General features: G+C 33.8%; 2 protein-coding genes and 2 long non-coding RNA genes across 4 annotated transcripts; all 4 read left to right on the plus strand.

Annotated features, from left to right (window-relative positions):
- The first annotated feature begins 21753 nt into the window (after positions 1 to 21753).
- Positions 21754 to 87567, plus strand: LOC115878858 (stearoyl-CoA desaturase 5-like). Its single transcript, XM_030895475.1, has 6 exons — positions 21754 to 21834; positions 28469 to 28716; positions 54308 to 54456; positions 69890 to 70077; positions 76718 to 76897; positions 87081 to 87567. The coding sequence occupies exons 2-6, from the start codon at positions 28470 to 28472 to the stop codon at positions 87457 to 87459; spliced, it is 1143 nt and encodes a 380-aa protein (XP_030751335.1). The 5' UTR covers positions 21754 to 21834; position 28469; the 3' UTR covers positions 87460 to 87567.
- LOC115878906 lies at positions 25434 to 26693 on the plus strand. The gene has a single exon (XM_030895515.1). It carries the CDS (start codon positions 25434 to 25436, stop codon positions 26691 to 26693), a length of 1260 nt encoding a protein of 419 aa, XP_030751375.1.
- LOC115878882 lies at positions 58034 to 58533 on the plus strand. Its single transcript, XR_004049636.1, has 3 exons — positions 58034 to 58123; positions 58183 to 58267; positions 58343 to 58533. It is a non-coding gene; the product is annotated as an uncharacterized LOC115878882 (long non-coding RNA).
- On the plus strand, positions 73924 to 75592 carry LOC115878877. Its single transcript, XR_004049632.1, has 2 exons — positions 73924 to 75490; positions 75555 to 75592. It is a non-coding gene; the product is annotated as an uncharacterized LOC115878877 (long non-coding RNA).
- Positions 87568 to 144179: the final 56612 nt, after the last annotated feature.

Here is a 144179-nt window from a genome sequence, read left to right on the forward strand (position 1 = left end):
GATCATCAAAATTCTAGGGTACTTCTAGATGTGTCACAATCTACAAATTTCGAATTTTAGGTATAGTGGAGTGCTTTAAGCCCTTATGGGATACAAACCTCGGAATTCATTTACTGTAAAATATTTTTTCTGAAACTTTGCATTGTATTGTTAATAAAATATATTACAAAGTTTACCCATTTAAATTTGTTGCTTTCACTTTAGTATTTAAATCAACACACATATACAAATGCATACATACAAGATGGATCCGTATTCCGAAAAACCTCTGTACCTATAGAACTGTAGAAGACAGAACTGTAGAAGAAACTATAGAACTTCTAATCGAGACGATCGACTTATTGTAAATTCATCGCTAAGAAACCGCCGTTTGTCAGCTTTTCAAATTTATAATGAATTGCACCTAAGGAACGTACGGCTGGTTCCAATAAAATTGAATACGACCTAAAACATATTTTTATTATTTCGGGCAGTATATTCTATGAGATCAGTCCCCCATTTCTCTACTCATGTCATGCTGAAGTTCTGAAAAATTTATCTGCCACTTTGTCTAAAGCAAAGTTGTTTTATACAATGTCACAGTAACCTTAAAATGTCAAAATACTTGACACATAAATATACACTGCCCAAATGTTCGAAAAAAATGTGTAAAGAGTCGTATTCATTTTTTTTGGAACCAGCTGTACATATTAACTAACGGACTATAAGAAGAAGACTAAATGAAACAAATCTTATGTCAAGAGGGCTTGCTTCGGGACCAGAACTTACTAGATCTGTTGACTAGGACCAAAAGCAAAGGCATGGTCTTAATGTAAAAATTACGAAAACATATTAGTGTCTTCTTTAAAAGCGAATATCTCCAACAAAAATAAAGCTAATGAGGTGAACCAAGAAACAAACTATCGAGAAAGGATGTATCTGGATGGGTAAAATGATTTTTAAATTTCTGGCTGTTTTAACGTATTCCACAAGGTGTTTCAAACTTTCACCAAAATATCAACATTTCGTTTTCCCTCGTATAATTAACAGATAGAAGTTTTACTTTTAATTTAGAAATACATACTAAAAAGTTAAATAATTTGGCTACATACTGCTTAAAAAATCATCAAAATTGGCCCATTAGATCAAAATATATTAAACTTTAAAATACATCAAAGTTTTAAGAAGCCCATTTTTCGAGCTAGTGAATGTATTTCAAAAACTATACATTTTAGTGATATACTTTTCTAATGAAACTCGCCTTTATTTATTCACTAGAATCCCAAAATTAATTAATATATACAGTGTTCCATTACAAAAAACACAACATTGATGTGTAACTTTTTTGGGGACACCCTGTAGAACTCTATATCGTTTTAGAAAATGCTTTAAATTGATTTACACATAAGCTCACAAAATTGCACTTTAATACAAACGTTTGTTCTCCTTGCAAAAACCGTGTCGTATATGACGCGCCACCCTGTATAATTCGATTTCAATCAAAATTTCAATGATTTCAATATAAACAGAATAGGTATAGCTTATGCATTAGATTCATTTATTTCAATAAATTTACATAGAAAAAAAATTAAAGAAATCAAAAAATTAAGAAGGAAATAACTAAGAATTTACTAAAATTATTATAATAAAAAAAAGCACGTATAGCCGCTCATACTAAAATATATTAATAAAAAGTTGGTAGGAAGTTCTTTTAGTTTCAAAGTAAAGGAATTTTTCCAATTTTGGTGCGCGGTTAGTTCCCCTATCCGCCACCTGGGGTCGCGTCCGATGGGAGTTTGGAGTTCTACACACGGATTTTCTCAAAAACGGACTACGGAAACACGGAATATCTCAAAAACTGCGACTTTGACTGATTTTGATGTCATTACAAATTTTGTTGCAAATATTATTCCTAATCTTAAATTGAAAACCGCGTTTCGCTAGGTACTGTAATTTTGGAGTTACGATTTTTTAAAATGTTTAACCCCCTCCCATACCCCCTTATCCTCCCCCCACCCTCACTAAAAATTAATGGCCAGATTCTCGTGTGCCACAGTATTTTTGTGCCAAATTTGGTTAAAATCGGTTTAGCGGTTTTTGAGTTATCGTGTTACAGACGGACAGACACCATGAAAATATTTTGTATTTAGGTCATTTATGACCCAAATAACTAATTTTGAGTGAAATTAAAAAAAACTTTTTTTTTGTCGATCTTAATAGCCTACCATACCTTGTTGGTTACCTACCATATGGTCGGCTAAAAATGGGTAAACATTTTAATATTTTACCTGTAAAACACAATACTGAAGGTTTCACATTAATACATTGACAGTAATTGAATTCCGAGGTAAAAGTCTCTGGGGACTCCACTAGTAGCTTTAAGCATATAATGGAAGGAGGAAAAAATGACGCTAGACGCTACGGTTTCCCACGATGGTAATAGGAGAACCGGTGATTGTTTTGAAAATTTAGATTTTTATTAGTAATGGGAACTATCGAATGAATACTATCGAAACATTCGATAGTTGCAATTCATTCGAATAATTCGATAACTAGTAAGAAAACATTCGTTGAAAACTATTCGAATAAAAATTATCGAATAGATGCGTCATCTGCCTTGAAATATTGTATTCTAGTAATTCGGCAGCAAAAACCATTCATTTATAAAATTCATTCATTTATGAAATTCATTTATTCGTCAGGATCGATTATAAGGCGCTGTTGCCATATATTGGTATTAGTTGATATTAGCAAAAAATGTTATTGTTTGGCTTTAGTTAGTTAGGGATAGTATGTCTATATATTTTGCATTTTTTTATTAATATTCTGTTGTTACATTCTGCAATAATACTTGTTATTTTGGATGTAGGAAAATGATTTTTAATGTTTTTAAGCAAAGACTGATTTAATAAAAATAATAATAACAGTAATAATTTGTTATACCTATTAACAACAAAATTTAAAATAATTTAATATAAACATTTTTTACGTAGTAACAAAATATAAACAACAAATTAGATGTCAAAATTATTTATATTAGATCCTATTTAAAAATAATATAGTCTTTAACTTTTTTGGCAACGTTGGTTTATTAAATAATAATAATTACAGAACTAATTTGTTATATTAACAACAAACTTTCAAATCATGAAATATAAACATTTATTAATTTTCTAAGCAGCATGCAGTGTAATGGAAGGAAAATATAAATAAAAAATTAGAAATCAAAATTATTTATATTAGGTACTTTATATTACTATTTAAAAATAATATTTACTTTTACTGGCATTTACTTTAAAAAATAAATGAAATATTTCTTCGCAAAAAACTACATGTAAGAGAATTAGCATAAACAAAATACAAACATCGTTAACATTTTTTTTTAAATTGGCACGTGTAAAACTTTCAATTTAATTTTTTCACCCCATAGTTTGAGTTCGATACTTAAATATGATTATCAAGTTCAACTAATTCATATTATTAAACATCTAAAATACAAATAATATGTATTTTTAAAATTAATTCTAAGTTCATCTCATCTCTCTTAAAAATTGCTACTTCTCAAAATTTCCCATTAAAAAATAGACCATATACCATATAAAATAAAATAATTGAAAGATCGGGCTACGGAAAATCACACAAATTTTCGGAAAAATTTTGACACCTGCACACGCACACAATCGTCAATTAAAAAAAACTACTATTTTAGTATTTTAAATATTTTAATAAACGCAAAAATAGCACAGTATTTATAAGGCGAAGTTATAAAAATTTGGAAGAACTAATAATGCACTGACGCAGACAAAAATCAAACGAATACTAAATTTCATTCATCAAAAGCATTCGATAGTCGTGGCTCAACGATAACCATTTAGTCGCACGGCGAGGTTGTCACATATGCTTTAGTATACAAATGAATGAATGATTTTATTCCAATAAAACCATTCGATAGTTGAAATCATTCATTCAGTAACCATTCGATAGTTTAATTCATTCGATAGTTCCCATCGCTAATTTTTATATAAAGGCACCTGCTCCATCAATCTAAAATATTATCAACATTACAGTGTTGCCGGATCATTTGAATAGTGGTAGCATCTTTGTTATTTTAGACGGAACACCCAGTATATTATTACCATTTTTGAAAACTACTCTGATACTTCATAATTTTTTATTATACCTATCTCTATAGTTCTCGAGATAAGAAATAAAATATGTGTAAAATTGACAAAAACATGATTTTATAAGAACGGTTTACGATAAAAAAATTTACATCGCGGATTCTTGTAGAGTTGTAGAGCATAAAATTTTCTAAAAAAATCTATCTGAGAGTAATATCACGGCATATAAATCACACGGCAGGCCGACTCGCTTTGGCGGGAACGCTACGCGCATATCCTCGCGCACGCCGCCATTTGCGTTTCCATCAACAGAAAGTAACCAGTGTCGTAGTTTTTTCAGCGACAACACACAGTTACGGCAGATTCGGGTCAGTAGCGTGCGACTTAATTTATTTTGATTTTTTCTTGAGTGATATATTTTGTTTTTGTTGTTTTATTTTTGTTTATGTGATATATTTGGGTTTTCTAGTTTTATTTTCGTTTCTTATGTATTATAATTGTTAAAGGTGCCCGGTGGCGTAGAGGTAGAGGCTCTCGTCTACCAATCTCAAGGTAGTGGGTTCGAATCCCACACCCGGCATTTCATCAGCCGACAATTTTTATTAAAATAAAAATAGTTAGCTGAGGTAATAATAGGCGGTTGAAGCGTAGTGCTAGCCACATTACCTTCCTTTGTATACCGAACGGCTCTAGTATGGCAAGCTGTACCTTGCTACTCCCAAGGCGTCAAACGCTATATACGGGAGCTATTATTATTATAATGTAATATAATTTGTTTTAGTAGTTTTATTTTTGTTGTTCAATAAAAGTTTCTTTCTGTTTCCTAGAGATCCTATTAGGTATGTATATATGTGATTAATTATTTTAACATATTTTAGTTGTGAAAAAAAAACAGTAGTATACATATTAGGACATTCAGCTAAATAGGAAGATCTAATTAAAAATTAAATTTAAAAATCATTATACTATTAATTTAAATATAATTATAAAAGTAAATAAAATGAGTATATCTAAAATAAGTTAACAATACATTTTGAAGATATAAATAAGGCCCACAAAAGGTACAAGTTGCGTTCTGTTCATTTTGAATTTAAAATGTTTACCAATTCACATTGTAACCGTATAAAATACAATGCGGTACCTACTTTGTTTCCTGCCATGAAAAAAATAGAAGTTTCTCAAAAAAATTGTGGATTTATTAATTTGTGAAATTTGAATATTAATAAAATTTGCTACGCCCATTGATGGGCATAATTTATACGTAGCCTCTTTATATTGTTCAATAAATATTTTATTGGTATTTCTTTAATTCTTGTTTGTAACTCCTGGCATGTTTTTGTTAGTTGCATATTTTTTTAATTTTAATTGTCTATTCTCTACAGTGAAATATTTAATTGATTTTTTTCATTTTTACTTGTCGAGAAGTATGCGCGGTTGAGGATTCATTTGTTTGGACAAAAGTATTGTGTAAATAAAATTCAGTTTCAGTCAATTACAGTATTTTTTTTAATACGACCCTGTCGTATTTTCTGAGAAGTTTTTTGATACGTTTTAATCCGGCCCTGACTAGGAAACGATAATGGCTCCGTCAAGGTCAAATTTTATAGAAATTTTAAACAAAGGAATCTGAGCAGAGTTGGCGTGCCGATTGTTTTATGTGCCGTGGTAATATAGTTTCTTCTTACTAAATAATATTTTTCAAATATACGAATTATTGAATTGAAAAAAATTACTCTTAGATTCTGAAGATTTTTTTACGTGTTAAATGGAAAACTTTGAATGTTCACCGACATCTTTTAGAAGTGAGCTAAAATTCCTGCCTTCGGGGGATATTTTTTTCTTGGTTATTAGGTTCATTTTAACCCATAAATTCCATAGGTTAGTTTTTTTTTTGGCTCACCCTACTGTAGAGGTTAAATTATTTTCCTGAAATACATCCTAATACATACTTTAGGTTTGCACTTAAACAAAATTGCTAAGTTTTTCATTTTAGGAGCTACAGATGCCCGACGCACTTTTGCCAGACCCTATAAGTAAATAGTGTAATAAATGCAACAAATATAACAATCTGGAAATAAGTTACATTTACCCATAGCTAATGGCTGCTCATTAGCTAGGTTTTATAAAAGCCGGCGCCCTTGACTTACCAGTTAGACGCGGTTGTATCGTACGGAAGTACAGCATGCCGAAAATCTGTAGTATAATGCAGTAGTAGATACAATGGGTGGAATGTATAAAAAGTAGTAGGTGCTACTACTTCACCAAAAAGTATATACTTTTTTTTAGAATTTAGAATGAGTGGGAGGGGGGTTAATCACTTCGACCTTACAGATCCATTGTGTCCCCCTTTCTTGAATCATAACTCATCATACAGTCCCAGGGCTTTGACAAAAGCCAGTATCTGGGACGGTTTTATAGAGGGTAGTGCTCCATCTCCAAAATCAGTCGTACCAAAATTCATGGCACGAATGGTTGTCGTCTCGGCGCACTCAGTGATGAGGTGTACTGGTGTTTCACCATCTTCCCCACAGAATCTGCATTCGCCGTCTCTTCTTAGTTTCAATCTACTGAGGTGTTCATTGAGGAGACAGTGTCCTGTTAAAAACCCCGTGACAATCCGAAGATTGTTCTTACTCAGACCCAGGAAGATCTGTGATTTTTCTTGATCATAAGCCCTCAGAAACTTCTTCGAGTGTCTTAGACCATTGCAAGATTTCCATTCCAGGTTGCGGATGGAATCTTCCAAGTTCTTGAGTTCCGCCTTGAGTTGGTTACCACTTGGAAATCAGAACGGTTCTGGTCCAGTTAGTGGAGTGTTCGCTCCTTTCCTAGCTAGATTATTTGCTTTTTCATTGCCTTCTATCCCTTGGTGAGCAGGCACCCAGTGTAGGAGGACTTTGTTTTCTTTGCCTAATTTATTAAGTATATACTTCATAGCATTTGCTTGTACATAAAAGTATCTGCTTCACCGTACGGTACAATCGAAGTACCTACTACTGAAATGGAGTATGTACTACGAAAAAAATCGCGTTAGAACTCGTTTGACGTCTGTCATGTGTGTGTGTTATTTGCCATTTACCCAGTCGCATTTTTAGTCGTAAACAAATATAATTTTGTGTAAAAATAAAATGAGTCATTTATCTGATTCCGAAGCGACAAACGAAATTGACCATGATAAAGACGAACAATTGCTCTTTGTTACTCTTCTTGAGGATTATCAAATTTTGTTTGATAAAAGAATGACACCCAAAGTTAAGAAGGAAAAAGAAGATGCACTGAAGAATTTAACGGCTGCCTTCAATAAAAAAAATGCAAAAAACCTGGACGAGAAATAAATCCTGAAAAAAATTAATAACATGAAAACCAAAGTTAAAAAAGTTGTTGACTTGAAAAAAACTGGAAACAGAAAAATCATACTGAGTGAATGGCAGAGAAAATTTGATGATTTTTGGAACGTCGGAGAAAACCCTGTCCTGCATAGGGTACCAGATGCCTGTCAGGCCGGTGTAATAAATGCGGGTCGAGTTTTATTCCCAAACAACAGAAGTGACTTCCTTACCTCCAAATCTGGTTCCATAGAAGTTACAGCCAGAACAGCTAAAAGTTCTAATGTGAATGTGGCTGCAAAGGAACAGTCACTGATTGACCTACAGAAGACCTGCTTACTGAAACAAATTGAAGCTGCCGAGGCTCAAATTTCTTGTGCTCGAGCTCAACAATTTTCAGCGGAAGCTCAGGAACGGTCTGCGATTGCATTGGAAAAGTTTACAAAAGCTGGTGAGATGTAGTCGACCATTTAATTCAGCGTGACATTTCAGATTGACAAATTAATAATTATGTTAATATTTGTGTTGTTACTATTATTTAACAGTTTGTTTTCGTCTTGTTAAAGTATTCTTCAATTAAATAAATACGTTACCTATTTATTGTTCTATGAATATATTATTGAACAATGTAACATACTCATAAAGGGTATTCATTTTTTTAAAAATGTGCATTTTTTATAAGTTTGATAATAATTAAATAAAAATCAAAATTATAAATTTAATGGAAAAATAGGTATTTAAATAAAAATTCGCAAAGCTCTGGTTGTCAATAGCATGGCGTGCGTAAAAACCACTGATCTACATAAAGCCGAAAACAAGTCGACTCTCGAATATCAGTTAGGTACGCTTGGACCCGCATTTTTGTTATGTCTACCAAAATATTAATAATTCATAAAAATTTGCCAGGTTGCTAACACTTTTCGGGTTCATTGTAATAATTTGGAACAAAAACAAAAATACTTTATCATTTTAATTATATCAGTTGGCATTATGAAACAAAGCCTCCGCAATTTCGTTTCTGCGCTGTGCGCCTCGATTTCGAATTTCTGCTTGAATCCCCTCGGGTACTAGTTCATTTGCATGCTCTACTTCCATCTGAACTGGATCAAAATCATGGTATGGATCTTGCAGGTCTTTAGAGATATTGTGAAGTACAAATGCACTCATAATATGTTTTGGAATATTTTCAGTTTTTAGGCGGAAAGTATACTGGAGCATCGGAAAGCGCCGCTTTAACTGACCAAAGCAGCGCTCTATGACGCAACGTTCTTTAGTATGGGTTAAATCGAGGGGTAAACCGCAGAGGGAAAAGTGTACACCGTAATTCCTTTTACTCAAATAATTCCTCAGAATTCCTCGTAATTCCTTCGGAATTCTTTGGAATTCCTTGGTCTTCAAGGTCAAGGTCAATCATTCAAGGTCTTCCTTGGAATTCCTTGGTACGAACTCGGTAACTCTTTCAGTCTCAACCAGCGTTGCCACCTCCGTTTCGCAGTTCCGCAATGAATTTTCTCGTGATTTTTATATGTCCAATATCTCTATAAGTACTAGATCTAACAATAAAAAGTACTATTACAAGATTTACGTTTTTTTAGTTAAATTTTAGGACTAATAGGGGATCATGAGGTGAAAATACTGGAAATATGTCGGCACTTACTTATTAAAATTAATTTTTCTCGGGATTTTTTTGAAAATTATAGGTCCTAGTTATATCTATAGGAAAGGAAATTAATAAAACTTCAGTTGAACGTCATAATACGATCACCAGTAAATTCCACAAGATTACGCATGGTGTCATTGATGAAGTGCACCTAAAGTTGTATTAATTTTCCTATTATATATACCTCGGTATTATTCCGAGGAAATGAAAAAACAACTTTACACTTTCTGAGTATTGAATAAAAAAATCTTATGAGCGTTTCTTTAAAATGGCGAAATCAAGAAACGTTATAAGTAGATCTCTCGGTGGTGGTTCGGCCGTACTATTGGAATATATTTTAGATATATAATCGAGGGTACAATATTAAATTAAAAGAATATTTAACCTGTAGATATTTGATGTTGGGAAATTTTGGAAGCGATTCGAAAACGAAAAACGGATAGTAAAAAAATCGCCTGCAAAACGTTTTTCGTTAAATTCGGTCCTACCTATTATAGTATTCATGGTCTACTTATGTTCGTTAATTCCTCTTAATTCCTGTGGAATTCCTCTAAATTCCTAAGGAATTCCTTGGTATTCATCGGAATTCTTCCGGAAATCATTGGAATTCCTAGTAATTCCTTGGAATTCCTCGTTATTCCTTGGAATTCCTGTAGAATTCCTTCATAGTGTACACCATAATTCCTCTGCGGTTTACCCCTCGGGTTAAATTATAATTTTCTTGAATAGGAGTGGCTGGATTTTTAAATGGTGTCAGCAACCATGGCGCAATACCATATCCTTCATCACCTAACAAAGTTGCTTCTTGCCCATTATTATACATAATTCGATGCACTTCGGAGTTTCGCCAAATCCGACTATTGTGTACGGAGCCTGGCCAAGTGGCATCAACACTTGTAAACATTTCTTTGGCATTACATGTAGTTTGGACGTTTATTGAACATACCCCTTTTCTATTCACATATTCATGACCATGAATAGATGGTTTTGTTATTTTCACATGGGTGCAATCAATAGCACCTATAATCCTGGGCATCCGTTTGGTATTTGCCCACTCATTTATAGCAGCTTCAAGCGATTCGTTATTAGGGAATCTTATCCAATTATTTCTCTTTGAGTAAATTGCTTCAGATACAGTAACCAAGGTTCTAGAAATAGTGCGTTGGTTTATATCTAAATCCACAGCAACTCCTTGCTGAAATCCAGGATCTCCTGTAAAAAACAATATCATACATTTTATTCAACAATTACTTTCCTAGAATAACCTCAGCTTCCCAAAAAAGCCTCCATTTTCCGAGTGGGTGACAAAGCTCCACCCCTTGTTTCTACGGGTTCCTCATGATCATGAAGAAAATGATTTGCCAGCCGCTCTAAATTTTCTCTGTTGAACCTAAAATAATAAAATTGTAAAAGTAATTAGAAAAGTCTGCACAATTCATGATAATTACCTAAATAATTTACGATATATCTCATCATCGTAGACCCTTCCTTGTTTATACACTTTTCTACGGCGGACATTCATGAAAACTGCCATTTTGACAAGAAAAAGCACGTAACTTGCAGTGGCCGAAGTTGCTCATACATCAACTTCACTTAAACTGAAGCAAATACTATTAAACTAGCAAATACTTCCACAACATAGTATATTCTTCTATGTACCTCGAAAATTGTAGCATATGTTGTAACGAAAATTTATTTTCGTTGTGCTTGCCTTCGGATTATTTTACGTTCAAAGGAGAATTTTACAGTTTGCAATTTTACTCGCATTGACGCTCGGCCTTCCGGTACCATACTTTTTCCCCGTTGGATGTTGTGCGTCGGATACTAGAATTAGATAAACGTTCAATTCGTTAATCAATTGTTTATAATGATTATCGTGTATATAATTTAATGTTATATTTATTATTATTATATTAATATATATTAGTATATATATTATTGATTAATTAATTTAAAATATATTTTTTATCGTTCTTTAATAATTCTCAATGGTACTTAGCAAAGTTGAACTTATTATTTGGATTTTAATATGATTTTGTTCAACGATTATAAATTAAGTTGCTCTTTTCATGGATCGTGCCATCCATCACGAGAATCCATGGAGTACCAAATTACACCAAATAGTACGGTGTACAAAATATTGCAGACTGTAAAACACCGTAGATTGTTTTAGGCAATTCATAATACAATAGTTGCAATTTTTGGTGGCCTACCTACTGTTTGGGATTCATTTGTTTATTTTTAACAGAGGTTAAGTGAATTTTCCTTGTTATCAGTGCTAATTGATTAAGATGCAATTGTTTCCTTGATTTTTAAGGTATGTAAGGAGTCGTTAAGTATTAATTTTATTAGTAGTTGAAATTTTATCGAGAATTAGTTTAACAACGCATGACTATTTTTAATTCGATCTGATATGTCAAGATTTTCGGGAGAAGGGGTATGGTTAATATAAAACTAAAATTTTAAAAATTTTGCCTTCTTCTCTTTCTCATCTCTGCTCTGGTCATTTGGTCATTATTCCAATTTGTTTGAGATTTTATTTTTCTTCAAGATTGCACGCTGAAGGTACGATTTTATTTGATTTTACTATCTGGTCTATTTAACAATTTATTTTCAGCAATTATTTCAGTGCTTTTAGTAGCCTTAATATAAGGCTACCTATTGTTTTTTTTTCAATTGTTTTTATATATCATATAGCTACAGTTTTTCTCATAAGAGCACGTGCTTAGACGTATCGTAAGATAGTTTTCTACTCTACTATCTTTCGAGTTATAAATAACTAATTATTGTCTTATTTTTTCTACCTATATATAATATACGGAGACGCCACAACGTGGAACAGGAACACAGACAGGTGTTCGATACAGAGTCAGGCTGTCCGAGAGAACCAACTGCTGCAGGAGTACGATCAGGGAAGATCCCAGGAAAAGCAGGCCTTTGGTAAGTAAAGCTTTTATAATTTCATTATTAATGACTATAGTCATCTTTTGAAAAACTTTACTTGCCAGAGGGTGGCTTCTCCATACCTGGACCCTGTGGTGGTTATTTTTCTCATTTGACTCCTCGACAGATAAGATTTTTCTAATTTTTTTTCTCGCCTTATCTGTCAATTAATTTCTTATTAATAATATTTTTTTTTATAATTTAAATCATCGTCTCTTCGTATTGCATTTTTTTTTGGATTTTGTTTTTTAGCACGTGCAAAGCAATAAATAATTGTCTGATGGAACCACGTTTTTTAAAATTTATCTAATAGAATCGTACCTGTAGTGTGGTAGTGGTCTTGATATTTTTTTTTATTAAATTGATTTTACATTTTTTAGAGAGAGAGACCGAGAGAGGGAGATACATTTTATCTTTACCTATTTTTAAAATAATTTGGACGAACTATTTAATTCTTAACTTGATTTAAACGGTTATTATAGCCAGATTTCAAAATTTATTCAATTAAATTAAAATTTTATTAAATTTAATTATTAATATTAAATTTTCAAGTTGATAGTAGAATTTTGTCTGTTATTCATAATTTTTTTATTGGTTGGCTTTTAGAGAAGACTAACAATTTATTGGTTAAATACCAATTTGTTTTTGATGCCTTTCGGCTTTTGTATTTTAAAATTGATCAATTTTAAATTTTAATTTTAAAGCTAGCTTTAATTTTTATTCTTATTAGTAGTAATTAGATTTAATTTAAATATTGTTAAGGTAAATAACTATACCTTTGATCTAAATTTTAATTTACTGTCATTGTACATTTTATTGGCCACAACAGACAGTCGACTTGGTACTGTTGAACACTACCACATAACTGGGTACTTAAACATTATTTCGAATAGCATACTGCTGTTTATTATCTTCTAGGAAGATACGAGAATTGATCCTCCCCATAAGTAGCTCACGCACTGAGACTGGTGGAGTCTCACAAGCTCTCCAACGTTAGCCAACTGTTACGCTACCCACCAGCGGACGAGTGCAGCGAAGAGGGTGAGGCCTTTCTCCCAACCAACGAACCAACCGAAGCAGATGAAAATTTAAGTATCCCAGTTATATTGTATCTAACCTTATATAGTCAAGACTGTCACAACCAGCCAATTGTATTAGTATAAGTTAGAATATAGGTAGTATTTAAAAAAAAGAACTTGTTTTATTTAATTCCAAAGCATACTTCTAAATTCATCAACATCCAGAATTTTGTGGGTTATAATGTTACGGAGAATAGTAAATGCTCTATTAGTGTAGTATAAACTTCAGAAATTTAGTTCATACTTGAAGCATTAGCACTACGTTTTACACATTCCGCCCAAGAGTGGTATGAATAAAAATGAAGCACATGCTAATAGTAAAAGTATTAGTATCGTCTACGTAGTAAATGCTTCAAAACAAAAGACATTAAGGTGCGTATTCATTATCCGCACGAACGAACGAACGAACGAACGAACGAATGAAAGTGCGGTATATTTAGACGGGGACCGAACGCATGCGGCCGTTCGTTCGGTCGTGCGCTCGACCATCCGCTTCGAGTCCGTACATCAAAGGCGTTCGCCTGCGTGCGCTTTCAGATTTAAGGTGCGTATTCATTATCCGAACGAACGAACGAACGAACGAACGAACGAACGAACGAATGAAAGTGCGGTATATTTAGACGGGGACCGAACGCATGCGGCCGTTCGTTCGTTCGTGCGCTCGACCATCCGCTTCGAGTCGGTACATCAAAGGCGTTTAGACGTATGGTAAAAGAATACAAGGTATGATCGATAGTGGCTCCAATTTCGTTCAGTTCGCGCATACCACCTGTGACGTCACTAGGAAAATAATGAGTAAAAAAAAATAAAGAAAGTTGACAGGAGATCTGCATTTTTTGGGGTTATGGTTAAGAATTGTTTATTTTTAAGACTTTTTAGTTCGTTTAATTTAATAATTACTAAAACCAGCAGTTCTAAAAATATATTTAAAAATAATAATTATCTATTAACACGGATTTGGACGATACGTAAGAATACTAAATTTATTTCTATATTCGGTATAAAATTGTTTATTAGGTTTTTAGTTTGTGATGTTCATGGTAAATAATTTTCATTTTCATTGCCTCTGAATTCACATGAGGACAGAGTTGAGGATATCTATGGAAAAGTAACCACAAGAGGAATTGTTACATCATTTAAAAAATGTTGGGAAGTTTATTGTTTCCCATCGAGAAGTAGAAAATGCCAATGCAGATGAACGTATTGTAATTGTGATAGAAGTAATTCTAAGGGTGAAGTTTATTATAATTAGTGGAAGTAATACCAAGGGTGAAGTTTATTATAATTAGTGACCTCTGCTTCTTTTTATATGTAGAAGTTTCTGGTTTTGAGAATAAATCGGTTGAACGACACCCAAAATTTAAAGGAAGTATTTGCATACCCAGAATATGCCCATCAAGGATTATATAGCTCAAATTTCCTTTAATGGTAGGCAATTATTCAATGCAAATTAACTTTTTAAGTGACTAAAATATTAAATAGTTTACAATATGGTATATCACTAAAAATATATTACTTTTAGGTACAATTAGGGCCCGATACATTTCAAAAAGTAGAATATTATTTTATATTAAATGAGGTATTGTACTAACAATCAATTTATATTAATAACGGAGATTAAAAATAACAGAATAAATAGTTCTTTTCTTATACTACAAAAATAAACTATAGAATACAACAGTATTTAAAAAAAAAAAAAGTGATGTTCCGGCCGAGATTCGAACTCCGGTCTCGCTTCCTAGCCCGACTCCTTATGCACTGCTCCATAGTAACTTGCTTAGCGATAATTCAATGACGGTATATAAACAAAAAAAAAACAGGTTTATAACAATATCTTGACGATTTGAACTGGCGCGCGAATGAAGAAATGCGTGCGGTCTTCTCGTGCGGTTCTATCGTGCGGTCCCCGTCCATACCACTAGCGTACGTTCGTTCGTTCGTTCGTTCGTTCGTGCGGATAATGAATACGCACCTTTATAAAGATAGACCGAACATCTCATTCATAAATACCCGTTGGTAGTGTATCAAACATTCCAATGTGTCAAACAAGGACAGAAGAGACAGAGAAGTCTAAAATTTCCGACACCGGCATCTAGGCGCATTTGGGATTGTTCTAATGGCCAGTGGCGTATCGTTTTTTGGAACGAATTTAATTAGTAAAGTAAAAGTAAAGTAATTAGTAAAATTTTTACACCATATTAATATACTACATTAACACTTTTCGTCAGATGAGTTTTTGTTATAAGGTCTAATATAATAATACAATTAATATCCCACATATACTTATGTTGAAACGTTAGTAGTTTTCGAAAATCACTCCAACGTCGATTTTCAATTTAAACTTTCAGTTACTTCTATATAAACTTTCAGTTACTTTTGAATATTTACAGGGTGACTCAGGCTTCCGAAACAGTTCTATATTAGGTTTGTGGTTGGTGACTTTTCTTTCAATTTTTTTTTTTCAGAATATGGAGGCATTTAGGCACATTTTAGACATTTTTGTAAACATAGGTGGCCGGAACATATTTTCCAACCAAAGTTGTAGATTTGCCATTAAATTTCCATGCCAGAAATACCTAGGGTTGCCACTTGTCCTTTTTGAAAAGGACAGTCCTTTTGGAATAACTTATCCTTTTGACTTTTTTGACTTAAAAGTCATTTTATTTACGTATTTTCCTGAGAAAATTACGTACAGCAAACAGAAATGTTCTTTTCGCCCAAATTTAATTAGGAATGTTATAAAACTTAACTTATAAATAAATTTTTCTTGTTTAGAATAGGCAACATTATTTAGAACTTCCCGTTTAATCTCAAATGATAGTTTAGGTTTTAGTTTTACCTTTTTTTATCTTAAAAAGAACTTTTCAAAATTAGTACCTAATTAGTAACTCTAGGAAGATGTATTTGTACGGTGGTAAAAAAATTGTCTAAACAATGCCGAAGGGGCAGATATAATAAAGCAATAAAATGTAAAAAAGGTCGGGTAAACACCTTTGTTTATTTATTGAGCAAAATTCCTTTAGAATATCGTATATAATGACCAAAATAGGACGCAATTTTAAGAAAAAAATGTCACTTTCTGGCTTATAATAAAGTTTCAAATGTAACGTTTATATTCAATTTTTGAATCATCAATGATCTACAACAGTTAGGTAGTAATTGAGACGAATTATAATTCAATTACCGGCTACTACGTTCTTGTTTTAATAGATCAAAATTCAACAAATATAATTAGAAATTAATTTAATTGTGAGAGGCTCCCTTGTGGGACGCCTATGTACGATTACGGCGCGGCGGAAACAATACCTACCTGTGAAAAGACAAATTCGGGTAATTTCAGCTTATTTGTCCACACATTTGGCACTGTCGTACCATATTGAAAATTCGCAGATTCAAAAGTACATTAAACAAAAACAAAAACACTGAAAAGTTCACTTCGGACTTGATTCCGACTTCAAACACACCGTAAGCTAAACGTAGTACGCTATAACGGACTATAGGCCGTCGCGAGGGGTGGTGGGACGGACGGCCCATTTCATTCTGGAAGTCTAGCAGCGACGTTGCCAGTAGTTCTAGACGTTTCAGCACATTAAACAGTAAACATGTCTTTTAATAGTAACGCATATATCCTCTGGTTAATAACATATTATTACGCATGCTTCTTTAAAAATAAACTATTAATTTAATTAAGAAATTGAGATTTATTGATATCCGGTGAGGTTTTAAAGTCACCTTTTCTGCAAATCAAACTAAGTAGATAGGCGCAAATTTGATATGTGGCAATGTCGCCTTCTCTATCTCAGTTGATTTTTACAGTACGTAGTCAACCTCCGAATGTTTGATCGGGTTAAAATGCATAATGTGATATCTGTTCTTCCTAAATCTATGTTCAAAACTAAGAAGGAGCTACATTTCGAAGTAGATACTTTTTAATATACCTATAATAATTTTCGCGACGCTACTACACTGAGTAGTACTGTTGTCGAAATGACTTAAGTATTTACTACACCTTGGAGCACCGACTTCTTTAAAGTAAAAACTTCGATTTCAAGAAGAAAATGATTAACTTCAACCTCCACCTTTCCACCTCAACCTCCAGATTGACTGGGCTAATATTAAACAAAAAAAAAGAGTAGTGAATATCTTAAATAAGAAATATGATAACCATGATATGGTTAAACTCGATATCTTTTTTGCAGCCCCTGTATGATAAAAATGTATAACATATATTTTTCTATTGAATTAGTGCTTGTTGGCAACTATGAATAAATCCATTCCATTTTCCATAAATCCAAAATTGCATTGTTTTGTAATAAAATCTATTATATCCTAACTATGAATAAACAATCATATTCATTCACTTTCCATATTAGTTCGGTCGAGACATGAAATCCTGAGAGTCTCTGGGAGGGGGGGGGGGTACTTTTTTAGAACTGATATTTATTTTTTGCATGGTAATGATTAAAATAAGTATGGAACGCCATTTTGTAATTTAGTAATAACAAGTATAAAAATTACTAATGTTTAAAGTCTAGACAGTAAGTAAAAATAAAAATTAACATTATTATGATTTATACTACAGGGCGATTCTAATTTAAAGTGTAATGTAATAAATATTTAAAAAACCTTGTTAGAAAATAAAATTTTAAAAAATCTTAATAAAATGCAAGTAAAAAAACTAATGAAGAAATAACCTACTATAGAAGATCATATTAATTTCAAAGCAGTTATAGATAGACAAATTATTTTTTTAATATTCATCTAATTGAAAACTAACTGAATCATAAACGATGATTTCTTCGGCTTGATTTTCTTTGTCCGTTTCCACGTCAGGGGCTATCGGATAGCTGTAATGTTCCACAAGCAGAGGTTTACGCCATAAAGGAAGCGGCTAGATGTATACGAGAGAAAATTGCTGATAGACCAATAGGGGATATAGTGATATATTCTGACAGCTTGGCCGCTTTAAGAAGCATCACCATGCAATCAGTGAGAAAACTGTGATGGAATGCAGAGAAGCACTGTCCTGGCTGCGTCGGGGCGGGGCTACTCTGTGCTGGATGCCAGGCCACAGCAATGTAGTGTAGCATTTTTTATTTCCTTTAATAAAATTGAATTTAAAAATCTATTTTTATTTAAATTTCTTAGTATTGGCGCCATCTATTAGCTAGATGCCAAAGATACCAAACTCCATTTGTTACAGCTCACTTGTCTCGATATTTAATTTCTATTAGGGCATCTATTCGCTAGATGTCAAACTTCATTTATTACAGTTCACTTGTCTTGTTTATTAGCGCCATCTATTCGCCATATGCCAAACTTCCTTAATTGCATTTCACTTGTCTGAATCTCACTTTGCTGTGGATTGCGATTTTCTGTTCTAATGATTTCGATCATATGATATCACTTTTTTCTCTCTCTTTTTCTTTCTTTCTGGGAATTTGGATCTGAAGAAGACGCGTGTTTCGGCGTCCGACAAATTTTCCAGTGAAAAGCACTCTGAATCCACTTTTCGATTTCCATTGCATGGGTATCCGATTTGGAAATTTGAAAACCTTGTAAAGTATGCAATCCAGAGTATAGATCGTATTTGTTTGGTTTCTTCTTGGAATGATCACCGTAAGTTTATCCGCCATTTTATATAGTCCTATCTAATTAAATTCTATTTCAGTTATTTCCGTTTTTTATTTCGTTTATTTGAGTATTTAATTACTGGTTTGGATCGGCATATGGTTTGAATATATTTATGTAGAGCTGATTTTCAGACCGTAAGTTGTTTTGTTTATTGAGTATCTGTCCTGAGAACTATTTTTTTATTTATAGAATAATTACCACATGGTACTCAGTAACTACCACATGGTACTCAGTAACTACCACATGGTACTCAGTAACTACCACATGGTACTCAGTAATTACCACATGGTATGCAGTAATAATGCAGTAATTATTGTATGTTTCACCCACTTTCATTTTGTATGGACCTATGCAGACCTTAAGACAGTGTTCCTGACATTACAATCGTTTCTTTTGGCTGATATCGAAGGCTTCTCCTGTCATAGTCATCTGCATCCACTTCTGTTAGTCTGGAGAATACCTAACTACCTGTTTACATCATAAGAAACTATATACAGATAAGTCTCTTAAGTTTGATACACAAGGTACGCTTTTATTTTATAATTTTTGAGACAACAGATTTAATAACCTGGTAAATTATCACTATTTATCCCACATATTGTAGTCAAAATTATTTTTTATTTAACATTATAAGTTATAATTTGATTCGTACAGTACACTCTTACTTAGCTATGATATTTTATATGAAAATTATTAACACATATTGATTTTAAAGGTTTTTGTACACGACATGTTTCGAAACATCATCGTATTGAGACATACATAAATTTCACCTGTTTTTATATTAAGTAGCTTACTTAGTTCAAAGAATACAGTTACTAAATTCGAATCTATTTAAAATAACTTGCGGTTTTATTGGGATCACTGTGACTAATTGATGATACTTGTGTTTGTTTTCAATAAATGTTTAATGTAGGATAGTTATTTCTGACTTTTATTCCTGATAAATATAATAGACCCTTAATGCTGTTGATTACTTTATTTTAGCTATGTTGTGATATCATATTTTTCTTTTTGGTTTCTTACTTTACCACTCTCATAAACAAAGTAAGTGGCGCCCTTTTCACTGTCTTTGACTATACCTATTTGAATTCTTAACATCAATATTAAAATCTCTGCAGCCTATATATTATCATTTTTTTATTTTAATATTTAACAGCATTAGAAAGTCACTGTGAGTCAGAAGCCTTACCTACGAACCCAGCTTTCCTCTAACCCTGAGCAACGGATTCTTTTTTCATTCTATTTGGGTAACGACAGAAAAGTCGTCACATCAGGAAGCAGACAGATTCGCCAAAGACGGGGCCAGGGGAGAGGCCGTGGCAGATGACCCACCACTTGTGACGATCAACACACTGAAGGAGGCTATAGGAACTGCCATCAAAGCCAAGCAGCAAGAGACGTGGCAACACCGTGAGGACTGCGCTACAGCGAAATCATTCACGTACGACCAGTGCCCAAGGCCAAAATATATTAGCGCTACTCTGGACTTCCCGCTTTATTTGCCTGTGGCGCATGGACTTCCCTCCTTTTTCGCCTGTATGGCAAATTTTAATAAAGTTAAATAATAAAGTTAAGAAGTTTGATGCGTGGAGGCACATCATAGAGGCAGATAGATGAGATCATGGGATGTGCTTCTGGAGAAGCAAAGAAAACAATTGAAAGTCTTCTAGCAAGTTTCAGAAGGGAGAAGGCGAAAGGAAAACAATCCATTGGAACGGGAAAGGTACATTTACACAAATTATAACGAATACAACAATAAAGCTTGTTTTTTTTAATGGAAAGATTTGGCAAATGTCACATGATTTCTAACCTAGCTGCAAAGAAGCAATCACGTGAAAAATGTCAAATTTTTATTAAAAAAAACAGGCTTTACAGCCAAGGTTATTAAAAGGTATCTTTTAATAACCTTGCTTTACAGCTTGTTTTTTATTTACATGGAAAATTTTGGCATGTGTCAAATTTTTAAATATTTCCAGCGACTGAACCATTATATTTTCGGGTACACTAATGATGCTAATTGCAGAACGGTGACCTAGAGATTCAAAGCGCGAATAAAGATTGAATACAACTGAACGTGGGAACACAGCGAACGCAACAAGCACTCTGAACATCGCAATCTTTTCCTTATTGAGTTCGTTCGTGCGCGCTCGGCTTGCTAGGTTCGTTCGGACTAAAATGCTCTAGTGAGTACGCACCTTTATACACCTAAAGAAAAAGTGAACATAAAATGGTACCACGCGGGAAATGAGTATGTATCCTGACATGTTTCGGTTAATTTCCCCTGAATATTAAAATTTTATTAAGATTAAATTACTTTTGAATAGTTTGTAAACCTAAGGCATGTCGTTTTTTGACTGGTGTTTTATTGTTAACTGTTCGGTTTTAATTTAAAAACAGATGCAATCTTAAATTACTCAAAATTGGCTGGTCCAAAATTTTTCAATTTTGGCATGTGTATTTACAATACATAAACCTATAAAAAATCTATTTAGAGCTAATATTTGAAGAGTTCAAAATTTGCATGGGATTTCCCAGGTTTCCAACGACAATGCATTAGTAGTAGATGCCGCTAGTTTTAAATTTTATATATTTAGATGTAGATTTTATTATCATGAATAAAAGATTTAAATATGAAAATTTCAAAAAAAATTGGAAAATTAAAATGATTTTATTTTTTAACAACAGGTTTGTTTTAATATTTGTCACAAAATACTTTAAATTAGAATCGCCCTGTGGTATAAATTAACAATTAAAATTTTTATTTTTACTTACTGACCATTGACGCATTTAACATTAGGAATTTTTATACAGTTGTGGAGATTCTAGCATTACATGTCATCACTAAAATACAAAATGGCGACCAAACGCCAAAGGTTGAAAGGTGACATCCAATTATTAATTTAATCATTACCATGCAAAAAATAAATACCTATCAGTCAACTATCGCAATTTCATGTTTTGACCGGACTATATGTTTTATATTTTAGATTTGCCTAATATATAAAGACTGTCTAGTCTATTTTGTTCAGTTACATTGCGAAATAATTTGTATTAAATAATATATATCTTAGTTCTTAGTTCCAGTTCAGGTACGTTATTTATGATTATTAATTAGTCTTCGTTGCTTAAAATTGCAATCCCTGTTAAGTATATTCTGTTTTTTTTGAGTTTTATTCAAGTGAATATGTTAAGACATAAAACGATACCCTAGAAAATACTTGACACTGTTACTAAGAGTTTTTAGCTTTCAATAAAAAGATTAAGGAAGGGGCATATCAAAAAACTTAGGTCGAGCGCCATGGGAACCAAAAATGGCCGACTTAAATTCCGGTTTATCGGTGTCGTTCTAATTTTATTCAAAACGATAAAATGGCGTTCGCAGGTTTAAGACCAGGAAATAAACAACCTTTTATTTAAAAAATTTCCGACGTTTCGACGTGTATTTTCGTCTTTATCGAGGCTCTTTTCAGCTAAAAGGTTCTTTTGTCAGAAGTAATTAAATAGCTTATCCCGATAATATGGGCACACTCAACAACACTACACCATCATAATAGTCTGTCTATATGGACAAAGAAACACAATATAAAATATATATAGTTTCTCTTAAAATACAAACAGAAACTATATATTATTGTGTAGTGTGGTGTTAATGGCAATTGTGGCAATTGCCACCCTGTCTATATGGTCAGTCCGACCCTCCTTATACAGGGTGGGTCAAATTCGACGCTTTTAAATGGAAACACCCTTTTCTATAGGAGATAGACGAAAACTAATATCGGTGTCTGGAGCTCAATTTTTGTCAAAAACATGATGGTGAAAACCGTATATCGATATCTGTTGTCGTTTCGGAGTTACGGGGTGTTTTTCAAAAAAATGCATTTTTAACAAGTCGCTGTAACTTTTTTGCTATGGAAAATTTTGTATTTTTATGAAAACATTTTCAAAGCACCTTTTTACGTAGAATTTAATGGTTTAAGTATAATTTTTTTAAAATTAATAATTTAAGAATTATCAACAGAAAATTTGATTTTTTATATGGGACACCCTCTATATTTTTAATTTATTGAAAATATTTTAAAATTACCTTTCCAAAAATATAACACACTTGATATTTTGCTAGATTCCTCTTCGAGATATAGAGTATATAAAAATTCGCCCGCTTTTAAATAAGTAGGCTTTGAACGGAACCGGCTGTAATGCAAAAAAATTCTAGCTGTGAGCATCAATTAAAACGAAAATAATATTTGCTATGAAAGATGCAGAATTTTATAACAATTTAAAATATATTTAACCAACATCAACACATTTAAACTATATCTAATAACAATAAAAATAAATAGCAAACCAAGACATGAGATTTTGCTATAGGTGTTCGACATATCGACCGTCTTCTGTTATGAACAGACGGGGCAGTTTTTGAAAATTTCTCGCGGAATTCATTAACTCAGTGGGGGTGAAAGATACCCTCTTATAACTGCTAAGTATTTTTAATTCTTGTCTAGATTATACGGAAGAATAGGGAACCTTTATTCTTCCGCAAATATATCCATAGGATTAGATCCATGGGCACTAAGTCAGGCGGCCTCGACGTTAGCTATCCAATTATTCTTGAAAATGGCTGCAAAAATTTGCTGATAACTTGAGCGTTCAGAGGCGGTGCGTCGTTTTGCTGGAAAAATATGTTTTCGAATTCCATTAAGGGCATATCATCAATAAGGGGTCCAAAGCCTACTAGTTAAAAGTGGCGAACTTATAAAAATTCTGTATTTCGAAGGGGATTATAACAAAATATCAAGTGTGCTATATTTTTGGAAAGGTAATTTTAAATTCTTTTCAGTTAATTAAAAATATAGAGGGTGTCCCAAATAAAAAATCATTTTTCTGTACATAACTCTTAAATTATTAATTTTAAAAAAATTATACTTAAACCATTAAATTCTACGTAAAAAGGTGCTTTCCATAGCAAAAAAGTTACAGTGATTTGTTAAAAATGCACATTTTTGAAAAACACCCCGTAACTCCGAAACGGTAACAGATATTGATGTGCGGTTTTCACCATTATGTTTTTGATGAAAATTGAGCTCCAGACACCGATATTAGTTTTCGTCTATCTCCTAGAGAAAAGGGTGTTTCCATTTAAAAGCGTCGAATTTGACACACCCTGTACAGAATACTATATATAGTGTTGTTGAGTGTACCCATCGGGATAAGCTATTTAATTACTTCTGACTACAGAACCTTTTAGCTGAAAATAGCCTGAAAAAAAAGTCAAATGTTAAAGCATTCAGCAAAAAATACCCAGTGAGCATTTTATTCCTTTACGGGAAATGTGTTCTAGGTCACGTCGTTGTTACGTTACCAGGCCCTTCTTGTGTCTGATAAAGAGCAATAAAATCTCATTCAAATCGGAATAACGGTTCTTAAAATATCTGAAAAAATGTGTTTATTTTTTAAGTTTGATGCCCTCTAACGGACAAACGAAGCACTTTTGTATAGAGGTTGTGTGGTATATTTCAAAAATCAGAAATAGTTGTCCACGGAGTATTGGGACACCCCTATCGACTCTGAAATTCAGCGCCGGATTAGCAGCGCCTCAAGAGCATTCTGGAAATTAAAAGACAGGGTTTTCTGCAATCATGACTTGAGTACTAAAACGAAACTGGCAGTGTACCGAGCAATTTTATAATCCCCACCATGTTATATGGGTGCCGTACCGCCGACACATGAAGGCATTAAATAAGTTGGAACAGAGACACCTTAGACAACTCTTAAGAATCCGGTGGTTCCATCATGTCTCAAACGTATCGGTCCTTGAAAAAGCTAATTGCGAGAGTATTGAAGTCATGGTTACAAAATCCCGCTTAAGATGGGTTGGTCACGTATGCAGAATGCAAGAAAATCGCATACCAAAATTTCTGCTTTACAGTGAGCTTGTAGTCGGTAAGAGAAGACCGGGTGGACAACTCAAAAGGTACAAGGACATTTTCTACGAAAACTTAAAGGAGATTGACATGCAGAATCATTGGGAAGAAGCAGTTCACAATAGAACTCAATGGAGAAGAATTGTAAACTCACTTAACAGCGACAACCAAAAAGTAAAGAGGCAACAAAGCAATGAGATTTTTGAATGTCCGGAGTGCGGTAGGCAAATAACATCACGTATCGGGCTTTGCAGCCACAGAAAAGCTTATGAAAGAAAACGCCTTGCGTGACCATCTTTTGATGCGTGTCGAATACTCGTCAGCGAGTAATGGCAGTATATGTATATGTATGTATTGGAACACCTCGTATATTATAATTTTCTATAAATGGGAGCAAGGAAGGTGCCTCCATTTTACACATATGTTAAACAAAGAAAACTAAAATGCCGGCGCTCCCTGGAAACGTTGTCCAAGTGGACAACGGCCAAACCTTCCAACCACCGGAAACCAATGCAATCAAAAGCCAAAAACAAAAACTGGCCCTTTTCAGAGCCAACTTTGACGATCGTTAGCCTGAACATTGAGGGAATCACCAAGAATAAAGAAGATATAATATCGCAACTATGCCAATCAGAAAAGTGGGACGTACTATGCCTGCAGGAAACGCATAGAGATGAAACAGCAAACAGACCCAATATTAAAGGAATGCGTCTGGCTATAGAAGCACCTCACAGAAGGTAGGGAGCGCAATATTTACCAGACCCGACATGCTGCTCTCATCCACGAGTAAGAAAATAACCCACGACATTGAAGTGTTAACTATCGAGAGCGGATCATTCACGATAAGCTCCGTATATAAACCCCCTGGCCAAAACCTAGACCTTTCAATGCCAGGCCACTTTAACAACCAGAAGACTCAATTTGTTGTGAGCGATTTTAACTGTCACAGCACCACCTGGGGATATGGCGAAACAGGCTCCAATGGTCAATTGCTGGAGCAATGGGCTGAGGCTACCAGCCTCTCACTTCTCCACGATCCCAAGCTCCCTTGCTCTTTCAACAGAAAAATTTGGAAGCGAGGTTATAACCCTGATAATTGCTTTGTCAGTAGGAACATCCACGACACCTGCTGCAAAAATGTATATAATGCAATTCCAAAGACACAACACCGACCTATCGGAATCCAAGTCTACTCTACAATCAAAACAACCAAAATATCTTTCCGTAGGAGATTCAACTTTATGAAAGCCAGGTGGCCAGAATACTCCCAAGTGCTGGATGAGGAAATAACCAATTTGGCCCCAACACCAAGCAACTACCACATCTTTGTTGAGTCCCTGCGAAAGATATCCAGACGATATATTCCTAGGGGCTGCAGACAACATTACATTCCAGGGCTCTCGAATGCCTCAAGGGACACCCTGGAGCAGTACGAACAATTGTTTGCGGAAGATCCATTCAGCGATCAAACCATCACTTGCGGAACAGCTTTAATGACAGCTCTCAGCGAGGCACGTGAGAAGAAATGGGTAGAAACCCTGGATAGAATGGACATGTCTCATAGTAGTAAAATAGCTTGGAATCTAATCAAGAAACTGGATGGTGACCCAAAACTAAGCAAGGCCCCTGCCAATGTAACACCCAATCAAGTGGCCAACCAACTCCTTCTTAATGGCAAATTCAACTCCAAACGCCAGAAAACCAAAATCAAACGCCTAATACCAACTGAAAACACCAACTTTCAGAAATCATTTACCATGAAAGAGTTGAACAATGGTATAAATACCATGAAGAATGGAAAAGCCGCTGGGAATGACGATATGTGCGTGGAACAGATCAAAAATGTCGGTCCTGGAACCAAAGAATGGATACTTAAACTTTTCAACGTATGTCGCGAAACCTTTCAAATTCCAAAACTGTGGCGGAAGTCAAAAGCTCTCCTTAAACCCGGAAAAATCCAGAGTCTCCGAAAAGCTACCGACCCATATCCCTCCTTTGCCATCTGTTTAAGCTCTACGAAAGACTAATCCTCTACAGAATAGAGAAGACCGTCGATTCAAAGCTGATTCCACAACAGGCAGGATTCAGACCTGGAAAGCACCAGTCAAATCCTCGCATTGACAGAACATATCGAGGAGGGTTTTGAGAATAAACACATCACAGGGCTGGCCCTAGTCGGCCTAAGTTCCGCCTATGACACGGTAAACCACAAGATATTACTGCATAAAGCCAATGAGACCTTGAAAGATTACCACCTAGTCAAGATACTCGAATCCTTGCTCTAAAACGCAGTTTTTCGTGACGCTCGAGGGCAAAAAGAGTCGATGGCGAAACCAGAAGAATGGGTTGGCACAAGGGAGCGTGCTGGTACCAATTCTTTTCAACATATATACAAATGACCAACCTATTCCAGATAACACTAGAACCTTTGCATATGCAGATGACCTAGCAATAACAGTTGAAGGCAAAGGGTTCGAAGATATCGAGGAGAAACTAGAAAGCGCCCTAAAAACAATGTCAACCTATTACAAAAAGAATTCTTTAAAACCCAACCCCACCAAAACTAAAGTGAGTGCATTCCACCTTAATTCGAGACAGGCGACCCGCAGACTTAATGTTACATGGGACGGGACACTACTAGAACACACAGATAAGCCTACCTATCTCGGCGTCGTGCTGGACAGAACATTGACTTACAAATATCACTGCTAAAAAACACGCAAAAAAGTAGAAGCACGAAATTCCCTTATAAGGAAGCTGACCAATAGTAAATGGGGAGCCAAACCTACCGTGGTCAGAACTTCTGCTCAAGCTCTGTGTTTTTCAACTGCAGAATATGCCTGCCCAGTGTGGTGTAGATCTGTCCATGCAAAAAAGGTGAACATCAGTCTGAATGAAACATGCAGAATAGTGACAGGTTGTATGAAACCCACCCCCTTAGAAAACCTTTACAAGGCCGCAGGTTTTACAAGCCCCGATTTACGCAGAAAAGCTCATGATCAACTGAGAAGTTAAAACAAACCTTTGATGCCCGTTACTCAATTTTTGGCCAAGAGTGCGGCACAGGTAGACTTAAATCCAGACGCCGTTTCCTAAGCCACCCCCTGGATGAACCTCCCTCCTACTACCCCCTTAGAGAGGGCCCACCAAATGGTGTTTCTAGCGACTGGAAAACCTGGAGAATGCTCAACCGAATCGGAACTGAGGTGGCCCCAGTAAAATCCGATTTGATCAAATGGGGTTTGCTGGACAGAAATGACGACAAATGCGACTGCAACGCCTTTCAGGACATGGAACATCTTCAATGTCCTGCGTGCCCCCACAGATGTACCCTCGATGACCTATGGCTGGCTAAACGGGAAGCATTGGACGTAGCCCATTACTGGGTTAATAAACTATAATATAATCCGGATACGAAAAAGTAAAGTAAAGTTTCGATAAATAGAAATAGTATTGCTGTTAATTTTAGATTTAAGTTCTGATACAAAAAAATTCTTCCAGATTTACTACTTCTAATCAACTGCCAGTCGTAGAATAAATAATAAATAACATAAAATAAGCTCAGTAAAGACAGACAAATTCACAAAATTTCAAATCAAATTTAAATGTGTCAAATGAAACATCAAACGGAACTGTCAAGGATTCCCACCTCCGTTGACCATGCATAACATGGATAGCATTATACAGCTTCCTTAATCTTTTTATTCAAAGATTTTTAGAATAATTTGAATGTTAATTTTCTTTTAATCAATCTCAACGGTTTCTGGTAAAATTTCAACATATATACCTTATTTTTGTACAGCATGTCTTGTTCTCATATCGACAAGAGTTCCAAATTACCTTGCGAGACAAGTGGATGTCCGAGATGTAATGAGCTGAATGCTAAAATCAATGCGGACAAAGCAAGTTATTTGGCTCCAAACTCGTATAATTATAAACTAGAAATCATGTGGACAAATGTAATAATATTTGTAATTTTGCATTCGTTGGCTCTATATGGTCTAATTCTTATATTTACTGGTCAAGTGGGATGGAAAGCTATATTGTTTAGTAAGTATTTATAAATCAAAATGTCTTCATACCTTTGCATGTTTATATTTCTTTTATTAAAATTTTGATTTAATTTATCTTAATATGATGGCTCTGGTTAGTGTAACATCTTAGTGGTAGTAATGTTATTGACATTTACCAAACGATTGATACTTCAACCTACATAATGATGTAGCAAATGTTTGAAGTACTAAGTATACAGGGTGCTACAAATTCGAGGTACAAGCCTTGGTATCTCGGTAACCGTAATAAATACGAACATGGTTAAATTGGGGCAAAGTTGCGCTTTGGGATGTTCACCAAGATGCCATCAAAAAAGTTTTAAAAATTTTAAGGATTGCTGAGTTTTTGGAATCTTTTTGAATTCAAAAAAGGAAATTGAATGGAATTTTTTTGAAAATCAATTTTATTTTTTCCTGTCGTTACTTCTTCATAGCCATATTATTATTAGATTTTGCCAACTTCTTCACGTTTGGTGAGCGGAAAGCTTCTCGGATTTTGTTTGATTGGTCGCGCATCTCCGGTATCAATTTTATGTTGTACTAAATTGGTACGACCTCTCTGTCCTGCTTCTCCTTTATCAAACACATCTTGATACTTGATTATCAGGTTTCTCAGTTTTCTACTATCTTCGGGAGATAATCCCTTAACGTTTACTAACGCCTTCACCATTTTGTCCGGAATTTTTGAAGCCGAAACTTTGGAGGTTACCGAGGAGACCGAGCAACAGTACGCTATCAGGGTTCCCTTCTTCAATAACACAGCATAATAATATAATTAGTGTTCATTACTCTCACCAGTATAGTCTTCTTCGCTCGTAGCAGGGCTTTTCCTACTGCGACCCCTCGTCCTATTTCGCTGCCATAGTTCCTTGGCTCCAACAGAATAATACTTCCATTATTCATTTTACATTCCAGGTAACCATCCAAAAATATCTCACAGCGCTCAGGGATCGAAACATCTTCTGCTACCACCACGCGAAGCGTCTCCTCACATTTTCGATGTAGAACCACTTCTTCTTCATTTATTTTCAAAATTCCCTGTTTGAAGTTGAGTTCAAAGCCTCTAGTGGTCATGAAGGCCATTCCGAGAATAAGTTCATCTTCGATATCTGCTACTAACACTGGATGTTCAAAACTGGTGCTCCCGATAACAAAATTAAGGTTTACTTCTCCATGGACAGCATCAGAACCTCCCGTAGCAATACGTAGTCGCCATTGTGTTGTTTTAACCTTCTTCGATGTTTTAAGAATATCCGGTCTGATGATAGTTTTGGTCGCACCTGTATCCAACAGCATGGTCCGGAACTCTCCATCAACAAAACCAAAAATGCTGTTGAATTTGTGTTGTAGCGAGGCGACTTGAGCAGTTTTCGTTGGGGCATGTTGGGTAAAGGTCGACGAGTGCCCCTTCATTTCGACCCTTAGTAGTTTTCCGACCACGACGAAGCCGGTTCTTCATTCTTCTTGTTACAACGGCTTCGCACGTGTCCTACCTGTCCGCAGTTCCAGCAACAAATCGGTCCCTTCTTGCCCATGTACTGGTCCATTACCTTCCGAAAAATCCCTTCCACGAATTCGTCGATGGCCCGTACTCTTCATAAAGACCGAGAACTTTGTTTTGCGGCCTCAAATTCTAGGATACGTGCTAAAGCATCCACCAACAGCGTTGGGTGGGCTAGAAGAAGTGCTAGCCTTTTCTCGTTTTCATTTAAGCCAACGGAGAACTACCATAACTCTCCATAACATTCTCGGGCATAGCAGGGTACGCAAGGCGAACGAGGCGGGCTACATCGGCTTCAAACTCCTGCAGAGACTCATTTGACTTCTGAATGCGATTTTTGAGCTGGGAATGGTAGATATGCACTAAATGAGCCTGGCCGTACCTCATTTCTAAATGTCGTACCAATTGCTGATAATCTCCCTGTTCCGATGGTGAAAGTGTCTGCAGGATGTCAGTCGCAGCTCCCCGCAGTGCGATAGTCAAGACGGTAGCTTTTTAAGCGATTGTCCAGCCGTTCGCTCTCGCAGTGGCTTCAAATAGGCAAAAATAGTTGGCCCAAGTGGTTTTTTCCGTCAAACTGTGGAGGCTTCATAACTGACTTTGAGGCATACTTATTTTCGACTAGTTTCGGGACCTCCGATGATTCATTGAATTGACATTTTGGTGAATACACCTTTGCCATTTCCTCTCTTAAGATTTCTATCTTTCTGTTAACATCGTCCTCAATCTGTGCTATTTTCTCTTGTGTATCTATTATCTTTTCTTCTAATTCCCTGCAGTTTTCTGTCAGCTTGTTAAACTTTCTTCTAAATTCAGTATTTTATGATTAAAGCTGGCCTGTATGTCTTTAGAATTTTGTGCGATCTTATCTTCTAAAATATTCATTTTGTCATTTAAAGTTTCTTGCAAATCGTGTGAAACGGTTCAACTGTCCAAAACGAAAAAAATAAATAAATGTGGCATATCATTGCACTCAGGAAACCGAGTTCTTTCAAAACCTCAAATAAAAAATGCAGGTCCGTATTTAAAAAAATTAAGTTGGAATACATACGTGCTTGTCGGGTTCGCGCAGTGCCATCTGGGAAGTTACCAGCTAGAATGTAGAATGAGTGAGAGGAGGGGTTAATCACTGCGACCTTAAAGATCTATTGTGCCTCCCTTCCTTGAGTTATAACTCATCACACTGTTTATAACTCATCATACATTTTCCTGTTGTAGGGGGGACCGGGTATTTCCCATTCTCCTCTGACAACAGATATTCTTCCTCCCAGGATCATATTAATATAACACCCATCCACGGTTATAGTTTGCCCTTCGCGCCCTTCACAGTCGAGGAGCTTGCCTCCGGCTCAGGTACCAGTGAGGTGGAGCAGAATCTGTCTTCATTTTCTTCACCTCTTTAACTTGGTCTCTCCTTAGATATACAGGGTGTCCGGAAATTAATGCAATAAAATTTCGTCATAGATTCTTGAAAAAAATAGGTGACCCGTATTTTTTATTTTTGGCCAGTGGCCCCCCTTTTCGGATTTACAACCCCCTGAATTTCGCCCCTAAAAAGATCCCTTTTTTTAATATCTCAGGGCCCTGTTGAACGAAAATCACTAAATTTGGCACATGTTGTTTTACCATAAAATGACATTTTTTATGCTATTAACTTTCTTTTATTTTCATCAGTGGCGATTTCCACCAACCAATCCGCCGATTCTTGAGAAACACAATCTATAAGGATCATGCCCACCCGAAAGTGTATCACCCATAGACTTAAAATAAAATATAGACTGAGCATCTCATTCATAAATAGCTGGAACATGCGGTCAGACAATGTCTTGTTATTGTTTTAGGTCATAACGAGTGCGACACGAGCGATACATAGGTTGTCTCTGTCGTAACGGTCGTTCCCTGACGACTCTGACGAGAAACGCAACACTGTCTTTCGTTTCTCAAGTACACCTGAACTCTCCTATCATAGCCGGGTAACTTTTTTATTTTAATGAAGCTATAATTAAATTAAAAATATATCGTATTTAAACTTTTTTATATTTTATTAAGATTTAGGAGAGGTTTTTTAAATAAAAGTTTAGAAAAAACGTATTAGAGTCCAAAAAGGATAAAAATAATAAAATACATGTTATAGAAGAAATTTTATAATCGAAATTACGTAACTTTTGAAATTAATAATAAATTAATAATTTTAGTCAAACATTTACAACCCCTAATATTAATCAAAACAGGATCTATTCTACAGATATAATAGAATCGGCGACAGGAAGAGAAAAAAAAATATGATTCTTATAATTTTTTTTTCTGGTTAAGTGATATCTTATTATGTAAATTAGAGAAAACATAAATATGTTCCATTAAAGCAAGGAAGGTGATAGGATGTGGATAAAATGAAAACTACATTTATTTAACTCAGTACTGTCTTTAATATACCGGGTGAGTTCCAAAATGGCTCATAAAAAAAACAAGATTTAGTATGTTAGTATATGACATAAATTAGGGTTGATTGACGCATTCAATTGTTTTTGGTCACTTCCTGTTTCACCGGAAATGACTATAACTTTTAATTTTTAAATACACCCTCGTTATATTTCTACTTTATTCGATAGAAAATGATACTCTGAATAGAATGACATATCATATGTCAACTTTTGACATTTTCGCATATGGTTTAATTGTAATTGTAACACGCGGTTCATAACGACAATTTGACTCGAAATACCAAGTGTGTGGTATCAATATATTCTTAAAAAATGCTTTTTCCAAATATGCTAATGAGTCATCCTTGTTCCATTCGAAAAAATTGACATATGATTAAAAATACGATTTGTACATCTTTTGGGTCAAAATCACGAAGGTGCGAAATTCGCTTCGCCACAGTATAATTTGCAAAAATCGCATAGTTATTGAATAACTAAATTTTGATAAAAATTTAATTTATTCGTTTTATCTGCACATTATTTAATATACTTTAAATGTAAATAATATTTAAAGTTATTTCAAGTTATGTACATAAAAAGTCATTTCGAGAACGCATCCTAAAGTAACGATCCCTAGAAACAAGTACTAAGAACGCCTATAAATTAAACAATATTACACATATTCGTAACTTATGATCGAATAGTTTTATCTAATATTAACATTTTGCAATAAAAATACAAACATCATTTTTTTTTTCAATATATAGAAGGAAAAATATTTTGTCCGGAAGTAATTGCATCATTTCAGTGAACGCAGTTTTAACTAGCCAAAAATAATATATTAAGAACGCTGGGGGTTGGCGCTAGTGTGCAGTCTTTGTATATGGCGATAATCAAGGCGGCTGTCGCGTGTGTTTATAGTGAATATTAATAAAAATTAGTGGTAAGTATCTTCTTATTTATTATTTATTGAGTGTACATCAATAGTTCATCATCCCGGGAATGCCTGTATTAGTTTGCAATATCAGAAAAATTACTATTTCAATGAAGTATAGCAAAAGTAACCTCAAATATTTTATGATAACTGTCTCAGATGGCGTATATGATGGCTGCCGTTAATAGAAAACGCATTTTTATTTGAAAACGTCATTTCGTGAACGATCATTTTGGGAACGTTCCCGGGCATGATGATGCGTTCCCGACATGATTATGACTTTCCCGGAATGACAGATTCGTTCAATTCGGAACAATACTGTAATGAAATTACTTGAAAATAATATTTTACATTAATGATTTTTTTGTAGCAATATGGAGTCGGACAAGACCGAAATAATGAAAAAAAACTCAAAAAAACAACTGAAAAAAAATAGTGCAGCCTACTTGCGGCAAAGAGAACAGGCTAACGCTCGAAAAAGAAAGTTTTTAGATAAGATGACAGATGAACAGCGAGAGATTAAGAGGGCTAAAGACAGAGCATACTATCAAAAGAAAAAAGCAGAAAAGAAAGTGAAGAATATTGCTGAAATGACAGAGCGGGAGAAACGAAAGCAAAGAAAAGAATGGAAAAAAGCTTCGAAAAATACAGGGAAAAGAAAAAGCTTTAACAAACATAATAAACAATACACCGCCACACTCAGATGATGATTTGGGAGCCACTTCTTCAATAAGAAAACAAGTAGGAAGAAAAATAGTTCGAAAAGATAGAGCCAAAGCATATCGTAAAATTAAAAAGCAAAAAGAAACTATTGTCCAAATGAAACGTAAAATTGAGTCTTTAAAGAGAAAACTAAAAAGAAAACAGGCAAAACTAAAACCTATATCTTTAACACCCAACAGCAAAGTAGATGCCCTAATAAAAGATATTGATGTGCCTCCTGAAGTACGCAAAAATCTTTTATTTTGTGAAGCATTAACTACACAATTACAAGACAAGTCAGATACATTACAAAAAATTCCAAAGAAAGGGAAGTCTTCCAAAAGTGTGTCAGTGGCAAAATACTGAGAAAGTACAAATTACTCCACATGGCTAAGACTTTTTACCGAAGGAGAAGAATAATTCATTGATTTTGGAATCTGATACCAAAGTACGCGAAATCATTTTAAAGCCAGAAGTACGCCGAAAGATTATAGACTTCTTTGAAAGAGATGACGTTAGTAGGATGAGCCCAGGTAAAAAGATTTCGTTATAAAAGGTGGTGTTAAGAAACAAAAACGTATCCTTTTATACACGGTTAAAGCACTGACATCGAAATTCATTACAGAGACGGGGGTTAATTTATCTTATGCGACATTACTTAGAGCAATGCCGTTTTGGGTAGTAGCCCCAAAGTTCAAGGACCGCGAAACTTGTTTGTGTATCAAACATGAAAACTTTGAATTAAAAATTAATAAATTAAAAAGTCTACAACTGCTTAATCATGGTAGAATAGAAAAGATTCTGGAGGAGTACAGTTGCGACGTAACTTCGTACGACTGCATGAACGGTTTGTGTGACAAATGTAAAACTCAGTCGTTGGAGCCGTGTAATAATATAGATTCTGTGACATATTTTCAATGGAAGACTGTAAGAGAAGATAAAATTGTAAAAGGTGAAAACAAGATATTTAAAATCACAAAAAGCTAGCAATTTCGAGCACAGTCAAAGATTTAAAATTGGCCTTTGTTGAAGAGATTCCACTAATGAAAAAACACATCTATGGCATTTACAGTTATAACAAAATGAAAAAAGAGTTGAAAGAAAATTTGACTGAAACAGAGATATTGGTACAGATAGATTTCTCAGAGAATTACACAACTAAGTATGCGAATGAAATTCAGTCCACACATTTTGCCAAACATCAATTATCTATTCATACAGGCGTATATTATTTTCGTAATGTGGATAGAACTTTGACATCAAGATCTTTTGCTACAGTAAGTGAAAATTTAGACCATAAAGCCTATGCAGTTTGGGCACATATGAAACCGATACTCACATTAATTTTAGAAAATAAAAACATTAACACTCTTCACATATATTCTGACGGACCTACATCACAATATCGTAACCGTACCAACATAAACCTCTGGCTACAAACCCTGATCAATGACTACAAACAAATAGCAAAAGCATCTTGGACATTCAGTGAACCTGGACATGGCAAAGGACCCATGGATGGTGTAGGTGGCTATCTTAAGAGAACTGCAGATAGTCATGTATTAATGGGAAAAGATATTAAAACGGCCTCAGACTTTGCTGATTTGTTCACAGATTCTGCTATCCAATTAAAAGTGATTTCTGATGACGATATAACTAACATAAAAAACTTAGTCCCGAAAACTTTAGATTCCATACCAGGTATTATGAATATTACAAAAATTATCTGGCAAAAAGGAACAGAAGTTATTGTACAAGTGTATCGACATGACCGTTTTCTCAAGGAGTTAAAACTATCCATGGTTTCTAATAATTTAAATGCGACCTCAGTTCAAACCAAGACCGCTTGTATATCTTCGATATTATCTTCTGAACTTATAGAAGATCCCATAGATGTAGATGATTTAGGAGACCTTTTGAAAGTCAAGAAGAGATATAACATTTATAAATCTATTTATGATTCATCTTCATCCGATGAAGACGATTTATTGACTATTTCAGCTCGTCAGCAGACTGAAAGAGATGCATACAACAATGTTCAAGCTGGTACATCTTACGGGCAAGAAAATTTACATCCAAATTTAATATTATCTGGGACATTTCTATTAATTAAAGTACCTACGCAAAATAAGAAACTTATTTACAGATATGTTGCCACTTGTCAGACAGGTGTTGATAATGATGATGGGGAAATCCTAGTAACTTTCTTGAGATCTGTGCGTAACAGTAGCAGAAAGTTTAAACTACGAAAAAATGATGTATCTTATATTACCTTTGACCAAATAATAACTATTATTCCAAAGCCACGAATGAAGGTAGAGCATAACCAAGAGTATTATTACTTCGATAAGGATGTTGATATTTTTGAAAAATTCTAATGTTTTTGTTACTACAAATACAATTTGTTACTAGAAATACCAATAATATCAAAAATAAATAACTAAATAAGTTACATTGTTGATTCATTATTTCAAATATCCCTTTATTACACTTCCATGCATCGATTTATCATATTTGCTTTCATTGTAACATTCAGGAAATAGCTACGTCATTCCGAGAACACGTGATCATTTTCGGGAACACTACTAAATTAAGGAAAACTTAGATCATTTTAAATATATTCCTAATAAAAGATTATAATTCATTAATAAAACTTAATTCTGTGTATGTAAAGTAAATTTTATTAAGGAATTCCATTTGGTATTTTAACAAAACTAAAATTGTATACTTAAAAATAGTAACTTATCTCAAATGTAGACTTATTTTTCTTCTTGCCGTTTTACTATTACTATATTACACGTTTTGTTTAATTTGATTTTAATAAACTTTTAGGTGTGTCACTGTATAATGAAAATAAAAACCATTTATATTTTTTTTGACATTTCATGAATTTTATAAAAACGTTCACGAAATGACTGATTCTCCTATTCACTCTCCTTAAAAACCATATTTCAAAAAAAGTATATTATTCTGTGCTTGCACTATTGCAGTAACAATTCTACAGAAGTTTATCGACAATTTCAGCTAATTTACATAATTCTAGTTTATGACATTTTTTATTACAAAATCAAATTTGAAATTTTCCACCTTGGTGATTTTGACCCTTTTAACCGGCCTAGACAAGACACGAAACCCAGGCTCCTTCCAAGGCTCCTTGATTAAAACTTAGTGTTTTTAACAACACCATGGCACCCTGGATTGAAATTTAAAATACGATTTGTTTTTAAGCGACAATGTCAAAAGTTGACATATGATATGTCATTCTATTCAGAGTGTCATTTTTTATCGAATAAAGTAGCAATATACCGAAAGTCCCTTTAAAAATCAAAAAATATAATCATTTCCGGTGAAACAGGAAGAGACCAAAAACAATTGAATACGTCAATCAATCCTAATTTATGTCATATACCTACTAACATACAAATCTGTTTTTTTTTATCTGAAAAAATAAAAAGTTATAGGGGTTAGCCACTTTTGAGACGAACCCGGTATATTAAAAAATATTGTTTCATAATGTAATATCATTTTAAAATTCTTGTATGTTATTTTAGATTCTGGAGATGATTTTAGAATAAACCGGAATATATTTTTAATAAAAACATTATTAATTATTAACAGGGTTATAATTATGATTTTGTGACAAAAACCTTTATATAAATGATTATGTAAGAGAAAAAATTCAGATTTTACATTTTAATAAAATATTATCTAAATAAGCGCCTTTCTACAACAACGCCACTGACTCCCAATAGGTAAATTGAGAGTTGCCTACCGGTCGAAAGTTGTTTCAAGACTTAAATGGATTATTTAAGTCAAATTTCTTGCAAATTTGGCACTGGCCAACCATATTTTATAGTTCTTGAACAGAAAAAGTAAATAAAATAAACACTTAAGGACTACAAGCTAAGAAAATGCGTTAATACAGCCGGGGACATAGCGGCAACAAAGCTTTACCGCACACGTGCGACCCGTACTACAAGGTAATAAAAGAATGAATAGGCGAACTCGCTTCTAATCGGTGTTTCCATATTGTAAAGAACTTATCCTTTTTAAATAGAATCCGACTTATAATTTAGTAGTATAAGGACTATTTAATACATCTATGGAATATTAAAACCTACTTTATTAAAATGCTGTATTAATATCTGAATATATGTGTATAACAAGAAAAAAATATTGATAATATTAAAGACGTGACAACATAGGCTGGATGAGGAAGGCTCGGTCGACTGTACCAAGAAGTAAATATGTGTACAAAAAAGATTGTTTGGCCGCGTTTAGATGTAAATAGTGTAGTCTATATTTTATTTTAAGTCTATGGTATCACCGCAAAACGCAGCTGACCCATATTTTGTAGATCGTTGTGTTACGATCCGGTCGCCACTACTTCGTCCAGTATCGCCTCGTATCTGGGTAATTCTTTGGCAGCACCGCAATTTTAACTTTTCCAGCAATAGCAGCAAAGCTGGTGATACCTCCCGGTGTTGGACGGCTTTCCATCCTGGCTTTTTTCTCTCCTTGCCGGAGCAGAGGTGAGAGGTTCTCGCTCCCTCTCTTGCCTTTAGGTGAAGATGCGCCAGGCCCATAACGATTAATTGAGTCTAGAGGGAGGCTCCTGACCCTTGCTGGAGGAGCGTGTCTGCCAATTGTGCAGGACGATCTCGAGCAAGTGTCACTCACCTCTCCTGTAGTTCCCTTTGGCTTTGGCCCCTTGGAAGTTTCATTGTTAATTATTCCCAGTGTCGTTAAGGGGTTTCCCCACAGCTTTTCACCGGTGGTGTTTTTAATAATTAAGTTACCAGGTGAGAAAGGTAACTAAAAATAAGAGTTCTTCTTAAGATGCGATTTCCTAGCGACGTCTGGCATCCGCGTCTCGCCGCACTGGTTCGTTTTTTGAACGTACGTGATTAAACCTGTATATCAATGAAAAGTAATGTATCGCTTTATAGGAAAAGAAACCAGTGCGCGGCGGGCATTATAATAAAGTGCTTCAATGGGCCACAAAATTACATTCGCAGCAAAATCGCAACTCTTAAAAATGCAAACTCGCAGATAGAAGGTTATCACGGTCCTAGTTTACAATATAACAATCGCACCAAAATCGCAACTCGGAACAAAATTGCAATTCGTAATTTTTAGTAAAATTGGTTTCCTAAATTGAAACTCTCAAATAGAAGAAATCGCAGTTTCCTATGAGAGCCAATCGCAGGTTGAGATTCTGACTTTAAAATCGTTGCAATTGAATCGCAGTTTGCGATTTGTTGCTCATCTTTAGTACCATACGATGAAAAAAAAAACGGCGTCAAAGACGGCTGGGGAATGACAATCGACCAAGACGACATTTACCTGGGTCATTTACCTGGCCCTTACTCTTTTTTTTAGTGCCGCTTAGTTGGTTTGTAGTTGGCCTTAAGAAGGTTGAATACTGGACTGATAATATGAATGGATGCTTATTTTTGCCTTTCATAACTGAACTATTTAAAATACATTTTTCAATTTTAGATTTATGTTAATTAATTATAATTGTGATAGGGATAATTTTATTGTTACCGCATTAGGGTCATGGTCAGAATACTTTATTGTTGAATATGCTATAAGTATTTTAAAATTCTATTTCTCCTATTGTAATGTTTTACATAACTTTATATTTAATTAATTATTCACTAATTTACAAATAGGTAAATTTCAATAAGGTCCTTGCACGTGTCGGGTATAATTTAAATATTTATGATTTCTAATACATTGTTGCCTAAAACACATAGACTTAAAATAAAATATAGACTGAGCATCTCATTCATAAATAGCTGGAACATGCGGTCAGACAATGTCTTGTTATTGTTGTGTTATTGTTTTAGGTTATAACGAGTGCGACACGAGCGATACATAGGTTGTCTCTGTCGTAACGGTCGTTCCCTGACGACTGACGAGAAACACAACACTGTCTTTCGTTTCTCAAGTACACCTGAACTCTCCGTATCATAGCCGGGTAATTTTTTTATTTTAATGAAGCTATAATTAAATTAAAAATATATCGTATTTAAACTTTTTTATATTTTATTAAGATTTAGGATAGGTTTTTTAAATAAAAGTTTAGAAAAAACAATTTAGAGTCCAAAAAGGATAAAAATAATAAAATACACGTTATAGAAGAAATTTTATAATCGAAATTAGGTAATTTTTGAAATTAATAATAAATTATTAATTTTAGTCAAACATTTACAACCCCTAATATTAATCAAAACAGGATCTATTCCACAGATATAATAGAATCGGCGACAGGGAGAGAAAAAAAATTTTGATTGTTGTAATTTTTTTTCTGGTTAAGTGATGTCTTATTATGTAAATTAGAGAAAACATAAATCTGTTCCATTAAAGCAAGGAAGGTGATAGAAAGTGGATAAAATGAAAACTACATTTATTTAACTCGGTACTGTCTCTATTATACCGGGTGCGTCTCAAAAGTGGCTCATCCCCATAATTTTTTTATATTTTCAAATAAAAAAACAAGATTTAGTATGTTAGTATATGAAATAAATTAGGATTGATTGACGCATTCAATTGTTTTTGGTCACTTCCTGTTTCACCGGAAATGACTGCACCTTTTGATTTTTAAACGGTACCTTCTGTATATTTCTACTTCATTCAATAGAAAATGACACTCTGAATAGAATGACATATCATATGTCAACTTGACATCATCGCATATGGTTTATTTGAAATTGTAACATGCGGTTCATAACGACAATTTGACTCGAAATACCAAGTGTGTGGTATCAATATATTCATAAAAAATGCTTTTTCCAAATATGCTAATGAGTCACCCTTGTTCCATTTGAAAAAATTGACATATGTATGATTAAAAATACGATTTGTACATCTTTTAACCGGCCTAGACAAGACACGAAACCTATTAGACGATCAAAACTATTTTTCCAAGGCTCCTTGATTAAAACTTAATGGATTGAAAAAACTGGATTGAAATTTAAAATAGGATATGTTTTTAAGCGACAATGTCAAAAGTTGACATATGATATGTCATTCTATTCAGAGTGTCATTTTTTATCGAATAAAGTAGCAATATACCGAGGGTGCCTTTAAAAATCAAAAGATGTAATCATTTCGGTGAAACAGGAAGAGACCAAAAACAATTGAATACGTCAATAAGTCCTAATTTATGTCATAGTAACTAACATACAAATCTGTTTTTTTATCTGAAAAAATAAAAAAAGTTATAGGGTTGAGCCACTTTTGAGACGACACGGTATATTAAAAACTATTGTTTCATAATGTAATATCATTTTAAAATTCTTGTATGTTATTTTAGATTCTGAAGATAATTTTAGAATAAACCGGAATATATTTTTAATAAAAACATTATTATTATTATTAACAGGGTTATAATTATGATTTTGTTACAATGTAAGTAAGTAAATAATGTAATGTAAAAGAAAAAATTCAGATTTTACATTTTACTAAAATATTATCTAAATAAGCGCCTTTCTACAACAACGCCACTGACTGCCAATGGGTAAATTGAGAGTTGCCTACCGGTCAAAAGTCGTTTCAAGACTTAAATGGATTATTTAAGTCAAATTTCTTGCAAATTTGGCCCTGGCGAACCATATTTTATAGTTTTTGAACAGAAAAAGTCAATAAAATAAACACTTAAGGACTACAAGCTAAGAAAATGCGTTAATACAGCCGGGGAGATAGCGGCAACAAAGCTTTACCGCACACGTGCGACACGTACTACAAGGTAATAAATGAATGAATAGGCTCCCTCGCCTCTAATCGGTGTTGTCATATTGTAAAGAACTTATCCTTATTAAACAGTATCCTAAACAGTATCCGACTTATAATTTAGTAGTATAAGGACTATTTAATACATCTATGGAATATTAAAACCTACTTTATTAAACTGTAGTATTAATATCTCAATATATGTGTATAACAAGAAAAAAAAAATGATAATATTAAAGACGTGACAACATAGGCTGGATGAGGAAGGCTCGGTCGACTGTACCCAGAAGTAAACATGTGTACAAAAAAGGTTGTTTGTCCGCGTTGAGATGTAAATAGTGTAGTCTATATTTTATTTTAAGTCTATGCTAAAACATATATATGTAAAATCAGTTTGTACAAGTTCCATCTGGGAAGTACTTAAATTAATGATTGAAATTCATTGAAATTCGCTTGGCGCGAAAACGAGGCGTGACGTCAAAGATCTTAAAATTTTCGGCTCACAGCGAACGCTTTCCATTTAAATTTTAATAAGCTCTTCCCAATGACATTTGACATCTAAATAATTTCTAATTTATTTACATGTTTTCCAAATTTATTTAGATATCACTGGGTGTTTCAGTTTGTTAGAATTAGACAGAACCGGATTATAGTAAAGCACAGACAATCTACGGAAAGTAGATTCGACGATGATCGCCTATTATTTTTCGCAGAATGTTTTGTTTACTTCTGCCAAAATTTGAAGAGCAAAAGTAAATAGGTAGGTACACGTTTTATGTTTACAACTTGTCAACTTGTACTATATGTGTTTGATTGATTTTATAAAGTTATACTTCGTCACTGAAGAAGCATTTTTAATCATAAAATTGGAGTGGCGTTCGGCGCCGGCGCACAGTGGGGCCGATTGCCATTTTTGCGGCCAGAACCTTATAAAACAGAAGTTGCTTTTTCAAAAAGTTTTGATGACCATAGAATACAGAAAAGACCGAAATATTATATTATGCACAGAAAAAAATTTTGGATGCAGATCTGTAACCAGTGAAGGGCAGTCATGTCGAAGGTTTAGTTCTACCGTGTATAATAATTGCAATTTGTAGGGCCCGAATAATAAGTAAAATTTCTTGGTTAATTTTTAAATACAATTAATTTTTTGCATTTTTTATAAAAGTACAATACTACTTGACTATTTCTAGCTATATTTTGAAAAAAAAAAACTTTTTCACTGATGCATACTAAATTAATTAATAAATTGGTATAATATAAAAAATAAAATATGCTATTTAACCTTGAGTTTTGTTGAGTGCCCAAAGTTGCCCAATTATTGGCTGATGTTTTTTGAAAGATTGGACATTACCCTTCATGTATTTGTTACCATCACAACTCTAAAAAAAATATTTTTAAATGTAAGTATGTCCCTGGTACTTTGAGTAATAGATACTATAGGTCTTTATGATTTATTTAGATTAAGTTCGTGTGATTTTAATAAAATTTGATACTCATGAATCGCCTGTAATCAAGCACATAGTTAGGAGGTCCAAGAGTCCTAGACCCTTCAGTCCCACCCCACCTCAAATCTACAAATTTTGTGGGTTTTAACTGAATGAATGCTTAGATCGAGGCTTAGATAATATACAATGTCCCCACTCCTTTTTTATCTTTTTAATGGAACAACATGGAGATTTGAAGTAAGGGTTTTAAAAATATTACGTTTTAGTCTAAATATGACAGTTTAAAATTTCAAGATGGCGGCTTAACTTATTAAAATATCCGCACGTAAATTCAAACTATGATATGTACTAAAATAATGAACCGATTTTAAAAATGTAAGCATTTAAACAAATTATTTTTAAACACATTACATTACGCTAAATTTAAAACCTTTTATTTGCTCCAAAAACTACACTGCTACAAAAAAAATTCCGGCACCCAAAACCACCCTTCCCCCGAAATGGTTATTAAAACTTTTGGAACCATCTCATCATCCGAAATTAATTTTTAGATGCTTGCCTGTAATAGGTACTCGAAAAATCTAGTCCATACTTCCTTGATTACGTGCCGACTACTCATTTTGAGACATACGAGACCACGATTGAAAATAATTATTTTTTTACTTCTTCAAAACCGAGTTCAAAACTAGAATCCGGAAACAATATTTATTTTTTTATCAGAGTGCCCAAAGTTGCCCAATTATTGGCTGATGTTTTTTGAAAGATTGGACATTACACTTCATGTATTTGTTACCATCACAACTCTAAAAAAAATATTTTTAAATGTAAGTATGTCCCTGGTACTTTGAGTAATAGATACTATAGGTCTTTATGATTTATTTAGATTAAGTTCGTGTGATTTTAATTAAATTTGATACTCATGAATCGCCTGTAATCAAGCACATAGTTAGGAGGTCCAAGAGTCCTAGACCCTTCAGTCCCACCCCACCTCAAATCTACAAATTTTTGTGGGTTTTAACTGAATGAATGCTTAGATCGAGGCTTAGATAATATACAATATCCCCAACTCTTTTTATATCTTTTTAATGGAACAACATGGAGATTTGAAGTAAGGGTTTTTAAAAATATTACGTTTTAGTCTAAATATGACAGTTTAAAATTTCAAGATGGCGGCTTAACTTATTAAAATATCCGCACGTAAATTCAAACTATGATATGTACTAAAATAATGAACCGATTTTAAAAATGTAAGCATTTAAACAAATTATTTTTAAACACATTACATTACGCTAAATTTAAAACCTTTTATTTGCTCCAAAAACTACACTGCTACAAAAAAAAATCCGGCACCCAAAACCACCCTTCCCCCGAAATGGTTATTAAAACTTTTGGAACCATCTCATCATCCGAAATTAATTTTTAGATGCTTGCCTGTAATAGGTACTCGAAAAATCTAGTCCATACTTTCTTGATTACGTGCCGACTACTCATTTTGAGACATGCGAGACCACGATTGAAAATAATTATTTTTTTACTTCTTCAAAACCGAGTTCAAAACTAGAATCCAGAAACAATATTTATTTTTTTATCAAAGTTGTTGGTTACATACGGATAAAAAAATATATCAAACAGACCGATAAACAGACAGACAGGCACACAGACATGCCACAAGACAACAATATTCGAAATGGCTTGCAAGGCAAAAGTGTAAAAGTTTTGTCATCCGGGTATTTTTTCTCACATTATATTGATGAGCTAATATGCTGGGTATATACGTACGTGAATTATAATATAATTAACTAAAATTTTGAAGATTGACTACCTAGAAATTAAATTAAGCAAAAACTGTTAAATTCTATATATTTTTGGTTGATTCATATATCTTTGAAGGTTTTGGCCAACGATTCTTCAATCGGCCCCACCGTGCGGCGGTTTCTACTCTTTCTTCAGATTTCATGTTCATTGTTTTTTTAAACTAACAAAATAGATTCGTCTAAAATTCTTTTAAACTCTAACAGATATTACGTATGAAAACGTCAAATCAAAAAGGTTCATCATAATTCTAAACAAAGTGCAACCCTTTATTTAAATGGAATGCGGTCGCTGCGAGCCAAAAATTTTAAGAACTTTGACGTCACGCCTCGTTTTCGCGCCAAGCGAATTTCAATGAATTTCAATCATTAATGTAAGTACTTTCCAGATGGAAATTGTACAAACTGATTTTACAGTACGTCTGTTCGTTCTGTAGCTACGGGGTATCCGTGAGAGGGGAAACGATATTCTCTCGATGTTTTTTGTAAAAAATTAGACGACGCGTCCCATCAATAAAAATTCGACAAATTTGCAAATAGCCAATAAAATGAGTGGACGGAGCGATTTACGATGTTACGTACTCGTCAAGTCGGCGTATAAAATATATTGCTGTTTATTTAAATGTTTTTTTGTCCGCATTCCTTTCATAGACATAGATCCAGCAGACGTGCTGTACATATACAGGGTGATTTTTAACCTATACGCATAAACTTGGGAAATTATTGCTGATGCCAAATAATGACTAATAATGAAGAAAAATGTTCGTATATCCCATAACACTGTATGATCTCTATACAACTTAATTAGTTCACAAGTCTGCTCTTGGCTCTACTCCATTAACAATATCTATACGAACATAGAGAAAGTACCTAATAAAAAGTTTTATTTTTAAGTTCAAGCTTTTTACTATCTTTCTCTATGTATAAGAACGATAGGATCGAAAAAAATGGCGTCAGCGATGGCTATGAAATGAAGATCGCTGTCATTTTATACAGGGTTGTTCACCACATACGACACGGAGTATTGTAGCTAAACGATGAGATTTTTACAAATTGTAAGTTTTGGGTTCGATGAAGGTATAATACAATTTGATAGACAATTAAATAGTGCATCTGATTCTCCTATAATATACAGGGCATTCCATTTAAATTAAAGAAGTTATTGCCGTTTGAAGCTAATAATTATTTAAAATAAATTTTTAGACACTCTGTATAAGGTAGTATTATTTTTATTATTGCAACACAATAACTGATCAATAAATAAACTTCATTAAAGATTTAGTATTAAAAACATTGATACCCTTGGAGAAATGAAGCTTTAAAATTTTTACTGCAATTTCACAAAATTGAAAATATTTCAAAAACGGTAAGGTTTAAGTATAATAAACCTTAATCAAATTTACCTTTATTTTAATCGTAAAAACTAAAAATGTAATAATATACAGGGTGTTCCATTTAAAAATAAAACTTTTTTAAATACAACTTTGATATTTTTTATTTATTTGGGACACTCTGTATCTTGTAAAAATATTTTTAAATTGTAGCTCTAATAGTCCTTCAACGAACCCCAAACTTACACTTTGTAAAAATCTCATCGTTTAGCTACAATACTCCGTGTCGTATGTGGTGAAGAACCCTGTATAAAAAATTATATTAGGAATGTCATTGATCGTCATGTCCAAGCCAACTGGACAGGAGGCCGACTGGACGCAGTTTTTTTTTCGATCATACGGTATTATTAACAGTAAATAAAAAAAAAACAATATCAGCTCACCATACTAAGATTCTGTCGCGCACGTCCCTGAAAGAGAAATTTAGCAAGTCTGGACGCATTGTTTCATGTTACAATAGCAATGTTGAGCAACATCTTTTGAATACATGAATGAACATCTTTTTTTAAATAGCACCTTCGGTATTTTTTTACTTTATTCGATAGAAAATGACACTCTGAATAGAACGACATATCCCATTTCAACTTTTGACATTTTCGAATATTGTGTATCTGAAATTGTAACATGCGGTTCATAACAAAAATTAGACTTGAAACACCAAGTGTGTGGTATCAAATTATTCGCAAAAAATGCTTTTTCAAAATATAATAACGAGCCACCCTCGTTCCATTTGGAAAAATTGAGATATTATCATAGTATAAGGAAACTAGTAGATTTATTCCTTGTCAAATCCTTTGTTCTTTTTCTGCCACTTTATATGACCTTGTTCTCGCCTCCCGTGACCACTGACGTAGCTGTATAGTTGTGGTCTATTAACTAGGCACAGTATAGTCGTGGCAATCGCCGTAGTTTCACAGATATGTATTTAGAAAAATATGAGTTCCCAATAAAATAAAATAAATTGATCACCGAGTAAAAACTTGCTTGAAAACAGAATGTTTTCACATTTCGTGTAGGTAACAATTCTTCTGTATCTGAAAATCTTCTGATGGGAAGAAATGCGGAAAATATATATAATGACATTTATATTATTATCTATTTCAGAGATTTTCTACAATTTTTTTTTTATTTAAAACAAGTTTAATTTTCTGTAGATAACTGGATTCTATTTAAAGCACACTGCGGTGTTGCCATTCTATTTCTTATTTACTAAAACTTTGGTTAAAAACATTATATATGAAAAGTGGCAAAAAACTAGAGTGAATATAACTTTATTAATACTTAGCTATGTTTTCTTAAACATGACAAGGACACCAGAATACATTCGTGTAGAAAAATTTACTTTATCGTTTACAGGGTATTTTTTATGGCGTCACCAAAATCGTAATATTTAAAATGTTGTATCTCATTTTTTTTAAATGCAACACCCAGTATATTATTTTTCTTTCAGATGTAGAATTAAAAAGTGAACATTTTTTGTATTTAAAGTGTTCTTAAATTTTTAGGCGTTTTGTAAATATTTTATGTATTTCATTACATATGGGATTTTCAACGATAAAATATCAGACAAAGATCATATTAGGTGGGTTTGATAAAAATTTACTGTTGAAAGAGTATGTAATATAATACTGCGAATATCTGCGAAACCGTTAAAAATTTAGAGAAACACTTTAAATAAAAAAATGTTCACTTTTTAATTCTGCATCTGACCGAAAAATAATATACAGAATGTTGCATTTAAAAAAAATGAGATATACCATTTTAAATATTCCGATTTTGATGACGCCATCGCCATAAAAAATACCCTATATAGAATAATGTATATAGAATGATGTAAAATAATTAAAAAAAAATAAAATTAACTTTACCATAACTTTTTTGTGACACCCTGTATACAGGGTTGTTCACCACATACGACACGGAGTATTGTAGCTAAACGATGAGATTTTTACAAATTATATGTCTTGGGTTCGATGAAGGACTATTAGAGGTACAATTTAAAAATAATTTTACAAGATACAGAGTGTCCCAAATAAGGAAAAAATATCAAAGTTGTATTTTTTTAAATAGAACACCCTGTATATTATTGCATTTTTAGTTTCTACGATTAAAATAAAGATAAATTTGATTAAGGTTTATTATACTTAGACCAAACCGTTTTTGAAATATTTTCAATTTTGTGAAATTGCAGTAAACATTTTAAGGCTTCATTTCTCCAAGGGTACCAAAGTTTTTAATACTAAATATTTACTGAAGTTTATTTATTGATCAGTTATTGTGTTACAATAATAAAAATAATACTACCTTATACAGAGTGTCTAAAAATGTATTTTAAATAATTATTAGCTTCAAACGGCAATAACTTTTTTAATTTAAATGGAACACCCTGTATATTTTACGAGAATCAGATGCACAATTTAATTGTCTATCAAATTATATTATACCATTTTTTACCTATCTCTTTAAGTTTCCGTAGAAAATGCATTTTCTTGTAATTTAGAACTTATTTTCAATATACCCATGGAATATTGATATTTTAGATTATTTTTAAAGATGTACCAAATTTCTAAAGAGTACAGATACTAATATTGTGGATATAATTCGTTTATTTCATTAAAAAATAAAAAAAAAACTGTTTAAATATTTGTTAAAGAGGACCAATTAATATGATTTCAGTATTCAAACTACATTAACTGACTGCGTTGATTAATAATAATTGCTCCAAATACTAAAAAACTGATTTTTGTATGGGTATTAGACAGTGTGATAAAAAGTAACACCTTAAAAATGATATTTCATTTTTTAATAAATGCTTATTTATAATAACAGAGACTTTAATTTTGATAACTTATTATTATATTCATTTCTGACTCAAATCCACATTTATTTAGAATAATTTATTAACGAATACAATTAAGTATGTAATTAATTAGTATATGGGCGGAAATAATGGTGTTATATTTAATTAATGGTATACTCTTTTATAAAGATTTAAATACTTTTAGCATACATTATCGTTTTTAGCAAAACGAAAATATTACTAGAATGTCAATATTTGATGTCAATATTCCATGGGTGTCAATAATAAAATGTCAATATTCCATGGGTATATACGAAAACTTGAAGGGATAGGTAAAAATGGTATAATACATTTTGATAGACAATTAAATTGTGCATCTGATTCTTCTAAAATATATAGGGCGTTCCATTTAAATTAAAGAAGTTATTGGCGTTTAAAGCTAGAAATTATTTAAAATAAATTTTTAGACACTCTGTATAAGGTAGTATTATTTTTATTATTGCAACACAATAACTGATCAATAAATAAACTTCAGTAAATATTTAGTATTAAAAACTTTGATACCATTGGAGAAATGAAGCCTTAAAATTTTTACTGCAATTTCACAAAATTAAAAATATTTCAAAAACGGTAAGGTTTAAGTATAATAAACCTTATTCAAATTTACCTTTATTTTAATCGTAGAAACTAAAAATGTAATAATATACAGGGTGTTCCGTTTAAAAAAATACAACTTTGATATTTTTTAGTTATTTGGGACACTCTGTATCTTGTAAAATTATTTTTAAATTGTACCTCTAATAGTCCTTCATCGAACTCAAAACTTGAAATTTGTAAAAATATAATCGTTTAGCTACAATACTCCGTGTCGTATGTGGTGAACAACCCTGTATAACAAAATATTTTAGGATACGACCCTTTATAAACCTTGAAACATATGAATAAAACTTTTTTCACAACTTCGACAAGAACGACGATATTGGACCTCGCAATAATGGGCCACCCTGTATATTTACGGTGGTTTAAAGCTAGGTGTGGCACTTTTCTTCCCTCAAATATAAACTCAATATTTTGTCTATAATATTTTGAATATTGTTATATTACGACCACTTATAATAAAAAATAAATAAAATTAAAAAAAAACATACAGTCCACTAAATTTATAATAGATTATGCTATTATAAAATTCTTTCATTTAAAAAATATGAATAATTTGCGGAGACTTTAGATGTACAAAGTATTTACTGTAAAATTGTTTCAAAAACCAATCTATATAAATTATCTCGTAAATTATTATTGGAATGAAAATTTTATGGCAAATCCCCTGACCAAAGAATATTTTCATGCGCATATTTGAGACAACCTGTATATCTAAAAAACTATTTCTAAGATTTACCCACATGCTAAAAAAATATTAACATTTAATTAATTACATAATATTTCCGCTTCTAAAATAAACAAATATAATTAAATGTTTATTGATAATTACTATCAGCTTTCCGATTTACATTCGATGGAAATCTAAAAAAACTCAAAGAACAATTTTTTGAATTATTAAGGTGCGTATTCATTATCCGCACGAACGAACGAACGAATGTTCGCTAGTGGTATGGACGGGGACCGCACGATAGGACCGCACGAGAAGACCGGAGGCATTTGTTGGCGAACGCCTTTGATGTACCGACTCGAAACGGATGGCCGAGCGAACGAACGAACGAACGGCCGCATGCGTTCGGTCCCCGTCTAAATATACCGCACTTTCATTCGTTCGTTCGGATAATGAATACGCACCTTTACACTACAATTAATGGCAGCACACAATAAAGCACTCATTTTTTGTCAATCCGTCTTTGTGCTGGGACGCAACGCTCGAACCTCGCAGCTCGACGGACGGAATTCAACTGAAACGCTTGGCAAGCTGCCGACATTCGACAGCTTGCAAAAACTGGCAGAAAATATTTGCGAGAGTGCAACTACTCTTTTCCTTAAACTATGATATTATTAAAAATACGATTTGCGCATCCTTTAACCGGCCAGGACAAGACACTAAAAACATTAGATAATCAAATCTATTTTTCCAAGGCTCCTTGAATAAAAATTAGTGTTATACACACCCATGGCACTTTAGATTCAAATTTAAAATACAGCTTTTTTTAAAGCGAGAATGTCAAAAGTTGACATTATATGTCATTCTATTCAGAGTGTCATTTTCTATCGGATAAAATTTTTGAATCAAAGAATATACCTAGCTAGAAAAAGAATGGACTCTGCTATACTGAAAAATGGTCCTACAGAAGTGGCGCCATCTATTGACAAGGGCTTGTTTTAAATGGATCGAAGCGCGGGCTTTTTAAAGAGCGTATTTATTGAATTTTACTCTAAAATATATATAATTAAATTTGATTATTAAATCTTATTTTTTACACAAATTCAACAATACTAATAACAAGTATGTGTGTTGTGGTGTGTAAAAAATAAGATTTAACAGTATAATTTATACAATTATTAAATAAAATTAAAGCCAAACATGTGTAAATATTATTTATTATTAAAAGTTTTTATTTATAAGTCAAATATTTAAACATCGTTTATTATAATGAAACAAGACCAACGTAATACGCCCAAAGTTTTGTAAATGGAGTAAATATAAATAGGTACTTAAATGACAAAAATAAAAGACTTACATTATATTTTTAGGGCCACAAACAAAAGGAATTGTCTAATTAAAACACATATAACAAATTATAGTTTGAAAAACGTTTTGACATAGGAATGAAACAAGTTTAGATTGGAAAGTGCCCATAAGGATAATGTAATCACTATTTGGCGCTATTCTTGCAACGGTCGCGACCCAAAACTTTTGAAAGTTTCGGAGAGGTTCGGCTTTTTCCGGAATTATATCGCCAAATATTGTTTATTCAAATTTATTATTATTTTCGTTTAATTTTATAAATAAAATACAGTGTGTTGCATACAAGCTTTATTTTATATAAGGACGCATGTATGAAATACCTATGAGACATTGGAAACCGACGTTATGCCACGATCCACGATGGTTATTGCAGTTCACAGTTCACAGCACAGCTTTTTAAGTTTTTAATGCCACTTTAATAATCATTTGATAATATTATGATTGGCTCTATGACAACGACAATATTTTTTGAGAATTTGACAATGGCCGTTGGAAACTATGGAAACTACAAAAAAATTCTGACTTAACGCCATCTGGCAATAACTAGTAGCAACTTCTTAACCTAAAAATTAATTACGCTACCTAGCGCCTGAGGCTGGAACTATTTTATTTGAAATTTCCGTGGAAACGGTGGAACCGCTTTTGCTATTTCACTTTCCCGCCCCTGCTTTGAATAAGAAGACTAAGGAAGGAGCATAATGCTATCCATGTATTCATGCATGGTGGGCGGAAAAAGCACCATAAAAGCACTCTAGGGTGGGGATCCTTGACAGTTCTGTTTGACGATTCATTTGACACATTTGAATTTGATTTGATATTTTGTGGATTTGTCAGTCTTTACGGAGCTTATTTTATGTTATTTATTATTTATTCTACTACTGATAGTTGTATAAAGGTAGTAAATCTAGATGGAAATTGTGGCAGAACTTAAATTAACAGTGACACTATCGCGATTTATCGAAAAAGACTCTAAAATAGTTGGTTGTTAGCGTGCGGTAGATCTCGGCAAAAATTGAGTGAAATAATGGACCAACTTTTCGCTAGTAAGTGACTATATAATATACATACGTGTAGTAAACCGATCATTTATGAAATTCACTTAAATTAACTAAATTATATATTTTTCTTGCATTTTAGCTTTTATTTATTACTTGTCAAAGATTAGATGTCAAAGAATTTAGATACGTTAATTTGACTTACCTGCTTCAGTAGCGTATCGGATGTTTGTGTTAACAAATACTTATTATAACTTATCTATTTTTATTAGAATTATATATTTTTATAACAATTTTAATAACTACCAACATTTATTCACAACGTAAAATAAAACAACAAATTTTTGAGTCTACCCCCACGTCTACCCGACATCATAGTTTTACATTTTTTAAATAAAATTAGAACGACACTGATAAACCGGAATTTAAGTCGGCCATATTTGAGGCCCATCGCGATGTACCGAAGATTTTTGTTATGCTCCTCCTTAGTCTTCTTATTCAAAGAATAAAATAAAAAAAATACCGAGGGTACAATCAAAAGTTGTAGTCATTTATGGTGAAACAGGAAATGACAGAAAACAATTAAATACGTCAATCAATTCTAATTTATGTCATATACTAGCATACCAAATCTCGTTTTTTCATGTAAAAAAATAAAAAAAGTTATAGGGGTGAGCCACTTTTGAGACGCACCCGGTATATCATAATCAGACAATTCTTTTTATTTGAGGCCCTAAATATAATGTAGGTACATCTTTTATTTGTTCCATCATTTAAGTGCCTATTTATATTTACTCCATTTATAAAACTTTGGGTGTATTACGTTGGTCTTGTTTTATTATAATAAACGGTGTTCATATATTTGACTTCGATTTTTTGCATGTATAATTTTTACTATTAAATTTTATTTTTTACACAACACATAGTAAAGTTTTACATCAGATTTGTTAATATTGTGTAAAGAATAACTTTTAATATGGTTTTCATATTTAAAATGATAGTTTCTAGTGAAATTATATATAAATAAGCTTATTTAAATTCAGACCCTCTCAATAGATGGCACCACTAACATGGAACCATTTTTTAGTAAGGCACTTTACTTTCTTTTTCTTGGTATATTCTTTGGTGACATACTTTAATTTATTGTTTATTTAGATACTGTCTATGCGCTTCTTTCTGCCTTGGGAATAACCGCAGGTGTACACCGATTATGGACGCACAGATCATATAAAGCGAACTTACCTTTAAGAATATTTCTGATGCTCTGTCAATCTGCTACTTTGCAAAATGATATTTATGTCTGGGTATGTTGATTTCATAGAATACTAACTCATACCTGCCCACTTCGCTGTGCCCCAACATTTAGAACGGTATACAGTACTACCTCTTTAATCGCAACAGCTAATATAACGAGATCGGGGAAGTTCGCAACTCATTGAAAGCAGGAATTATAAAATACGATCCTGCTTGGGCTTCTACAATCCTGCTTCAAATCTCAACCCAGCCACACCTACCAATTTTGTAGTTACTTGTATAGTTACTTTTATTTTGGTTGCTGACTTCCCAGTTGGCAACACATGAGAAGCAGGATCGCCAAAACTGGTTCCTGCTTGCGCTGCTATACCCCTGTTGCATCCTGCTCTAAATTTCATCCCAGCAACACTTGCCGTTTTTAAGATACATAAAGTTTAAGTCTGATTGGTGATGTCACACATAGCAACACAATAAAAGCAGGATGGCCGAAACAAGTTCCTGCTTTGGCTGCTATAATCCTGCCTTATCCTGCTTCAAACCCCATACCAGCCACTCTTGTCGTTTTTAAAATAGAACGAATCGATTCCTGGTAATCATTCGCACATTAAGATTAGGAATTATTTTTTTAACTTGATAAGTTTCAGCTTGGGCTGTTATTTTTTTGCTTTATTTGCCTAAAATATTTATATATAGAAGCTTCCAAGCCATAAATAATTATTCGGAACAGTTGAACAAAATAAGGCAGGTCCAGTGTTCTCAGGAGTAACTTAGAGTTTTTAGTGTGACATCCGAAAGTGCCTTAACGTACCCGCGAACCATAACCTCAAATTTTCCAGTTTTCTATTATGAATTTGAATTCATAGTTCTCCCAAGTGTGATTTGTGTTATTTTGTGTTTTTTTTAAAGAAACGCAAGTATTTTTGACGGTCAATCTATCCTTAAATTTTTGTTTATTACGTTTCGTTCCGTGCCCTAGTGGACAAGTCAGCAACAAGCTTTTATATCATATAAATTGTGTAATGAGATTATAAATTGATAGTAAAAGTGTTACAGAAACTTATTTTCTTCTTTTAGAGCATTTAAATACAAGCTTGTTTTTAAAAATGTTTTTAAAAGCTTTGATTTAATTTGCAATGTATGTTGTAGCATTTTCATTTTCCAAATGCTACTTTGTTTTATTATAGACGGTATTTTATTATTGTATCGATATTCTTTTTACATTTCTACAACGTTTAAATTTCGGAACGCTCTCTATCGAAAATATTGGATCGTACCCAGAGAAATAGAAGGGATAGAGAATGAGCGTCAACATGCGCAGAAGGTCTAATCAAGTTGGGCGCCATATTCCAGGTCTTCGTGTCATTTTGTATATAGGTGGTAATCTATAAGTAATCAAATATCAATTTGCTGTTTTCAACCATACGGGGGGCAATTTAAATTTAGTGAAATTCTATCATTTATTATGGTTAGTTAACATTAATATGATTTATTTAATTATCAGTTTCAAAACTGCGTACAATATTGGTATATAATACACTAAATATACGAATATTCTGACAAAAGACGCTACGGACAGATGACCTTTTCATCGTTAAACACTCGAAATGATCTTAAATAAGTATTTACAATATTTCATGTTTACTTGTACTGAATTACACGTTTCAATTTAAAATTTTTGCAAATTTGGAAAAATTGTTCTAAACAACTTTTTGTTCAAGTTGTATATTCATAAAAAACATTTGGTTCATAATTATTTTTGATGATTACCTACCTTGTATTTTTAATATAAACCTAGAAAAAATATGTTTTTGTTTTATTTTTTTTATTCGTCCCTTCAAATTGTGTTACAAAAATTGTTACATAACATGTCCTCTAACAAATATTTTCATAATACATAGACAATAAAAACTCAATCTTGTAATAGAACATCAATTTTATATTTCGTAAAATTATCTTGATACAAATTCAATTTGTCAAAATTCAAGTCATTAATATATTGATAAACAACCCAAATAATTCCTAAATATTTTATTATAAAAAAAACTGTTACCGGTAAGTTTGTAAAACACATTATGGTTTGTCTTAATACTAGAAAAAATCATTTATTTTTTTGCACAAAAGAAGCTTGTCGATCCTTATTTGTCCATAACAAAATTCTGTATGTACAACATACATATACCTAATTTATTATTAAGAAAATTAGATTATATGATCTCAGAATTTTAAGAAAATTTTTTTAAGATAAAATAGTTTCTTCTCAACTGTAATATTGTCAACTTTGGCCTGTATTTTATCTATTTAAAAACATGGGATTGACAATCCCCTTACTAAAATACATACTGGAAGGTACTGATTAAGTTTCATTGCATCAAATACCTTTGCTATAAATCCTGGCTCACAATTTAAGGCCATTGCAAAATGCTTTTGAACTTCATCATAGATTTTACAAGAATAAAAGTGTAATATTGAAACAAAGTAACATTGTAAGCTTCATGACTAATAGTCTCATTTTTAACACTTTTTAAATATCATCTCGTTAACAATTATGAATATTATATGATTTTTCTCAGTGATTTGTGGCACAGATACACATTAATATATGCCCCATAACAGTTTTTAAATAAGAAACTTCTGCCTACAGATTTAATTTTCTTATTGGCATAATACCCTTTCTTCCTATATAAATCTTGCCATTTTTTCGGTCCAATGTTCCTTGTTTTTACAGTTGTAGGAATACTAAAAATGTTGACTATAGAACTCGATACTATGTTTGAAAAAGCCTTCATACATGTAACTGTGCATAAATCTAATTAACTGAATTCTCCTCCTCTTGACACTCTGAACACTGTTGCTGCTAATGTTAGAAATATTTAGCACAAAACTACAACTACCTACAACAAACTTTACAATAAAAAAGTTAAATTTTCGCTGTTCGATTAAAATACCCTATCTTATGTTTTCTTTTCCTCCAAATAATCTTCTTGTCAAGTAAGGACCAATCTTATTTGACATATTTCTGGTACACTTGAACTTGTGCTTTCATGGACACTATAAGAGTGCACTGTTTTACAGAAGCACGAACATTGATTCCAAGTATCTTCTTCCTCCACACGTAATAAAAACATCCTCTTTAAATGGCCACATCATACACTTATTTTTGACCATTCCCAATTACAATCACGATTTTTACAAATCGCCTTTAGGAAAACTAAAAATAAACAGTTTTGGATCATCTGTAAACATGATTATGTTGTATAAACTTACACATGAAAACTAATCATTTTTCCCTTTGCCTTTTTGAATTAGTGTTTAGAATAATTGAGATAATAATAAATTTTAACTAGATAACAACACAAACGAAAAAAAAAACAAAACAAACAGATGTCAATTAAAGAGGGGAAGTGACAGCGAGACCTGGAAGATGTCTGCCATCTTGCCGTCGACAAAAATTTGGATGCGCACTCGTCGAAGCTCATTCTCCCACTTCCATATCTCTGATCGTACCCTGGTGTATCAACAAGACGGGAAAGGTCAAAAGTCAAAATCGTCACATCGGATTTGGCCGTTGCCAAGGTCACCGTGCCATTTTTCAATAAATTTTATTTGGCTGGTATTTTTCACAATATGGGAAAAATATTGTGATTTTGTTGTCCCATAGATGGATGGAGATCCCATATAGCTTTTGATTATTGAGATTTTAATGGATCTATAGTTTTGGTAAGATTTTCCTTGACATTCCATTCGGTAGAAAAAACCTTCACATGCCTTTCTTTTAGATTCCAGTTTTTTTGATGAGAAGTGTCCAGCCCTTATTTGAGAAGAAATGTTAAATAATTATTGATTGTGTGCCTTCACAATGAGGTAAATTAATACCTTCGTAAATTTTTCGAGTTTTTTAAAATGTAAGGTTAACTAATACCCTGCGTTTCTTTTTAGGTTTTTCTACAGATTTTTCTACGTATTTTTCTCAGCATTTTTCCACGTATTTTTCTTCAAGTATTTCTAGACATTTTTCTGCAAGTTGTTCTGCATATTTTTCTAGAAGTTTATGCCAAGTTTTTCCACAAGTTTTTCTTACGTGTTCAGTCACCGAAGTAATCAGTAGCAGCCTGTTCGGTTAGATTTCAGCCCTGCACCCTTCTGAGGAGAAGTTGGATGCTGTGATGTTTTTTATCATTAAGAAGATCCTTTTTTAGTATAATTTGGTATACAAAGCCAGTTTATTTTTTTTATAGTAAACAACTTTTATTAATTTGATTTTAAATAATCATTAGTGTAATGTCTTTTGATATGGTTGAGAAAGGAAACACGAATTTATTTAAACTTATTTTATTTTACTAATAAATGTTAGATTGATGAATCAGATCGATATGGAAAATACTGTTAACACTTTGACGGTTGGAGATGGAAGAGAGCGACTTCCAGCTGCGTGCAAAACAGCTAACGTTATTGCGCTTGCCTTAAATAGTATTGTTTAAATTTAAATCCATGAAGAAGCAAGTAATAAAAGTTGCCTATGCTTAACTATTATATTCTTAATAATTTAATGTGATATATTACAATTAGTGTGTTAAGAAATTAACTATTCTTAACATTTTACATTTAACCGGTTAAGTACTTGCCTTCAGCATTACTTTAACCCTTAATTTATAAAATTTAACATTCTGTTACATTTTATATATTTTTTTTAACACTTAAGTATTTGCCTTCAGCATTGCTTAAATTTTACTTGTATATGATTATTAAAATAATCACCGAATATTGATTGATTATTCAGATTCAACATCTATTTATGTTAACCTTTTATATCATTACGATCTTTGACCTGTAAGGGCAATCTTGGGTACAGATTTTAATCTTTTTGCCCTTAACTATATATAAACAAAAAGGTTCATGAATCTTCGTAATAAGTCAAGTCAAATTTAAATATTTATTATTCGAATATAACCAAGATCGTCTCTAAAAAGTATTCCTTTTATATTATAATTGTTTGAATAATATTTGAAAAGATATAATTTGATTTTAAACAAGTTTTAAGATAGAGTTTCTTAAATATAATTCTTGTATATTAATGTACATAACTGCTGTGCCGAATAGGTACCGAATATTTCTAACAAGTAATAAATCTTATTTTTTTGGGGTATTTGAATTGTTTCATTGGTTGATTCAGTTTCTCAAAATATTTAATAGCTATACTAATTTTAGTTTCTATTCAATTAATACACTTGTACAAATTTTCTTATTTCAGTTTGTACTATCCTTTGTAAGTATTAGCATCTTTTTGAAATAAGTGGCGCCCTTTGGTATGCAGTGTAAGGTATAGGTGGGTATCATATTTTTGAAAGTGGCGCCCAACGTGGGGCGCCTCTTCCTTTGTGACAAAAACTTTCCTTTTATTGAAAATTTAAGTCAAAATATTGCGAACGGCTACTCTTATATCGGAGGCGGTGGGAACAAGCTTTTGCTTCTGCACTTGACTAAAAATATTATACCCACCTATATCTTACACTGCATACCAAAGGGCGCCACTTATTTCAAAAAGATGCTAATACTTACAAAGGATAGTACAAACTGAAATAAGAAAATTTGTACAAGTGTATTAATTGAATAGAAACTAAAATTAGCTATTAAATATTTTGAGAGACCGGATCAACCAATGAAACAATCCAAATACCCAAAAAAAATAAGATTTATTACTTGTTAGAAATATTCGGTACCTATTCGGCACAGCAGTTATGTACATTAATATACAAGAAATATGTTTAAGAAACTCTATCTTAAAACTTGCTTAAAATCAAATTATATCTTTTCAAATATTATTCAAACAATTATAATATAAAATGAATACATTTAGAGACGGTCTTGGTTATATTTGAATAATAAATATTTAAGTTTTATTTGACTTATTTCGAAGATTCATGAACCTTTTTGTTTATAATATACAGGGTGTCCCAGAAATGAGTGCAAATATTTTAACTGGTAGTATAGTTCAACCCCAGAAACACGCCTATGAGGGTTTTTTTGCGAAAAAAAAATGTTGAAAATTTTATATTTTTCTTGACATTTTCCGGAAAATTTTGAAAAACTTTTGAGTGCCACTGTTCACTCTCCCGAAATTTATTTACCGTGCATGGAGAGAATCTCGGAGAGAATGCAATGTTGCCACTTCCTACCATACCTACACTCTAAATGTTTATAAATTCACAGTTATAATTTTAATGGGCTGCAACATAGTAGTAATCATAATCATAATTTTTGTATTAAGCATAAGCACAGTCACAATCAAAATTTTAATATGCGTTTATACAACATAGTCGCATAACTTGGAATGTAAATACAGCTGATAAAGTAACCTAATTTTCTTATTTTTCTATTTCATAATCATTTTAGAAGTGTATTTTTGTTTAAATTTTATTACTCAGGTTTTTAAACACGAAAATTATCATAATTATTAAACATAAAAAAAAAAAAAAAAATAATGCTCCCTAACCGATTTTTGTCGTAATCACAATCAAAAAAGTTAAAATTTACGGACTTCAAGGTTATTAAATTATGCTTATGATTACGACTGCAATGTTATGACTTTTATGATTGTGACTAAAATTGTGATTATGATTACGATTATGTTGCATAAACCCGCCATAAGTTTCTATAGAAAAATACGAAAACTAAATTTATTCATATTAGTGGACATTGCTAATACTAATTTTAGGAAAATGCGCAATGTTTTAAGTACTTTTTACAGTTGAGTAGGCTGAAAAAATAAATTATAAGAGGTTCTTTTTTTGCCATATTAGGAATTTTTTTCAATCGTTTCAATCTTTAAATATTAAGTTAGAGCTTACCCTTTTGATAAAAATTGATCAGTATTTTTATCCAACAAATACCATTACACATACACCCCACATATCTAATAATCTGAACATCACAAATCTATCACTTGCAAATTATTATTTAAAATGTTTCACATAATAATTAAACACTAAACTCACAAATACAACAAAAAGTGTTAAAAAAATTTGTTTTAATAACTACTTAAAACCTCTACTGAACTCTCCCACAAAAGAAAATTAATGATTTTACACCAAAAGTGCCAAAACTTTACGCGATACACGCACGATACACGAATACACGTACAACATAACGTTGATTTTGGTTTGTTCACATTCTTTAAATGATTTTGGGAACCCCCGAGACATCGTAAATACCGTTAAGAGCAGTAGGGTCCTCTACCGCTCCCGTATAATACGACTTGCCTTGCGCGCCACAGTGCCGATTGTCCGTTCACAAAAAACTCAATCCGTTATTCTATAGATGTCGCTGGTTAATTGATTTGAGTTTAATTTTGGTAAATAAAATGATCAGCACAATCGACTATCAGAAATCGTTCTAATAGTATCAAGCTTTTAAAACTCCAGAAAGTTATCCATATAGTTATTTTGGGAACCCCCGAAAAATCGTGAATACCGTTAAGAGCAGTAGGGCCCTCTACCGCTCCCGTATAATACGACTTGCCTAGCACGCCACAATGCCGATTGTCCGATCACAAAAAAAGCTTAATCCGTTATTCTATAGATGTCGCTGGGTTATCGATTTGAGTTTAATTTTGGTTATTGGTTAATAAATAAGATGATCAGCACGTTCGACTATCAGAAATCGTTCTAATAGTATCGAGCTTTTAAAACTCCAGAAAGTTATCGGAGATTGTGTTTAAAATATTCGTTAGTGCATATTTTTGTGTTGGTAATCGGTATCGGTATCGGAAAATGGCGATGGCCTATACAAATCCGAAGAAGTTGGATATGCTTCTAAACTCTACCTAAAGTGTGAATTTTGCATACTTTCTCCTGGAAGGTGTAGGGGCTGCGGAAGCTATGAAGCTTTATTCCGAAGAGTATTCGAATAGACAGATCACGAATGCTCGAACCTTTGTGAGTATATTGAAAGTAAAAGAATTTCGCACTTCCATTGTCTTTATTTATTTTGATTAACCTAACATTTCGGTCAGAAAGGTCACTTAGCGTTATCAAGTGTAAACTCTGTGAGCTGTGAGTATGGTTCAGCATTTGAGGGATTTTGGAAGTTGGATCCTCAGGTGGCATCAAAGTTCAAGTGTTGTTAAGAATTGTAGTTAAGTTAAGTGTAGTGTTAAGGGCAGTTTTGAGACTGGTAAAATGGAAAAAAAGAAAGCTTTGCAATTATATCGATCTTCTATCGAGATATCCTTTTTTAATGTTTGGTAAGTTTTTTTTCTTTTAATTTAATTTGGGAAATGTGGGAAGTATGGCTACTGGCGATCATCCACTTAATGTTATGGAATTTTGCAAGTAGTTTTTAAGACTTTCTAGTTGCGGCAACAGCGGGCGGCGAACAAGGCGAGATCCGGGAAATTGCCGATTTCCCCCGGCGGCTCTCAAAATGTCGCAATTTATTTTTAAAACTTTCAAAGTTAAATAACTCGGTTATTTTCAATTTATTTTAAAAATGGTAAAGAGAAAATATGTTTCTTTTGACCAGATCTACCACCCCTTAAAATATTTGCACTCATTTCTGGGACACCCTGTATAGTCAAGGGAAAAAGTTTAAAATATGTACCCAAAATTGCCCTTACAGGTCAAAGATCGTAATGAGATAAAAGGTTAACATAAATAGATGTTAAATCCGAATAATCAATCAATATAACATGGTTATTTTAATAATCAAATACAAGTAAAATTTAAGCAATGCTGAAGGCAAATACTTAAAGTGTTAAAAAAAATATAAAATATAACAGAACGTTAAATTTTATAAATTAAAGGTTAAAGTAATGCTGAAGGCAAGTACTTAACCGGGTAAATGTAAAATGTTAAGAATAGTTAATTTCTTAACACACTAATGATTATTTAAAATCAAATTAATAAAAGTTTAGTTTACTATAAAAAAAATATACTGGCCTTGTATACCAAATTATACTAAAAAAAGGATCTTCTTAATAATACAAAAACATCACAGCATCCAACTCTTCCTTAGAGGGGTGCAGGGCTGAAATCTAACCAAACAGGCTGATACTGATTACCTCGGTGATTGAAAAACTCGAAGAAAAACTTAAGGAAAAACTTGGCACAAACTTCTAGCAACATATGCAAAACAACTTGCAGAAAAACGTCTAGAAAAATGTCTAGAAATACTTGAAGAAAAATACGTGGAAAAATGCTGAGAAAAATACGTAGAAAAATCTGTAGAAAAACCTAAAAAGAAATGCACGGTATTAGTTAACCTTACATTTTAAAAAACTCGAAAAATATACGAAGGTATTAATTTACCTCATTGTGAAGGCACACAATCAATAATTATTTAACATTTCTTCTCATATAAGGGCTGGACACTTCTCATCAAAAAAACTGGAATCTAAAAGAAAGGCATGTGAAGGTTGTTTCTACCAAATGGAATGTCAAAGAAAATCTTACTAAAACTATAGATCCATTAATATCTCAACAATCAAAAACTATATGGGATCTCCATCCATCTATGGGACAACAAAATCACAATATTTTTCCCATAATATTTTCAATAGAGAGCGTTCCGAAATTTATGTGTTGTAGAAATGTAAAAAGAATATCGATAAAATAATAAAATACCGTCTATAATAAAACAAAGTAGCAATTGGAAAATGAAAATGCTACAATGTATGTATGTATTTCCCGCGACTTTTGGATTCTTTGTTTTTGTCTCTGTCTAACACATTTGAATTGGCGGTATCGATTGTTTTTGATAAACAGTAAAATTGTCACGTGATGGTCATCTTTCATGATTTATAGTTTTTTTTGTTTTTTGTTTAATAAAAATTTCATTTTTCATTTCAGATATTTGTTTCTTGATTTTTTCCAGTTCACATCCCCAATGAGCCCATAGGTATTCTTACGTAATTTACTGGCAGTCTCGTGAAAGGAATCATTAGAAGCATTTTATATTTGATCTTTTACAGGTCACATGATTGAAAAACTCCAATTTCCCAATTCCCGATTTGCAGTAATCAAAACTTGGGTTTGAAGCAGGATGAGGCAGGATTATAGCAACAAAAGCAGGAACTTGTCTCAGCCATCCTGCTTTTTTGTGTCGCTGTGTGACGTCACCAATCAGACTTAAATCTAATCTTAAATCATTATCATTAAATAATAAGTATCTTAAAAACAAGTCCAGCAACAGCAAGTGTTGCTGGGACGAAATTTAGAGCAGGATGCAACAGGGGTATAGCAGCGCAAGTAGGAACCAGTTTTAGCGATCTTGCTTCTCATGTGTTGCCAACTGGGAAGTTAGCAACCAAAATAAAAGTAACTATAGCTCAAAATTGGTAGGCGTGGTTGGGTTGGGATTTGAAGCAGGATAAAGCAGGATTGTAGCAGCCCAAGCAGGACCGTATTTTATAATTCCCGCTTTCTCAATGAGTTGCTAACTTCCCCGATCTAATATAAAGACCTATTCCGATAAGCAAATCGTTTCGAATAACGAATAACTATGCGCATTGTATTACTTTGTGCAAAAAAATATTGTAGTTATTTATGTAATACTAATAATATACAGGACGTCCCAATATTCCGTGGACATAGAACTCCTTCGTATTTTTAAAATGTGCTTCGTTTGTCTGTTAGAGGGCATCAAACTTTAAAAAAATAAACACATTTTTTCAGAGATTTTTAAGTACAGTTATTCCGAAGTAAATGAGATTTTGGGTGTCTATAACGGCCTACACACGTAACGATTTATCGTACTGCGCGTTGAACTGCAGATCGTAAAGAAAATCGTACGGCTTGCAGTACAGCCATTTTTTGTACACACGATGCGACACATTGTACTGCCGCAGTTCAGATTATTCACTTTTCGTTGAGAAGGGCTACCGTTATGTCAAGAATTTCAAAGAAGAAAGCTGCCGTACTTGTAGCTGCGGTATTGCTGACAGATGAAGATGAACAAAAAGAAATCAAAAAGCGAAATGGTGTAAAAAGTGGTTGCTGGAGAGAAAGAAATTTTTTTTCATTTTATTTGCATAATCTTTTGATTTCACGTCCCATAGGCATCTATTTTCTCTATATAAATCAATAAAGTGACTATTCTAGAGTTCTTTACCTGTCGGTATAAAAGCCGGCGGCTGTGGCCTACAGGGGGCAGTATAAATATACAAGTGCAGTTGACGCGCTAAAATTCAAAATAAATTCTTAGTTATAAATCGTTTGTAAATAGTTCTATAAGTCTTTTATCGTTATTGTTTTTGTTAATTAGTGTTAAGTAAATAGTGTTTAAATAAATTGTGACTTTCTATCCACACGGAACCGACGAAAAACGTAACAATTGGTGTCAAGTGTGGCGTGTGTGATAGACTAAAAAAATAATAAATAAGACTGAAAATGGCTTCGAAAAAATTGTTGAAGGACTTGAAAGTGTCGGAATTAAAATGCATACTGGAAGAGAGAGAATGTGAGACAGATGGGAAAAAAAGCATTTTACAAGCAAGACTAAGAGATGTTCTGATCGAGGAAGGTGAGGATCCTGACACATTTTGTTTTGAGTTAGTAGGTGATCTTGACTCGTCATTGAAGAATTTGCAAGAAAATTTAAACGACAATTTGAACAGTAAGATAATTAAATTAGAAGAAAGTTTGAATACTAAAATCAATACATTAGAAGATAAGATCATCGAAAATTCTAAAGATATACAGGCCAGCTTTAATAATAAAATACAGGAATTAGAAGAAAAGATAATAGATACACAAGACAAAATAACTGAGATTGAGGAAGATGTAAATAGAAAAATTCCCAGAACGTCTTATTTTTTACATCCATAATCTTGATTAAACCAAAAATAAATAAAAATTATATCGTAACTGCGCGCTGCGGCAGGGAATACACTACACGCGTTCAAACCCCACCCCAGACACGACCCGTTGATACGATATTTTAGGGAAGCTCCGTACTGCAAACGATTTGACGACTGCATACTGCAAACCATCCAATTTCCCTACACACGCTACGATTTATCGTTAATGCGTCAGTTTCGATGGATATCGTAATGCATGCAGTACGATAAATCATTACGTGTGTAGGCCGTTTATGATTTGCTAAGTTCTTTAACATTTGACTTTCACAAAAATCAAGAAAAAGGGAAGGGTGAAAGATACAAGAATCAACGGGAAGGGTGAAAGATACCCCAATCCCTATGTGAATTTTAGTATAAATATTTTTCACCGACGACGCGACGACCGATTTTTTTTTAAATAATCGTTCTAGTGTTCTAAATTTTTGTCTCTTGCATAAAAATGCAATCGGGCATACTTTTTGAGAAAAAAAAATCGAAGCTGACTTACAAAAAAAGTTTTTTGTCACACCAAGTTATGGAGGCGCATAAATTTTCTTAAACTCTAATAATCTAGTTGGCGAATATTTGGAATTTTATGTTGTATCACAAATTATACAGGGTGTTTCAAAAAACATGTGCTATCTCTCGTGGGGAGGTTCCTCACGTAAAAATAAGATTATTTTTTCATATCAACATAGATCCGATTCTGCTTTGTTTCGTAGGTCCAGGGTGTTAAAATCTTAATAATCTTTCGATTTATTATAATTTTCTTCCAAGTACTTTTAGTGATTCGAATGAAATTTTGAGGGTAAAAGTTACTATAAGTGCTACCTATTTTAATGCTAAAAAAGTGTCGATAAATTATTCAGGGACGTGCATATGGGTTATCACTGGAATATTTTTCAAAAAAAAACATGTGCGCCACTTTTATTTTTGACCTACGACTTTTATTTTGATACCAAAATTGTGTAGGCCGTCTAATACCAATTAAAAGTTATCTCTTGATATTTTGTAGAATTCGGCCTCCTTGATGAGATAAACGCAATCTTATTAATCACAATTAATAAAAATTACAGTTGAGAGGTCGAAAGTAAGAGTGGGATAAAATTTTGTTCAAAGCAAAAGTGGGCTTAAATTTTCTCTAAGATCAAAAATAGCATATACATCACAACTTTGGGCAAAAGTGAATCGAATATTAATCAGCGCAAAAATGATTCGACAAAATATTCAGGGCAAAAAAGCTATAAAATATTAACCCGTTTTTGCGCTAAGAAAATAATACGTAGATTCGATAGACGATAAGAAAATGGTTCTTTTTACCTCTGCGCGCTGCCGTATTTATGTACTATCGAAGGGACGTTTTTATAATACTATTGAGTATTGAGTGCTGTTTCATTACCAACTCTGGTAGCGCTTTGGAGGAAATCGTCGTTGGTGTTGAAACTGCTATTCAGCACTTGCCCGAGGCTTCTAAAGTATTTGCAAGAGAGGCTTGTAGAAATCAGTTATCAAAAAATATTGTTTCAAGTAATTCATTAAAATCTAACAAAGAGCACAATATTGTCAAGAGTTTGCGTAACAAAGATTGTTTCTATCTAAAAGCTGATAAGGGAAATAAGGTTGTTATATTAGATAAAAAAGACTATTATGATAAGGTTAACAACTTAATCGATAATGGCCCCTACATAAATTTGAAAAAGAATCCCTTGTCTAAGATGGTAGCAGACGTTAAAAAAACTCTAAAAGAATGTAACACCCTTATTGATCTTTCTTTAAAGAGGAAATTGCAAGTATCCAATCCCTCATTACCAAAATTGTATGCTTTGCCAAAAATTCATAAGCCGGACAAGTCTATGCGCCCAATTGTTTCGGCTGTAGGTTCTCCGACTTATAATTTGGCAAAATGGTTATCAAGGGAGTTCGAAAATTTACCTGATCATGAACCTTCTTTCTCAGTTAAAAATAATATTGAATTCATTAACAAAATTAAAGATATAACATTGCATGAAGGTGAAATTTTGGTCTCCTTTGATGTATCTTCGTTGTTCCCAAGTGCTCCAATTCCACATACTTTAGGCTATTTGAAGGAATTACTGAACGCAAATGGTCTCGACAACAAAACTGTGATTGAATATATTGAGCTTACATCGTTATGTATGAAACAAAACTGTTTTCAATTTAATAACAACTTTTTTGAACAGCGGGAAGGTACAGCAATGGGTAATCCATTGTCTCCATTTTTGGCTAATTTATTCATGAGCAGGTTTGAAGTGGAAGCTAAGAATCAGTTTAAGTATTTTCCAAGAGTATGGGTTAGGTATGTGGATGATATTTTTGTTGTTTTTGACACACATTGAGACACCATAGATAATTTTATTTCTAAGTTAAATAATCGTTTTCCTTCCATTAAATTTACGCATGAAATTGAGAACAACGACAGATTACCATTTCTAGATGTATTAGTTATTAGAAATACTAATAATTGCGTGGAATTTGATATCTATAGGAAAAATACCACACGCTGATATATTCCTAATGAATCACATCATAGTGTTGAACATAAAATGGCTAGTTTAAATTTCTTAGTTCATAGATTACTTAGTTTCCCACTTTCCAACGAAAGAAATGAAATAGAAAGAGATTACATTAGGAATGTAGCTGAGTGTAATGGATATTCTCCTTCACTAGTTGATAAATTAATTAGAAAACGTAGGTATAGGTTAATGATTTCTGAAAATTCGACTTTTCAAGTGGAGAAAGATACGTCTAAATATTTTTCGATACCGTTTCATAGAGAGTTATCCCGTGGTCTAAAAGGAATTTTTAAGAATGTCAATTATAAACTTGTGTATAGTGCTAATAATAAATTACAACAATTATTAGGTAATCCAAAAGATAAAACACCTCCACTGAAAGGTCGGGTATTTATGAAATTTCTTGTAAAGATTGTAATCAGAAATATGTTGGGCAAACTAGAAGATCAATATTAACTAGATTTAAAGAACATTTAGCTAAGATAAGATATGGTAGACCAGATAAATCTTGCGTTGCCGAACATATTGTTGATAATGAACATTGTATAGATCTTAATAATTTAAAATTAATTAAACAAGTCTCAAATTACGCAGAGAATCTCAAATTACGCATTAGATGCATATGAAAGCATCAGAATTAATAAATGTAAAGATAGTATGAACAGAGTCAACGGTCCAATTCCTTCAAGTTCTTTGTTCCTACTACTCTAGTGGCGGAAATGTAACTGTTACGCTTAGTGGGCTCTGACTCGGTTGGCTAGATTTTGCCACGCCCACTCGGTGCGCACTGAGCGAGTATATAAACGCTCAACTTTAGATTGTACTTTAGTTTATAATCATCTGCTGATGATGCTAACATGGTTAGCGAAACGCGCGTCCAGTGTAAAAGTAAAAGTGTTTTGGTGTATTGTGGTGATTTAGTGTTTTTATTTTACAATTAATAAAATTAAAATAAAAATAATAAATTATACATTTTACCTAATTTATAATATTATTTAATAATAAAAAGAACAATTTTGATCACCGTGTACATTTTAACACATATTTAAAAACAATGTTTATTTATATATATGAAACGTTACTGCTGTTTTAATAACTAATGTATTATAAATTTAACAGGCTCGTGATCATAGAGTACATCACAAATATACAGACACTGATGCTGATCCACATAATGTAAATAGAGGATTTTTCTTTTCCCATGTTGGATGGTTGTTATGCAAAAAGCATAAGGATGTTATTGAAAAAGGCAAAACAATCGATATGTCCGACGTGCTAGCAGACCCTGTGGTCCAATTCCAAAGAAGGTGAGTACCTATTTAAATTTTGCCAGCTAATGGCAATAGTAAAGAAAGGCTTAATAGATGATGTATACTGGTAATATTTTTTATGCTTATTTCTTATACAGGCTCCGCTAATGGTGCGTCGAGCATCTGTAGCTCCTATAATAAAAAACTTGAGAATTTTGTTTAAGTCATAGGTTTAAGTGCAAACCTAAAGTATGTACTAGGATGGATTTCAGGAAAATATTTTAACTTCTATAGGGTGGCTCAAAAATGCGTAAGTGGATCGATATGATTGTTTATAAATGGGACAAATCGTATGTTATTGCGTTTTTGCTTCCATTCAGATCACTTTGCATAATCCTAAAATATGAGTAAATATATTTCGATAGTTTCAGAGATATTAATAAATAAATAAAAAATACAAGAACTGTTCTGAAATCAAGACTATGTTAGGTGTTGACTCTAGATGGTCTGTACTTACTTTGCTCCAGGGGGGCTTGTCCTATGAGGCAGATGAGGCAGTGCCTCACCAATACATTTGAAGAGTTACACGTATTAATCGATACATCTTTAATCACAATTTTATATTTTTTTCCCTATTTGCATCAATAATAATTATATTTTTTATCCGTCATTCTACAATAAATTACGTCGATGGTATTCCTTTAAACGCGCTTCCTTTCCCATATGCGACAAACTCGACGATACATATATATCCATCTCATTTGTTCTTTAAGAAGTATATGTGCAGAGGTTTGTCTCTCGCCTTTCCTTGTCTAACGTATTGTGGTATATCGCATTGACGGAGCGACAGCGTTCACTGGAATCTTAAATCTATAGAATGAAACGAAAAAGCATAGGCAAAACCTTTAGTTGAAGAGAGATAAAATGTATGGAGTAGTAGCGCGTAAAAAGACCGTATTGAGGCGAGCCTCAAATGTAAATTTAAACCTTAAAAGCCGTTCGTTAAAAATATGTATCACTTCCCGATCAGCCCGAGAGATTTTAGGCGACAGGCTGAAAAGGCAGAATTGCATTATTTGGGAATTTGTATTAGTTTGAATCACAGTTTGAATTAACTCTGCCGGTTATTGCACTGTTTTGTCTCTAATTGATTAATATATACGTTTTTTAATGTGAATTGCATGTTTAATTACTCGTCTTACTGATTACAACGTATTAAGTATAAAAGTGGGCAGTGACTACTACCAAACCTAAAAAGTGGGCAGTGACTTGTTGATTGATATGATGATTTAGAGGACCATGCATGATCAGAGGACTTCCCCAGGTAAAGTTTTTCGAATTCGAATCATTTCTAGATAAATCGTGTACTCGTATAGTCAAAAAGTAAAGCAACCTGTTACAGAGATTTCATTTTGTTTTATTTTTATAGGATGGGTAGAAAAACAAAATTTTACCATACAGAGTAAAATATAATACAAAATATCCTGAGGTCGCTTTGATAAAAATTTACTGTTGCAATAGCCCTATGTAATAGGTACCGTATGATCCAAAAAAGTCCAGTTGGCTTGAAAATGACGATCGATGACATTTCCCATATAATTTTACATATACAATGACAGCGATCTTCATCTTATAGCCATCGCTGACGCCGTTTTTATTCGATCATACGGTATAATACTGCGAATTATATTACATAAGGCAACTGCTAAAAATTTAGAAATATTTTAAATACAAAAATGTGCGTTTTTTAAGTCTGTAGGTATCTAAAATACTAAAAATAATAAACAGTGTGTATTGCATTTAAAAAAATTGAGATATAGCATTATAATATTGCAATGTTGGCCGTGATACAGGGTGTCCGTTTCGGAGATACAGGGTGTGGAAGTTTCATTTTTATTTCGATTTTTTCCAAATAATTTCTGAAATAACGTCAATATTTGAATGAAAATTTTGATGTCAATATGAGAGGGCGCCACCTACATATGTTTTAACTGTTTTGAAGACCAATAACTTTTTGTCCGTACCTGTATAAAAGTACTGAGTGAAAAAACATACATTTCCGTGACCTTTTACGTAAAAAATGTCTCTTGGTAAAAATCGCTACGAGTAACCGTTCCCAAGATATTTAGAATGGAAATAGTCATACACATACAATTGACAAAAAATGAACACGTTGAGTAGACAGTTATTTGATTGAAATAATAAATCCGGGAAATTTTTATTTTTTTAAATTAATAATAATTTTTCTGCGAAGAAATGATGATTAAACAGTTTCTGTTTAGCTTTTGGCACAAAAAATTTTTAAATTTATCATTTCAGTCTAATAAGTATTTAGTCAACATGTTAAATTCATGCCAATGATGACAGGTATTGATAATTTCGATTCTAAATAGCTTGAGAACTCTCAAGCGATTTTTTCGTAGAGCTCGTAGCGATTTTTTCCAAGAGACCTTTTTTACGTAAAAAATGTCGTAAATGTATATTTTTTTACTCAGGAGTTTTATACAAGTACGGACTAGAAGTTATTACACTGCAAACTAGTTAAAAAATATAGTAGGTAGTTAAAAAATATAGTAGGTAGCGCCCTCTACAAGTAGAAGTCATATTGACATACAAAATCAAAATTCTCATATCAAAAAACTCCCAGAAACCAATTTTCATCCGAATATTTACGTTACTTCATAAATTATTTGGAAAAAATCGAAAGAAAAATGAAACTTCTACACCCTGTATCTCCGAAACTAATCATCTTAGGACATACATTTCTACGAACTTTTTTACTTATTTTTATCTGCAGAATATGCTGTCAAAGTAATACAGTTCGGACCACCCTGTAGATTTTTTATTTATATAATATTAATATCTCTGAAACTATCGAGATATATGTACTCATATCTTAGAATTATATAAAGTGATCTGAAAGGAAGCCAAAAATGCAATAATATACAGGATGTTCTGTGACGCTCCCCCGTTTTTGAGAGAAGCTCACGGACGCCGAGCTGCGTTGGTTCGGTTCCTCGGGCGCCACCCCCAACGTTGAGAGACCACTAGTGCCAATACGGGTAGCTTTTATACAGTGGAGATACCAGGGAGTGATGAGATGAAAAGAAAATAAAACACACAATTAACTATAACGTAACACTAGGTTTTTATTTAACTAATTAATTATGTACAAAAATAATCCAGGAAGGTTCACGTCCTCGAATCGTAACAATAAAATGTATATTTAAAGACCCGTAGAGTAAAATTTACAATAACAACCATGTACCTCTAGAGTTTTGATCGATTATTCCCGATATGTAACTCTCTGACTGATTCTATCCCGTGAATTCAAAACGCGTTCCCGCAATGACGTTCTATTAAATAAAACGATGCGAGTTCTTGATCGGCATCGAATTTAGCGGCGTCCTCATGAACACAGACATGTAAGTACCGGAGCAACACACTCTACTACGACGCGACTCTCTAAACGGCGGCGACGTCGTTACAGGCGTCCCGATGGTCACAGCTAAATATTTCTCGGAACGGCGTCCGTTTTGACAACGAAACACGGACCTCGGATCGGCGTCGAAGTTAAAAGCGTCCCGGGATACACAAACGCGAGTCCTGGATCGATCGCGAAATTAACAGCGTCCTGTGGGACACAAACGCGAGCCCTGGATCGATCGCGAAGTTAACAGCGTCCTGTGGGATACCCAAACGCGAGTCCTGGATCGATCGCGAAGTTAACAGCGTCATGTGGGATACGCAAACGCGAATCCTGGATCGATCGCGAAGTTAACAGCGTCCTGTTGGATACGCAAACGCGAGTCCTGGATCGATCGCGAAGTTAACAGCGTCCTGTGGGATACGCAAACGCGAGTCCTGGATCGATCGCGAAGTTAACAGCGTCCCGAGGGATACACAAACGCGAGCCCTGGATCGACGTAGACGTTAGCGACGCCTCGGCGAGTTGTACGTCGTTTGGATAAGCGCAGCCCGCACACACACCGCCCGGTCAGGACAACCTCGGGATTTCGGCGAGATCCCGTCTAGCGTCACTGATGCAAGGTGCCGTCCGGACGACACACCTAGAAAAATTCGGGAGCTACAAAACCAGCCTCGGGATTTGGGCGAAGTCTTGTTTTAGCTCCGTGAACATTCGCGACCCGTGCGTTTACTGAACTACCCTGACTGTCCCTTAAGAAGATGAATTAATTATTAGCGCGTAATTAGCTTTCCCCTGAAAAACTGAACCGGAGCAGATGTCAGACAACCTTTAAAAGAAAAAGACATAATTCCTGGCGACCTGCCCGTAGCACAGCGTAGTCCCTTTTTGCCTGCTCGACAATCCTGGCAATTTTAATATTAATGAAGAAAACTACGAACTCTCGTCTCATCAACCGAAGGATACGTCAGACCGGAGCTGATTTCAGACAACCTTTAAAAGAAAAGGACATAATTCCTGGCGACCTGCTCGTAGCACAACGTAGTCCCTCCTTGCCTGGTAGGCAATGGTTGTTCTCCCGCGCTCTTAATATCCTAACAATCCCGTCAATTAACTCCCTTATCCCTATAACGCGTCCAGGTAGTCGAGTAAACGTTTTATAACACTAAAAATAATACGACCTACCCTCGGTCACTTTGGCGGTGGGTGCTTACCTTATACAGTGCGACGACAGGCGGCTGGCAGCAGAACACTTGGCAGGGCACTCCGGACTCGAACCTCACTGTTTCGCGTGCGACCACAAACTAGTGATGGAGAACTATCGATGGCGCTATCGATAACTATCGATATTTTTCACTATCGAAAACAATCGATAGTATTTGGAGGCTATCGATATTTTGCGATAGTTCGTTTGGAACACATCTCTACTTAGATTGAGGTTATAATATAAATGGTTATTGTAAATTTAAACGTATTTGGTTATAAATATGTGTTGTTTGTTCATAAAGAAAGTTTAAAATGGATAAATTTTTAAACATAAAAAGGAAAAAAGAAGACAGTCCGAGCAGTCGTCGTAGCAGTAAGTAAAATTTATGAACAAAACATAATGCATTTTTAAAAGCATTAAATCCCCCCGAAGTTAATTGAATATGTTCAAGCTAGGCTGTTCCCATTTCCCATATGAAAAAAGAAAAGTAACTCAAATGGGCACTTTGATGGATCCTCGATTTAAAAAGGAAGGTTTCAGAAGCAATGAGAATGCAGAATGTGCAGCATAAATGGAGCAGGAAATGGTCCAGATTTTGAAAAAAGAGGAGGAAGCAGACCCCACAGAATCCAGATTTAGAGATGACAGGCCTGGCTACGAGCAGTACCTACAAGCACTACTACCACCAGCAGCAGTGGAAATCCATTATTTTCTTTTATTGAAGAAAGAATTTGCCGGAAAATTAAATCAATAACTGCAGATGCATTCATCATCAAACGTCAGTATTTGAGAAACAAATTGCAACTTAAAATGATGATCCTCTTCTGTTCTGGAAGGTAACTATTGATAAAAATATTTTTTTGTCGTAATATTAAAACGTTTTGTTCTTACTTTTTACAGGTAAATGGAAGGGATTTACACCCACTGGAAGAATGTAGAAAAAAATACCTGTGTATTCCAGCATCATCTGTGGAATCTGAGAGGACTTTCAGCACCACAGGCAATTTAATAACAGAGAGAAGATCAAGATTAAAGGCAAACAATGTTGATATATTAACATTTCTGAACAAGAATGAATGTATAGTCGGAAATGTAAATAATTAGTTAAATAAAAATATTGGTTTTGATTATTTTATAAATCCATTATTTTATTAAAAAAAAAACAAATAATTTTAATAGAGATGCTAATTTTCGATAAAAGTATCGAAAATACTTTTTTTTAATTAAAAACGGTAGGAAATTCGTACTGTCTTTAATTAAAAAAAACGTACGAAATTCGTATTGTTTGTTAAAAACGGTATGAAATTACCGTTTTCAATAAAACAGTACGGAATTCGTACTGCTTTTCATAGATAACTGATAGATAACTAACAAATTTATGTTAGTCAAAACTATCGAAAACAATCGATAGTTATCGATAGTCGAATGTGTGAATATCGATGACTATCAATGGCCGTGACTATCGATAGTTCTCCACCACTACCACAAACTGTCCAACTGGAGCTGCTGCAGCCGAGGTACTCGACTGACGCTCCCCTCCACTCAACCTGCACTAACAGAGTAGGGAGAGCGGCGCAAACGTTTCGGTTTTTCGCATTAAACTATAGCGACCAAAACCGATCAAAACTCTCTTACAAAATGGCAATTAAATATTTAACTTATTTAATTCAACAATAGGAACACTAATGAAGTTCATTACAATAATGATTTAACAATAAAATACATTGACTGTCATTATTAAAAGAAAATAAAGGCTCTATTATTCTAGTATAATATTAACATAATATACAGGGTGTCCTAGAAATTTTATGCACTTCATTACAGTTCCATTAAAAGAAATCATTCCAATCCACTCACATTTGTTTGAGCCACTCTATAGAAGTTAAAATATTTTCTTGAAATACATACTCGTACATACTCCAGATTTGCACTAAAACAAAATTCTCAAACTTTTTATTCTAGGAGGTACAGATGCCCGACGCACTATAGCCGGACCCTGTATAAATATTAAATTTTGCGTTTCTTAATTAAATAATGTAATTTATTGATTTTTTTTGTTCTAGGCATTATTTAAAATTGATTTTCTTAGCTACTTTAGTAATACCTATGTTGGTCAGTTGTTACTTGGGTGAAAGTGTATGGATTTCATTTGTCTTGGCTGTCAGCAAATATGTTTATACTCTACATGTAACGTGGAGTTTAAATAGCGTTGCTCATATGTTTGGATCAAAACCGTATAATAAGTAAGTAAATAATATGAATTAGCATAAGATCGAAAAAAAACTGCCGAGAGCTATTCTTAGTGGGACGCCCTGTACATATTTTATATCATTGTGTAGTGTGTGTTAATGTTTTGTCCATATAGAATATATAGAGAGACTACTCGTATTATGTGTAGTGATGATTGTACCCATACTATCGGGATAAGCTATTTGATTACATTATGATTATTGTTAGTTCCCAGTAGTTAGAATGCAGAAACAAAAATCGTGGGTTCAAATCCAAACATTTATGACGACAAACATTCAAAAAATCCAAACATTCATGGCGACTCCAACCGCCAATACCGACACATATCAGTGCCCTTATAGTGAGTTTATTTGACTCTTATGCACCAGTCAGGACAGCTCGCATAACGAAAAAAAAGGCACCTTGGATCACACAAAATATAAGATATTTGATGGAGACTCGAAACAGAGCATTAAGCAAATATAAAAAGAGAAAGACACTTCAGAACTGGGAGTATTATAGGCAGCTTCGAAATTTTACAAGTGCTACTATTCAAAGAGAAAAAAAGGCGTTTCTTGAGTATAATTTACGTAACCGCAGTGCAAAAGATAATTGGAAGCTTCTGAGAAACTTGGGTGTTTATTCCAATGATTCCAAACACATTCCTGATTCTGTGGGTAGTGCTGAGGATCTTGGCGAATTCTTTATCAGTTCCGTTAGACCTACCACTCCCGATCCTCATACTTTGAATTTCTACTTACATAACAGGAAGAAAACAAATGCGTCATTTGAGTTCAGGATCGCTACGGTTGACGAGGTACGCTCAGCTTTTTTATCGATAGAATCCGAAGCAGTGGGTACCGATGGTATTGGATTGACCATGCTCCTTTATTGTTATCCAGTTATTCTTCCGTACATTGCGCATATTATCAATTCATGCATTGAAACTTCCACATTCCCTTTGGGCTGGAAGTATTCATTTCTACTTCCTGTGCCTAAAGTATCCAGTATCACCAGTATGAGTGATCTAAGACCAATAAGTATCCTTCCAACCCTCTCTAAGATATTTGAGAGGGTTCTTGAATCCCAGCTGAGAGAATACATAAATAAACATAGTCTCTTGCCTCCGATTCAGTCGGGATTTCGGAAAAACCACAGTTGTACAACAGCATTACTCAAGGTAACGGATGATATTCTGGAGGCTGCTGATCGGGGTGACCTCACTGGTTTGGTTCTCTTGGATTACTCGAGGGCTTTTGATAAGTTGAATCATCAACTCTTATTAGCAATATTAAAGTTTCTTGGGCTTGAGTGTCGCGCATTGAAACTTGTCGAGAGTTATCTCTCAGATAGGACACAATCTGTAAGATTAAATGGCACGCTGTCTAGTGTTCGACATATTAATTGTGGTGTCCCACAAGGATCAATTCTGGGTCCATTATTCTTTATCCTCTACACATCACAGCTCGATTCGGGTTTGAGAGATTCAACGTCGCTTCGCTTATATGCAGACGACACGCAAGTGTATATGTCTTTCCAACCAGGAAAAATATTGGAAGCCAATGCCATCCTCTCTAGTGAACTTAGTATACTTCTAAAGACATCATCTAATCATTGTTTAGACATTAATCCCAATAAATGTTACGGTCTTTTATTTGGTAGAATACAGGCTAGAGACCAATATGAAAAATTGTTTTCTGTGTCTTTGGACGGAAAGAGGTTGAATAGCTGTAAATCTGCAAGGAACCTTGGTGTGATTATGGATACTCACTTAAGGTTTACTGAACATATTAACAAATGTATAAAAAAGGCCTTCATAAATTTAAAACTGATCTACAATCAACGTTACATCTTAAATCCTAATCTCAAAAAGAAATTATGTGACACCTTAGTTCTTTCACAATTTACCTATTGTGACTCACTATATGGACCGTGTATTTTAGATCATGATGCTAAACGCATTCAACGACTACAGAACTGTTGTATCCGTTTGATAGGCAGTATAAAAAAATATGATACAGGTATCACAAATAAAATGGCGGAAATTGGTTGGCTCAACATGGCTGGGAGAAGAAAATTTCATTCATACTTACTAATTTATAAGATAATCAATAATAAAAGTCCATGTTATTTGTTTGATAAAATTAAATTTAGGTATGATGAACATTCACTGGACTTGCGTCACAAGTTTAATATCGCTCCCCCTATACATCGCACAACTCTGTATGAGAGATATTCAGTTATCAGGCATGTATTCTTTATAATAGAATTTCTGTAAATCTTAAAATTAACTCTTATTTGAAATTTAAAAGTTCTATACGACAGTTAATATTTAATTCTTCAATTTAAATGTTTAGATCTTATAATCTCCCGTCATGCCTCCATTTTAGTTTGTTTTGATTTATTTATTTATCTACTTAATGTACTTACTTGTTAATTACTTTCTGTATAATTATCTATAATACGGGATTAATTATTGGTTGCCTTTTTTTTACTCATAGAATTATTCTCTTTGTGTATCTATCATATATAAATACTTATCAATTATTTCATGTTTCATGTATAAATATTTAATTAATTGATTTTCGGTATATTCTAACTATGTTATTCTACCCTTTAGTTTTCTATTATAATTATTATTGATTTATTATAATATTTTTATATAATATATATTAATTATGTCTACTAATTAGGGTTAAGTTAGGAAGCTAAGCTTCAACTTCGCCTTTTGTGATTTTTTTAAATTTCGCAATAAAGTCTTTATTATTATTATTATATAGACGAATCCAACAGAAACTTAAAAAAAATACCCGTTAAGTTTCTGTTCGATTCGTTTGTATGTGTCGGTGTTGGCGGTTGGAGTCGCCATGAATGTTTGTAGGCATAAAGCTCCGCGCGCACTGAATAGGTATCGGCGAGAGCGAGAGGCGCGAGCGGCACGACCGGTCGGAAAGTCGGTTGTAGCCGCGCACTGGAGTCGCACGATCGACGGTCGAGAGTACGTCACCAGCATAATTTTGACCATAGACGAGGAGAAGTTTATTCAAATTTAGTCAAATTTATTCGGCATTTCAAAAAATTATAAAGTATTATTACTATTTATATTTTTATGCAACTTTTTATATTTTATGGTTTATGATGGAAATTGATATTATTTAGATCTTAACCAAACACACATTAATATATTTAGATTTTAACAAACCACATAAAATTAGTGAAATAGAGTGGAAGATGGGGATAGAATATACTACATGACTCTTAGCTTGACCGATTTTAACAAATTTGGTATAACTCAAAAGGGTTTAATTTGTTCTTTAAAAACAAAGCTAGATATGAAAAATAGTTAAATAAAACTTCTATTTTTAGTTTTTTAATCTAAATAAGTGTCATTACAAACATTTATATATAGCTTTTATTTTAAGTTTTTAAAATCTTTGTTTTAAGTCAGTAGTAAATAAAACGAAACTTGTGTTTACATTTTGTTTAATGATTGACGTTTCGACCAATTTTAATTCGATCTTCTTCAGAATCTATAATATACGTATAAATAATTTTCTGCGTTTGTGGTAAGAAAAAATTATAAATTAAACACATTGTTAGTGATAAAATTGTATTGTATATTATAAATTCTAAAGAAGACCGAATTAAAATTAGTCGAAACGTCCCTGTGGAACAGGCATATTAAGAACACTACCAGCAAAGCCATAAAGGCTCTCATGATATGCAGAAGACTGGCCGGAAATAGATGGGGCTGCTCCCCTAACATTTTGCGCTGGATGTATACCATGATAGTAAGACCCATGATTACTTATGGAGAATTGTACACAAAACTAGAGCAACGGACGGCAAGGCTAAACCTATGCAAAGTCCAGAGACTAGCATGTGTGTGCATCACAGGAGCCATGAGAACCTGTCCAACAGCAGCAATGGAGGTCATTCTAGATCTAACACCACTGCACATTGTCATTGGTAGATATGCCAATGCGACAATGATTAGAATGGTCACTAACGGAATTAGTACTGGGAGAATTGTCAGATCAGGGGCTTGGAACACCCTCAAAAGGAAATACCACTTCTGCAACTCCCAATGGACGATATGCCAAGAACGTACAACTTTGACAAACATGTCAATGTAGTATTGAGCAATAAGAAGGATTGGAAGAGCGAAACGCTTGCCCAGCAGTTAAAAGACCATACCATAACTTGGTATACTGATGCTTCCAAAACCAATACGGGAACAGGGATCGGAGTGTTTGGGCCGAGAGCTAATTACTCCGAACCAATGGGCACTTACCCTAGTATCCTACAGGCAGAAATCTACGCTATCGAGAGATGCGTACAACTTATCTTAGATAGGAACTATCGGAAACAAGAAATAGCCATCTTATCTGATAGTCAAGCAGCATTAAAGGCGATCAACTCAGTATCAATCAATTCGAAATTGGTCAAAGAATGCATAGAGAAGCTGAATAAATTAGCCAAAGAAAACAAAGTCCTCCTACACTGGGTGCCTGCTCACCAAGGGATAGAAGGCAATGAAAAAGCAAATAATCTAGCTAGGAAAGGAGCGAACACTCCACTAACTGGACCAGAACCGTTCTGCTTTCCAAGTGGTAACCAACTCAAGGCGGAACTCAAGAACTTGGAAGATTCCATCCGTAACTTGGAATGGAAATCTTGCAATGGTCTAGGACACTCGAAGAAGTTTCTGAGGGCTTATGATCAAGAAAAATCACAGATCTTCCTGGGTCTGAGTAAGAACAATCTTCGGATTGTCACGGGGTTTTTAACAGGACACTGTCTCCTCAATGAACACCTCAGTAGATTGAAACTAAGAAGAAACGGCGAATGCAGATTCTGTGGGGAAGATGGTGAAACACCAGTACACCTCATCACTGAGTGCGCCGAGACGACAACCATTCGTGCCATGAATTTTGGTACGACTGATATTGGAGATGGAGAACTACCCTCTATAAAACCGTCCCAGATGCTGGCTTTTGTCAAAGCCCTGGGACTGTATGATGAGTTATGATTCAAGAAAGGGGGACACAATGGATCTGTAAGGTCGAAGTGATTAACCCCCCTCCCACTCATTCTAAATTCTAAATTCTAGTCGAAACGTCAATCATTATACAAAATGTAAACACAAGTTTCGTTTTATTCGTTACTGACTTAAAACCAATATTTTAAAAACTTAAAATATAATAAAAAAAAGTCATTATCGAAAAGGAACGGCATCAGCGATGACCATGAAATGAAGGTCGGTGCCATTTTATATGTAAATTTATATAGGAAATGTCATCAATCATCATTTCCCATCCAACTGGACGCCGTTTTTTTTTTCTATCATACGGTAGATATATGTACAAATATTTTATTCAAACATAAATATTATTTTCTCTATTTGTACCTTTTACGGAGCGATCAACATAGTAACACAGGATGACTATTTATCAGCTGTTATTACTAACGTCAAAACAAACTAAAAATTAAATAATATGATAAGTTTTTTGACGATATTTAAATTCGATTTTCAAAATAATGTGAGATAATCAAAACGAGATGAGAAATAAATGGGTTTAATCGGAAGGTTTTCTAATTCAGTTATTGAATAAGTGTAGTAAACAATATAGGTTACGTGCTTGTAAGAAATTTTTATAAAAAAACCGCCTATTAAGTATGATATGGCCTCGGACACTTTCGATTAATAATTCATCGGACATATTTAATGTAAAACCGCTCCACTAAAAACAGTTGCTCGGCGTAGACTATTCGCCCCCTCCCCATTCTCTGATTTCGCCTGATGGCGCGAGTACCGCCGATAGCTTGAAGCGCACCGAGCGCACCGATCTAATGCGGTGCGCGGGCTTACATTTATTTCAACGTAAACTGAAAATTACGTGTCGCTCGCTCTCGCTGATACCTATTCAGTGCGCGTGGAGCTTAATATGGATTAATACAGGGTGGCCCATCGAAAACGTTCCGCAAGGCATAACGGCCAGGATATTCTTTTTTTCACAAAATCCAAAAACACGTCAATTTTGTTTGTGAGGGGGACAACTTTTGCCCCAAAAATGATTGCAAAATCTTCAACCCTCTGAGCGGGGGTGTCATACCCCAACTTTTTTCAAATGGGAAGGGGGGTCAAGTGGCGCCGCAATGAAAAGACCTTTCTATTCTCTATATTTCCCCGCCTCGTCTTTGAAAATCGGTCGAGGCATTGAGAAAATATGAAGGATTGAAATTTGAAAAGTTTATTTAAACGTTATGATTATTGTTAGTTCCCAGTAATAATTAGTACGCAGAAAGAAAAAAATCGTGGTGCCTGAAGAAACGACAATAAAGTTGCGAAACGTCGCAAAAACATTGTTTCCTTTCGAGCCTTCCCAAACACCCACGATTTTTTTCTTTCTGTTTATTTAAACATTTATCAGAATAAATGATAAGGATAAATTCCTTCGACCAATTTGAGTTTTTTTCTTATTATTTCTAGATGTTTACGCATTTTTTTACTTGCCACAAGGTTGAACGATCAGGTGCGGTAGTTGCTAGATAGCTGTTCTGTGACTTGTGCGTTAAAATTCTTCTCAATATCGTTAAACTGACCCACAATAGAATTTCCAAAAATACCAGCCCACATGTTCAATTTCTGAAGGTTTTGTGTGTCCACCTCGTGAAAAACCCTGGGGTTGTCCTCAGCCCAGTACCGACAGTTGTGCCGATTAACTACATCGTTCAAAAAGAAAGTACAATCATCCGAAAAACACACATAAAATAGGAAATTATTATCCTTCGCCACTCGTTCACTCATAGTTTCACAAAATTGCAAGCGACGATCAAAATTGTCTTCGTTGAGTTCTTGTATCAGCTGAATTTTGTACGGGTGGAACTTGTGTTTTTTTAATATCCTTTGGACATTTGTACGATTCACGCCGGTCTCATTGCCTAATTTTCTTGTACTCAGCGTACTATTCATGGCAACTTGGCCCAATACGAATACCTCCATAGCTTCATTTACTACAGGGTTTTCCCTCTGCCTTTTTTTATTCATAACAAAACCAGTTTCGCGAAATTTTGCTACTAACTCGCGAACAATTTTGCCATAAAGGTGTTTGTCAGGATGGCGTTCATTGAATATCTGCGCAACCCGATTGCCACATTCATTATTTTTAAAATAAAGTTCGATTATTTCCACTTTTTCTGCAAGTAAGTACACCATAATAATTGTTAAAAAGTTTAACGATGTTGAGAAGAACTTCAACGCATAAGTCAGAGAACAGCTATCTAGCAACTACCGCACCTGATCGTTTAACCTTGTGGCAAGCGAAAAAATGCGTAAACATCCAGAAATAATTAGAAAAAAATACCCAAGTAGCAACTATCTGACTTCGAACTAAATCTGACCTGAAGCGACGTCAGACTTTGTGCAAATTTAGGCCGGGTGCTGGTGATACGACCTGTGACGTCGCTTTCCTACTAAAAGCGACGTCGTTGGATCTGAGTCGGTAAATATAACGATCTGTCGACGTACAAAATAACAACGTACCATTTTTATTAATTTCCCAACGTCGTTCCCACGTTGGATTGCACGACGTACATATACTTGAACTAGCCCGACGTCTACCCGTTGTCCGAATAGGATACGTCTCACTGATAATCCCTAAAGTAACGTCCAATTATATTTTGTTGTATTTTATGTTCATATTTATAACCTAATTTACGTATCTCTATTTACGTCCGCAAATACAACCCATTAAGTAGCATTTGCGACCTAATGAACATCATGAACATAACCTAATAAAAAGTTTTTGTAAACAAACTTATGCCTAAAAAAACACTAAAAAGGCATTCATCTACATTTTACAGAAAGAGGTCGAGGCTTTTGCAAAATAATAATAGTAGTAGTGATGTCTTGTCTCCACCCATAAATGATTTTTATCCTCAAGATATGCTGCATTACACTGGTGCATCTTAATTTCATTTTTTAGCTTAGGAAACCAGCAGACCCCATCCTCCTTCCACATGTGAGGTTAGGCTTAAAAAAGTGGCTGCCCATTTTTTTAAGGAGAAAACAAAAACTAAAATATAGTTGCACAAATCCACAAATCACTGATACGCAAAGTGAGGTTACGTGGCGTACGTTGGAATTATATACGTCATAATACGATTGCCGGTCGTCCGGTTTGATGACTTCGGTCGTGTGAGACGACTAATGTTGGAGACCCGGTCGGAATTGGTATATTGGTAGTTCATGTCGGACACAGTCGGACACAGAAATCCGCCATTCTTAACACGTATCCGATTGTCAGCCATTTTAAAATCGTTTTTTGTTTTTAAAATTTATATTCACATTTCGATTTCTAGTAGAATAATATTGATAAGGTTGAGTTTGGGGGGAACCACAGTACAGTTTTATGATTAAACCAGAAAATTAAAAAAATATTTTGCGAGTAACTTTTTATAGATATTTTTATTTCATAAATCTACCTAATTTTGAAGGCGCTCGTTGTTTTCCGGAGTATTTTAATCAGATATATTAAAAAAGTGACTTCCGTTGACAAAACTGATGTCTGGATTAATGATTCAGAATTATTATAATATGTAAGAGTCTTGTTTTCCGTTAAAAAATTGTTTATATTAAATTGTGTTATTTTAAGAAATAATATTTTATTTGAATCTCTAATTGACTTTTCTTGACCGCATGTATACAATGTCGTTTCCTAGACGATGCGGTTTGCATTGTTGATGATTATTTAGACTGACGTCGCCATTTATCAAAAAATATTAAATTCAGATTATAATTGTGTGGAAAATATTTCTGGGACTGAATAGAAGGAATGAAGTATTATTCAGGTGAGTGTAGTTTGTTCACTCACGGGCATTACTGGGATTTGTATGAGAGTGGTTTAATATTATTTAGTTAACAGTTAACACTGAGCTTTAGTAGTAGATAGAGAAGGGTATTTTAGTATTACTTTTGTGTGTGGGTGTTTTATAGTAGACAAGTATTTATCAAAGGGCATTTTAATATGTGAGTGAGAGCATTACACAAGTGTCCCGGCATCTAAGGTGAGTTTAGCTTCTTTTGTTTATGTTGTTTGAATATTAAATTGATATTAACACCATTCATATATTATGCTATATAAACAAAAAAAAAATATTATATTTTTCTTACTCGCTCTTACAAATATGAAATTAAATAGGCACTTATAGTTATATTCGAGGAGTGATTATGAATCCATTTGTAATTAGGTAGTTTGGTTAGATTTTTATGTATTCTTGGTAGCGAATATGAAACCAAACGTAACGTAAGTGCTTAGCGACGAATTATAAGTAACTAAAATCCAACGTAATATGACGTTGGTAATTGGTAGAATTACATTCCCTATTAGGTCAGATACCGACGTCGAGGCGACCCGAATCTGTATTCCCCATTTAGGTACAAATAAAGGTCGTCAGGCGGTCGAACCGACGTTGGTACCCGACGTAGGGTTTATTGAACGCGACGTATACCCGACGTTAGATAACGTCCAAGTGCTACTTGGGTAGCAAATTGGTCGAAGGAATTTACCCTTATCATTTACTCTGATAAATGTTTAAATAGACTTTTCAAATTTCAATCCTTCATATTTTCTCAATGACTCGACCGATTTTCAAAAACGAAGCCGGGAAGTATAGAGAATAGAAAGCCCTTTTCATTGCGGTATCACTTGACCCCCCTTTCCATTTGAAAAAAAATGGGGGATGACACCCCCGCTTAGAGGGTTGAAGATTTTGCAATTATTTTTGGGGCAAAGGTTGTCCCCCGCACAAACAAAATTGACGTGTTTTTGAATTTTCTGAAAAAAAAAATTACCCCGGCCGTTATGCCTTGCGGAACGTTTTCGATGGGCCACCCTGTATATGTTTTGGTGCCTGAAGAAGCGACAATAAAGTCGCGAAACGTCGCAAAAACATTGTTTCCTTTCAAGCCTTCCCAAACACCCACGATTTTTTTTCTATTTGATTACTTCTGACAAAACAACCTTTTAGCTGAAAATAGCTTTGATAAAGACGAATATACACGTCGAAACGTCGGCAATTAAAAAAAGGTTGTCTAATTCCTGGTTCTAAACCTGCGAACGCCATTTCATCAAGTATATTTAAGCTTATTTATGTATCTCTAATTTTAATATAGCTGCAACAATATTTTTCCAGGCATATTAAAGCAGTAGAAAATGTAACTCTGGGCGTTCTGTGCATAGGCGAAGGATGGCATAATTTCCATCACTGCTTCCCGTGGGATTATAGGACTGGTGAATTTGGAAGCTACGGATCTAATCTTAGTGCGGGATTTTTAGATTTGATGGCTAAAGTTGGCTGGGCTACTGAACTGAAAATTGCAAGTGATGATCTCATAATGAAAACAAGTCTTAAAAATGGAGACGGTACCTGGCATAGCGTAATTAAAGAAAACAATAATAATTTAATAGGCAACAAAAATGTAAAAATAAATTACTCTAATCACACATGGGGATGGGGAGATCCGGATATGAAAGATGAAGAGAGTAACGCCATAAAAATATTAAATTCTTGAGGGACTGATTTTATCCTAGACCGGGATATATTGATTCAAGCAATTTTTACTTTTAAGGTGTTTGTATTTTGTATTAGTTTTTTTATTAAATGATTTTATAAAAAGATATACATCGATTTTAATTAACACTACAGCTTAAAATTAAATTTTCGTCACATACGAGACCTACTTATTTTTTTTTGTAAAAACTATAAACAATAGATGTTATCGTGGGAACTATAACGATAGTATAGTAGTATAAAAAACATAATATACAGGGTGGTCCGAACTGTATTCCGGAAACTTCAACAGCACATTTTGCAGATAAAAATAAGTAAAAAGGTTCGTATAAATATATGTCCTAAAATGCTTGGTTTCAGAGATACAGGGTGTAGAAGTTTCATTTATATTTCGACTTTTTCTAAATAATTTCTGAAGTAACGTCAATATTTGGATGAAAATTGGTGTCTGGGTGTTTTTTGACATGAGAAATTTGATTTTGATGTCAATATCACTCCTACTAGTAGAAGGCGCCACCTACATGTGTGTTAACTCTTTTGAAGCGTAATAACTTTTTGTCGGTACCTGTATAAAACTACCGAGTGAAAAAATATTCATTTCTAACACTTTTTACGTAAAAAATATCTCTTTGTAAAAATCGCTACGAGCAACCGTTCTTAAGATATTTAGAATGAAAATAGACAATACATGCCATTATTGACGAAAAATAAACACGTTTTGAGTAGATAGTTATTTCACTCAAATAATAAATTTGGGAAATTTTTATTTTTTTAAATTAATCATAAATTTTTCTACAAAAAAATGTTGATAAAACAGTTTCTGTTGAACTTTTGGCACAAAAATATTTCAAATTTATGATTTCAGTCTAATAATTATTTAGTCAACATATATAATTTATGTCAATGATGACAGGTATTCATAATTTCGATTCCAAATATCTCGAAAACCATTACTCGCAGCAGATTTTTACCAAGACACCTTTTTCGCGTAAATGTATATCGTATCAGTAGTTATTACTCTTCAATATGCCAGTTAATTACTTCTATACCAGTTAAAAATATGCAGGTGGTGCCCTCTACTAGTAGGAGTCATATTGACATCAAAAGCACATTTCTCATGTCAAAAAATATCTAGACACCAATTTTCATCAAAATATTGACTTTACTTCAGAAATTATTTGGAAAAAATCGAAATAAAAATGAAACTTCTACACCCTGTATCTCCAAAACTAAGCATTTTAGGACATACATTTATACGAACTTTTTAACTTATTTTTATCTGCAGAATATTCTGCCGAAGTTTCCGGAATACAATTCGGTCCACCCTGTATACAGGGTGGCGCACCTCATTCGCCTCGGTTGCTTATACGAAAACGGAAAGATGTAGAAACAAAATATTTTATGGGTATATGTAGAGAGGCAATTTGCATAATTTAAAATTATTTTGAAATGTACAGGGTGTGTCAGAACTAAGATCCATACCAAAGTTTGTAGCGTTTTATTTTTCTTTTTATAAAATTCCAAATTTTAATATTGCTGGCGCCATCTATTCGCTAGATGTTAAACTTCATTCAGTACAGGTAGCGGTTCCTTTCCATAAAAACAAATTTCATTCGGAATAGATGATAGAGTTCACTTAATTGCCTTTGGTCATATGACCTGTCAATTCGAAGACTTCCGTTTTGCGAAAAGGAGGAGGTAGGCTTTTTCCGAGAGATTGAGATCAGAAAAAGACGCGTGGTTCAGCGTCCGACGAATCTCAGAGAAAAAGGGCTTTCTGAAACACTTTTCCTAACAGTAAAGGCACGGGTATCCAAAAGTGGAGATTTGAAATCCTGTAGAATATACTGTTCAGAGCCTAGTTCGTGTTTTTTGGCCTTTTTCTGGAATAAGATCACAGTAAGTGTATCTACCATTTTGTATCGCCATGTCTAACTAAATTTTATTTCAGTTATTCCCGTTTTTTATTTATTTTGATAATGTTTGATTGTGCATTACTGGTTTGGATCAGCATATAGTTTGGCTATATTTTGGAATGTGTACAGCTGATTTTCAGACCGTAAGTTATTTTTTGGTATTCGGTGACTGTTCTGAGAGTTTTTTATAGAGTAACTGGCGTATAAGAAATTGACGTATAAGTAATTGGCATATGAGTAACCACTTTTGAGACAGTATTTATGACTCTACATTTATTCTACTGATATCGAAGACTCCTGCTACTATCGAAGAGTCTACATCCACTTCCGTTAGTCTGGAGACTGCCTGCCTACCTGTTCACTACGTCACAAAATTAAAAAAAAAATACAGATAAGTTCTAAGTTCAACACACAAGGTATTCCCTAAATTTTTTTTTACTTTGAGACAATATTTTGAATATCTCTGTAAATTGTTGTCATTTATTCCATATATAATAGTCAAAATTTACCTTTTAGTTAACATTATAAGTCATGCTTTGTCCTTAACGGTACGTTTTACTTCAGTATGATCTTTTATGTGAGAATCGCTAACACGGATTCATTTTTGAAGGGTATTGTACACGACTTGTTTCGAAACATCATCGTTTTGGTACTTACATAAATTTCACCTGTTTATATATTACGTAGTATAGTATACTGGAGAGAACTCTAACTAAATTTGAGTTTACTTAAAGTAACTAACGATTTCATTGGGATAATTGAAACTGGGTTTAAAACTGATTGATAATTGTGTTCGTTTTTTAAATAAATGTTCAACGTAGGATAGTTATATCTGACTTTTTATTCTTGATGAACATAATAGACCCTTATTGCTGTTGATTATTTTATTTTAGCTATTTCATGATCAAATTTTCTTACTGGTTTCTTACTTTACCTTTTCATACCCAAAGTAAGTGGCGCCCTTTTTACTGTCTTTGACCATTACTATTTGAATACTTAACATCAATTTTAGAATCTTTGCAGCCTATACATTATTACTTTTATTTTATTATTTAACAACATTATTAAGTCACCACAGGTCACAAGCCTTACCTACGAACCCAGCTCTCCTCTGACCCTGAGCAACGGATACCTTTTTCTTTCTGTTTGAGTGATGACAGAAAAAGTCGTCACACAAATAGAAGAATAAAGAATATGACGCCCTGTCACGTGGGGCTTTACTTGGTTTAATTGGCTCGACTTAGTTTAATTGGCTCAATTTAATTTAATTTGCTTCACTTATTTGGTAGACTTTGTAAAATAATTTTTGTTAGGCTCAGATAAATTTTCTATAAGGCAAAGACTATAGTTTTGAAATTTTATTTTCATTATTTCTGTAATTAAATTCTAATAATTTCAGTTCAACAGCAATTTTTTTGTTTTATAAATTCTTGAGGGTGTTTGTTTATCTATTTAAAACCCAGATAAATAACTTAATACGTATTTCTGACTACATTTTTATTGACGTTTCGATTTTGATTTAAATATACAGGTATGGTTATATTTTGAATATACAGAGTGGACATAATTTCAGTATACAGGGTAGCACTGTTAGTATTTCATAAAATTTTGGAATTTGTTTCGAATACTTGAATCTTTTTGTTTTGACATTGAACATATTTTCTTTCTGATAGTTTGCGCCGAATCATAACAGCTTTTTGTTAAAATTAGTAAGTTTTTCTGAATCATTTAGTCTTTAGTATTTCATATAGCTGAATTACAATGGAGAAAGAATCTTTTAAAGTTAATCATTTACGACAAGTAGAATTAGATTACGAACTTCTTATTAGGGGTATTAAAACATCTAAAAATGTTGACAGTAAACGTAAAATTTTGTCAGGTCTTTTAAGTAGAGAAATTAATAACCCTTTTTGTTTAGTTAATATGGAAAATTATCCTCTTTCTTTTGATCAAGAAATTTTCGAAATTAAAGCAACTTTAGATTCAATTTCTTTGTCAATTTCTGAATTCGAGGGTGGAGTAAATGATTCAATGTTCAAAGTTATAAGATCTCGTCTTGCGCATTTGGCTGGTAGAATCAAGAGAATAATTTTAGATGAAAATCGTGCTGATGCAGAAACTATTCAAACTGATGTTTATACTAGTTGTTATCAACTTGAAGCTGACCTGCTTGTCAAAACTTCAGACATTAATGAAACTTTAAACGTTAGTTCTGTTCCTTCAGGACCGGTTATTAATGTACCGCCTCCTATTGTGACTTATGTTGCTAAACCTTGTCCAGTGTCAGACTGGCCTATTAAATTTAATGGTAATCCTCAAGATTTATTTTCATTTTTAGAAACTGTTACTGAGCTTTCTGAATCACGTAAAGTTAGTGAACAAGATTTATTTTCTTCCGCAGTAGAACTTTTTACCGGGAATGCTTTTATTTGGTACAGAAGTATTAAACAACATGTTACAGATTGGAAATCTCTTGTAGAAAGATTAAAGAAAGACTTTTTACCACCAGATAATGATGATAATATTTGGTCACAAATTAAATCTTATAAACAGCGAAAAAATGAAAGTATTTTAATTTTTATAGCAACTTTAGAGAATCTTTTTAGTAGATTAAGTAAATGCCCTAGTGAGGTTAATAAGATTAAAATTATTAGACAAAATTTACTTCCTGAATACATTACTCAGTTAGCTTTAGTTGATGTTTTATCTGTGTCTGAACTCTCTAATTTGTGTAGAAAATTAGAAAATGCTAAACATCAGAATGAAAAACGATCTAGAAGTTTAAATGTTTCTCAATTGAATACCACTCCTGATTCTAGCTCGTCTGATTCTCATCGAGTACAGTTTAGTAAAAAATCTAAGAATGTAAATGCTCAGAACAAAAATAAAAATACTACTGCTAGGTCTCCTTGTTCTGCTGTAGCGTCGTCGTCTTCTGACCCTGATATGGTAAATACTTCTTCGAGTATGCCCAGATCTGTAGAAAATTCAGGTAAGGAAGCAACCTCGCGTTTAGTTTGTTGGAATTGTTCTGGTCCAAATCATACATTTCATGATTGTCGACAGAAACGTAAGATTTTTTGTTTTAAATGTGGTAATTTAGGTGTTAAGTCACCGGCGTGTCCCAAATGTTCAAAAAACTAATTGGACGAACTCGTGTTTCTGGTCGTGCAGTTCAAAAATTCAAACCCAGAAATTTATTTTCAGAATCTGATTGGAAGAAGTGGTTATTATGTGTTAAGAATTTTTATAGATCCACCACTACCAATCATAAAGTTTCTCCTTCAGATATTTCAGATAATGATTCCTTTGTATGTCCACAAATTTCTATTTTGAATATAGATTTAGATCATACTGATGCATGGTATGAGACAATGAAGCGAAAGATTTTAGCTTCGCCTAGTTCATTTCCACAGTGGAAAGTTGAAGATGGTTTTCTTTTTAAGTTTATTCCGGTACAGCTACCATTTTCATCAAATCTTCAAGAATGGAAGAAGGTTGTTCCACGTCCTCAACGTCGTAATATTATCGAATCATGTCATAATCCGCCAACTTGTTCGCATTTGGGTTTCTATAAGACTTTATCAAGACTTCAAGAACAATTTTACTGGCCCAAGATGAGAGCCGATGTTCTTAAATTTGTTAGGAGTTGTCGTGTTTGTGGAGCTCAGAAATCTTCAAATACTATGCCGTTAGGTAGGATGGGAAGAGAAAAACAAGTTAATATGCCTTTTCAGACAATCGCTTTAGATCTTATGGGTCCTTTTCCTAGATCAAAAAGGGTCATAAGTGGCTTTTAGTTGTTGGCGATTGGTTTTCGAAGTATGTTCTTCTGTGTCCGTTACGTTCATCAAAATCTCCGTATGTTGTGAAGTATCTTGAGAGTGAAGTTTTCCTACTTATGGAGTACCTCAATATATAATTTGTGATAATGGTCCTCAGTTTGTTGCTAAAGAGTTCAGAGATTTAGCAAAGAAATATCAAGTTCAGAAGATCTGGTATAATGCTGTGTATTCTCCTCAATGTAACTTTGTTGAGCGAATGAATAAAACAATAGGAACAGCTATTAGAACTTATGTTAAACAACATACAGATTGGGATGTTCAACTCTCTAATATTCAGTTTGCTTTAAACACTTCTAAACATGAGGTCACAGGTTTTTCTCCTTCGTTTTTAGTTTTCGGTAGGCATATTCCCATCTCTGGTAATTATTATGGTCAAGTTAAGTTCTCTGAAGATTTTGAAATTATGCCTGGCGATCGCAACTCTTACGCTTCAGAACTCAAAAATCTTTATAGTGTCTTTAGCGAAGTCCGTAAGAAACTTCATGCTGCTTACGAAAGAAACTCAAAGTCTTATAATTTGCGTAGACGTGATCTATCTTTTCAGGTTGGTGATTTGGTTTGGAGACGTAATAAGGTCTTATCAAATGCTGGTGTTAACTTTTCAGCCAAGTTAGCCCCTCGTTTTGTTTTATCTTCAGTACGAAAGAAAATTTCGAATTTAGTTTATGTTTTAGTAGACGAGGATGGTAATAACGCAGGCCGCTGGCATATAAAAGATCTTAAACCATACCAAGGTCACATGATTGACGACGATGATACAGGAAATGTCTCTACTACGTCACAGTAATTTAAATAATCTATTATGTCCGATTCCTTTTTAGGGTTTAGTCTAAAGGATACATAGATTATATTTTAGTTTTTTTAGTTTATATTAAAAAGTTATACAACAATTCGCTTATCGTTTTTACGGATTTGTCGCGAATCAGCATAACTATTGTGTTATTTAGTTTTTTTGCGTATATTTTCAGTATAATATAGTATTTCTATTTAGAAATGCGAGCATATAGCAGTATTTTTCTTTTTCCGAGTATTCTACAGATTACCTAATTTTGAGTAAATATTTTGTGGGATGGTAATTCTGTTAATCACTCATATGGTTTTGTGCCATTTGCTCCATTCTATGACATTCAGTTCACAAGAATCTGAAATTTAAGCAATTCTTGTATTTTGAGAACACGACTTCGTGACAAAACGAAAAGTTGTTATGATTCTGATTGCAACCTAATGGTGAGACATAGCTGACCTCATAACTTCGTAAGTTTACTGTGTATTGGGTATGATTGTGATTTTCTTTCCATATTTGCAATAGCGTTTCATAGGCTGGAATCCTATGTTACGGATATTTTGGGTCATTCGTGACAATCTTTTCTCTCTTCCTTTATATGTTTATCTATTGTGATTTCTATTGTTATTTTCCTTTCTTTTTCTCATACAGGTGAGTTACCTTGAATGGTTAACCGGTGAGCACACAGGTTGTGGCGAAGGTAGTTTGTTTTGGTCACGCCAAACTTACCTCTTATAGTGATCCGTAGCATGGCTTTTGTTGAGGTTCTTTTGTTGTTTGTTTTGTTCTCCGCTTCCTTGGGTGTGAGGGGTCGCATGACTGATTACACGCGATTTGTGAATCTTTCGTTGCCTCACACTAGGTGGGTTGAGTACGGACAATCAGCTTGAGGATTTCTTCAGGAACATCTGCGCTTCCATGGGATTCTTTCTTTCTTTCTTTTCCTATCCCATACTTTTAGGTTTAGATTTAGTTTTAGTTTTCATATATAGTTTATATGAATGTTTTTATTTGGATTATATGGTGATTTGACTTTCCCGATTGTGTAATCTCACTGATTTGACATACCGATTGCGACTTACCAATAGTGACTCCTTTATGGACGTGTGATACACGAAGTTATCATCCACCAAATTTTCATTTGAAAAATCCAAAACCCTGTACAAACTTAGTTTAGTTTTCCTATGTGGTGTTTGGGCGAAAGTCCTCTTTGAGGGCCTTTCTTTTTTTTGGAGGGGGGCAGTGTAGCGTTTTATTTTTCTTTTTATAAAATTCCAAATTTTAACATTGCTGGCGCCATCTATTCGCTAGATGTTAAACTTCATTCAGTACAGGTAGCGGTTCCTTTCCATAAAAACAAATTTCATTCAGTATAGACGATAGAGTTCACTTAAATGCCTTTGGTCATATGACCTGTCAATTCGAAGACTTCCGTTTTGCGAAAAGGAGGAGGTAGGCTTTTTCCGAGAGATTGAGATCAGAAAAAGACGCGTGGTTCAGCGTCCGACGAATCTCAGAGAAAAAGGGCTTTCTGAAACACTTTTCCTAACAGTAAAGGCACGGGTATCCAAAAGTGGAGATTTGAAATCCTGTAGAATATACTGTTCAGAGCCTAGTTCGTGTTTTTTTGGCCTTTTTCTGGAATAAGATCACAGTAAGTGTATCTACCATTTTGTATCGCCATGTCTAACTAAATTTTATTTCAGTTATTCCCGTTTTTTATTTATTTTGATAATGTTTGATTGTGCATTACTGGTTTGGATCAGCATATAGTTTGGCTATATTTTGGAATGTGTACAGCTGATTTTCAGACCGTAAGTTATTTTTTGGTATTCGGTGACTGTTCTGAGAGTTTTTTTATAGAGTAACTGGCGTATAAGAAATTGACGTATAAGTAATTGGCATATGAGTAACCACTTTTGAGACAGTATTTATGACTCTACATTTATTCTACTGATATCGAAGACTCCTGCTACTATCGAAGAGTCTACATCCACTTCCGTTAGTCTGGAGACTGCCTGCCTACCTGTTCACTACGTCACAAAATTAAAAAAAAAAATACAGATAAGTTCTAAGTTCAACACACAAGGTATTCCCTAAATTTTTTTTTACTTTGAGACAATATTTTGAATATCTCTGTAAATTGTTGTCATTTATTCCATATATTATAGTCAAAATTTACCTTTTAGTTAACATTATAAGTCATGCTTTGTCCTTAACGGTACGTTTTACTTCAGTATGATCTTTTATGTGAGAATCGCTAACACGGATTCATTTTTGAAGGGTATTGTACACGACTTGTTTCGAAACATCATCGTTTTGGTACTTACATAAATTTCACCTGTTTATATATTACGTAGTATAGTATACTGGAGAGAACTCTAACTAAATTTGAGTTTACTTAAAGTAACTAACGATTTCATTGGGATAATTGAAACTGGGTTTAAACTGATTGATAATTGTGTTCGTTTTTAAATAAATGTTCAACGTAGGATAGTTATATCTGACTTTTATTCTTGATAAACATAATAGACCCTTATTGCTGTTGATTATTTTATTTTAGCTATTTCATGATCAAATTTTCTTACTGGTTTCTTACTTTACCTTTTCATACCCAAAGTAAGTGGCGCCCTTTTACTGTCTTTGACCATTACTATTTGAATACTTAACATCAATTTTAGAATCTTTGCAGCCTATACATTATTACTTTTATTTTATTATTTAACAACATTATTAAGTCACCACAGGTCACAAGCCTTACCTACGAACCCAGCTCTCCTCTGACCCTGAGCAACGGATACCTTTTTCTTTCTGTTTGAGTGATGACAGAAAAAGTCGTCACAAGTTATATTTTTTCTTATGGAACACCCGGTATTTTATTTCATTTTTGGATTCTTGGACATAAAATAAGGCATTTATTATAAGAGTTTAATATGTCTAAAAGCTTTGGTTTTTGAGATATTTAAAGATATTTAAATATGCATGCTTTTCAGAATTAATTCTGGTGCTGACTTTCAAGCCAGAGAAATAAACTTAACTAAAAAATTTGACTGCTTCCTTAAATGTATACAGGGGTATCAAAAATTGCTGGTCTATTTTAACTATTTATTTTACAAAAAATGTCTATACCTATGTGGCGGATTCATCTTTCCAAACAAATCCTGTATGGGTATTTCGCCACTGCGAAATACCCATTGCATTTTCCCTCCATAGGAAAAAAAACGGATTACCGATACACTTTATGAACACTTATTGTCAACACGTTTAAACAGTTTAATACAGACTTATTAAAGCTATACAATTTTCCACAAAACGCTTTCCAGTTGAAAACTATAAATTTCTAAATAAATTCGCATGAAATTGGCTTTTGGTCAGTGAGCGAGGGTTTTAGCACAGAATATCTAGCTACGCGATAGCTATGCGAGCTATGCGAGGAAATTAAAAAGATATATCTACGAGCTATGCGAGCTAGATATTCTGAGGTTTTAGGGTCCGGATTCTGAACACCTGCACCGATTGATGTGAAATTGTAACAGTCAATAGAGATATATGTAAGAAACAAAAGTTACATAGTAGCGACGTGTGCTTTCACCCTAGGGGTGAGTACCATTTTAATTACAAAAGTCAATAAAGGGATGAATTCTAAGCAAAAAATGTTCTATAACATTTTTTCAGAAAATTAATATTTTCCTAGTTATTCAAGATTGGAAATGTTGGTTTTTCATCTAAAAACTGTATATTTTTTTGCCAATTTTTATAAATAACTCGAAAACCTTGCGTTTTATCGCAAAACTCATATAAAGCAAAAATGAAGCTTTTGGAATAACTAAACGATCCATTGATGATTACCGTAGGTGTAATAATAGCCGAGTTATCATTATGTAAACGTGATTTTTTATTTTTCGAAAACTAAATTGCAAATTTTTACCGTAAAATAATGACGAAAGAACACATTTTTCGAAGAAAATGAATATGGCCGTTTTTAAAGTGCTTGAAAAGACCTTTTAAATGCTTTCTTAAAAAAGTCATAGATTTTGTTGTTAATTTTTTCCCGAAAAAATGAGGTGACCATTTTATTTTTATCATAACTGCGCGAGTTTTTGAGCTACGAACTTGAAAAGACCTTAAAAAAAGACATTTAAAAAGTCTTTTCAAGCACTTTAAAAATGGTCATATTCATTCTCTTCGAAAAATGTGGTCTTTTGCCATTATTTTACGGTAAAAGATTGCAATTTAGTTTTCGAAAAATAAAGAATCAAGTTTACAGAATGATAACTCGGCTATTACTACACCTATGGTAAACAGCAAAAAATGAATCGATTCGTTATTCCAAAAGCTTCATTTTTGCTTTATATGAGTTTTGCGATAAAACGCAAGATTTTCGAATTATTTATAAAAAATTGCAGAAAAATATGCAGTTTTTAGATGAAAAACCAAGATTTGCAATCCTAAATAACTCGGAAGATATTAATTTTGCTGTTTTTTTTTCATTCTTAAGATGTAGATTCCAAAGAACTCCTGAACTTAGTTGTATATTGCCAAACTAATGCGGAGAAGCAGCATCTGATGTTGGTAGTGGAGAGGTTGAAGAGGAGGTTGCATAAACGCTTTGTTTGGAGAAGCGTTCATAGTCCGGGAGGCAGCGGCTTTTTTTTCAAGGAATTCCAACCCGGCTGAGTTTAATACAGTAGCTTATACTCACATTCTAAATGACGAAACCGACCGTCAGCCTCAGTACCAGCGGTGGGTGCAGGTGGATGACACTTCTTATGGGAGAACTGGCAATGGTTGAAAACTTGACTACAAGCGATTTTCTAGGAATCTTCCTAACCGATAAATTATTGACAAGAGTGACAGATAAAACCTTGACCTTCTTTCAGTATTCCAGTTCATCTCTTTTTCTTTCTAAAGTGTGCGTTGAAAGGAGACAAAAACAATTTTTGGTGACCCATAATTTGTTATTCGAACACCACTTTTCTCCTTGTCGGGTCTTAGTATATTCTGTGGTCGGGTCCTTGTCGGGTCGTTGACGTTGACTTGTCGCTATTTTATTTCTTTTGTTTACACTTTTGAATAAGAAGACTAAGGAAGGAGCATAATGCTATCCATGTATTCATGCATGGTGAGCGGAAAAAGCACTCTAGGGTGGGGATCCTTGACAGTTCTGTTTGACGATTCATTTGACACATTTGAATTTGATTTGAAATTTTGTGGATTTGTCAGTCTTTACGGAGCTTATTTTATGTTATTTATTATTTATTCTACTACTGATAGTTGTATAAAGGTGGTAAATCTAGATGGAAATTGTGGCAGAACTTAAATTAACAGTGACACTATCGCGATTTATCGAAAAAGATTCTAAAATAGTTGGTTGTGTAGCGTGCGGTAGAGCTCGGCAAAAATTGAGTGAAATAATGGAACAACTTTTCGCTAGTAAGTGACTATATAATATACATACGTGTAGTAAACCGATCATTTATGAAATTCACTTAAATTAACTAAATTATATATTTTTCTTGCATTTTAGCTTTTATTTGTTACTTGTCAAAGATTAGATTTGGATTAGATGTCAAAGAATTTAGATACGTTAATTTGACTTACCTGCTTCAGTAGCGTATCGGATGTTTGTGTTAATAAATACTTATTATAACTTATCTATTTTTATAAGAATTATATATTTTTATAACAATTTTAATAACTACCAACATTTATTCACAACGTAAAATAAAACAACAAATTATTGACTCATTTGAGTCTACCCCACGTCTACCCTACATCATAGTTTTACATTTTTTAAATAAAATTAGAACGACACTGATAAACCGGAATTTAAGTCGGCCATATTTGAGGCCCATCGCGGTGTACCTAAGATTTTTGATATGCTCCTTCCTTAGTCTTCTTATTCAAAGGTTTACACGCTGCATTTTGCTTCGCAAATTTAATACATAAATTATTTAGGCAAATATAGGTTTTTAATAAAACTCCTCGGACTAACGTGTAGGTAAGTGTTGATAATTTTTTTTTATCTTAACATGCTCATTGTCGTTCTCCTGATTTTAGGTGACAGAAAAGGATCATCAAATCAAATTGAATTTTATATTTTCCTTCCTATTTATCCTTCCTAAATATCAACGAGATGAGCCATCGGAAGAAAGGGACCATAGTACAAAACAGAAAGGTGATCTTTTTTCTTTCCACTTCGGATATTGAAATTATTATATACTGTAGTCGTGTTCGGCATTATGCTCTGAGAAATATAGATAAACAAAGAACAACAGATATAAAGCATCCCAGAGGAAAAGAGAGGCAATACCTGTATGTACTCTCTCTGATATTTGTGAAAGTTACAGCAAAGTATTGTTGTAAATGTCATCTTTTTGATCGACCTGAAAACTTCGAGCAAAAAGATGACACTTTCAACAATACCCTGACAGATATCAGAGACGATACAGGTTTTTCCTCTCTTTTCCCCTGGAATACTTTTAATTTATTATTCTTTGTTTATCTAGATTTCTCAGAGCACTATGAACGAACTCAGCTTGTATGTTTGAAATAATCGTCCAGTTGGCTTAAAAATGATGATCGAAGACATTTCCCATATAATTTTACTTTCAAAATTATGATATATCTTTTATTTCTAAGCCATCTATGACGCCATTTTTTTCAGTTTTGTTATAATTAATTTTGTCTCTTGATCACTTGTAACATTATTCTTTTAATTTTATTAATTTATTGTGGTGAAATTAATTTCTGTTGTATATTTGATATTGATATTAAACATATTTTTAAAAAATGGTGTATTTTTTGTGTTTTTGTGTATGTCATAATTAAAAATAAATGAAGAAATAAACATTTTTATTTTTTTAAACTTCCCGCCATGCGTGACAATTTAGTCCGTAGTTCCTACAAGGGAAATTGGGGGCGCTAGTAGCAGTAGACTTGTCAACAGTGTCAAATTTAAACGTCAATTTCACTTTCTAATATTTAGCAAGGCGCTCGCACTTCTTCTTGTGTATATGTTTTGAGGTACCAGCGGTGGGTGCGAGCGTGAGAGGCTACGATATTCGTAAAAAAATATATTTCTGAAGTTATTTCATCCCACGTGAAACTGCTTGTATGTAATATTGATGTTATTAGTGTTAATTCTTGTCTTGAAAATCAATTTCTTGTCTTGTCTTGAAGAAGCAGACTTCTTGAATGGCAAAGTCTTGGCTTGTCTTGCAAGACTCTTGAAATTTCTTGTCTTGAAAAATTTTACATTCTAACAAAAAGGTAATAATATTTCTATATTTTATTTCATAGAAAGCGTTGTATACAAAATGTAATACGGAAAAATGAACAACAACGATGCTAATTTTAGCAAAAAAAATTTTAACGGACCGCAAACGAACTACGTCAACTAGCCCGTTTGACGAAACAGGAGCCATTACCAAATAAAAGCTGAATAAGAATAAGTAAGGTTAAGTTCATTTTTTAGTTCTAGTTGTTAATTCTTGTTAATTTATTATGTTCTATTTTGGTTACTTGTTGGTTACTTTAATTTTTATGGTATTTATTTTATTTTTTTATTATGGAAGATTGATGGGAAAAGTTTGGACACAGGGTTTACGGAAAGGTCATGCTAGAGTGTACTATTTGCACTATTTGATACTACTTTTTGTTCGCGGAACAATTTCGTGCATGAAAAGTAGTACCAAATAGCGCAAATATCGTGCTCCACCATTTCCACCATTAGTTTCAACTACCGTTGGTTTTTTTTATAAAACCAATATACAATATAATAATTTTGTGTATAATGTCAATTACCAATATACGGTTTGTTGCCTCGACTTTATTTTATTTCATTCTCAACTCTAAAACACTGGCTGTTATAGAAAAAAAAATGAACACTGGTCAATATTAATGCCGGGTTTATACAACATTTGCATAAGTCGTAATAATAATCACAGTCTTAATCATCGTCATAATCACAAATCACAACGCAATTTTTATGTGCTTTTATAGAACATTTTCATAATCATAATTTTTATATCAGTGAAGTTGGGTAACATAATTAAAAGCTGAGTTCATGGTAGATATGAACAGGTTTATAGGAAGTGGATAGTTTAACTTTTATGATTATGACTATGATTGTGATTACGACTATGTAAATGTTGTATAAACCCGGCATAACTTGCGCAAAGACCTAATTATCACTTAAAAAAATGAATCATTTCTAACTTTCAGGAAATCTTGAATTCAAGAAATCTTGCAAGACTCTTGAAATTTCTTGCATATTAAAGTCTTGTCTTGTCTTGAAATTCAAGACAAGAAATTTTGAAAGTCTTGTCTTGAATTTCTTGCAAGAGTCTTGGTCTTGTACGCTAGACCTGTAGACGCACAACAAATTATATTTGAAAATGATAAAATCATAAGTTGACAACATAAGGTATGTTGTCATTTGACTGGTTTTGCATTGTTACCTGTTCAGTTTTAATTTAAAAAGAGATGCAGTTTTTCTAAAATTAACTTAAATTACTTAAAATCGGCTTGTCTAAAAATGTTCAAGTTTGGCACGTGTATTCAGCATACTCCTTTGAAACCCTGTTTTTATATTATTAAATTTATATTTTTAAATTTATATATATATATATATATATATATATATATATATATATATATATATATATATATATATATATATATATATATATATATATATATATATATATATATATATATATATATATATATATAGCAAATTACGTGAAATAACATCAGAGAGTATAAGTTCCAGCATCCAAGGTCAGAGTTACGCCCACGGATTCCTGCACACCTGCTAAAAAGATCAGGCCATCCTGAGAAAATGCGATCCAGTTTCCACGAGCACCAGCACCAATTTGAAGAGACTCTTTTCGCACTATTTTAAAATCATTTCTTTGTCTATGCTGTTACTGTAAACACCTTGTATTTTACTAAAAACATAAAATTTATTTTTTAAAAAGACTCTTCTGTTTTCTTGAAACGTAATTTGAGTTTAATTTCTTTTATTTTAAAAACGGATATTAAAATTGAGACAAATGAAGGTTTTTATCACAAAAGCAGTGCAAAAAAACCTAAACAAAATATTTCATTACAGGTTGAAAATGATCAAAATCACCCTGCTGATAATAGCAGCGTTGCTGGCTGGTCCAAGTTCACAGCATGGACGACACCCAAATAACAACCCTTAATAATTATTTATTACCCCTTAAGTTAGGTGAATCTAAACTAGTTTATAGTAAACATACATTTATACATTTTATAGACTTAGGAACAGGCTTAGGAATTATTATTAATCAATTCAAAGATATAGAAAGTAAGTTTTTAACTATTAAGAATTTTACTAAACAAGAAAATAGAACAAATCTTATTTCTTATCACCGGGTTATCCCAAAATATTCTTCTAAGGACCGAAACATGAACTCAAATAACATTAAATAAATTAAAAAGTTTCCATGCCCCATATAGGAAGCAAAAGAGTAAAAGAGTATCCAGAATCATAAAGTTTTTATCCCTAAATACCCCTACCTCGCACGAGCAGTCAGAAATAAATTCGAAGAAAGCATGTGCCCTAAACTAAAAGAAACTTTCTACTGTAGGGTAGACGCACCATTTGTGACCATTGACCCTGTTGTAGCAATTTCTTTAAAGAATCTTAAAAATGAAATTTTTTCGCGTCATTGTCATCCGTGCATCTATAATTTTCTAAATGCATATATCCAGCGCCATATGCAATCAAAAATGTTCAAGTTTGGTGTAAAAGTTAGCGGTTAGGCTGCTTTCATACGGTCAGGGTGTTTGTCCGTCCGAGTTTTCGCCGGTCAACCGGACAAGTTGTAATACACAGTTTAGCATAGGTTCTTTCACACTTTCCGAGACGGTTGAATCGTCGGCCGGGTATACAAAACGGCCGGATATACCTGCTAAATAAAACTCACGGAGCTCGGATGGGTAATCGCCCGGACTATGCGCTAGCGGACCACAGTGTGCCATGAATGCGATTACATTATCCGGGTGTTTAATCGTACTTTTGATTGCAGGCCAGTAGCCAGTCAGTGTTGCCACTGCTACCCCGTTCGGGGTAGATCTGCCCCGCTGATACAAGTTTTACCTCCCTACCACCCCGCTAGCAAATCTACCCCGATTTCAAAATGTCTAAACAAATTAAAGGCATGATGCGATTATTTTTTAAAAGCCGGATTCCGGCTCAATCGAATTCAATCGATATCGCTTCCTAAAATATATAGGTAATCGATTTGTCGAACAATACTACTTGTATCGCTCAACCGCTCAATCCTAATTAACGTGTTATGTCATATGTCAATGTCTAACTAACGTCAATTTATCCCAATTGTCAGCGGTAACTCTCAACACTGCCATAACGCTCATACCAATAACATAGCCGTCTTTGGTATTATAGTATTTTATATTGTTTTGTGAATTTTGTGATTATTCTGATGATTATGAGATTATAATAGATGGTGGTATTTGTGATTACTGTTGACCTAGTTAATTTGTAACCAATATTCAAATGGTAGGTGAATGTCATGTAATGAGATTAAAAAGATATTTTACTTAATTTTTGCAAATTTGTAATTAGATCAAAACCTGAGGGTACAGAACAAGACCCTCAACCAAGCACGTCAAAAGCAAACGATGGTCAAATAAAAAAGATACCACTAGTCCCAATTATTACAGAAAATTCAAATTCTTCCGACAGTTCTTCAGAATGGAAAGCGGTTCAAGTTCAGCCAGAAATTAGTAAATCAAAGAAGAAAAAATATAGCCAAAAATTCAGAACTGAGTGGACGAAGCAATACAAATGGGTAAAAATAGACAGCGAAGGAAAACCAACCTGTACTGCTTGCAACCTTAAGATACATTGCAATATTTACAACCTTAAAAGACACGATGCCAGTAAAATTCATAAAAAATATGACTAAAATAGAAAATACACCAAAAATTGAAGAAATGATACCAAATGATACTGAAAAAAAACCATTACTTACAAGTTAAAAGTGCCGAATTAAAATTATGTACGTTTTTACACGAGCATAATCTCCCTTTCTTACTTGCTGACCACTTTTCAAAGTTTTTAACCCATATATGTTCAGATTCAAAAATTGCAAAGAATGTTTGGCTAAACAACAGCAAGATGATTTATGTGATATTTTGAGGTCCAAGCATTTCGCATTAATAATTGATGAAACAACTGAAGTAGGTACTCGATGGAATCATTTGATAATGTTGACTGGAGACCCTGGGTAGCAGTGGAGTGTATGAAACCTCCGAAGAGGGATATTGCTGAGAGTTCTGCATTGGATAGTTGTAGGGGTACCGTTGTGTGTGTTGTTGAGAGTATGGAGGAGCATAAAGCTGCAGCTGGTGAGGTTGGGTTATTGGAATGAAGACATTGTTCTAAATGTTTTTAATCACCTGCAGAACTCTCCCATCTGAAAATCTACAATCTGGTTATCAGTGAACTTTTGAACAGAAAAAAGAATGCCCTTAAAAAATTGCATAAGACGATCCTCTTGGCCTCCTCGATCGATTTAAGCATCTTTAATTCAAATTCGTCGAGAGTTCGCTTCCTCTTCCTCGTTGACTGTTGCACATATGTAGTCTTCACGGTAGGGATTTTTGCAGATGGTGTTTGCGAAGTCTGCTCAGTTGCATCTGGAGTCGTCGTCTGCTGCTGATCTGCTGCTAACTGGAGTTCTTCAGTCTGCTGCTAACTTTCTGCCTCATCTGTGTGCTCATAGGCCATGCTGGAATCGGTTGACCAGTGATATAACCCTTGCTCTAGAAAACTTAGTTATTTGTGATACAAATACTTTCGCAGTTTTAACGCAGCACCTCCTGATTTTTTCGAGTTTTTATCTCGGTTCCTCCATTTAAGCTACTGGTATCTTATATTATTCCACCTTTTAACAACGAGTTGACCTGTAACAAAATAAAAATATCCAACAATAATACTAGACTTGAATTTTTTATTTTCAATTTATTGTTTAGTTTGGTTTGGTTGATATGTGGTACGCCTATATAATGTTCAGTCTACTAATAACATAACTGTGGTCAGGAAACACTTGTTTGCAACTGAATAGGCCACTTACGGCTATACCTCTCGAGCTGCTCTACATGAACACACATTAAGGGCAGCATACCAGGCGGATCATATTTAGGGTAGAGCTGACCAAATATATCAAGATGATCTACCTGCTCCAATTAGCTGGGGATGGATGGAGGTCGAGGGAAAATGGGTACCACTGTGGTCGAAAAGAGCCCAAATATGGGAATCATGCAGGTCACTCGATACGTGTGGGTGTAACACGCAATGTGAAACAATGCGGTGTTCCTGCAAAAAACATGATTTACCTTGTACAGTCGCCTGCAAGAACTGCAAACAAGAATGCAGTAATAGGAGGTAAACGATTCTGAAGAAAGTAAAAGGTATAATAAAACTATTTTTGTTGCAGATCGAGATTTAAATGAATTTTAAATACCAAAGAAGCCAGCTTATACTTGTTTTTTATTGTTATTATGTAACTATAAACAAGCTAATTAAGATTAAATATAAACTTTTTTTTTTATTACACAAAACGTTAGTTCCAGTTTCTAGAAGTGTAGTATTGCCCCAATTGGTACAAAGAATCCTTGACGGCGCATCCAAGGGGGGGGGGGGATAACATTCCTTCTCCCCCCATGGGTGCACCCATGATCTTGTCACAAATTTAATTACATTTTTCGTGCCAAAACTTACAAAAATATCCAGCATTTTGGCCAGGATACAGTAAATATGTTAAAGAACGAAATTTGACGCTTCAATCAAATATTACAGCCGTAGAGCCCAAACGCTAAGTTATACAAAATTGGCATATTTTTTTGAAATCTTCATGTTCGAATTAGTCAAAAAAGACACTAAAATTAAAAAAAATATTGAAATAAATTTGTGAAAAATTTTAACCCCTTAAAAATAAATAAGAGTTGCAATCTTACCCCAACGGGTGAAATTTTAGGTGCTGCGGGTAAAATAGCTTAAAATGATCTATTGCCAAGTTTAAAACTATGCCAGTTAAAGTTCTTTTTGTGGTGCTTTTGTTTTAAAAAAAAACTCAGTTTTACGACGGTGAAGCTTTATTGACACTTTGACAATATACTCTTGGAACGTACCAACAAAGACTTAAAAGGTACGCCCAAGCAATGGAGAATTTATAAGTTTTAACTGCTGACACTTGACAGTGCATTCTGGAAATGTCAAGATTAAGAGTATACATTATTAAGAGGGCATAACCATATTAATAGGTGGATATAACATGCCAAGTTTCATTTTAACCCAATTTGCTACGTTTTTTTATGGACCACATGTACTATATAGAATATTAAATTGTGATAAAAAAATTAGGCAACTAGGTCAACACAAAATCAAGGCCCGCTTCGATACAAAGATAAAAAACCTAATATTTCTCTCATTCCTAGGAATAAATACCTATAACTTTATATCGTTGGAAAGGGTTAAACGCCAGCATATTTTTAAGTTAATTACAACCTAACCTAACCAAACTGCCACATATTACATAATGCAGCGAAACATTCTCTCAAGTTATTGAGTTTTGACGTAGAGTCAGTAGACGTTAGTAATACTGAAGGTTTTTAACTCTTTCAGTTGTAGCGCAAAGATAAAGAATGTGACAAACCTCAAGGAATGTTTTTAGTTTGTCCAGCAAGATTATCATCAAGTATTAAGACACATACCGGTGCGATGGTTAAGTCTTTTTCAAGTTCTTGATCGTTTGTTAATGAATTGGGATGCAATAAAAACTTATTTCTTGCAACAAGGGGAAGAAAATTGTGGTCGTATCATATGGAAATTTATAGCAGACCAAGGAGGTCAATTATCAGATCATCCAACCTTTGCGGAATGCTACATTTATTTTGTCCACCATGTTCTATTTATTTTCCAGTCTTCAATCAAAACACTAGAGCAATCTAATTTGGTTATTACTGATGTATATGACATTATGTCTGATTTAAGAAACAAATTAAAAAAAAACGGAGAGAAGATTTATTTTCCGGCTTTAAAACGAATCAGGATCTATCCAACCTAACAAGCAACCTTAGAAAAAAGTTTCAAGATGAAGCAGTTCAAGTCTACGATCGGGCAACAGAATGGGCACTATACCGCTTTCTAGGCTTCAGGACTATTGGAAAACGCACAGATTATTTTCAATAAAAATTTTTGGGGAACAGATGAGCAGAAATAGGTTTTTGCTAATAATGAGATGTCTTCATTTTACCTCAGATACAGACAGCGAAGACACTTTGTACAAAATTCGTAGTGTTATTGATTATTTTAATAATAAAATGAACCAGTGTTATTATCCTGCAAAAAAGTTGTCATTGGATGAAAGCATGGTTCTGTGGAGAGGTCGTTTGAGGTTCAAACAGTTCATAAAAAATAAGCGACATAAATACGGGATTAAACTTTACATGTTGACTGAGCCTGATGGGCTCATACTTAAATTTCGTGTTTATGCAGGAGGCCATGATAAGGAAGTTACGGGGAAGGGCCACGCAGAAAAGGTAGTTATGCAATTACTAGAAGATAAACTTCAGAGGGGCCACTCAATATACATGGATAACTATTATAACAGCTTTACTTTGGCCAAGCGACTATTAGATAACAACTTCAAAGTAGTTTTAAAAAAAAGTTTAACTTACAAAGTAGTTAACTTGAAAGTAGTTTGCACAAGTACTGCACAGGAACTTTACGGAAAGATCTAAAAGAAAATCTACAAGAAGTTATCCAAAAAACACTGAAGAAAGGCGAGAACGTGTCGCTTTTTCGAGAAGGAATACATATAGGCAAATGGAAAGATAAACGTCCCGTAATGGTATATAAGCACAGAGTTTGAAGACAGAAAGGTACCGGTTACAAATAAAAGAGGACAAGTTGCTGAAAAAACCGAAGCTATTGCGAAGTATAATCAGTACATGTCTGGAGTTGACAGACAAGACCAACTTCTTGCGTTCTATCCTTGTGAAAGGAAAACTCTCCGATGGTATCTAAAATTAGCCATTCATACCTTTCAAATGCTTTTGATAAATTCCAACAAAATGTATATTAAGTACTCAGGTCAACCAAAAATGACTCTATATGATTATCGTCTCTCAATCATAGATAAGTTATTGCCCGAAAAGCGTGCTCCCATTGCTACTGTAAGCAGAGCTAGAACTCAAATGCCGCATAAGATCAGTAAAATAACTAAAAAGAATGCTAAAGGAAAACTTAAGCGTAAAATGTGTCGAATGTGTTCAAAAATTGCGAAGAAACTAAAAGATACCATCTGGTACTGTGAAATGTGCAATGAAAAGCCGGGTCTTTGCTTCGAATGTTTCGATCCATATCATTCTTCACTTTGAAATTATTTTATTTTGTTTATCTAAGCCGTTGTTCTGTTTTATGAATACATATACAGGTTGTTAAATTGTTTATTACTCGCGGCAAGAGCTTTATGGTTGAAATATGGCAACCTCGGCCGCTCGAGAGACGTCGCGATCGATGGGACTAGTCGGCAGTACTCATTTGGAATTGGATGGGTGAGGGCGTCAGATTTTTTAAAAATATTACGCGAACGTCGAGAGTGAATTATTGAAATAATTTGCCCAAGCAAATTTTACATCTGCGGATTTTCTCAAAAACTTCATCACGTAGCTCAGGATGTCAATACCAATCTGTTACATTTGGCGATTTTTTTTGTTTAAAGTCCTGAATCACTTATTGAAATTTATGAAAAAATACGTAGAGTAAAACCCGCATAGCACGATAATCCCAAAATTTTATGCCGTGTAATGTATTATGAAAATAAAAGCGTTATTCTAAAAAAATAAACTATAAAATCCAATAAATAAAAACAGAAAAATCAAGAATTAATTCAATAACAATAAATAAATAAATAAAAAATATGTATTTCTACAAAAATGGCTCAAACAGCCCTCCTTCTTTCGTTAAACAAAATCCTAACCTATGATAAAAACTGCTTCGCACCTCCGAAAGAGTTTCTGCTGTAAGGCATTAGAGGTCTCAACAATTTTTGCTCTTAACTCCTCTAAATTTGTCGGCCTCGTGACTTCGTGGCTGTAGATAGTCTCCTTAAGATAACCCCACACAAAGAGTCACACAGGAAAATTATTCGACAAAAACTCTTTTACTCTAACCGCATTATGAGCGGGACAACCGTCTTGTTGAAACCATACTGTTTCCAGATCAAGATCAGGAAAGTTTTGAACGGCGGGAAAAACTTGGTTCTGAAGTAGCTCAAGATATTTGTCAGCATTCAGGGTACCATCAATAAAAAATGGGCCTATTAAATGGTCACCTAAAATACCTTCCCAAACATTGAGTTTTTGAGGGTACTGGGTGCGATATTCAAAACTTCGGTGTTCGTTTTTCTGAGACCAATAGCGGACAATAAAAGGATTGTGTTTTCCTTGCAATGGAAAGGAAGACTCATCAGTGAAGAGAATATTTTTCACAAAATTATCATCCTGATTAGCCTTTTCCATTACAGTTTCACAAAATTCCATTCTCCGCAGATGGTCATCAGGAAATAATTCCTGAGTTTTAGAATATTTGTAGCATTTGTAGCCATATTTTTTCCAAATTGTTGTAACTGTTACGTTAGAAACACCCAGTTCCTTGCCAGCACTTCTACTGGATCGTGTACTATCCAATTCCAGAGTACCACAAACCATTTCGCCCCGCCGTTCTTTTTCCTGAACTATCTCAACAGGCGGTTCTTGCTTAAGGTGGCATTTTTTGCAGTCGTTGAGGCAAAAACATTCTTCGAAACTCGAAACAATGTTTAGGATCGTTTTCGCACACGGAATGGGCCTATCCTCAAAGACTACTGCAAAAAGATCCCTACACTGTATTGCTGAGTTACCACCGTAATACCACTTATCAACTGAACTCTTTCGGGAGGTGTATAAACCGCCATGTTTAGCGAAAAAACAAGTAAACAACGCTTTACTCTCAGTACTACAGTCACACAGCGAATAGTGAATTTAAATAAAAATTGCCGGCGTTCTCAAGGACAGGGAGTAGGCAGTGTTGCCATTCTGTTCCCCAATAAGTAATCGTACACTTAACAACCCATATACGTTTCTTTGTACAACCTTTTTTACTATTCATGTATTTTTTTAATTGGTTTTATATTTTAAAATGTTTTACGAATATGTTTGTGTTATACATAAGGGTTTTTATGTTTATTTTATATATTTATGTTAATTGACCAAAAATTTGCACTTTTATAATAAATGTATCCAACAGTATTATTGCCCGGCACTTTTGCAGACGTGGCACTTGGGCAGCAATTTCCAAGCCAGATGCCATGCCCGCACATATGCGGAGTTATTGTTTTTTTAATTTATGTAATAATATATGATAAAACTGTTGTCAAATTACAACAAAAAGCATAGTAGAGCGACCTTTAGGCCAATTGACTTAAAATACGATATCGGATTTTGTCACTCCATACACATATAATAGATGGCAGCGAAGCTGATATGCCTTGACGCATATTCTTTTTTATGATAATAAAGGCTTTCTTTATCCGCCGGCCCAGACTAAACATCCATATCCATAAAATAGTTGGCCCACACACTGATAAGACTTCATTTCGGCCCTCGAACGTCCTTGCTCTATTCGATGATCAACGCCGGCTAAATTATCGACTTACGTATTGACAAGTTGATTAGGCAGGTTATTGAACTCGGACCGTACCATGTCGCATCTAGCATGTGGTTTTTTCAATGACGGGTCCCATATAAATGCGGCCAGAAGTATTTTTAATACTAAAACAAATGTATATTAGACACTGCATTATTTTACGCCAAACAATACGTTCATCTTTAAAAGAGAGAAATTTATATCTAGTTCACACTCTATTTTATTAATAAAAAGTGTGGCTTCAATGTTTCTAGACATAAGAAGGACAATAAATAAAAAAAAATTAGTTCACTGTTGTTTTATTTTCTTCTTCCTAGCAATAATAGAAAAAATGAAATTATGAGAAAACGGCGTTTTATTCATAAGTCAGTACCTATAAATATCTCAACTTTTAAAAGACGACTGAATTTCAGTAAAAAGTACATCTAAAGTTATTGCCATTTATATTCCTCAAAATTAATTTATTAATTAATCAATACATTATTTTGTTTAAATTTAAGTAAATTGCTAGAATGAGAATAAAATATATTTTCATGTTAATCTTTATTTATCGTTTTAATCTTTATTCATTGGTCCCCAGTATGGAGTTACTTCATAAATTGTGGATATCAAAATAACGCCATGCTTAAGGAATTTAAAATACTGTGGTAATAACATCGAATCTTTTTTCGAATAGGGTAAACCATACTGTTGTTGGCCCTCTGACAGTGATTGGCCTTTTCCTTTTAAAATAATTTTAAATTGTTTCGTGTAAACATGACTCAAATGACGGTTATGTTTTTGTATTGCATAAAATGTGCTTAAGCAAAGTACAAATTCCCGCCAAAATATACCTGTTAATAGTTCTCCAATGTCTGTGAATGAAACACTGTGTTTAAGGAGGTGCCAATTCGTAGCCACTTAATTTGAAGCAAGTAAGTGCTGCCACTACTTTAATCTTTAATTTACATATCAGAACATAAACAATATAGAAGGCTATATCAGAACATAAATATAAATATATATCAGAACATAAACAATATCAGAACATAAACAATAATTGAAGTTTTCATTATAGAAGTTTAACTAGTGCATATTTATGTAAATTTCTTGCTATTAATAACCTAAAAATCGTTTGTAACCTAAAATTTTACAGGGCCAATTAGGCATTCCAACGACCTGTCAAAATCGATCCAATATGGCCGCTGGGGGCACACATGGCTGTATTTACATTAGTCCTTGTGGTAGTCAAACCAGAGCTAAGTAATATTTAATACATTTTATAGTGTTTTTCAGTTAATATTGTGGCTCAGTAGTTAGCTGTTAGCACATTTATAGTAAATTTTGATAGCCAGGATATAAATTCTGCGAGAAACATAATATTTGAAGACGTTTTGTTACATGCCGATTACGTGTTGGAAGTCTAGCAAATAAAGACAATTTATATTTTTATTGTGTCCCTACGAACACAAATCACCGCTTCTTAACAGAACAAAATTAATTGTCCAAGAAACGTCGTTCTCTTTGGATGGCAGCTATAAAAAGAGATGATTTAATGTGGTCTATAATAAAAAATCAGAGGGTGTGTAGCAAACACTTTCTAACAGGTCTGTAGTCAAAATCCTTTATTGATATTTCTGTTTTAATAATTGTGGAATATTACAAGTTTATAATTGTTATTTCTAGGAAAACTTGTTAGTTTAGAAGATGAAAATCATCCAGATTGAGTTGGTTCCGTCACAAGACATGGGTCATAATTCTACAAATCTGAGAAAAAGACAGGATGACATTGAGAGAAAACTAAGGGCAGACTAAAGAAGAAAAGTACAATATGAAGTGAGATTACTGACAACTGTTCAGATTTTAAAATACATATACTAATTTTGATATTTATTATAGGCCATTCTTAACACGTCTGAAGCAGAACCTCATCGTGTGATTGAAACAGATGTTCGAATCAACAGTTTTAGTATACAAAAATATATCACGGTGGATGACTTATGCAACAAATTTGAGCAGCTTAGTTTTGCAACATCTAAAATTAGTAATATTGCCTGATTGCAGATTACATACCATTTACACAAACGACAGCTCTAAGCAAGTTTAAAAGATTTGGGTTATCGTTTTAAAGTGTCTTTTGCTACAGCCTCAACAACATTTAAAGTAATCAATAATGATTTATACAAAAGGTATAAAACCTTATAAATAGAATGGTCCAATCCATCTACAATGCTCTAAAAAATATGACATATTGTTTTAAAATGGCATTTAGGAATCGCATTGTATTATTGATTGTTACTCAAATATTTATTTATTTATAACATTATATTGTAATTCTTATTTTCACGAGTGTAAATTACAAAATTAGCTTATTGTTTATATATCGTAATAAACGAATATGTACTATATACTGTTATACTCCTTAACAAAAATATACAATTGTCGAATAAACAATAAGAAAGATACTTTTTATTTATTTCTATTATTATTTACACATACTGATGGCCCAATAGATATGTTTTATTAAAAAAATATAAACTGAATACAAAACTAAAACCTCAATCGATAGAATTATGACAGAACAGCTGATCGGCTTCATTGACCTTGCCCCCAGCCGCCATTTTAAAATCACGTGGTTTGGAATGCCTAATTACTGTGTAAATAATTCTTGTCTGACACATAGTTATTGGCCGCCCGGCCAATAACTATAGCTTTGATTAGACTTATACTGTGATGTTTAAATATGATATTTTATATTAACTGATATTGAAAACTTTAAATTTATTAGTAAATTTGTTTTTTTGTGGTTTCTATTAGTTGTTGGCCACGGCCAATAACTGTCAAGATAGACGGGCCAATAACTGTCTAAAGGAAAATAATAAACTTTTGTGACAACTTTTGCAAAAGTTAGGCATCCAAGAATTATACACGAAAAAGTATTCAGAAGAGACTAGAAGTAAAAAATGGCATGCCCAAACGCACAGCTTGCAAAAAATACAATATACCTAGGGCTACTTTACAATTTAGACTCTCAGATAAATTCACAAAATCATCCCATGGACCCTCACCCATACTGAGTAGCCAGGAGGAGGACCTATTAGTTAACTGGATAAAAGATTGCCAAAGAAAGGGGTTTCCTCGAAGAAAGGAAGATATTCAAACATCTGTCAAGCAGTTCTTGGACGAATCGCCCCGTGAAAACCCCTTCAAAAATAATTTACCGGGAGAAGGATGGTACAAAGCATTTATGAAAAGGCATCCTGATTTAACAACAAGAAAATCTGAGGGGGTATCTGTTGCTTCCTCCGCCATCAATGAGCAAGACATAAGAAAGTGGTTTCGCGACATACATTCTTATTTAAATGAAAAAGGATATGACGAAGTTCTTGAACACCCAGAAAGACTTTTCAATGCAGATGAGACGAATTTTCAATTATGCCCGCAAAATAAAAGAGTAATTGCACCCAAGGGCACTAAAAATGTGTATGAGGTCGAGTCGGGTAAAACAAAGACGACATTGACAGTACTATTTACTTTTAGTGCTGCAGGAACTTATACATCGCCACTAATAATATTTCCTGGTAAAAGACTTCGCAAAGAAATAGGCGACTCGATACCTGAAGGATTTACGTTTGCGACCAGTGATACAGGATGGATGAAAACAGAAATATTTTATGAATATGTGGTCAACAGTTTCTATCCCCATCTGCAAAAGTTAGACATCCAGTTTCCTGTAATCCTCTTTGTCGACGGCCATAAAACTCATATTGACCGAAAATTAAGCAACCTGTGTACGAATTTAAGAATTATTCTAATTGCCCTTTATCCTAATTCCACCCGCATACTCCAACCAGCTGATGTGTCAACATTTAAGCTGCTAAAAGATGGTTGGCGAAAAGGACTTCTAGAGTGGCGGAAAAGTCATCCGTCAGAGGAACTAACAAAGAAAGAATTTGCCGGATTGCTAAAAATGGTCACTTCAAAATCAGTCCGCCCAGATATTATAATAAATGGCTTTAGAGCATGCGGATCGTACCCTTGGAATTCAAACTCAATCGATTTTAGTAAATGTCTCGGAAAAAAGAATGCAGAAACCATTACTGTGCCTCAAATCAATGACAAAAACATTTTACCTTTTAGAAAGTTTAGAGATATTATAGGCCCAGATAGAGTTAATTTGTTTACACAAATGGACGAGCAAATTAAACTTGAAACCGATGAAAACAGAGTTTTATACCAACTTTGGAAAGAATTCAAATATTCAAACAGTAAAGAAATACACAAAGCTTTTCTTTCTCCCGAAAACTTAAATAACAATGTACTAACAGAAGAAGAAACACGAATGACTGATGTAAAAGATTGTGAAGTACGTGGCTCCAGCAGCATGGTAGTTGATGGAAACCAAAACGAAGATGTGAAAATTTCAAACCAAAACGTATTGAACATTTCGGATATTGTCAATATATCGGAGCTAGAAAACTTAAATAACAATGTACCAACAGAAGAAGAAACACGAAGGGCTGATGTAAAAGATTGTGAAGTACGTGGCTCCAGCAGCATGGTAGTTGATGAAAACCAAAACGAAGATTTGGAAATTTCAAACCAAAACATATTGAACATTTCGGATATTGTTTAATATATCGGAGCTAGATATCTTGAGTATCCCCATTTTAATACAAAAAAAAGACAACGATGACGTTTGGCATGAAATTATAATATATAGTCCTCAAAAATCTTATGATATACCTAAACAAAGTCTAAAGGAAAATATCCTAAAGAGCAAGAAAAATCTTACTGAGGAAAAACAGCCTTTGGAACAGCCTAACTACACTAAATTAAATCAATATTTGTACTATCCCAATACGCCGCAAAGAAAAGGAAAAATTCAAACTCAAAGATCTTCTTTTATATTGTCGTCATCATCTTGGAAAAAATTTCACGATGAAAAAGAGCAGAAAAAACAGAATGAGCTCCAAGAAAAAGAAAACAGAAAAAAAGAAAGAGAACAGAAAAAAAATGCACGAGAAAAGGCTCTCCTCGAAAAGAAAGCAAAACGAAAACCGAAAGAGAAAAAAGGATTAAAGAAGATTAAGCTCGATAATAATAATAAAACATCATTAGCGGAAACACCAAAAAAAAATACTACCAAACCAAACTATCGCCAATAGAAAACAGAAATAATTCATTTAATAAACAAAAATTATTTGACCCTGATGAGGATTTCAGTTATGATGTTCTTCCGTATTCAAATGACAAAACGATAGGACAAAGACTTGTGGAATACCCTTTGAAACACCTAGAGGATCTTTCAGCAGGTAATACCGAAGTACAAAAAATACACGAAAGTCAAGGAAACGAAAGGAGTAAATATATAAAAGAAATAGGAACTGGTGACACCAAAATCAATATATTATAACACCACGTACTGAAACCGTCGACAAAGAAACAAAAACTTCTGAATGCAACAAGAAAACTGGAATTTGGCGAATTTTCAGAAGACTTAAATAGAAAAAAAGGTGGAAAGATAGATTCCCAAGAACTTTATAAAGCCGTAGATCCAAACATGGATGAAGAGTTAATTTTTGTTCGGAATAATTTAAACACCGGAATTTGTTTTTCTTGTACAAAAAATATTACTTTTTCACAATTAGGAGTTAAATGTAATACATTACCAGGTCTTATCACTTAGTTTGTATTAAAAAAAAACAACATGCATAAATCAAATTCCAATATTTTTACATGTTTGACTTGTTTAAAACGTCGTTGATCTTTTATTTATTCATAAACATTAGTTATTTGGATGTTTCCTTAGCTACGAAAATGTCGGCCAATTACTGTATGAGTTATGGCCAATAACTGTAATGAAATGGCCAATAACTATCGTTTTGGTTATTTTTACCATTTATTGAAGTTTTTTCCTACAAATTATACATAAATACTTAAAGACGCTTAATTTTTGTCAAGAAACAACTTGGTTTTAGTGATTTTAAGAATAAAAATATGAATACCATCAATTCTTTTTATTTTAATCAAACTTAAACCGCAAATAATTCTTAAAGGGCCAATAACTATGTCGTTTACCCTACATCTAATTTTAAGCATTTTGAAAGCCACTCAGTTAATTTAAGGGAAAAGGGTCTGAAAGTAAGGGATGCAGCAGCGGTAGCAGACCTAACACACGAGCTAGCAGGACGAAACAGGCGAGACGAAAAGTGGGAAGGATCGCACGATCCCGCAAACCCCAAAAGAAAAAAAAGGATTTGATTTAAAGCTATGAAAATAATTATAATTAACTTGATACTGTACCTGTGTATCAATATCCTCTGGTTGTGTGCTAGGAAGAAAAATTCCATGCATATTTTCATCGATAGGTTTGTAGCTTCTGAATAACGGTCTAGGTCTGAACGGTCTAGGTAAAGCATATAGCTCATTTGCTAGCTCAGAATTAAAAAACTCGCATTTTCATTGGAAGACATTCTCATATTTATTTCAAGCCCATAATCAACGAGAATATTCGTATAATTTAAAAAAATTACTCTGCACTCTTAATTCAACGGGGCGTATCTGCAAGTTTTCTCGAAAATGAGTTAAAAGCATATACAAGTTCCTTTATGAGATATCTTCAATTATGTTAGCTTAAAAAGGCGTAAGTGATATTGCTACAAATCGCCGTTAAATACGTAAAGGCGTAACTCGTTTTTAACGATTTTTCAGGAGAGCGATTTTAAGTAAAATGACTCTACTATTTTATACATAAGTCTCTGAGTATTAAATTTGGGAGATTCATCTTTGGAGGTTATTTAACTCAAGACAAGATTAATAAGATAAACGATAAAAATTATTGATAAATGTACTATAAAGGATTTTTTAACACATTATTTCAGATACGCCTTTACGTTATGCGATTAACAAAACGCCCTTAACTTTTTATTTTCCATAAGCGAACAGTGCGTTTTATAGATACGCCTTAACCTCACAACTTGAAGAACATTTAAATTTATGTGCATTGGCAGATCTATCTAAATTTCGTCAAAATTCGAAATACGCCTTTACGTATTTTCATCGGCGAAATATAGGTCGTATATGCAGAGTGTGTTGAAAATAAATGGCGTATCTACAAGACCAAAGCTTCCTACAGTTATAAGCTATGAACTATGAAATCTGGCACCATGTCGTGTGGTTCGCAATTTTCTACTTTTAGGTTATGTTTAGTATTGATTATATGTGTTTCCATGTCGGCATATTTCTGCATTTATTACTGTTTTCCACCTGTTTTGTTAGCGAATTGTTGGTTTAATAGAAACAGAACAGTTTTCGTGTACCTACTACAGTGGGATTTTAACCGGTAAGGTAAGACAGTCGGTAAATGAAAGTTAATCAATATTGTCAATAACATAAAAATCCAAGCGGATTTTGTTAATGTTCATTCATTTAGTTTCTGTTTATTAATAAAATTTCCGTAATATTCCTATACATTTACGTTTCATTTCAGATGCCAAGGCTATGCTGCGTACCTGGTTGTAAATCAAATTATCGAAGTACTCTGAAAAATGAAGAGCTTCAAACGACCTTCTCGTTTCCCAGTAAAGCAGAGGTTCGCCAGATGTGGCTAGAGCAATACATAGAGAAGATTTCAATATTACTAAAAATTCTGTTGTGTGTTCCAAACACTTCGACGATAGTGAAATACAACGGGTTGAAGTGTATAAAAATAACGAGGGAGTTTTATGTGAATTTCCTATGAAGCGGCCGAAATTAAAACCTGGAGCTGTGCCTCATATATTTGACAACCAACCAAAGTACTTTACCACTCCTTTGCCACCTAACCGGAAAAATCCTGAAGCAAGACGACAAAACCTTTTAAAGGAACAGAATGATAAAAGTGAAATGTTTTTGAAAAGTGATTTGCTACTAAATTTTAACAACCTCTGTCACTCTTTAAAAGATTATTCAAATTTGAAAATTTCTCTTAAAGACTGGGATTTTAAAGTGACTGATGACTGTGTAATTTTTTTCTTATTAAATATCTCGGTAAACATGGAAAATGGTGACGGTGTTGAAGTTATTTCAAGTGTTATTATAGACAAAAAACTTGGTGGTGCGGTTTTTTATCAAGAGTTGTGAAATAACAAGACAAGACTTAAAGTGGATAATACCAGAAGATGGTAAAGTAACTCGCTGGTCTCAAATAGAAAACTTACTTGCTAGGTACAAATTTACGAACATATCTCTTAAAAGTAATTACTACATTGATAAGGCTTATGATTGTATTCAGTCAGCATTGCAAATATCGAATGATGATTTGGATAACAACTCCGACGACAATTATGATTGTTCAACAATGCTGGAATTGTTATCCAATCAATTAGCATTAATTGGAAAAAAAAGGAAAAAGTATGGTACGTCAACTATGCTTTTTTCTCTTATAATATACTGCCAGTCCTCATCCACTTACGATCGTTTAAGAGAGTTTTTTATTTTGCCAACTAAAAGACATCTACAACAAATTACTGCTGACTTTGTTTCTCCTGAAGTAGATATTGATAAAAATAATGTATATTTTTCTCATTTATCCTCCACACTTAAAGAACGTGAAAAAATTGTATGTTTATTAGTTGATGAAATTTATGTTAAAAACGGGTTTCAGTAAAAATCTAAAAATGTGACTGGTTTTGCGGAGAATAATGTAAGCCAGCCTGCTAAAACCATACAAACATTTATGATATCGTCAGCATTTGGGCATTTCAAAGAGGTGATACGGCTAGTCCCTGCAAGCAAAATGTCTGGTTCTGAAACCCTTGTTGTAGAAACTGTTGAATTTTTTGTGCATTATAACAGACAATAATCGGGTAAATCAAAATATGTTCTCACGTCTTTCCACAACTATAAATATGAAGAATCCTATATATTCAAATGAACTTATATTTCTTACCTATGATTTCGTCCACATTTTTAAAAATATCTGGTATAATTGGATAACTCTGAAAAACTCTGACAACACGTTTATTTATCCCGATTTTGAGAATTTTTCTTTAAAACACAAAGCTTCATATGGTGATATTAGAAAACTTTATAAAAACGAGTGCAACCAACTTACCAAAAAAGCATACAAACTTAATGACAAAAGTGTTTTCCCTACAAGTTTGGAAAGGCAAAACGTTAACTTGCCAGAAAAATGTCTTTCATGATTCTACAATTGCCGCTATAGGTTGTTTTGAGAATCACAAAGGTACTTTCAAATTTCTTCTGATTATTAAGAATTGGTGGAGTATAGTTAATGTCAAGAGTAAATTTAAAGGGCAAATAAAGCGCAATGACTTTTGTACACCTATTTTATCAAAAGATGATTTTAAACTTGAATTTTTAAAAAAATGTATTAAATGGTTGGATATAGTGAGCATGAAAATGTGGGCTTATCAAGAGATACTTACAATGCTCTTAAACGAAGTAGTCAAGTCCTTATTGACATTACGGAATATTCTTTTAATAAGTTTCAAATTGAATATATCCTTTCCGCAAAATTTCAGCTAATTTAGAAAGGCGATTTGGCAGATACAGAAATCTTTCGGGGTGTAATTACCATGTGTCTTTTTCTCAAATTTTGGAGTCTGAAAAAAAAATTAGGCTTCAAAATTTATTGAAGTCATGTACGGAGAAAAATTTAAATGATCTTTGGTCCATTTTTTATGATGAGAAAAATATACAGGTAGATATTTCAGACTTCATCTTTATTTTTAAAACTGATTATTTAGTAAAATACAATATTGATGAATCAGTGCAGCTATATGTTTGTGGCTATGCTGCTCATTCCATTCAAAAAAGAGTTGATTGTATAAGTTGCAGGTTACTGGTTATTAAAAACAAGGGACATGTACCCGATGATGATTATTTTAAATTTTTGCAAAGAGGTGGTCTTTGTACTGCTACTGATGAAGTCAATTATATATATATTTTCATATTTGTGCTGTTTTTGAATATATTATAAGTAACAAAGGCATTGAGCAACAATTTTTGTGCAAAAAAGACCACAAGTACTTGTTAGCTACTTTAGCACTGAGTAGTTTAGAATCTGATAACTTTCTAATAGACTTTAGTGGAATTTGTCAGTGTGGGACACCTCTTAAAAAAATTTATGCATTTGTAGCATTGATTATGGCTAATATACTTTTAAATAATTACGTTAAGAATAGGAACAACGAATGTCATAGTCTTAAAGCTAATAATTGTAAAAAAAAGAAACCTTATGACGTACCAATAATGCCCCAGAATCTAATAATTTTGTTAAATAAGCTATCTTATCAGATAAAACTTATGTATTTGCCTCATTCCGTGGGTATAGTACCATTACTACCTATATTATTTCAACTTGTTTTTTAAACTTAAATGTGAATAGGTATAATATAACAATGTAATATGTAATTAATGTTCTTAATAAACTGTTTGTACCTGATTGAGTATCTGATGTATGTATGTATTAAAATTGAAAATAAATTCCTAACATTACTTATCTAACACGTTTTCATTCTTTTAAATTAAAACTGCACCTGCTTCATGCCGTACATAATTAGGCTAACAAAATAAAAAATAGAGAATAGACCCACTCGCGAGAAGAAATGCGGTGTTGCCTTTTTACCTTCACAGCTTATAACTGTAGGAAGCTTTGACAAGACACATTCACAGATAGGTACGCCTTTTCTCATTAACATGTGTTATATGCGCATGTGAATTATCGGTGTATTTCCTAACCTCAAAATTAATTATTATTACTGATTATTCGCGGTCAGGGTTTTGATTCGTCTTCGTGCATGTACCGACGCGTCGAGGACAATGCTCAAACGGCCACAATGCGTTCTGGATGATTTAGAAAGCTCATAAGCGGCAAATTATAGAGCGAAAAATTACGTCATTTCGGTATTTGGTCATTCGACACCGTCCGCAACGCGTTATGGTCGCTTCTTGCACTCAATGAGCGTTTTCGATGTTTGCGCGTAACATATGTATCAACTATTTTAGGTCATAATGCTTCCCCGTTCATCTTCAAAGGAAGTCATTTTTGTCCCGAGGCTGATCGCCTTTAATGAGAGTTCCATTCCTGCTGGAAAAAGGGCAACAGTTCCACTTGTGGCAGTACTTTGGCACAAAGCAATTGCAGGAAGAAGCAAACGTGACATTACAAGTGCTTTCTATAAATATTTCTTACAAATTCGTGACACAAAACAGGTAACTTTATGGGCCGACAACTGTTCACAGAATAAAAACTGGTGTATCCAACGAAGTCGCACTAAAGCAACTGAATTGAAATTTTTTGAATCGGGTCATACTTTCATGGCAGCAGACTTCTTTCAGCTTCAGCTTTTCAACATCATATATGACACCGGACAACTCCCTAAAGACTGGCTGAGATCCACGTTCATCACTCTTCCAAAGACGGCCAATGCAAAATTATGTAGGGATTACCGACTGATAAGCCTCATGAGCCATTTTTTAAAACTCTTTTTACGCATCCTACATACTAGGCTTAGTGATGGGCAAAACTGTTATTTTTAGATAACAGTTGAAACTGTTATAGTTATTTATAAAAAACAGCTTAAAATAATAGCTTAAAAATAACAGGTTTCTTTATTTTATTGCTAAATATCTGAAAGAATATGAGGCGGTCACCGCCAGGCGTATTAACGCAGTTGCAACAATGACGTGCTCGGTGGTAGTATTTCCAGGGTATCATAACATTTCTAAATATCGATTGTTATCTAAAATACCTCTCTAAAAACGGGGGTTGTTTACAAATAAGCGCTGTTTACAAATTGCGATATAAAAAAGCCAAAATGCCGCCACTCGTCTATATCTATAAATTCCGATCTACCTACGCCCTACCCCTCGATCCGCGTAGATTCTGAATTGCGTAGCAGTGTACAGGGTGCATCTCACTCGACGGGCGAGAAGCTCTTCGTTATGATTTTACCATTTGCGGTCAAAAAATAGCAATATAAGAAAATGTGTAGTATATTCTTCATAAGTAAACCAACTACACACTAGAGTTCGAATTAATTTTACACTTAAACTAGCATGTACAGTTTGACAAATATAGGAAGAGACTTGGGGATAGCACCGGTCGCGCACACGATAGAGAGAGAACGCATTCGGCGGAAGAGAGATGCAGTTACGCTACGAAAAATCTGATTGAAGCAAATTTGTGGGATGTCCACTGCGCATCGGGGGGCGTCTCTTATTTTATATTTCTCACGTCTCTAGCTATACTTGTTAAGTTGTACCCGCGACTTCGTTCGCATCGAATTATTAATTTGTAATGGTGATGATAAAGCAAAGCAAGAATTTCCATTAACATACAAACTGGATAAAATTTTCTCACATTTGCCAAAAATATGCTTTAAACGTCGAGCAGTTTAAGCAGAATCGTGGTTAATCAATTACTCAACTTTTTGGAACACCCTGTATTATTTTTTAAAAAATTTCAAAATATGTAAAAAAACAAAATAAATTATGCGTGTCCAATCGTTTTCCCGAAAGACTAACCGTTTTTTAAATAATAAATATTGTAATATTTGAGGGGCGTTTTCACCCTCTTGGAATTTGAGATTCGAGAAACCCCTCCTTATCGCACCTCTACACCCCACAGTCAATCCGTTTACCAAAAATCAGCTTTAAACGTCAAGCAGTTTAAGCAGAATAGTGATTACTCAGTGGTCATATTTTATGAAACACCCTGTATATATTTTGTAAAAATCTCAAAATATGTAAAACAACAAAATAAAATATACGTGTTTAAGAGTTTTTTCGAAAAACTCACCAGTTTTTAAATAAAAAATATTCTAATATTTGAGGGTGGTTTCACCCCCTTAGAATTTGAGTTTCGAAAAATCCCTTCTTATCGCACCTCTACACCCTAAAGTCAATCCGTTTTCCAAAAATCAGCTTTTTACGTCAAGGGCTTTAAGCAGGATCGTGATTAATCAATGACCAGATTTTTCAAAACACCCTGTATACATTTTTAAAAAATCTTAAAATATTATTCTGAAAATTTTTCAGAATAAATAAATACTTAAATATTGAAACTTAATAACAAAGTATTGAAACATACAGCGCCATAATATCTCGACCTCCGCCCGTTATGCTCGTAACAGGTTGAAAAACAATATGTATCTAAAACAACTGATGCGTTATTCTCCAACCTGTTTCAAACCTCCGATTATCTCGAACGCCGTTCTGTTATGCTCGTAACAGGTAAAAAAACAACATAGCTAAAACAACTGATGCGTTATTCTCCAACCCGTTGCGAGCCTCCATCGACAATCGACCGATGCAGCAGCGCTCCTTTCCCACTCCTGTTATCTCGACAGCCAGGCGTTATGCCCGCAACTGTTTCAAAAAAGCTGCTTCTTTTATATCCTATTATTTTTAAGCTGTTGTCAGCCCAACACGACGCGCCGCGCCGTAGCGCATACCCCACTCCGTTGTCCGTTGTATCTCGCCGCCTGTATCGATGGTTGTCGAAATAATAGGTTTTCCATCCATACTAGTTGTTTTTTGGAATTGCTTCGAGCAGCATCGAATTTCGTGGCGGTGCAGAGCGCCGACTTCGTTTCACGAACACTCGATCTCTGCGTGTCGTTATTTTATATCTGTTATTTTTTAAAAGCAGTAACGGTTGCGTTATGTTATTTCTAAATAATTGTTATAAAATAACAGATAGTTAAATAACAACCCATCACTAACTAGGCTATACAAAAAATGTGAAGCAGCCAGTGGGTACAGTCAGTTTGGATTTAAAAATGGGTTTGGCACGAGATAAGCTATATTTAGTCTACAAACACTGGTCCAGAACTGCCTCGACCGGGGAAGGGATGTATTCATGGTGTTCATTGACTACGAAAAAGCGTTCGACAATGTGAAACATGACCTGTTGATAAGATACATGCAAGACCTAGGACTAGACAATAAAGATATCAGAATAATAGCTAACCTGTACTGGAACCAAACTGCCGAAGTAAAGCTTCAAAATTTTAAAACCACCGAAGACATTGAAATAAAGAAAGGGGTAAGGCAGGGCTGTATTCTCTCACCTATGCTATTTAACCTGTATGTAGAAAGAGCGTTTGCCGAGGTAATGTCAATGTGTACAATTGGTATAAGAGTAAATGGCATCCCAATCAATAATATTAGATATGCCGATGACACAGTAATCTTGGCAGACAACGCTGACGACCTTCAAGCACTTCTGCATATGGTTCAGGAGAAAAGTGAGCACCTGGGCCTAAAAATTAACTCAAAGAAGACCAAGTTTATGGTGGTTAGCAAAATAACATCCCTGCCACCCTTTATATCTAAACGGCATTCTAATAGAGGAAGTCACTAAATTTAAATACCTAGGCTGCCTCGTTACAAACAGATGGGATCCAGAAGTCGAGATCAGAATCAGAATTGAACAAGCTCGATCAACTTTTCTTAAACTTAAAAAATTCCTAACGAATAATGATCTCAGCTTTCAACTCAGATATAGAATGGTTAAATGTTATGTCTGGTCCGTCTTGTTGTATGGTGTCGAAGCCTGGACTCTTAAAGTAACCTCGATAAACAGATTGGAGGCATTTGAAATGTGGACTCTTAGAAGAATGTTTAGAATCCCTTGGACAGACCAGGTAAGAAATGAAGAAGTCCTTGGAAAAGCCGGTCTGACTAGCCGTGAACAATTCGACGCCATTAAGAAAAGAAAGACGTCTTATTTGGGACACATCCTGCGTGGTCCTCGTTATGAATTCCAACGTCTTATCCTACAAGGAAAAAGGGGAATAGGAAGAAAAAAACTTTCATGGCTCAGGAACATTCGACAATGGACGGGAATACATGACTTTATGTCTCTCCAAAATGCTGCTTTAAATAGAGAAATCTGACAGGGTACAAATGGACGGTCGCCTACGCAGGAATCTGCTTGGCACTTTAAGAAGAAGAAGACTTCTTTCACCATTCACCAGTTGAGAAGTCGTTGAAAAAAAAGGAAAAGTATATGACTTTGATGATTATGTGGATGCTGTGAAGACGTCATTTGAAGGAATCAACGTGGCAGTGATGAACGAGCAGTCATTTTATTCCAGGTAAGATCACACATCCCAGTATAAACTGAATAAAATAACACCAAGACCTTATCTCAAATCCATGGTTGAAGTTCAATTTACCTGGGGAGAAAGAACCATTCAGTACCGAGAGTCTTTGGAGGGACCATTCATCACACTGAATTTTTTGAATCATAAGAGCTTCAAAACTGGAATTAAAATGCCAAATCCGGTGGAGGTTCCTAGAGGAATCTCTCTTGAGAGGAAGCACACTATAATTTCAAGACTAGGGTCTATTTTTCCTCCAAATAGACTAAAGTTTTGGGAATCTCTACCAGAAATAAGCCAAGAGACACAAATGGAAGATGATTGAGACTCTCCATCACCGGTCTATTGAATTTGTTTTTCGTTTACATTTAGGTTAAGTTTTTTTTCTGTTGTGTATCATGCAATCAAACTGCCAGTTATATATCTGAAAATTTTATCGATATATTAAATTGTGGGGAAATACTTTTGATAAACAGGTAACAGATAATGGAGCCAATAGGGTAGCTGCAATGAAAAATACTGTAGGAGAAAAAAACATTTGCTAAGCTTTGCTCTTATCATTAACCCTCTGATGCCCAAATTTTATTTTCTTTCAAAAAAATTAGACAAGGTTATTTTAAGACTACTTACATCAAAAATGCATACATATTTACCGTAAATTATCCTTGAACACCTGTAGGCTTACTTTTTACCTGCCCGCCTTGAAGCGGACTTGGGCACCTAATCCTAAAAAATTTGGCTATGTCGTAATAAGATAAACATACAAATTTGGGATAATATTTTATTATTTCTTAATTGCAATCTCATGACAATGGATTTAACGTTTATGGAATTTGAAAAAACAATTTTTGGGCGCACTGCAGCATAAATTTATCTTACATTTCGAACAAATACACTGCGTTTCCGATTTGCAGCCTGGTAGTTTACACTGGCGTTTTCCAGATCGATCCATCCACTCAGGCAAATGATCATATCCATCAAATCTTACATCTTCCAAAGGCAAATATGTTTTTTCCCCATTCTGTTGGTAGCTTCATCTGCCAATCGTGGTCTTCCAACTGATTTCTTTTTGGAATGCGTTGTTTCAAACTTGCACAGCATAGCAGCCACCTCTCTTCGAAATGCAGGAAGTTTTATGTTCGACTCTTTTGAATTGCTATTTAGTCGTTTGTACAATAAATAAGCATTGACCATGGCCAAATCCAGTGCATGATAAAAGAATCGACTAGTCCATTTCGCTGTCTTCATTTTAATATGATATCTTCCCAAAAGCCCATCCATCAAGTCGACCCCTCCCATATGTGCATAGTATTCGTGAATTATATTTGGACAATCAATCTCAACTCTTTTATTTCTGAACGCGATCAAAACGCTCTGCCTTTGATGTACACGGTGTGCCAGAAATTTCGTCGGTCTTGAATGGCAGAACACCTACGTAAGTTGAAGCTAGTCGTACACATTTGTTATCCTTCCAAAGAGTGGTCGACAAGTCTACACCATGACTTGAACCTACAAATTCTGTTGAATATCCACGTGGGTCCTTTGTAACATCTTTATCTTTAGGCAACTTGCAGTTTGCGATACGATTTACACGTAATGTGCTTAAGAAATATATTCCTCTACTGTATAGATACACCATAAGTGGCAATGTAGTATAATAGTTGTCGAAATAAAGAATATGATTTTGGTGCTCTGGAATTATCTGCGATAATCTAGAAACAACGTTGGCTGCTGCACCTAAATCTGGAGCTCCATTTGGTATTACATTGCTACATGCACCGGAATACAATTCAAAGCCATATGAATAACCAAAAGAGTCGCATAAGACAAATAATTTCATACCCCATTTATGGGGTTTTGCAGGCATGTATTGGCGAAGATGTGAAACCATCTTTGTAGCGCACATCTGCTCATCTACACAAAGACGCTGTCGCATTGGAACTGACTTGAAACGATTGTTGAAATTATCTATAATTAGCCGTACCTTAAATATTGGGTCAAATTGTGGATTTTCTTTTGGCAGAACCTTGGTGTTATCGTTGAAGTGTAAGTAACGACGTATTTCCTCGAATCTGTTCCTTGTCATTGCTTCTCTAATTGGTTCAAATGCATGTTCAGACCAATATTCTCGAACATTGGGATATTTATAGATAGACATATAAAAGATAATTCCAACATATATTTGTATCTCTCTTGCAGACGTTACGAATTTTGTTGAAATATTTGCTTGACATGCATAAAGATTAGTTTGATTCGCAATGTATTGGAAGAAATCTTCATCCATGAAATACTTGAAGCACTGAAATGGCGTTTTTAGTTCATGAAAACGTTCTGGCAATTCTTCCAAACCTTTGAATTCTATTTGCTTCCTATGAAGTTGTAGGTGTTTCTTGCGCCACAAGATATTTTTGAAGCTTGGCCCTTTCGGATCTATTTCGCTGGCAGACTGAAGAAATAATGACGAAACTTCTTCAACTCTCGGTTTCTTAGATGTCGAAGCGATAGGTTCGGTTCCACTCTGAATCGTAACATTTTGTGTATGCGAAGCGACGAGCTCGCTGGATTCACTTTGAATTGTCGTATCTAATACATTAGGATCGATCATATTTTCTATCGTAGATTCATTTATAGAAAGACAGTTGTCTATAGTTTCTTCATCATAAAGGTCCAATAGAGGCACCAGATTGGATTTTGTCACAGTTGGAACAAAATCGGGATCCTCAACACTGTCATCAGAAAAGTTGCCCTCAACATCAGTCTCTAGTTCGTCCGATTCTATTGAGTCTAAAAGGTCAAACGCTTCATCTGACCCAATGGTTGACAAATTGCAATGTTTACGACGATCCATATCTGAAATGACATACATCCCTCAATTTCTATAAGCAAATCAAAATGAAGAACATTTCTGTTTCATTTTATTTTTATTGCTGAAAAAATATTACTAACTGCCTAGGTTCGCCTCTAGACGGGCACCGTGAACATAACCAAAATGCTAATTTTTTTCCAAGAAATTACACATCCATATTCGTTACTAGAAAAATAAATAAAACAAATACCTACCAGTAATTTTTTTAGGTCGATCAGAGCACTAAAACTATTTTATTATGAACTTTTAAATTCTAGCATGCGATACGTAAACGTAACTAACCAATTCTTGCGGGCGACTGATTAATTTTACCAAAATAAATGACTGCTTCGTTTAAACGGTGCTTCTTACGACTGCGCTTGGTGGCCGCCTACAGGCCTTCTTGGGTATAGCTTTAAAAAAATATGTATTCGTTATTTGAATGCGGATTTTGTATGGCTCGCCTCAAGGCGGTGTTGGGAACTAGAGGGTTAATATGGTTGTTGAAGAAATATTAAATATTAACCCAATTGTACATATTATAAATAAAGCTATTGATGATGTAGTTCATGTAGTCATGAATGGAAGGCACCTGGAAAAGATCATATTCACGCATTCCGGTGGAAACAATTTACATCGACCCACTCGAAGGTTGCGCAGATATTTGATGACCTTTTTAATACACCTGAGAATCCTCCACCATTCCTGACGGAGGGTATCACTTTTATGCTTCCTAAAAAAGAAGGAAATTTAACTCCAAGAGACTTCCGACCAATTACATGTTTACCTGTTAGATATAAAGCATTGACCAGTATTATATCTCGGGAGATATCTAGGTATTTAAAATCGCAAAATATATTAGCCGTGGAGCAAAATGGATGCAAAGACAGGGGACGTGGCTGTAAGGAGGCCCTTGTGATCGATTCAGTAATTACTGATACTACAAAGAGGAAAAATCGAAATTTATCGATGGCATGGATCGATTACAGAAAAGCCTTCGATTCAGTTCCACACTCACTTCCACTTTGGCTTCTTCTTTTCACCACTTCGGCTTCTAAGTATATTGAAAATTTACAAAGTAGACCCTAGAATTATCCAACTCCTCGGCCACCTAATGTCTCAATGGAGAACACAGATATCAATAAAAAGTGACACAAATATACAATACAATACCCGAAACATTCGTATTAATCGCGGTATTTTTCAAGGAGACAGTTTGTCCCCGTTATGGTTTTGTTTATCCCTAAACCCACTAAGTAGTATCTTAAATAAAACTAGTTACGGATACATGCTCACAAAATCTCCACATCTTAAGTTGACCCATATCTTTTACGTTGATGACCTGAAATTGTATGCAGCAGGTGAGAGACAGTTAACGTCTTTGGTGGAGACTGTAGCTGAGTTCTCAAAAGATATTAAAATGCAATTTGGTGTTGATAAATGCTCGTGCATACATATCCAACGGGGAAAAATGAAAGAAAACGACGCAATGCATCTACTAAATGGCTCAAGTATTGCTTCACTGGCAAACGGCGAACATTACAGATATTTAGGTCTATCTCAGTCACACGAAACACATTCAATTGGCATTAGAAATACGATATGCAGTGCTCTGACTCCTAGAATCCGAAAAGTCCTTGAAACTCAGCGTAATTCCAAAAATAAAATACAAGCTTTAAATTCGTGGGCTCTCCCTCTTGTTAAGTACACTCTAGGAGTGATCAACTGGCCAAAAACATCGCTTCAACAACTGGATACCGACATAAGAAAATGGTTAACAAAATATCGTATGCACCACCCGAAGTCATCAAAATGTTGATTATACCTGCCAAGAAAATCAGGAGGCAGAGGACTGCTAAGTGTTGAAACTATGGCAGCAAATGAAGAACAAAAACTGAGAGAATATTTTGACCAATCTCAACAGCCCATACATAAAGCAATTGTTGCTATAGGTCAAAGTCACATCATTTTTAAACAACGGGAAGATACTCCTACAACCACGTTAAGAACCAACGAATGGAAGGGAAAACCTCTTCACGGTAGAATTTATCATAACCTTCATAATGAAATTATTGACGCTCCAGCTTCCTGCACTTACCTAAAATCAGGTTATCTCTTTCCTGAGACGGAAGGATTTCTTCAAGCTATACAAGACCAAGTCGTCCCTACCAGAACATACATTAAAAATATTCAAGCCACTAATATTGAATCAGATAAATGTAGAATGTGCGGGAAAGAAGTTGAGTCCATACAGCACATTATAGGGGGGTGCTCCCCGCTGGCCCCCGGAGAGTACTTGGCTAGACATAATATGGTGTGTAAGGTGATTCATCAGGGATTGTGTAAAAACTTTCAGTTGGTAAAAGATCTCAAACCCACTCACAAATACATACCTGCATGGAAGGCGGAGAATGGTGATACTGTCATATACTGGGATACTCCGATTATAACTGTCACTGCGGTGCCCCACAATAGACCGGATATAGTGGTTATTGACAGAAAGAATAAGCATGGATGGATTATAGATATTGGTGTGCCACTTGATGAAAATGTGCCACTTGATGAAAATAGTCCGTAAAGTTTTACAATGTTAGCCAGCACAGTGAACCTCTTGGAAACTAGTTTCCCGAGATCACTTGTCAACCAGACATAATAGCTGTGGAAAAAAAAGGTAAAAATATAGTAATATGGATAAAAAATTAGCGTAATACACCTAGACAAACTAAGAGAACTGCAAGTACACAAGAATGTTCTTGAAGATTCTGCTTTACATCTTATTTTAAATGTGAAACCCAAATGGAACTAAACATATATGCTTGACATGTTTTTGGCATTAAAACCCATTCTGTCTCAAATGATTTTAAAAGACAGAAGGGCTCCTGAAAAACTCAATTCAGAAGAAATAAAAATAGCCAAGCCATTTGAATATGTGACAAAGTTCAGGGCAAAAATACATTGTATTATAGTAATTTTTTTTATGATTCTGGTAATAATGTTAGAATTTGTGATAGGCTATTAGAGTTCAATCAATCACAATTGATGCGAAAAGCGATACTGCTGAAAAATTGTACGATGCGTTTAAAAAATGTCTACAGCTTAAAGATATTCCTATTAAAAATGTCAGGTTTTGCTCCTGATAATGCAAGTGTTATGCTAGGCAAAAATAATTCGTTTATGGCAAAATTACGTTCAGATACTGAAGCATTATTACCGTGAGTTTCGTCATTCATATGCTCTGGTTGCTAGTTCGGCATGTAACTAGCGCGGACACCCGAAGAATTTTTAAGAAGCATTGCAAGTTACTTTTCAATTTCCTTCAAAAGAATGGCAGAAGTTGCTGAAATGCAAGCGTTTTTTTAAATTAGAAGAGTCAAAAATGTTGAAACTAGCTCATACCAAGTGGTTGAGCATGTATCATGTTGTAAAAAGGGTTTTAGAGATTTGGTAAAAGCCTATTAATTTTTTTTTTAATCCATATTAGTGTATTTTAATACCTTTAATACACTATTCCAAGGAAAAATACTTTTAATCTATGAATTCTCCACTGAATGCCGTAAACTATTTAAGGTATTGATATCCTCTCTGAAAATATATCTAAGCATGTTGCAATAACAGCATATTATGCCTACATTAACTCAGAAATACGCTATGGCTTCATCTCCTGGGGGAACTCATCGGATGTTGATAAGATAATGATTGTATAGAAGCGCTGTAATCCGTAACATTTTGAAATTAAGTTACCGTGAAAGTTGTCGCAGATTTTTTATAGAAAGGAAAATATTAACAATCATTTCTATGTATATCCTGGATGCGGTAGTATTTGTTGACGACAATAAAAGTCTCTTTAAAGAACCAGAGTTAAAACATCAATACTGTACCAGAAATAGAGATATGTTACAAACCGATAAGGGCAATTACACGTATGTATAGAAAAATGTGAAGCACAGCATTATAAAGATATATAATACTTTCCCACTCTCAGTTACTGATTTACCTAGACCAAGATTACTGTTAACCCTAAAAAAATATTTATTAGACAAGGCATTTTATACGCTAGAGAATTCTATGCAGATAAGAGTAAGCTGTTAATATAGCATTTAATGTTATTGGGTGGTATTAATAAAAATTGAGTACATGCTCATAGCAGGTGCTCAACAAAACTCGGAGTAGAGAAAAATGAGCACATTCTTATTTTTGGTATGAATAAGTTTTCTATACCGAAATTGAGCAGCTACTTCGGCTATTAAGTACCTGCTCCGAATCACAGTTGTCCGCGTATTTGTTTTAGAAAATTGAATGAAGCACAAATATGGAAGAAGTTGAACAACGTAAAGATTAGAATAAAAATAAAAGACTGACAAAAATCAAACGGGAAATAGAAAGATAGAACTAAATTGTTCAAACGATAATGTGCCTGGTCTAGGCTATAATGTGCCAGGAAGTTCCAGACGGCCTGAAACTTCCAGCCTCTCTTCTACGGTGAGCAAACCAGCAAAAAAAATTGAAAAGCAGCAACACAAAGGAAAACTACCAGAAACGGATGAAACCAGAATCCTAAGCACAGCAGAACTTCAACGCTTAGTTCTTTTGGAACAACTGCAAGTCTTTTGGCTTGCAAAAGAAATATTACGACTGATAAAAGAAAATCAGAATGAACGTCAGGCCAATTCCAATACCGCGTCCAGCGTTGAAAATTACGGGACACACAGCACAGTACCTAATCTTACAGAAGTAGTAAACCTTTTGAATTTGTAAAATTTGTTATTTTGAAAAAGACTTAAAATGACTATGTTTATTTCACGGCTGGTATCCGGATAGAAAGTAGATTGGATTTTTTTTTAAAGTTAGGCACAAAACAAGATTAATAAAGGATTTACATTAATTTGAAATCCAATTTCCCTGAATAAAATGAAATATGAAATAAACGCTTGTGGATTTATCCGTGAAAAAAAAAAGAAAAAAAAATCATTCTTTTCTGCGGAGAGCCTTCTACGACTTCAAAATATTAGGGAAAGTCACGGCAAATATTATTCCAGTGGCTCCCCAAATAAGAATAAAAATTGTTAGTTGAAATGACGCGAACAGAGGATCAAGCACCCTCTGAAAAATTAAGCGATAGCAAGCTTGGTCTATTCCTTATTAATATTCAGTCCTTAAGACATAAAACAGATGAATTATATCTTTTACTAGAAGAACTTGAATTTCCAGATATCATTGCCATAACTGAGCACTGGTTGAATTTTAATGAGCCTGTGTTTGTTAAAAATTATACCACAGTAGCCAGATTTAATAGAACAAATTTTTCTCATGGAGGTACTATGATAATGTCTTTAAACAACGACTTTTCCGAGGTAACTAGGTACAATGATTTGTTATCTGAAAAAGTATTCGAATTTTCCATTGTCCACCATAATGCTTATGACCTTTACATTATTTGTATTTATAGAACACCTGACTCTGACGTGCAATTATTCTGTCATAATCTACTAAGCTTGCTTGAGTCCCTGCCCTTGAAAAGCAAACTAATTTTGTGTGGTGATCTTAATATTGACTTTCTTGGTGTATGTGCTGCTCAGGAGTTTCTTCGGTCCATTTTTGATTCTTTTGGAATGGCCATGCATGTAGGCTCACCTACCAGAATATCCAATACCAGTTCTAGTACTATAGACTATGTTGTATCATCTTTTGATCCTAACTCGCCTGCAACGTCATCCATCGCCTGCAACGTCTTTAGCTCGGGTCTCTCTGATCATGAAGCAGTTTTAACTGAATTTTCGATAAAGTCCAAAATCAAAAATGCCCCTCGTAAATTATGTCGTATTTTTTCAGAAAAGAATGCTCAAAAGTTCAGCCACTTATGTAAAACAACCAACTGGGATACTAGCTCTTATGATGTCGACACCGAATTTTCTATTTTCGTAAAAACATTAACCAGTCTAGCGTTCAAATCCTTTCCTCTTAGGCCTATAAAAATAAGCATAATAAACCTTGGACCACTAAAGGTCTACGCATATCTTCTAAAAACATGCGTTCATTATCTCACTTAAAAAAATTCGCAGACAGTCTCTTCTTCCACAATTACGTAAAACTATACAGAAAAATTTATCATAAGACTATAAGAGCCGCTAAGGACCTTTATTATAATAGGAGAATAGTCAATTCTGGTAATGTTGCTAAGGAAACATGGTCTATTGTGAATGAGTTGAGAAACAAAGCTTTTCTTCGTCTAGCAATATCTCTACCTCGCCTGAGAACCTTAACGATTACTTTGTAAATGTAGCGAAAAACTTAACTAATACCATATGTCCTCCTCATGATCCACTTTCTTATCTCTCTAATGATAATGTAAACTTACACAGTTTCTTTTTTTCGCCCGTAGTTCTTGAAGAGCTTCGGAGTACAATTAATACCATCAAAAATAAATCCTCTTCTGGGACCGACGGGCTAACTTTAAAAATGTTTTCGAATCTGCCAGAAAGCACTCTGAATCACCTAACAACTTTAATAAACATGTCGTTCCAAAATGGTATTTTTCCAAAATGTCTTAAGACGGCAATAATCATTCCTCTGCACAAAGGAGAAGACAAACATGAAGCTTCTAACTATCGCCCAATTGCACTCCTTCCAACGCTATCTAAGATCATAGAAAGGTTGGTTAAAAGAAGGCTGGTATCTTTTCTGTTTAAGTACAAAATACTTACTGAATATCGATTTGGATTTCTAAGCAACAAGTCCACAAATGACACTATGTTTTCCCTCCTTAATAAAGTTTACTCCAGTCTAAACAACCATCATTCTACAGCAACAATTTTCTGTGATTTTTCTAAGGCGTTCGATTGTGTAAGTTATTTAGAGGTCATTGATATTTTGCTATAAACTGGCTAAATATTTTTGAATATTATTTTAAATTTTTTGTTCTTTGACATTGTAAACATTTATAAATGTTTATTTTAACAATAAGACTGACAATATTATTTATATAATGTTTTGTATTATCTTTTGTTTGTTTGTTTGTGTACCTTGTTTTTTTTTCTACTTTGTTTGTTAGTTTACCTTTGTCTACAAATTGAAAAAATTTTTGACAATAAAGGCATTCATCATTCATCGAAATAAACATTTTCATTGTGCCCATAGTTTTTTTCTAGTTAAATGTAAGGCAGTTAGTAAATTTAATAATTAGGGCACATACAGCAGCGTTAATCAACATATCTAGCTGATAACGTTTGAATAAAAACCCTTTTTTCAATCAGAATATTGTTATTTTCAATGCTAATTATTTAACTTCGTTATTATAAACTGGGATAATATAACCTAAGATATATAACTATTGATTCTCGAAAAAATAAATAATTAAAAATGGACGCAAACGTGTTTATTACAATACACTATTATATCATTTATCATCTTCCTATTGTCTCACATCATGAACTCTTCTTGCTATCGCGTCTCTTCTTAGCTGTCCTCTCTAACGTACAACTGCTTCACCATAATCTACAAGCTGGAAAGCATCATCTTCATTATTGTTGATATCTTCCAAAATCGGGAAATCTTCGTCGTGAAAGTATTTTGCAACATTATTCGAAATAAAGCAGCTCAATACAAGAGATGGGATTTTTTCTGTTTTCACTCGGATTGTGTGGTGCAGTATAGGAAAACGTTGCTTCAGTTGGCCAAAACACCTTTCTATTATAACACGTTCTCTGGTCAAACATCTGTTGTAGGAATTTTGCTCAGGAGTGACAACATCTCTGTATGGAGTTATAAGCCATGGAGTAAATCCATAACCAGAGTCTCCAAGGAGGAGTGCATTATGCGTATTTTGCTGCATAATGTTATAAACGCCGGAATTTCTCTATAGACGCGAGTCATGAACAGACCCCGGCCAAGATGCATCGACACTTGAAGGGTGACAGGTGAAAATCAGGAATGTCCATTTATTACCTAAAATGAGTTAACTATGTCATCGGTTTGCAAAAGTTATATATTATTATATAACCCATGCCTTAAACGTATCAGGAGAAAACGATAAATGTCACGTTCTACAACGCTATTTAAAAATGTTATATACGGAGAAAACAGGGATTGTTCAACCGAAAACGTAATAAACCGGGAACTTAGTAGGTATTTTATTACAGAAATTTACTTTCTTAGCAGTGCACGTGGAACGTTTAGTGATGCATTTCATTATGTGTGTTTGTTGTTTACGAAAATGGCTGATAATTTTAAGAATAAAAAACCGGTCAGAATGTAGGTATAAAGTTACTAAAATGCTACGTTTACAATCGCATGAATTTGGAATGTTTTGTGAGTGTAAAAGACTCAAGTGTACGGAAAAAGTGAATCCAAGTGATAGACAATGTATTCTTAATTTTTTTTAATTCTCTGGAATCACACAATGACCAAAATTCCTATTTGTGCTCTCTGATATCAGTAACTACAATACAACGTCGAAGGTCAAGGGCACCAGAAAACTTGGCGAAGTATCATGACAATAGCTATAAATATCGGGTAAGAATTAAAACAGAAAACAGTTTTCAAGAAGTAGAGGTATATGCTACATTTTTCAAGGCAGTGCATGAAATTTCCAAAAGTAAACTTGAGTACCTACAGGCTTCTTTAAAAAAGTGTGGAGTATCTCCTAAAGATAAACGCGGAAGAAAAAAATTCGCCCACCTAATACAAAGCCACGAAAATCTACAAAGAATAACGATGAAATTTTCAGTTCCGGGACATTCTTGTATTCAAGAGGTAGATGCTGTACATTGCTCCATAGAAAGGTCATTGAGCAGGGTAATATTATTCCCCAGTCTCCATTCTTCGATATTTATTGAAAGTAAACCGACAAAAACCCCACAATAATCCAAATGAAGAAAGAAGACTTCATAGATTTTCAATTCTACGCAAGTCAGTTAAACTAAAACACTGTGCCATTTGCGAAGGTCATATGTTTGCAGTTCTCAAGAAGCTTGTTTGAGCTGAAATATAAAGACTCTTTTGACGAAGAATCTAATGTGTTCAAAGTCGGCATCAAGGCAAACTCAGTAGGAAGCAACACGACGTTACAGCACAATCAGCACCGCTTATTCCACTGCAGTTGAAAAAGTGTAACAGCAGTGCTGCACTGCCTCAAACGAAAGTCGACGCCATTAAATCCATGTTCAAGTGGATTCCCGAGATGGATAGGCAATATTATGATACTATTTTTAAGCAAAATTAGATATCATAAATAGTTTTAAGTACGATAGTTCCTAACTACCAAAGTTCTATGTTACAAAGTTAAGAAAAACTCTTAATTTTAGGAATACCAAAGTTCTAAGTTTTTTTAAATAAAATAATGTCTTTTTTTAAATCGTTTTTTCTCAAAACAGCAACAATCCCACATACAACTTTGTAATATTAAGGTGACGAAATGCTCGTACCTCGAATTTGTAACACCCTGTATAATATAGAAGAAGAGACTTAATCTATAATCAAGAAGTTACAACAGACTCAATTTCTGTTTAGACATATCTAAAGAGGATACAAAAGAATTTACACCAGAAACACAGATGCAAACCGTTCAAGATGAAGAAAATGCAGAAAATTAACTATGGAGGAAGTATCTACTACTGAATTTCAATCAGAAGTTTTAGTAGAGCACATAAACAATGATAACAGCACAAAGTTCATTTTAAGCAATCAGTTAGTAGGACATTATTCTATATTAAATAGTTAAATAAGTTATGATTCTTCGCAGCTCTTGAGAATCTCATAGAAAATGAGGATAAGGTCACAGTTCTACAAGAACTTGTTTCAGAAAGAACAATGAATACCGATATAGTTGAGCAATCAACCAAATCATCCTGCTATTGACTTAAGAAATGTTGCCTACAGAAATTTCTTATATCTACGAAAAAACAGGCTCCGAAAATGACTGATCTGTCCAATAAAAACATGGGTCATTTAGAGTTGGAGATAACGTGCATCTAGGTAAAACAAACGTCTTGGTAAAATTTTGGTTACTAAGATATTAATTGATAATTTGACAGAGGAAGAGGCGATCCAGCTAACCCCTAATTGGTGTGGTTGTAGCAGAAAAAGGAAAATTTAGAATTGGTACAAAACATGGCATTGTGTCTGTCATTGGTTAGAATGGTTTGAAAAAGTTAGTTGGTCACTGGTTAGAAAAAAATTTCCTGCAACCTACAAAATTTAAGCAATTAAAATTAAGCGAAGTGCCTTCTTCTCTGGACTGGTTTAAAAATGTAAATAATGTGTTTGTAGCATATATATAAGTAACTAGTGTGTACCCGCGACTTCGTTCGCGTCGGATTAATCATTTGTAATGGTGATGATCAAGCAAAGCAAGAATTTCCATTAACATACAAACTAAAATAAAATTTTCTTACATTTATGTCAGCATGAGAAAAAACAATATGGCGATATTATTATATAACTTGGTATAATATTTGAGGGGTAGTTTCATCTCGTTGGAATTTGACTTTCGAAAAATCCGTTTGCCAAAAATAAGCTTTTTACGTCAAGCAGTTTAAGCAGAATCGTGATTAATCAATTACCCAACTTTTTGGAACACCCTGTATGATTTTTTAAAAAATTTCAAAATATGTAAAAAAACAAAATCAATTGTAAAATTCAAATCAAAACCAAACCAAACCAAACCAAACCAAGTGTTTTCCCGAAAGGCTCGCCGTATTTAAAAAACAAATATTGTAATATTTGTGGGTCGTTTTCACCCGCTTGGAATTGGAAATTCGAAAACCCCCTCTTTATCGAACCTCTACACCCCACAGTCAATCCGTTTGCCAAAAATCAGCTTTAAACGTCAAGCAGTTTAAGTAGAATCGTGATTACTCAATGGTTATATTTTATGAAACACCCTGTATAAATTTTTTAAAAACCTTAAAATATGTAAAACAACAAAATAAAATATACATGTTTAAGAGTTTTTCCGAAAAACTCACCAGTTTTTAAATAAAAATATTCTAATATTTGAGGGTGGTTTCACCCCTTAGAATTCGAGTTTCGAAAAATCCTTCTTATCGAACCTCTACACCCTAAAGTCAATCCGTTTTCCAAAATCAGCTTTTTACGTCAAGCGCTTTAAAGCAGGATCGTGATTAATCAATGACCAATTAATCAATTTTTCGAAACACCCTGTATACATTTTAAAAAATCTTAAAATATGTAAAAAAGAAAATAAAATATACGTGTTCAAGCGTTTTTTCGGAAACTTGACCGTTTTTTAAATAAAAATATTCTAATATTTGAGGGGCGGTTTCACCCCCTTAGAATTCGAGTTTCAAAAAATCCCTTCTTATCGAACCTCTACACCCTAAAATCAATCCGTTTTCCAAAAATCAGCTTTTCACGTCAAGCGCTTTAAGCAGGATCGTGATTAATCAATGACCAGATTTTTCGAAACACCCTGTATACATTTTAAAAAAATCTTAAAATATGTAAAAAAGAAAATAAAATATACGTGTTTAAGCGTTTTTTCGGAAACTTGACCGTTTTTTAAATAAAAAATATTCTAATATTTGAGGGGCGGTTTCACCCCCTTAGAATTCGAGTTTCGAAAAATCCCTTCTTATCGAACCTCTACACCCTAAAGTCAATCCGTTTTCCAAAATCAGCTTTTTACGTCAAGCGCTTTAAGCAGGATCGTGATTAATCAATGACCAGATTTTTCGAAACACCCTGTATACATTTTTAAAAATCTGAAAATATGTAAAAGAAAAAAATAAAATATACGTGTTTCAGCGTTTTTTCGGAAACTTGACCGTTTTTAAATAAAAAATATTGTAATATTCCACCCCCCTTTTTACCCCCTTAGGGGATGAATTTTTAAAAATCCTTTCTTATCTTACGTAAACATCATAAAAGGAACCCCTGTGCAAAACTTCAGCTTTCTAGGGTCAAGGGTTTGGTCTGGGCGTTGATGAGTCAGTATCAGTCAGGACAGTCAGATTTATATATATAGATTGTTGGTATACAGGGTGTTTCAAAACAAATGCCAAAAACTTTAGGGGGTGATTCCTTGTTCAAAATAAAGGGTAGTTTGCTTTATAAACGTTGGGTCAAAAGTCAACCATTAGGGAGATATCGCGGTACAGAGATGGCGGAAAAATAATGTTTTTATTTTTTATCTTGAAAACGAAAAGAGATAGACTAATGAAATTTTATGGAAGCATTACTGTTATGAAAACACACTTTCAGGTAATTTTTTTACTTTTTTAAAATGAGTGGAAGGGGTTGAAATAAACTACCCCTATCATTCTTGTTAACGAAATTTAAAGAAAAACCTTATCAAACACATGCAAATGCTTTAATTTGGATAGTTTAGTTTGTTTAGAAACTCTTTTACCTCTTGTGTTTTTTTGATAAAACTCACCGATTGGAAATTAAAAAATAAAATGTAAAGCATTACATGTCAGGACAAAAAACATTTTTAGATTAAGAATCTAGTGATAATATCGATAATAATAATCATATAGACAATAACGTATTGCAGTAGAGTAATGTCAAATAAAATAGGAAGGAAGGAACATCCTAAAAAGTAACAGCGGCCGATTAGATTGTTTCCTAAAAAAATTACAGCAGCCCACTAGATTCTTTATCAGAAAATGTTTTTTTGTCCTGACATGTAATGCTTTACATTTTATTTTTTAATTTCAAATCAGTGAGTTTTATCAAAAAAATACAAGAGATAAAAAAGTTTCTAAACAAACTAAACTATCCAAATTAATTTTTTCGCATGTGTTTGATAAGCTTTTTCTTTAAATTTCGTTAACAAGAATGATAGGGGTAGTTTATTTCAACCCCTTCCACTCATTTTAAAAAAGTGAAAAAATTACCAGAAACTGTGTTTTCATAACAGTAATGCTTCCATAAAATTTTATTAGTCTATCTCTTTTCGTTTTCAAGATAAAAAATAAAAACATTATTTTTCCGCCATCTTTGTACCGCAATATCTCCCTAATGGTTGACTTTTGACCCAACGTTTATGCAGCAAACTACCCTTTATTTTGAACAAGGAATCACCCCCTGAAGTTTTTCGCATTTGTTCCTCCAGGATATAGATAGAGAACTATATATCTTGACTAGTCCAACTCACAAAAAGGCATAAATAAAAAATGATGTTTTCTCCTCAGCCATATTCCATATCCGGTCAATGAACGAACTAAACTCAGAAATTCCACAATTAAATGAACGAATTGCACACTGCGATCCACATCAAAAATAACCAATTTGACTACGAAATTTTATCTGATAATTATAAAATTTCAATAACCAAAACAAAGGATAAATAAATCCAAAAACATCTGATTTGATCTGACAGTGACAAGTGACGGACAAAAGTGACGATCAAAGATATAGAGAGATGGACAAAAAGCCTACTGCTGGTCGGCATCAGTGACAATATATGTATCTATAGCTGTATATCGCGGTGTATATCGGGTTGCATAATTGTAAAATTTAAATAAAATAATATTTAACAATAAAATTATAGTAAACATGATGCAAAAATAATAGTTATTTGCGATAATTTATGAGCTAGCACACAGAGGTCGTTGCGAGGAAATTTGACTGTTACAAGGTCTAATAGGATATCTGGTTGTAAGCTCATCTCCGATAAAGGTCTTCAAAAGCGAGGCCGAGGGTTATACGATTTCAAAACTGATAAGGATAAAAATATAATGATTTTGAAATGGGCCGATAACAACTGTGTCCTGTTAGGCAGTACCTTTTGCGGGCTTGAACCAATGGGAACAGTTAAAAGGTATTCTAAAGCAGAGAAAAAAAGTGGATGTGCGATACCCCTCAATTATCCAGAATTATAAGAAGCATATGGGGGGTGTGGACTAAGCCAATGCTTTTTTTGGGATTTTACAGAAGTCCAGGGAGAGCTCGTGGATGGTACATACCATTATTTACATATATGCTAGACATGTGTGTTGTAAACGCGTGGATTTTATATAGATCCGAATCCGCGGCACTAAAACAAAAAGCAGCGGCCTTAACATTTTTTAAAATGGAAATAGCGCAATTTCTAAAAGACACTGGAAAGCACCAAAAAGGAAAGGTAGACCCTCGCATGATACTCAGCCCAAAAGTCGTATAGAGCAACCAATCAGTATGCACACATCCAATGGCCGGTGTTATTGCAAGGATATTGCACAAATGGGTGGTCTCGAAAAAACGTCAAAAGTGCAATATGCGCTTATGCCTGACAGAGAACAAAAATTGCTGTTACCATTTTCACCACTGAAATATTTTTTATAGTCAAATTTACATAGCTGTTTCTTAAGAAAAATGCGTTAGGGGAGACCGGGGTTAGTTGTTACAGGGGTAAGTTGTTACAGTAGCTTTTACTACTACCGTATAGATGGCAACAGTGTCGCGATAGATGCGTTTTGACAGTCGTTACGTCAGCTTTGACGTCTCGTACTGTGATTTAGAAAACTATTCTTTTGTACAATTTTGTGT

The sequence above is a fragment of the Sitophilus oryzae genome, unplaced genomic scaffold (assembly GCF_002938485.1).
Source record: "Sitophilus oryzae breed Bouriz unplaced genomic scaffold, Soryzae_2.0 scaffold_1536_pilon_pilon, whole genome shotgun sequence".
NCBI classification, from domain to species: Eukaryota; Metazoa; Arthropoda; class Insecta; order Coleoptera; family Curculionidae; genus Sitophilus; species Sitophilus oryzae.

What these genes read in the sequence shown, in the direction of transcription:
- LOC115878906 (XM_030895515.1), top strand. Translation starts at nt 25,434, where the DNA reads ATGCTGCTCTCATCCACGAGTAAGAAAATAACCCACGACATTGAAGTG.
- LOC115878858 (XM_030895475.1), top strand. Translation starts at nt 28,470, where the DNA reads ATGTCTTGTTCTCATATCGACAAGAGTTCCAAATTACCTTGCGAGACA. An exon ending in ATGGAAAGCTATATTGTTTA is followed by an intron (nt 28,717 to 54,307) that starts GTAAGTATTTAT and finishes TTGTTTATTTAG; the next exon opens with ATACTGTCTATGCGCTTCTT. An exon ending in GTGGTCCAATTCCAAAGAAG is followed by an intron (nt 70,078 to 76,717) that starts GTGAGTACCTAT and finishes TTTTTGTTCTAG; the next exon opens with GCATTATTTAAAATTGATTT.